Source organism: Pieris napi, chromosome 14, assembly GCF_905475465.1.
Source record: "Pieris napi chromosome 14, ilPieNapi1.2, whole genome shotgun sequence".
NCBI lineage: Eukaryota > Metazoa > Arthropoda > Insecta > Lepidoptera > Pieridae > Pieris > Pieris napi.
Genome location: NC_062247.1, coordinates 4,451,204 through 4,595,382, shown reverse-complemented (window position 1 = coordinate 4,595,382; position 144,179 = coordinate 4,451,204). Strand labels below are relative to the sequence as shown.

At 33.0% G+C, this 144,179-nt stretch overlaps 13 protein-coding genes, 2 long non-coding RNA genes and 1 other non-coding gene across 32 annotated transcripts; 8 read left to right on the top strand and 8 right to left on the bottom strand.

The window, feature by feature from the left end:
- The first annotated feature begins 770 nt into the window (after positions 1-770).
- On the top strand, positions 771-2,301 carry LOC125056043. The gene is made up of 3 exons (XR_007117993.1): positions 771-904; positions 1,611-1,793; positions 2,201-2,301. It is a non-coding gene; the product is annotated as an uncharacterized LOC125056043 (long non-coding RNA).
- Positions 2,302-9,810: 7,509 nt separating this feature from the next.
- On the bottom strand, positions 9,811-9,929 carry LOC125056342. The gene has a single exon (XR_007118045.1). It is a non-coding gene; the product is annotated as a 5S ribosomal RNA (ribosomal RNA).
- An 18,210-nt stretch (positions 9,930-28,139) lies between these two features.
- On the bottom strand, positions 28,140-30,018 carry LOC125056018. Its single transcript, XR_007117979.1, has 2 exons — positions 29,877-30,018; positions 28,140-28,348 (listed from the first exon to the last, which is right to left on the bottom strand). It is a non-coding gene; the product is annotated as an uncharacterized LOC125056018 (long non-coding RNA).
- Positions 30,019-35,657: 5,639 nt separating this feature from the next.
- On the bottom strand, positions 35,658-37,385 carry LOC125055986 (alpha-methylacyl-CoA racemase). Its single transcript, XM_047658789.1, has 2 exons — positions 36,995-37,385; positions 35,658-36,813 (listed from the first exon to the last, which is right to left on the bottom strand). Exons 1-2 carry the CDS (start codon positions 37,100-37,102, stop codon positions 35,785-35,787), a joined length of 1,137 nt encoding a protein of 378 aa, XP_047514745.1. The 5' UTR covers positions 37,103-37,385; the 3' UTR covers positions 35,658-35,784.
- A 381-nt stretch (positions 37,386-37,766) lies between these two features.
- On the top strand, positions 37,767-41,737 carry LOC125055987 (dnaJ homolog shv). The gene is made up of 5 exons (XM_047658791.1): positions 37,767-38,379; positions 38,455-38,631; positions 39,308-39,475; positions 40,074-40,284; positions 41,568-41,737. Exons 1-5 carry the CDS (start codon positions 37,930-37,932, stop codon positions 41,621-41,623), a joined length of 1,062 nt encoding a protein of 353 aa, XP_047514747.1. The 5' UTR covers positions 37,767-37,929; the 3' UTR covers positions 41,624-41,737.
- A 511-nt stretch (positions 41,738-42,248) lies between these two features.
- On the bottom strand, positions 42,249-65,081 carry LOC125055982 (probable phosphorylase b kinase regulatory subunit beta). 6 transcript variants are annotated; one of them, XM_047658778.1, is made up of 23 exons: positions 64,954-65,081; positions 64,285-64,358; positions 62,645-62,762; positions 62,410-62,545; positions 61,954-62,236; positions 61,555-61,684; positions 60,988-61,139; positions 60,149-60,485; positions 59,501-59,590; positions 58,975-59,001; positions 58,007-58,161; positions 57,719-57,733; positions 56,624-56,743; positions 52,661-52,771; positions 52,319-52,446; positions 51,764-51,939; positions 50,341-50,603; positions 49,388-49,546; positions 47,770-47,895; positions 46,873-47,096; positions 45,382-45,496; positions 43,868-44,101; positions 42,249-42,800 (listed from the first exon to the last, which is right to left on the bottom strand). In XM_047658778.1, exons 2-23 carry the CDS (start codon positions 64,297-64,299, stop codon positions 42,636-42,638), a joined length of 3,279 nt encoding a protein of 1,092 aa, XP_047514734.1. In that variant the 5' UTR covers positions 64,300-64,358; positions 64,954-65,081; the 3' UTR covers positions 42,249-42,635. The 6 variants fall into 6 exon arrangements, with proteins under 6 accessions (XP_047514734.1, XP_047514736.1, XP_047514737.1 ...); XM_047658780.1 differs by lacking the exon at positions 57,719-57,733; XM_047658781.1 differs by lacking the exon at positions 58,975-59,001.
- Positions 63,283-74,728, top strand: LOC125055983 (ubiquitin carboxyl-terminal hydrolase CYLD). Of its 4 annotated transcripts, none has more exons than XM_047658785.1 (13): positions 63,283-63,503; positions 63,591-63,653; positions 64,307-64,559; positions 65,610-65,807; positions 67,010-67,206; positions 68,681-68,860; positions 70,205-70,360; positions 71,087-71,275; positions 72,070-72,178; positions 73,138-73,274; positions 73,640-73,823; positions 74,445-74,657; positions 74,692-74,728. In XM_047658785.1, the coding sequence occupies exons 2-12, from the start codon at positions 63,600-63,602 to the stop codon at positions 74,636-74,638; spliced, it is 1,851 nt and encodes a 616-aa protein (XP_047514741.1). In that variant the 5' UTR covers positions 63,283-63,503; positions 63,591-63,599; the 3' UTR covers positions 74,639-74,657; positions 74,692-74,728. The 4 variants fall into 4 exon arrangements, with proteins under 4 accessions (XP_047514741.1, XP_047514740.1, XP_047514743.1 ...); XM_047658784.1 differs by having other exon boundaries at positions 63,284-63,506; positions 63,593-63,653; XM_047658787.1 differs by lacking the exon at positions 63,591-63,653 and having other exon boundaries at positions 63,290-63,506.
- An 847-nt stretch (positions 74,729-75,575) lies between these two features.
- On the bottom strand, positions 75,576-78,152 carry LOC125055985 (protein O-glucosyltransferase 2-like). The gene is made up of 6 exons (XM_047658788.1): positions 77,901-78,152; positions 77,611-77,819; positions 77,022-77,478; positions 76,694-76,931; positions 76,020-76,319; positions 75,576-75,782 (listed from the first exon to the last, which is right to left on the bottom strand). The coding sequence occupies exons 1-6, from the start codon at positions 78,071-78,073 to the stop codon at positions 75,663-75,665; spliced, it is 1,497 nt and encodes a 498-aa protein (XP_047514744.1). The 5' UTR covers positions 78,074-78,152; the 3' UTR covers positions 75,576-75,662.
- A 168-nt stretch (positions 78,153-78,320) lies between these two features.
- Positions 78,321-80,606, top strand: LOC125056121 (39S ribosomal protein L3, mitochondrial). Its single transcript, XM_047659074.1, has 6 exons — positions 78,321-78,477; positions 78,606-78,699; positions 78,869-79,096; positions 79,175-79,479; positions 79,836-80,000; positions 80,296-80,606. The coding sequence occupies exons 1-6, from the start codon at positions 78,428-78,430 to the stop codon at positions 80,546-80,548; spliced, it is 1,095 nt and encodes a 364-aa protein (XP_047515030.1). The 5' UTR covers positions 78,321-78,427; the 3' UTR covers positions 80,549-80,606.
- Positions 80,607-80,973: 367 nt separating this feature from the next.
- LOC125056060 (basic salivary proline-rich protein 2-like) lies at positions 80,974-83,099 on the bottom strand. The gene is made up of 2 exons (XM_047658928.1): positions 82,583-83,099; positions 80,974-82,160 (listed from the first exon to the last, which is right to left on the bottom strand). Exons 1-2 carry the CDS (start codon positions 82,802-82,804, stop codon positions 81,033-81,035), a joined length of 1,350 nt encoding a protein of 449 aa, XP_047514884.1. The 5' UTR covers positions 82,805-83,099; the 3' UTR covers positions 80,974-81,032.
- Positions 83,100-90,990: 7,891 nt separating this feature from the next.
- Positions 90,991-92,488, top strand: LOC125056205 (proteasome subunit beta type-7). The gene is made up of 4 exons (XM_047659210.1): positions 90,991-91,154; positions 91,234-91,670; positions 91,824-92,029; positions 92,324-92,488. The coding sequence occupies exons 1-4, from the start codon at positions 91,093-91,095 to the stop codon at positions 92,453-92,455; spliced, it is 837 nt and encodes a 278-aa protein (XP_047515166.1). The 5' UTR covers positions 90,991-91,092; the 3' UTR covers positions 92,456-92,488.
- A 169-nt stretch (positions 92,489-92,657) lies between these two features.
- Positions 92,658-100,278, bottom strand: LOC125056203 (protein O-mannosyltransferase 1). Its single transcript, XM_047659208.1, has 9 exons — positions 100,039-100,278; positions 99,589-99,773; positions 98,737-99,038; positions 97,844-98,006; positions 96,967-97,281; positions 96,012-96,294; positions 94,885-95,152; positions 94,040-94,257; positions 92,658-93,292 (listed from the first exon to the last, which is right to left on the bottom strand). The coding sequence occupies exons 1-9, from the start codon at positions 100,147-100,149 to the stop codon at positions 92,801-92,803; spliced, it is 2,337 nt and encodes a 778-aa protein (XP_047515164.1). The 5' UTR covers positions 100,150-100,278; the 3' UTR covers positions 92,658-92,800.
- A 122-nt stretch (positions 100,279-100,400) lies between these two features.
- On the top strand, positions 100,401-105,878 carry LOC125056204 (ATPase WRNIP1-like). The gene is given in 9 exon segments (XM_047659209.1): positions 100,401-100,730; positions 100,733-100,884; positions 100,979-101,197; positions 101,528-101,700; positions 101,878-102,129; positions 102,312-102,471; positions 103,562-103,745; positions 104,512-104,757; positions 105,716-105,878. Coding segments are annotated over 9 exon segments (1,602 nt in total). The 5' UTR covers positions 100,401-100,621; the 3' UTR covers positions 105,823-105,878.
- A 514-nt stretch (positions 105,879-106,392) lies between these two features.
- LOC125056047 (DNA topoisomerase 1) lies at positions 106,393-113,404 on the bottom strand. 2 transcript variants are annotated; one of them, XM_047658900.1, is made up of 10 exons: positions 113,240-113,404; positions 112,780-112,937; positions 112,198-112,557; positions 111,613-111,706; positions 111,210-111,374; positions 110,772-110,868; positions 110,336-110,501; positions 108,212-109,509; positions 107,426-107,702; positions 106,393-107,159 (listed from the first exon to the last, which is right to left on the bottom strand). In XM_047658900.1, exons 1-10 carry the CDS (start codon positions 113,279-113,281, stop codon positions 107,057-107,059), a joined length of 2,760 nt encoding a protein of 919 aa, XP_047514856.1. In that variant the 5' UTR covers positions 113,282-113,404; the 3' UTR covers positions 106,393-107,056. The 2 variants fall into 2 exon arrangements, with proteins under 2 accessions (XP_047514856.1, XP_047514857.1); XM_047658901.1 differs by lacking the exons at positions 110,336-110,501; positions 110,772-110,868; positions 111,210-111,374; ... (2 more) ...; positions 112,780-112,937; positions 113,240-113,404 and adding an exon at positions 109,580-109,728.
- Positions 113,405-114,278: 874 nt separating this feature from the next.
- LOC125056049 (mRNA cap guanine-N7 methyltransferase) lies at positions 114,279-116,245 on the top strand. Its single transcript, XM_047658911.1, has 2 exons — positions 114,279-115,545; positions 116,021-116,245. Exons 1-2 carry the CDS (start codon positions 114,468-114,470, stop codon positions 116,059-116,061), a joined length of 1,119 nt encoding a protein of 372 aa, XP_047514867.1. The 5' UTR covers positions 114,279-114,467; the 3' UTR covers positions 116,062-116,245.
- A 360-nt stretch (positions 116,246-116,605) lies between these two features.
- LOC125056048 (ral guanine nucleotide dissociation stimulator) lies at positions 116,606-142,528 on the top strand. 8 transcript variants are annotated; one of them, XM_047658906.1, is made up of 8 exons: positions 119,118-119,337; positions 122,364-122,620; positions 134,273-134,374; positions 135,971-136,122; positions 137,165-137,275; positions 138,490-138,625; positions 138,806-140,219; positions 140,898-142,528. In XM_047658906.1, exons 2-8 carry the CDS (start codon positions 122,453-122,455, stop codon positions 141,029-141,031), a joined length of 2,217 nt encoding a protein of 738 aa, XP_047514862.1. In that variant the 5' UTR covers positions 119,118-119,337; positions 122,364-122,452; the 3' UTR covers positions 141,032-142,528. The 8 variants fall into 8 exon arrangements, with proteins under 8 accessions (XP_047514865.1, XP_047514866.1, XP_047514862.1 ...); XM_047658902.1 differs by having other exon boundaries at positions 134,270-134,374; XM_047658903.1 differs by having other exon boundaries at positions 119,118-119,345; positions 134,270-134,374.
- The last annotated feature ends 1,651 nt before the right edge of the window (positions 142,529-144,179 follow it).

The following is a 144,179-nucleotide window of genomic DNA, read 5'->3' as shown; positions in this document are numbered from 1 at the left end:
CACGTATATAAATTAGTTATTATAGTTTAAATCACTTAATTTTCTTAACAATAAGCAAAAAAGCTGGCGCGGCCGCAGTGCAGGCGGAAAATAATAAACGGCTCAAATATAATATCGCAATACAGCGAGAAAATGCTGCCAGCGTTAAAGGTACACTACCACGGTACTCTGTCACAAAACTATTAAATTGTCTCAATAATACAAGACCAAACATCAAAAATAACTAATAATAATAATCCAGTGCCTCTAAACCCTATATAGGTATTGGCCTATAGATATCCGTTTCATTTATCATTTTTATTTCATAGTCTAGGTGATCAGCTGTCTGATACATGTTGTCTATTTTTGGGTCTATGACATGCCATGTCACGATGTTTTCCTTCACGAGTGTTAGATGCGTACATAGACTGAAAGTCTGCCGCACAACCGGTCTGCCGCACAACCGGGGATCGAACCTACGACCTCAGGCATGAGAGTCACACGCTGAAGCCAACACTGCTTGAAATAAGAAATATTGTTATTCAAAACTTTTAGTGCATTGTGGTTCCAATTTTTTTTAATGCACACGTACAAATAACTAAAAAAATTTTTTTTTATTCTGGTAAATATTCAAATATTCTATTTCAAATGCAACAGTAGAAAATGATTCTCCTTACTAGTGGGGAAAGAACCTATATTTCCATTATGCACACTTGTCTAATACCAAGGTTGAGCAAACTTGTTTTTATATAACATAATTACTAACGGAAAACCTGAACATCGTATCTAAAGTTATAAAAGGATAAATCTGAAAAATATTGCCAGTATCGACAACAAGCCTTCATCATGTCGTTAAAAGCTGGTCTTTTAATTTTCTGTATTGTTAGTATCAATGCTATGACCGTGGATAACGGAGACGCTTTTGGTAAGTTTCCGCTTGAGTGCGAACAATAAATGCCCTTTGTATTGTTACGATTAAAAATAATAAATTAACCGAGCACATTACGACGCCATATTTTAACATTGTTAAATATTTATTAATTACATTGCATGCAACCAATTAAGAAGATGCACTTAGCTAAGTTTTTTGAAGAAATTAAGATTTCATTCATTCATTCATATTATACTTACCATCTTGAGTGATATAGGACTCGGATAGTTACGAATGAAACTGTAGTAGTACAACTGTAAATTAATCTATTGTTTCAGGTTTCATTCCCTACTTTTTTTTGACGTGATAACGTCTTTAAAATCGTTTTAGTCGGGTGACATGTTCAGAAACTTGTGTCACACCAAAACCTCACGAGCGCGATCGCAGGTATAACGAGAGAGAGACGGACCGATCTCCCGTCTCATCTCGAGCGCTGCCAGTCATTCCGTGAATGTATGAAGAAAAATGTATATCATAGTCGAATAAGTAAACTTGTCATTTTACACCCGAAATTTATCATCAAAAGTGTGAATAAAACGATAGATGTAATTTAAAATTTGAAAAAATTGTTATCTTCATTAATTCCTTACTTCCCAAAAACTTATATCACCAATAAGACGTTATCACGTAAACATCTCGATCGTAAACCTACTTTACAAACAACCAATATTTTTTTGTTTTAATAATCACTCCATTACAGATTGTCCAGCGAACGAAACATATGTCGAATGTGAGTTGGCAGTTTGTGAGAAATATTGTAAGGACCTCGACACTCCTCCAGCATGCCCTGGATTAGCCATAGGCTGTTACATGCCCGCCTGTGTGTGCAAAGGAAACTGGTTGAGGAACAAAGATGGCATCTGTGTGCCGTTTCAAGATTGTGGTAAAGAATCTAAATAAATATTTTATACAACTATTAGGGTATGTTTCACAATGTCCGGATAAGTTCTACATAAGTTCCAAATTAGCTATTTATTACTTATTGGTAGGATAAACACTATTGTTGCGTTTCACGACTGTCAGATAGCGCTATTCGTCACATAAAGTCCATCATAAGTTATGAGTCAGATGAAGTGTCAAATAGCACAATTTATCTTCCAAATAATTTATGTGTTGCATAGCTATTTGGTACTTTATCCATACATTGTGAAACAAACCCTTAATCTTGTAATTGGATTTGTCATTAATATTGAATTTTAATTTGGCGCGTTAGTTATGTCAAGATGGCGTCCTCTTTAATAGTGCCGCGTAACGCGACGTTATTTAAATTTATATTTCTTTCTTTTTCAGACACAGTAAAGGCAACAGTGCACTAAAAATAGACAATAAACGCTACTGAGGTGCAATATTTATGTCAATTTTGTATTAAATTAAATATTTTTAAAAATGTGTTTTATTTTTTTTGTTATTAACTTCATCATAAAAAACAGAGACGAAACCAAACTGTACAAGATGTGGGGGAGAGGGGTGTTTTCTCTTCTTTCCCCATCAAATCTTAAGTTTAAGTATCACTGCCGAATATAGTGATAGTTTTGTAAGTTTTATCATAGACTCATTGAACCTGATATCTGAATATTATATAAATTTTCATTAAGTAGTAATCCCAACTGTTAAAGTAACATTTAAAGTTTAAGCAGCATTGTTATTAGTTTTAAGCCGACGTAATCATTAGATGTATGGCTTATAAAATAAATAAGATTAATTTTTTTTTGTTAAAAGCTGTGTATATTCATATTAATATTAAATAGGTTAGTAATAATGGTATCCTTGTTAATATTAAGTACCTGAAATCTTAGAAAAAAGTTATTGACTTAGATAAAACTATGACAGTTCATATTTACTTTTCAATCTTTTTCTTTCTTTCTTTCTTTTTTCTGTATGTGTTTTATGATCATTTGTCAATCTAATAGTAGGTGATCAGCCTCCTGCGCCTGACACACACCGTCGACTTTTTGGTTCTAAAGGAAGCCGAATTCCTAACGATGTTTCCTACACCGTTCGCGTTGATAAATGTTCACATAGAAAGAAAGTCCATTGGTGCACAGCCGGGGATCGAAGCTACGACCTCAGGGTTGAGAGTCGCACGCTGAAGCCACTAAACCAACACTGCTCTTTGCACATATAATCTAATAATAATATTACATATGATATAAAAATACTACACACTTTATCCTATTATATCCAATACAAACCTAAGACATAAATGGGAGACATAAATTCGTAGCATGTTGCCGTAACATCGTTGTATTAAGGTTATTTTATCACTTTCCCTTTATTCCTCACTTAGCGATATTAGGAAAGCTAATTGCGCAGAGAAGTGTTATCTTTGTACGTGACTGAAATCGGTAATACCCAGATTTAAAATAGTTTATTCCAATCAATACATTTCTTTATGTTACGATGTTTTTCCTTAGTCTTAAACTGGATGTATAGAGAGACTATGAATCTCAATGTATTGGCCTGAATGACACCAAGACCATCTAGACATAGACATAGGTATACATAACATTTATTACTAACAAAACACACACAGAAACACACAAAAATATTTTAAAAAAATCTTTTCAAGACCAGGGTACGTTTTTATTGTGTAATAAGTGTATGCTGTGGTTGTAATTGCGTATGGTCAAAATTTTGACTTTTTGGCCACCCTGAATATCGCAATATAAACTCAAACTCAAAATATCTTTATTCATGTAGTTAAACAAGTACACTTGTGAAAAAAATCCGTTGCCCGTGATTCGAACGAAAATGTATCAATTTAAGAAACCTAAAATTCGCTAAAAGTTGCTTAACAAATAAAATCGATACTGTTGAATTTCTTCATGGTAGTAAAGGTAAAGGCAGAGAACGAGACTGGATGCCTACACAGAACCAACACCTTAGGTATAACGAGATATTTTATGCCAAGAAGGAATTACACAAGCTTTTTATAAGCACAATAAAACAGGACTATGAACACTAGCCGAAATTAATTACAACGTAATGTGAATGTGGTTAAAATAGAACAGAAAACCGATATTATAAATAAAATAATAAAACCTTATGTGACTCGATAAAGGGACAGTAATAAAATCCTCCAGTGTTGGCCTAGTGGCTTCAGCGTGCGACTCTCATCCTTGAGGTCGTAGGTTCGATCCCCGGCGGTGCACCAATGGACTTTATTTCTATGTGCGAATTTAAAATTCAACGTAACACGCAACTGAAAACATCGTGAGGAAACCGGCTTGCCTTACACCCAAAAATACCGATGGCGTGCGTCAGGCACAGGAGGCTGATCACCTACTTGACTTTTGGATTAACAATTGATCAAGAAACGGATTCAGAAATCTGAGGCCCAGACCTAAAAAGTATGTAGAACCACTGATTTATTTTTTTAATAAAATCATCTGTTATCTGTATACTGGAAATCTCATAATTATGCATGGTCAATTATTTGTTGATTCTAGTCATTATTGATAATACAAACAGCACTATGTAATTATTTATCAACTGCTAATGCATGGTTTTTCCGCAGACAAATTATATCAGAGACCGTAACTAATAAGTACGCTGTGAACTGGGCATAATTCCAGCAAAGTTATATGAATAGATTTTTTCCAAATTATTTAAGATCAATCTTGTGTATATATTATAATTCTTTTTTAAAGTTTATATCTATGTATAGGCAGTAAATTCTCTACGAAAAGGTTTTGATACCTTGCAGCATTGATAGAACCATACACACGATATACAAAAATAATAAAGTTATAAAAATCTCACAGAGAAAATTTCACACTACACGAACAATTTTGCATAGGGGCTCGTACCTAGCCGTATCTATCTATACACTCACACGTTGTTCCCGAAATGGAAGGCCAGCCCTGCGATTCTATAACTCACTTTTCGAACTCACACAGCGGTTTTCGCATCGGCGGTCGCTCTCAAATCAGTCGTGAAGCAGTCATTTTATGATTTGGCATTCTGATAAACAATAAACTACAAGCTCCCACCTTTTCAGAATGCCAAATCATAAAATGACTGCTTCATGACTGATTTGAGAGCGACCGCCGATGCGAATACCGCTGTGTGAGTTCGAAAAGTGAGTTATAGAATCGCAGGGCAGACCTCCACTTGGTACGGTCATGATATACCTACCTCGGTTCATCCACTTACATGACATGCGTGTTCGTGGGTTATGGGTATTTTTTTATTTTACATATGAGTTTTGTATTTTAATCATACGAATAATTTAATACGGTTGGCCTAGTGGCGTTTACGTGCGCAACTCATCCCTAAGGTCGTAGGTTCAAGTCCCGGTTGTGCATCAATGGGCTTGCTGTCTATGTGCACAACAAGTCAACGGCGTGTGAATAAATAGAACTTTAGTTTTGTAAATTTGCTTCTTTATATAGAATTTTATACCTGCGAAATTATTCATAAATATTTAAGGTAATTTAAACAATTTTTTGTCGGTTATGCATTATAAAGACGTGATGATTATAAAAACAAATATATATGTATACGTATTAGCTGTCTACGGAAAATCTATAACGTCACAGATTCCGACTATATAAAGATGAGACCTCACATCGTAAGCCCAGTATTAGAAAAAAACTCGAAAGACATCATGTCTTTAAAGGTCTTACCAATTTTATTCTTATTCTACGTTGTTTATTCTATGGAAGTCGATGAAAAACCCGCAGGTAAGTAATAATAAATATTATATTATGATGTTAACTGATTTGTTTACATAACCATAATACCAATGGCGGTTAACCTGTTAGGTCGGGGCCTCAGATTTCTGTATCTGTCCCGTGATCATTTCTAATAGCCAAAATCATCGCTCACCGTCGACTTGGTGGGTCTACGGCATGCCGGTTTCCTAACGACGATTTTCTTCACCGTACGAGCGAATGTTAAATGCGCACATAGACAGAAAGTCCATTGGTGCACAGTCGGGGATCGTACCTACGACCACAGGGATGACAGTCGCATGCGTCCGGCTTCAACGCTTGTCTCGCTCAATTATTCATTATTTATTTTATTAAACAGCCTCATGGCAATTTCATTGTATATTACATATTCTAAATTGCAGTGTACATTTAAATAACGTCTCAATTTGCAATTTAATCATGCAGGAAATCTTCACAAAAGTTATTTTAGGAATTAGGATAACTTAACGAAACAAGAATATTCTAGCATTCAGAGGTACAAAGATGATAAAATTGTATGGGCCAGACACTTTGAATAAAGTTGTCACCGCCGCTCATGAACTATCTACGCCGGGAGAGTTGCCTTTCTCTACAAAAGCAATCCTTAGTTTATATTTATTTATTATACACACTGGAATTTGATTATAACCGTGCGCGTTACCGCTGACACGAAGGCTGAACTTATACAGTCGCCTCTTAATTCAATATCTCGTTTGTTAAATTATTTCCACCTCAGTTACAGATTGCCCCGAGAACGAGGTGTACGTAAATTGTACCCTAGAAGTGTGTTGGAGAACCTGTGAAGACCTAAAGAAGGGCCCTCCCTGTCCACCGTTAGCTCCATTTTGCTTTCTCCCTGGATGTATTTGCAATGATGACTGGAAGCGGAACAACGATGGAGTCTGTGTTCCACCTCAGGATTGTTGTAAGCTGTCATCGTTTATTTTAAGCATAGATTTTTTTATGTTACTCCTAAATAGGGCCGATAGTAATGTGAGATTTACAGAGAACTGTTGGCGAATGTGTGATCAGCCTTCTCTATCTAGCAACCAAATATGGTTTGGTGCGGGTTCGGACACAGGATTTCTGGATTACCTACTTCGCTACGGAAATGGAAATATAATTATTAATTATATATTATATACATAAATAATTTTAACAATTAAAACTAAGTAAGTTTGAAGACAAAATAACGAGAATTTGTATGTTTTTTCAGAGGCAGTAGAAGAGAAATAAATCCTATAAAAACAGAACCAAGTTTTTTTAATTTTTCTGGGGAATCTAATATTTATTGATAATAACGATAGGCTCAGCCTGTTAAGTTATAAATAAAATATTTCATTAATTCAAAACACGGTTATTTATGACAATTCTTCTCAAAGCTTTTTGAAATTTTGGACACATAGCGATACATTCTCTAATTTTGAAGTACTTATAAACAACGTGTGTGGAAATGGAAAAACTGTTCCGATTTGAAAGAATAGAGTCCTCCCCTAAAAATGTATTTGCTTCTTTTACAAAATATCACTCAATAGTTGGAGATATATATTTCTCAAACGTCACTTCATAGAAATATACTGAAAAATTTTTTCCCGAACACTGCTACCCCAATGAAAGTAACACAGAAATGTATAGAAAACCATATTATATAAGTCAACATTAGTTACATCTAAAAGTAAAGTGCAAACAGGTTTTAATTAGGGATGCATCCGATACCGATACCGATATATCGGCGATACTTTGGGTTTGCCGATATATCGGTATCGGCGATATTTTAATTGCCGATACAACGATACTTTTCAAATTTCGCGCAAAAGCGCATCTTGTTTGATCTGGGGCGTGGGAAACGAGGCACGGACTATCTATGCCCCTCACACCCGCTTAGTCCCCGCGTATTCCATTTCGCTAGACACTTTAGTTAGTTTTTAACTGCTCGCGCGTAGTATTTTTTCAATACCAAATTAAATAAAATACAGAATTACAAAAATCTTATCAATGTTAATTTAAATTATTAACAGTTATTTATTTTAATTTAACTATTACTCTTAATTCTTAATTTTATTTACTAAACCTTTAATGTTATTCAAAGTTTGTAACTGTTTATATTTTATAATAAAAATTAAAACCTTTAACCAGTCTTGATATATTTTACCTTAATTTAATTTGAATTCAATAAGCATTAGTATCGGTATCGGTATCGGAATCGGCGATATTTCTATAAGAGTATCGGTATCGGTATCGTATCGGCAAAAAGGCGTATCGATGCATCCCTAGTTTTAATGTACTATTTCTAAGTACAACGTTATAAGCATTATGTATAACCCACGGGTCCTCTTTTGTCGCTTCGGGTGACGTGTAAAAAATGACCACATAAATATTATACGTGCCAAGAAAATGGGCATGCGGTTTAGGCAAGATTTAAGGTTTCTGTTTTTTATGAAAATACACAAATATATTGTATTTCTGTGTATTTCTTATATTAAATTATTGTTAACATATTATCAAACAACTTTTGAAAATAGCTTTTGTAAACATGCATTTTCGTGTATTTGTTTAATGTAAAAATCTTCAAATCTGATTACATTCATTCAACTAGTAATATTGAATTAACAACCTATTTTTGTTAATAACAGTCAAATGAGGTTGGACAAGAAAAATAAAAATAAAATCAGATTTAACGTTAGTGATTAAGCAAAATAATTCTCTTATTTTTTATTTTAATAATTTTTTGGGTTAAAAGTGTAGTTTCAAACAGTATAATAAATTAATTTTCCATGGATATCAACTTATACATTTAGTAACATTGCCTAATCGTATATAATTATTAATTATTACTTTTGTTAAAACTATGTAGTTATTAAGTCACAAAATTTTTGATTTCAAAACAATTTTTTCTTCATAGTTGAAATTGTACTAGAAACTAATGAGAGCCAATTTACCAATTCTTAAAAGGCTGGCAACGCACTCGCGAGCCCTCTACCATTGAGAGTGTCCATGGGCGGCGGTATCACTTAACATCAGGTGAGCCACCTGCCTGTATGCCCCCATATCTATAAAATGGCCGGCAAGGAAAATTTTTAAAAACGTATTAATAACTAAGTCGATTAATGTAATTTTACATTAGAACAAATAATGTATTACTTATAAGTACGAGTACCTCAGATTTTAAAAAATCTTTTTTGTATTTAGTTTAGTTAACATTTCACTTATCCAATATTGTATTATTGTAATTAACCTACTCTTTTAATTATTACATGCACATTATACCATTGTATTCCTAGTTTTAGTTTAGTTATTAGACGCGGACTCTACTAAGGCGGTTGACGGAAAGTTACTGTATCAAATAGCAAATCTGACCCTCAACCACCTAACCAATGTCCAATTCAAATATTGTCTAAATAATAAACACAATCGATAACAAGTAAGGAAAAGACAGTTAAGATAGTTATTCGTACCCTTACCAATTTTACGCAAGAGGAGTTCTCTAGATGCCAAAGCGTACCGTGGTCGGGTGCCTCAAAGACCACAATTAATTTAAATTCAAATAAAATTCTATCACACAAATATCGGTCCAATTGTTACACCATAAAGCATAATTTACTATAACAGATGACCAATCTAGCATTTCTCAAACAATGGAGAAAGAAATTCGGCAAAACGCAAGATAAAGGTGAGATCATTTTAATAATGTCGAGTAATGGCTTTATCAACGATTTTTGCTCAGATTATTCTAGCTTTTGATGGAGCGAAATGCATTACTTTGATTGATGGAGTATGCATAAAATCGATGCTTAACGTTCCGTTACTAAAGTTTTACGTTAAGGAAAATAAACTTAATAAAGGTGTATTTAATGCCTTGAATACATGTTTTATAGGTTCTTTCAAATGTTACTTATATGTTTCTACACATAACTGGATGACGAAGTGTAAACAAGTCATTTTCCTACACATTTCCCGTTTACATTTGAAGATATTTGTTTTTTTAGTTTTGATATATTTATAAATAAACTATAGACTTTTATAAACTAACACACAAATAAACAGTATTTACAATATTCATAACCTTCATAGTAATATATAAAAAACTTTAGAGGTGTCAAGGGACACCCGGATGGAACGAAATTCCTTTCGATTAATTTATATGTTAATTGGTATCATAACAGTATGATACATTTTCTTGACACCAATCTTACGACGAAAAAAAAAAGCCAACATCACGAGGTGTTCCCAGGCGGTCACCCATCCAAGTACTGACCTCGCCCGACGTTGCTTAACTTCGGTGATCGGACGAGAACCGGTGTATTCAATGTGGTATGGACGTGGGCGATAGCTAAATCGAAAATGTAAAATATAACAACTATAGCAAAAAGTGTCGTTACAACTTTTGGTCTTAATTTATTCCGTCTAGCCCCCTTTCGCAACGCTCGATAACTTCGTTCCAACAAGACAAATTTAGTTAAGTGATTCCAAAAATAATTTTCATTTCTTATCCCTACAAAAAAAAAGCCAACATCACGAGGTGTTCTCAGGCGGTCACCCATCCAAGTACTGACCTCGCCCGACGTTGCTTAACTTCGGTGATCGGACGAGAACCGGTGTATTACAATAGCAAATAGCAAAAAAGTGTCGTGACAACTTTTCGTAAGAATTTTTTCCGTCTAGCCCCCTTTCACAACGCGCGATAAGGAACTTCGTTCCAATAATTAAAAATTGCTTCATAGAAAATTAAAACAAATTTAAAAAGTTTGGTCCCTGTTTGTTTTTCCACAAATGAGGGTTTTTCAAGGCAGTTTTTGCCACGCACCACCACTTCGACTTAGGGTCCTTCAAGAAAAGAGCGTACCAATTCTTAAAAGGCCGGCAACGCACTCGCGAGCCCTCTGGCATTGAGATTGTCCATGGGCAGCGGTATCACTTACCATCACGTGAGCCTCCTGTCCGTTTGGCCCCTGTTCTATAAAAAACAAGTTACATTTTTAAATTGAACCAACACAAATTATTTTATTACAAGGTATCGCAGAATTTTCGATTAAAGCTACCAGTAATTTAGTGAGTAACATTAAACATATTATTGTATGTATATTATTATGTATGTAATATTATATTAAATCACTTTATATTGTTGGGACTTTTGCCTATTTACTTTATTCTACCAAAAAGCTAGTTGTTTAGGATTGAGTTGACGTAGATATTTAAAATGTGATAATTAAACAAAAAAGTCCTAAAGTTGAGAACTGGAAAACCAATTTCATCCCTGGCGAATCTGTTATGAAAACTGATTTAATCTGAATACTGGGAATATTACTTAGCGAGCTGTCGTACTTTTAATATAGGAAATTGAATAATATTTTATGTTTATTAAGCGATATTTTCTCGGTTTGAAGTTATTGATGGAAGGTCGTGATTTCGATTAATCTTTTTATTCGTTTCAACACTATTATTATAGAGGAGGTTTTTCACAGCCGTATTGGCCTCAGCATGCGACTGTCATCCCTTAGGTCGGAAATTCGAATCCTGGCTGTAAACTAATAAACTTTCTTGCAAGCATTTAACACTCGCTCGTACGGTGAACCGTGAGGAAACCAAGTATGCCATAGACCCACCAAGTCGACATCGTGTAACAGTCACATAAGGCTGATAGGCACATGCCTATTAGAAGAAACAAATGATCACGAACCAGATACAGAAATCACTGGTTTCGTCAGATGTACATCTCTATAAAATGTGTTTAAGAATTTCAGTCTCCTTTATGTTCTTACGCAAACTAGAATGTGTTTTAAAAGGACGGAGATAAAATGACCTTTAGTATTTACAGCACAGCTACAGCAATACTTTAGAGTTTGTTATTATATTGTTAATGTGTAAGTGAATAAAGACAACCGTTTTCGCTAAAAATCTGCACTTCTATGAGTAAGACAGTGCCTATAGCGACATCTACAATTTGCGGCTATACTTAGTACGATGACAAGGTGACCCTGTTTTCAAGTGCTGACTGAAATATACAAGATCTTGACATCAGTTTCTGGGGCCTTGGGGCCATCTAGCCGTTAGACTGGTCCTTCAGAAAGAGCACATCTTTCCTCCGTGTATGCTTTTCGTCGAATGTCGTCAACTAAACTTTTTTAAACGTGTTAGTGTGTGTTAACTATCAAATCGTACCATTCCTGGGGAATATAGTCTTTGATTACGTAAAAATGACTAACAACATGGCACATTAATCTTTACAATACTAAAGTAGAATCTCAGCTGCAGTAACAAACGTCCTCGCAAATTTTGCTCACAGCAAAATCGGTTTCGCCTTTTTTGTTAAAACATTTGAATATCCGAATACAACCCGACACTATTTACGTCTGGACATAGTTGATATTATTCAAAAGTATACTCTATATCGATTGTATACAGTTCATTTTTCCTTGTTTCCATGTCCTTCAGCGTTTGATTATTCCATCGTAAGTCAAGTTAGCAAGGCTGGATAAGCACCGGTTTCCTACTGTAAGGATAACTACTCCGTTAGATTTGGAATGTCCCCCATTGAGACACGGACCGAAACTCATTTATTTAAGTGTTACATTGTACACTTTCTTGATTCCATTGTTCAAAATTTCCAACCGAATATAGCTTTTGGTTGCGGTTTAATGGATAAATAATAAAACGCTGAAATACTTTTTGAAGGACGAATACTGTTCAAAAACATACAAAAACTGTTTAGTATACCTTTTATATTTAGTAATAGCTAAACCTCTTTGGCCTGTTTGGTCTGACACTGTAACTGGCAATAGATAAGGGAGCTTTCAAGTATTACGTAACGAATTTTGGGGGGGGGTCGTTTTGTAAAACGTTACGATGCGAGGCGGGGTTTGAATTACGCGTTATTGTTAATATTATTTTCGACTTTCCAGTACTTTATACCACATAATGGTAACTTTTACCTATAAAGAGTCACTAGTTCGTCACGAAACGTTTTACTATACTTGGTTTAAGTACTGTACATGGGTACAGAAAGACGGTATGGTGCATTACACGGGGGGGGAGGGGTCAATAATGTCCAAAAATTGCGTGACGTAATACTTGAACGCTCCCTAAACATCAAGAAACGTTATGTTTTTTACGATTATATTTAATATTGCTAAAGCATTAGTTTAGAAGTTGGAATACCAACTAATAAACTAAAGCCCTTTCCATTGGCTTCAAAGTTTTGGTTCTTGTAGGCGTCGAGTTTTGCATCTAAGGCTTACCAGTTTCCTCGCGATGTTTTCCTTCACCCTACGAGCCAGTGCAGGAAAAGTAGTTTACATTATAATAAGAGAGGCTCAGAATAGAAACCGATGGAAACAGATAGTCCGCTCCACATGTTTCCTTGCTGTCCACGACGCTCAGACATGAACTACCGGCCGAAGAGAGAAAGAGAGAAAAGTCAATTGATGCGTAGCCGGAGATGAGAGTCGCTCTAGGCCAGCTATGCCTATACATATGACGAAAGAGTACCTAAGTTAACTTTTTATTCAACTCCATTATCACGATCTCATTATAAAGTTTCAAAATTCAAACATCAGGTGCAAACTGACACGATTATTATCCGAATGTCACAGTCCAAAAGTTGGTAGTAAATGCAACTGTAATAGTTTTGAATTCTGCTTTAGGTTTAAAGACTTTATTTCTCAAAAAAAGACAATAAATGTCACTTACATGAGAATAATACTCTAGATAACATAACATTGTAGTCGTTCTTAAAATAATCACAATAAAATATAGCCGTACATGCAATAAATTTAAAAATAAAAGTAAACAAAGAAATATGAATTAAAAGTAATTATAAGAAATGAATTTAAAAGTAATTTTGTTTAACATATTCACTTAGCTTCGATTTGAATGAATTGATAGAAGTAATATTTTTTATATCTGTGGGTAGTTTATTATACAGCTGTGCGCCTTCGTAGGTAAACATTTTTTTTTTTGCCGTAGTTCGTACGTCTTATTTACGTACTCGTACGTTTATTACCGAACGCTACGTATTACGTATATTATTTATGTCGTTAATGAGTATCTACTATTAATATCATCATTATGTGTCTGTGAATCTTGGGTTAATAATTATAATCCAGTGGCACTACTGCTCTAAATGAGTATTACATACTTTCTATGATAATTTTTATTTCATAGAGAAGTAGGTCAAAAAATATTCAAAAACCATTTAATCATGTAGGTAACACATTGTACACTTATGACTTGTCAGTAAAGAAATACATATTAATGCTTCTAATTTTACATTTAGTGCCAGTTCTCAAATCAAGGGCGTGAACGGAAGAGAAGAACTGGCAATAAACTCTCCGCCACTCTTTTTAATCGCCATGGTTTTTTTTTACACAACGTTTGTAAGGAGCTGCAACCATTAAACCATGTTCCATATGACATCTTAAGTAATTAATAATAATAACATAAATTAAAAACAAAGAGATGTCCTCTATCAGCAGGAGGCATGGTGAAATAGGTGATGAGTCTTATGTCTATCACATGTCGTCGATTTTTGGATTTAGGACATGTCATCTCACGATCCTTTCCATCACTGAACGAGCGAGTGTAAGAATACGTGCGCTTCTGTACGTGTGAAGAAATATCATTGTGTACATCGAATATGGGTGTATAGTATTCAATATTCATATACACCTAGGTGCCACATATATACGCAGATCGTCAAACATATTGTAGGTCGAAGGAACAGCACACAATCCTTCCTCCACAAGATCATTCCTTAGAGCAGCGATCTCATATCACTATGAGATTGCTTCCATTATATCGAAAGAATAAACAAAACGGGCCCATTGCTAACTCAGAATAATTGCTTCATATAAAAATTAATTGTGCATTCACTAATGGTCCATAGTTTTAATGAGGCATTTACGCAATAATGCCAGCTCCGTGCACTCGATTCTCGGTTTTTTTATAATAAGCTATTTTACCTGTATTATTAGTAATTTAGAAAATATATTTTAAGACTGAAAGACAGAGAAAGAGATTGTTTTTCGTTGTATATGAACCTCCTGATATCTATTTTGTCTTACCTAGCTTATACAACAATCATAGTTAATATTTTTGTCATATATTATTATGTATATAAAAAACACTCAAATAAAGGGCCCTTACAGAGGTAATAAGCCCTTTACAGAGGATTGCTGTTTCAATTTTATTGATTTTGTTTGAGTCGTAAGCTTTCTGCGCCTAGATCTTGTTCCAACGCAAAACAAATAACAGCAAACAGCAAGAAATTACGATTTACAGGAGAACAGAAACGGTTTCTGTTACAAAATATCCAGCATCACCTAAAAATCCCGATTCAAAAAAATTTTGTAAACAAGCCGTAAGTTAGAAAATTGTAAGTAAACAAATTAAAAATTAATATTTTGTTACGTAATTGAAACTTAGATGTCGCTTGAAGCAGATTATTAAAAGTTTCTCGTAAAAGTTTTAACGGCAAATTTCAGTTCCCTCTGTAATTAATACTATTTATAAAAGTGCCTGCAGTGGATCAGCGATGGATTTGCAATTAAATGCTTTTGTTGCCGAGTTTTCATTCAACTTCAATTGTTTTAATGTAATTTTCTAGAACATTTCATTTGTTTTATTCCAAAAGCTATCAAACAATGGTGCAGACTTAGCTATTGTTTTTTTTTTTTTCAATAATAACAAAAGATGACGTTAAAATGATGGCTTTAATACATTTTACATATACTGATGCTATTGTTTAATATTTATTTGATTCTAACTTATGTTATGAGAAACAATCGTTGATAAACCTTTGTTAACAGAACATATTGATTTGGCAGTGTCTCGCTGGCCACGGTTGCTAAAGTTATAATAAGATTTTGTTTTTTTTTATGATGACATCGTAAGCTGTGTTCGCGTGCTTAAACATTTGGTCAGCGGTGTTTATCAGTATTTCTGTGAAATCACGTGGTCACTAATTCACAATTTTAATCTGTTAAAAGAAGAATTTAATTTTTTATTTATTTACAAGAAACACAATCTTGTCTTAACAGTTCAAACCAAATAAAACAATCACACACAAAATAAAACTAACAAATTACTCGTAAATTAATTAGGAAAAATTTACGAAAATGTAAAAAAAATAACCAATTATTATAGACACTAACAATTAGTAGAACATTTGTCAGTTGAACGGACTGTAATTCGTTAACTAACGTAATACAGCGAATAATATGTGCCTTTTTAGAAGGTTATTCCTAGTCCTGGGCAATTATAGTTCAATAACATACATATGTTTTATCTCTACTACCGACAGTACAGACAAAAACTACTTCTAACAAAAAGCATACTTTCAACTTCTTAAACAATTCCGTTCTTGTGATATTCATTCTTTTAATAAAACAGATTTTTTTTTAGAATAGGAAACATTCTCCCGAAGGTTGTTTAAGCGTCAAATTGACATTTTAATAACCTTTGTTTACATTTGGAATTTGATTTCGAAGCAATCTTTTGTTAGAAAGTTCCAAGTGTATTTGAATGGGCAATAAAATTATTATTTTCAATCTTAGGAATCATTTCAAAGATGAGGTATTATTTTGACTTATTACGTCTGTCTGTTATAGCTACGGTAAGTAATTCAATGGGGTAAGGGATTACTGCAGATGGCATTTCCTTGTTGCTTCCAGTCAGCTATGGGGTACCAGATACAGTCGAATGACCAGAGTCCCAAAGTTGCGACATCAGCGCTACGGATATTGAGAGAACTACATCGAACTTGCAAAAACGTTTGGATCGGTATTGCTATCACTGTTGTAAGTTACAGAGTAAGGGTTCTGGTTTTAGCACTGTGTACTTGTATATTGTGTATGACCCAATAATATAAAAAAATAAATTATTAAAGGAAGACTTTAAAAAAAACTAAGTTATTTTGTCGTATGAATTTCATCTAGAAATAAATATATGATGAAAAGTGCTTCACAAACACAATATGTGACATATCGCCTATGTGCTATATTTATTTAGCGGAGTGCGACTCTCTTCCCTGAGGTCGTAAGTTCGATCCCCCGCTATGCAAAAAAGGACTTTCACTCGCTCGTACGGTGAAAGATAACATCGTGACAAACGTCTCAAATCCAAAAATCGACAACATGTATCAGTTAGAAGGCGAAACATATACTTGTCTATGATATGAAAATGATCAAAGAACAAAACTAAACTCTGGTCTAAACCCATATAGGGTTGTAGCGCCATTGGGTTATTATTATTACTATGTATTATAGTAGAAGATTTATTTATATTAATAAGCATATGCTAATGCATATTCTAATCCAATTACGTAAATGGCAAATTAATTTAGATAAAATCTATCTCGGGCACCGCATTCGATTCCTATAAATTACGAATCTATACTGATAGGAAAGTAACCATAGATCAATCTCGACAACTTTCGGCTGAGTTTTTAGGGTCCTCAATAAATTAATTACAATATATATTTATTCAGGTTTAATTTTGTTTATTAAGTGTATCTATAAGGTTATGATCATATTTTCCTAAGTAGTCTGTGAGATTGTATCTGTCACAATTAAAGAAGATTGATGAACTGCCAAATTTGAATTTAGAATTTGTTTCATTTTTAAAATGGCGGGATAACTCAATAGCATTAGAATTCTTCGAAATATTAATTTCCTACGATATTATCTTATCGATGTTGTATTGTATTTATTTGAATAATCATTGCACAAACAGTGGTACTTTGAATTTTAAAAGGAAAAAGAAATATCCAGAACCCATTTCCAGAATAACGATGCATTAAAAAATATTTTCCCTAGAATCGGTGTTAACTGTTCGAGGGAGTTAGTGAAAAACTTTTTTTCTTTAATTTATAGCCTTATTGGTCCGAGAAACTTGTTTAACTTCTATTTACAAGGGTTCGTTACTCGTTACTTGACTTGGTCTGAAATTCGCTAAACAAGCAGAAACTAGGTTTAGGTAACCTTACTTACCCTTTGTTTTTATATTAAATGTAATGTCGCAAAGCATTAATTATATATCATAGGTGTTTTTAGTGGAAGTCCTTCGAGGAAAAAAAATTGTTTTATTTGTTTCAAAAAACAAAATATTGGTTGTTTGTAAAGTAGGTTTACGATCGAGATGTTTACGTGATAACGTCTTATTGGTGATATAAGTTTTTGGGAAGTAAGGAATTAATGAAGATAACAATTTTTTCAAATTTTAAATTACATCTATCGTTTTATTCACACTTTTGATGATAAATTTCGGGTGTAAAATGACAAGTTTACTTATTCGACTATGATATACATTTTTCTTCATACATTCACGGAATGACTGGCAGCGCTCGAGATGAGACTGGAAATCGGTCCGACTCTCTCTCGTTATACCTGCGATCGTGCTCGTGAGGTTTTGGTGTGACACAAGTTTCTGAACATGTCACCCGACTAAAACGATTTTAAAGACGTTATCACGTCAAAAACAAAATTCCATGTTACTTTGAACTCCGTGGATTTTAGACATCAAAAAAATCTCATCTGTTCTTTACAACCTGTATATATAAATAAATTAATTGTCGTTTGATAATACAAGACGAAACAAAAGAAATAAGAAATATTGTTAATGAATACTAATATCTAACTATCTATTTTAAAAGGCTTTATACAAAGATAAGATTGATGATATATTTTAGTGTTCAAATATTGTAAAAATAATCTCTCGAGGTGGTAATAAATTTTATAACTGTATGTATTTTATATATTATAACACTTGATAGGTTAAAGTTATAATCCTGTTGTAAGACTGTCTCTTTCTATCACAGTGATAGTAGAATTTGATAGAAAGATACAGAAGAGCACTATATAGTTAAGACAGTGTAAAGACTAATTGAAATTTAAGGAATAAGAGAGAGGGGGATAACTAAGTATTTATTTAATTATGTTCTCAAAACAGACAAACTTACACACATACACATCAGTTATATTAGAACATAGAAATAACAAACTAGCACAGAATATACAGGTAAACAGTAGAAAGCTGTATGAATCCCGTATGTCAAAAGCGTATTGGATTTGACACACAGGAGTAAAACCTAGCGCGGCTCTAAATATAATAAAGATTCTTAATTAAAGGTAATTTGATTGTATGAAAATAAGATTTGTCACAAATGTTTATTGTTATATATAAAATAACTTTGGTGACATCTGTAATTCAATTAAATTTGACCCCATTTTCTTTAAAATATACAAGAAAATTCAGAAAATTTCTTCTACTGCGACGCCTCGTGCCAATCCTGAAAAAAATATTATGGTAATATAATTGGCCTCTTTTCTTCGAACAAATTGTCTTTCAAATGTTAAAATAATACGAAATACCTAATAACTAAGTCGTCAAAATTATATTGAGTTATTTAAATTATTTAATAGTTAATAGTTCGTTTTAATTAATAATAATAAAGTTTATTTTCCTCATCACAATTTTGCATTTTACAAGTTTACACAATACAGGCACTGACTTTCTTAGTCAGATACCTATAATAGGACTATCAGGAATAAGAGGGAGAGAGGGGAGATATCGCCAGCGTTCCACTGAAAAGGTAGCTTCCAAAGAAAAAATCAGCACAGAAGACTGTATATATACTAAAGTAACAAACAACCGAAGCATGAGAGGTCGTGAATGTGTGAGTATGTGTCTGGCAGTGTGACTTAAACGTGTCAATGAATTTAATTTGAAGTACCTCAAATGGTTATGGTTAACACACTTGTTTCGTCATAATCAAGGCTTTTTAAAAATTTAGAAGCATCTATTTTACTAGACTATATATACTTAAGGAAGAATTAATTTTGATGTGCGTTTGTACTTATTTTTCTTTTTAATTGTTTCTTTATTTTTAAAAGGTAGCAATTTTTAAATATTTTCTTTTCATAGTTATTTGCATCAAATATTCCTACATTCATTTTACACGGATTTCTTCTTCTGCGCTTAGGTTGAGTTGTCTTTGACTCACGAATGACAACTGTCAATTTCGATCAACAGACTTCAGTATAAATCATCTTAGCACACACTTTGTACATAGAGTCCGCGCCACCACTCATTGCCGACGAAATTTGTCGTTACGAGTAGTTCACGAATTTCATATTAATTTATGTTACGTTGCGGTAAAATAGCCTTGCACCTAGCACTAGCAACATATACTTCCATATTACTACGCCGCGTCTATCGGCATTTAGTGGTGGCGCGGACTCTACACAAATATTGTAAAACTATCATTATTTTATACTACATCTAGTAAACCTTATTAATAATAATAAACTCACAACAATTATTTGGTAAAACGCAGTGGTTCAACTTTTCATGAAAAACAAATCCAGGCTTGCAATTGCAGCCGTTATAGTGGCATCCGGACAGGCAGGTTTTATTTACCTCCCGAAAGTCGGAGCATGTGTTACCACAGTGGTTGCTGCAACCGGTAATCGCGTTTTTGTCTCCACCACATGACGCTGAAATATTAAAAACAATAATTTAAAAAAATAAAAAAAATATGTTTATTTTGGAACATAAGATACATGTATCACTTATTCCACGTCATTAAATTTGAATTTGTAGGCATCCCTACTCATCGGCAAAGAAGACAGAGGGTGTAGGCCGAGAGAAAAAGCCGGCGTACAAAACTCTTGGTACTCTTTTAAAATTTACCAATGTTGCAATTCTTGTTGTAGATCAAAAGTCTTGAATTCATATTACCTTGTCATAATTAAATCAAATGGGATATGTCGCAAACATGTGTAATTGATATTAGTATGGGAAATAGGTGAGTAACCAAGCAAACTTAGTTTATTAATCTTATACAAAGAATGCAGAGTAAAACAGTTACCAGTAATGTGAAATTTTCACTTCACTAGCTGGAATGAAATGAAAACAAGTGTTCAACATCGTATGGGGAACCAACTTTTCCGCTAAAATTCTTTTATACTCTGTCGTTTGTGCTAGAATAGCGCACGAAATAACTAGAGAGTTCAAAGTGCCAACAAACTTTTTTTTCCAGCTTTTTTAGTTGAAATTTCTTTGTACTTAATTGGTATAGCTCAAAGCGTGTAAAAGTTTTTATGTTTTCTTCAATAAAGAGCGTACGATAATACTGTTCAAAGCATAGCAACTCCTAGCCAACTCGCCATGGTCTCATTTGAGGCAATTACATATAGAATAAACTATTAAAACAAAAGACGCTCAAATACACTCGTGACAAAAGAATGATGAGTTTCATTCAAGTAGGTACTTAGGATACGCCTTTGTTTGGCTACAAAAGTTAGATATTTAGTAAGAAAAGCTAAGAAGCCAGCATTATTAGTTGTCAAATAGACAACTCTTTTAATTGTATTGTTATTTTACATTAGTTATTTCTACGGATGAGTCGCGTATCAAGGTGAAACAGGTAGGCTTAAAACATTTCATCTCCAATATCAGCTGTGAATCGTTCCACGAAAATAAAGGAATATTACATGTATACGTCTTTAATTATAAAAAGTTAACATAGAATAAATCCTAATAGTCAATAGTCAAATCATTTATTCCAATTAGACCACCTAAAATGGCACTTTGGAACATTAAATAAAATATGTATAAAGATGATTCTAGTTCCAAAAGGTAGTGTCGTGTCCTAAATCTTATGACTCATTAATATCTATACAGCGATACATAACTTTGTAAAAACTACCATAAATCATTTTCGTTATCTATATAGTCATGTCCATCATGTGCGGCTTCGCATGGCTGCGCTTTTTTTTATTATATTGGGAATAACTGTTACTCAGGGATAATGTAGGATTCAAATCTGTCCAGTTGTTATGAATTTTCTTACAAACATACAAAAGTACAAATCTTTCTTATTTATTAATAAACTTACGGCACTCCATCTTGGGAATACATTTTCCATCGTCATCTCGAACAAATCCGTCTATACAAACACATCGTGGCTGGCATGCGGTACCACCACATGGCGCTGGGAACCCAAGTTGGGAGCACCTTTCTGGACCACAGAGGTGACATTCTGCATATATTTCGTTCTCTTCGCAAGTAGACCGTTTAAAAACTGAAATAATTTATATGTGTAGTACACATAATAATGCCATAAATGTCAATCAAAGTAATGATATCTCGGAGTACATTCTCTTATTTATAGCGATGAGTAATGAATTAATCGTTTTATTGTGCGCTATCCGTGGACTACAATCCGCACTTTGTGATCAATAGCGATAGTGATTACCATCTTCAACGTTTTTGTACGGCACGAGCGGTATCAACGCTACGGATATCGCGAAATGTCGCGTCTGAATAGTTTTATTTAACAATAAAATTGTGTTAAATCAACGATTTACTATCCGTACAGTAACATTTGCACTGAAGCATTATGCGCTGTCTTTGTCATAATTAAATACCACATATTAATCACAAGAATAAAACAATCTCAGCTATACAATCGTACAAATTCTCAATTTCTGAAACAGAAGTTTGCTTAACAAAGATTCTATATCTAGAATTCGTCAGAATCATAATTTTTCTACAACAATACAATTGTATCCCTGTATCCCTTACAGTTTAATCGAACGTAGGTAACAGGCATAAACAAAAGACTATCAAAAAAATTATAATACAAAAATACTGGCAGCTAACAAACACAGGTTATAAAACTCCACTAATTCGCGCAATGCCCCAGTTCAGCCTTAAAATCTCAAGTAGAATGCACAATTGTTCTGTAAGCCGTAAATACGCTATTCACACATTACCTTTGTGTAGAAATAATCTGCTAAACTTTGCTTGTGCCCCACGACTAGCCAGGCAAGACTGAGGCTTACAAACCCTTTGAAACTAAGTTAAACTACTCTGTTAAGACATGTAAGAAACTTCATCCATTCGTACATTGTTAAGAGAAGTATTGTAGTATTTTTTATACCAGATATACCCTCGGAATTGTATGAGCAATAACAATTATATTGAGCTTAATACATACAGTAAATCACTAATAAATTTACTAAAAGAATAATACAAATATCTAGAAATGTCTACTACTGGGAGTTATTAACGATAGAAAATGTAGTAAGACACTGAAAACAAGGCTGCCAATAAATATAGATATGTAGATACTTTGTATAAGTTACTCGATTCACTTACCTAGTTTATCGAAAAGTAAAAATAATTTATCACATTAAAATTTATCTCTTTTTAACATTTTGGGATAGTAATATTGTTACTACGAGCCCTATTTATTGTGTTTTAAATTTGTACTTGACTTTAGGTTATGTCATTTAGTGTAGTTATTACACTTTGAAATATAATGAATAAATGAAATAATACACACAAAAAATCTTAACCAATTTAACCTATATTTTAAATTTAAATCAGGTATACAATTTACGTAAATAAAATAATCAGTGGCACTACAACCTATTTAGGTCCGGGCCTCAGATTTCTGAATCTGTTTCATGATCAATTTTCAATCTAATAGGCAAGTAGGTGAGCCTCCTGTGCCTGACACACGCCGTCGACTTTTTGGGTCTAAGACATGGGGGATTCCTCACGATGTTTTCCTTCACCGTTCGAGCGAATGTTAAATACGCATATAGAAAGAAAGTCCATTGGTGCACAACCGGGGATCGAACCTATGACCTCAAGGATGACAGTCGCACGCTGAAGCCACTAAGCCAACAGTGCTCATAAAATTTACGTAACGCGACTTAATCTGTTAAGGCGTATATTGAAACCTTTCCTTTAATTATTACAAACAATCCACATAAGACTTACCTCCGCTATTTACGCTGTAAATCCAACAAAAAATAAAAACAACAATTAATTTCTCTAACATAATTATATCACAGCACAACACACAACATTGAAATCTCAGTGTTAACTAGAAGTAAACCAATGCATTTGAATCACGCCTTAAAATTTGCATTGGCCAAGGTTCGCAATTTTCCTCTAAGATTATTCTAGACGCCTATTAATATAAAAAATGGCAATACAAACAAAATTTATGTTAGTTTCGTTGTCACAATGAGATAATTGATTTATTCTTGTGGCGTTTTATATCACATGATCACGGATAGACATTATAGCTTATCTCTAAATTATAATAGTATAGTAATATAAACAGCAGTGTTGGCCTAGTGGCTTGAATGTGCGACTCTCAAACATCGTAAGGAAATTGATGTCTCACATATCCAAACTGGGCTGATCACCTACTTGTCTATGAAATAAAAATGATTAAAGAAACGGATGCAATCTGAGGCTAAGACCTATATGGTTGCAGCACCAATGAACTTTATAATAAGAATAATAATAAATTATGCATGAATATGGTACAAAAATGTTATGGTGGTTATAATAAGTTCGCATATCCACACATAATGGCGTGTAAATTTTTCTTAATGAAGTATAAAATTTTATTTTTTTAATATTTGTATAAACGTTTTTTTTTTATTTATTAAAACGGCTAGTTCTCGCTCGTTAATTTTCATTAACTCACGTTTATCAAAAATAAGTAAATAGTCCACTCAACCTTAAAATTAACCTCGTGCCTTGAAATTTTCTTCAAAAATAATGATTTCAATGCGGAAAACCATTGTGGCTTTTGAGGTCGCTGCAGGGTTTACCCTCTTCGTTATGTTGACAACACAGTTAGGTCAATATAGATCAATAGTCATCAACTAGAAATATATAATTTCTGATATAACTTCAAACTTAAGACTAATTGAAATATTTCTTAATAAAATGAAGTATATTAATTTTTTTCCAGTGTGAATGTGCAGATGAAAATTCTAATTACAAAACTAATTAATACTGACTAATAATAATTGTGTTTTTTCCTTTATTTAGTGCCCTACCTTGACACATAAAGGTCATCTCTAAGGTTGTCTCATTCAATTGCAAAGAACGTGTAACCTTTGTAGCCAAATGTGAATCGTCTCTTACCATTTTTATCGAATATGTTGAATAACGAATAATAAAACTATTAAATTAACTAATAGTTCTTGTTTCATCACATTAATTATAATTTTCTATTTAAAACGAATTAACAGCATACTCGTATACCTTATACTATTCTTGTATGCAATAAGGTTTATGTACATGACTTCTTGTTGCGAGCCAATAGACAACCTAAATTTTACACATTTCTAGTTCAGACCAGGATATTGAATAAACTGGATAGCTTTCTCCAGTAAGAGTAATAATCAAAAGAGAGAAATAAAGGAATATTGTAAGAAACAGCATAGCATTAAATACAGCTCAGATACTGATGAGGTATTCAAGGGCCGCAGCATTAGCAAGTAGCCCGTAACTTTCTGAACATTATTCGATGTGGCCTTACCATACCACGTTTCACGTAGTAAAAGTCAAAACTTTTGTTAAATTTTGTATAAATTTAAATTTACGCTTTTGCCCAAGTCGCGGGAATCGCTAGTTTACTACAATACCGTGACCTTCTCATTAGTGCTTCTTGCCAACGTAACTATTGAAGCTAATTAGTTCGTTTCATTAACATTGGCTATTTCACGACAATCAGAACTTATTCTCCATTCAATGGAACGCCTAAACATTTATTAACTTGCTATGACTCATGGAACGGTAACAAAAAATAAATAAATATATATTATTATATTTTTTGCGAAAATCTGCTGTAGCTTCAGATGGCTTAGCAACTTGGAGTCCTTCAAAAGCGTACCGATTTCTAAAAAGCTGTCATCGCGAACCTTCTAGCAAGGTAAGTGTCAATAGGCCGGGTATCACTTAACATCAGTTCAGCCCGTTTGTACCCTGTTTTGTAAACAACACAGCAAGACATCAGATTATTTTTAATTATCGTTGCAATTCCGTTGTTCAAAATAATAATGAATATTTTTAATAACACTGTTCATATAGTCGTAAAGTTCATGTTTACGCATTTTACTGTTTTAATTTTACGTATTTTGTATACATGAATATATTTTGAAATTTTTGATAAAGTCGTTTAGAGACTAGTTCTCTTTTTATTGAAGACTAATGAAGGTTGCTAGTTACATATGTTAAACTTCACAGTATCCACGTGACGATTTAAGCATAGTGTCAAGGAAAGATATTGTGCTGATGCTGATGTGGACGTGAAGAATGTATCAAAAGCTGAACAATGACGCTTGAGTTGTTTGGTTCGGCTTGAACTTTCGACGAAAACTGCCCAAAAAATCTAAATTACTTTTTTCAATGTAAGACTTTTCGCTAGTGTCCCTGTCTGTTAAAAAACGTATTGGATTTGGAATTTGAGCGTTAGGGTAAGTTCAGAATGGAAACTTAGCGCAAACTACGACAAAAAGCTAATACTATTTATTTATTTTACAATCAAGTGGCTGTGGTATATCAAAAGTGTTCTTGACAAGTATAACCACTAACTAGGTGGTCCCAGAGGCTGCCTTGCGATTCTGTAACTCACTTTTCGAACTCTCACAGCGGTTTTTGCAGCGGCGGTCGTGCTCAAATCAGTCATGAAGCAGTTATTTTACGATTTGACATTCTGATAAACAATAAACTACAAGCTCCTTATCAGAATGCCAAATCGTAAAATGACTGCTTAAAATGCTGCAGTGAGAGTTTGAAAAGTTAGTTACAGAATCGCAAGGCTGATGTTGAGATCTTGTACATGTACTTGCAATTCAGTATATGATGATTGTAGATGTCGTGCAAGCCATTATGCAATCCGTGACAGTATTTGCTTTAAATCTTTAAAAGGCGTTATAAAATACTTACAAATAATGTGATAAAAAATTAAGTGATCTCTTACAAAATATTTCGAGCGTAAAATGTTTCCCAAAAGTAAATCCTCTAAAGTTATAAGCAAGGTATGCTTTAGCGCCTTACTTCGGCTTTGTCCAATTTTCCTTAGTTTTCTTTCAACCTCCATCGGATTTTCTGCGAAATCCTCTTATCCTATTTACTCGTCTAGACGTTAGCTTTTAAATCGCTTTTCTGTTTGTTTGGGAACATTAAAAACAAATATTTTCTAAAGACAATTCAATTTTAGAAAAGATATTTCTCAAGCATCTCGCTATGTACTCGCTATATAAAACGCCGCATAACACGCACTGTACAGTGTACATATTGTGGTAATTTATTATTGTGTACCATTTCATATATAAAATCTAAGTAACCATTTTAAAAGCGAAAAGCTTGTATATGTAATAGTTTCCCTTCAAAAAAATGTATTATTCTTAAGTTCAGATTAATAGATTGTACCAAAAATCAGCTTCGCTCATGAAGAGGTTATCGCCAAAACTGTAGCCTCTTTTGACGCTAAAGACGAATCGTACCTACTATAAAAATGGTATCGATAAGTAAAATTGTATGACTGTTATAATCGTTGTATCGCTCTCGAAGATATTGAATAATCAAATCAAATTCTATAAAAAAAGATTTTTTCTATATTAGCCTACGAACTTTTCAGCCCACCAAATAAGTCCATCTTTAGATGTTCGAAAACTTTAATTACAGGTTTCTAAACCTCTCTCCTGTATTTAACAGTTTGGAAACTTCTATTTGAACATTTGCATAGTAAAATGCATGACTTATTGAAATATCGAGTGTTCAGAAGTTGGTGTGTCAAACCCAACACGTTTTTGAAATACAGGAGTCCCAAGGTCTCTGGTATAAATATCTTACTACTGACTGAATTCCCAAAATTGCTTGTCATATTTTCAGTAGAGGTCCTACCTTGAATTATCCTTTTATTCAAATATTTATAAGCAAAGGCTAGAAACATCATAAACGAATACTTAAATTTTCATATAAAAAGATTATCTCGAGTTAATCCAGTTAAATGGGATTCAATTTGTTCTTTTGAGAGATTTCAATTTCAGTATAATTGACCGCTGATATGCATTAAATGCTTTCACATTTAAATTATATGCTTTGAGTTACAAGTAAAATATATGAAAGAGATCATAGTGAAACAATTTTATCGTTGATTTTAAACGATAACACGTTGATTTTGTTTGAAGTGTCGTAATGTAATGGGGCACAAGTTTATTGTATCGTTACTTTCCTTTTATCTGTATAGTGGCTAGTATTATTTTTTGCAAAATAAAATAAAATATGAATTTAATTAAATATTGTATTACCAAAAACATAAAATTATCACCAAGGGTATATTGATAACGTCCTAGTACCAAAATTCAGCTAAGTACCTACCTAGTAGACACTTGATACTAAACACCGCTGGAAGGTCAATGTTCAAAGAGGCGCGAAAAGTTACGAGTAGATCTTCGTTACTACTGTAATGAAATTACTAATTTTACTGGTTGCTCGAAAGCAATCGACGCAATCCCAGCAAATTCCCTTAGTTGTAATATTTAATTTAAGAATCACTTCAGTATGATTTTTTTACTCTAATTCGTAAACTTTTACGGATATACACATACTTGGAAACCTAAGTAGATCCGATTCCAACAATGAAATCGAACCTCGTAACGTTACAAAACGGTACTTACTGTCTATGAAATAAAAACAATAAAACAACAAAAAAATAATTATTAATGATCTTTATTATGGCATTACTTTACAGGCACACATTCGTCATTCGATGTTTTACAGTATCCTTCATGGCAGTTACAGCCACGCCTGCATGGTCCTGGAATACAGGGGCGACCATTAGACGTATAGTTGCAGCCTTGAGGGGGACAGTACCTCACACATACGGTTGGAGAAGAGTTGACGTCACAGTTGATTGCTGCATCATCTAAAAAAGTTTAATAAGACATTAGAGCGTATTTTTAATTGGTAGTGATACGAATTTTGACACGAACACAGTTCAAGCACGGATGTCAGATGGGTAATGGAGAGTTAATTGCCAGATTCATTTCATTCATCCTCGCTTGTTCGTCGCTCTAGATCAGTAAATATATCAGACTGACAGTAAATATAAAGAAGTTATAATAGTAGTAATCTATTAGAAGCATTTTCTGCATTTTCATTCGAAGCACGTTGATAAGTGTACATTGTGTTACCTATATGAATAAATGACATTTTGATTTCATCCCTCTTGTGATAGTATAAGATCCCGCTATACAACGACCTTCACCGAGATGCTTATTTAATGAAACTTATTTTATATTTAATTTAATATGTCAATAAATATAATCCATATGGGTTGCCTAGCAAATTTCAGTCCAGAGTATGTTTAATTAATATTTAAAAAAAAATTTTTTTTTAATAATTAGCTTGTAGTAAATTTTTTGAACTTTTTTCAATCAATATTTTTAATCAGGGTAGTATTATATATGTATCACTATAACCTTCTTTTATACTAAAGATGTATATATGTATATACTTTAGTGTCACATAAAAAATATACACATAAATAATTAATTGATTAAAAACAACCTAACTTTTGCATATTCTATGGGCTTCATACTTTCGATTGGTATAGAATTTATCTAATAATCATACCGGTGAAATGTTTAAAAAAAATTTTTTTTTTAAATCAATTAAAAATACTCTGGACTGAAATTTGCTAGGCAACCCATATGGATTATATTTATTGACATATTAAATTATATATAAAATAAGTTTCATTAAATAAGCATCTCGGTGAAGGTCGTTGTATAGCGGGATCTTAGACCATGAAGTGAATTCAGAATTTAATTCAATAACGAGACTTACATTTGTTACTTCAATAGTGAAGTCCGATATATGAAATAACGCGTAACGTGCGTTTAGTAACTTTAAAGTTTTTCGTAATACGAAAAAAAACGTTGCGCGGAAGTATAATATCAATCTCTTATGACGAAGTATGGACAAAAAAACAGTCAGAAAACCTGTTGAAACAAATAAATACTTCACAATAGGCAAATTTTTTGTTATTTTTTAAATTAGTTGGAAATAAGAAACCAACAACAAAAAACATCTTAAGCAGGAAAGCCTATGTTGGTGATTATATTATTTAACGTTTGTTGCAAAATATAATAATAAAAAAATAAGGATCCTATCGCTTTTGAGCGATCACTTCCAATCCACCTTTAAAGGAAGAAATAAATTAAATAAGGTCAGCGCAAGAATCGCCAAACTTCATAAGATATACAATAACTTAAATATAAAGAAAACAATAAATATACCTATTACCTATAGTTATTCATCAAACTTTCAATCTACTTTTTAAATATCATAAAAAATAACTTTGCTAATATTAAAATTATAACTAATGCTGCTCAATTATAAAAGTATTTCCTTTGATAAAAGGAAAACGGTATTCATTAAAATTTACTCACCTGTCCTAACAAGTGTAACTGTCGCGCAAAAAACAATTAAAACAAAAGACACAAGCGTCATGGAGCTCGACATTGTGCTATCTGATATATTACAAATTAATCTTTATTATAGCACGATTATGCATTTAACAAGTTTACCTTAATTGGGGTAGAGTTGAGGAAATCGTAGTTAAAAGACCATAACACTGATTGTGTTTAAAGTTGGATGTAGAGAGGAGGTCTCGGGGCATCAAAGGGAAGAACCGATATCAATGAAAAAAAAATGGTTTCTGTTAATATTTAAGAACAATATCATAATTTTTGTGCAAACTGTACATTAATTAAAGGACAAAATTCAGCGAAAGTTGTTTAGTAGTTTACTAGTGGTAGTAGTGGGAATTTGATTTTTTTGGCTTTTTGCCTTATTTCATAAAAGATAAATATATACCTTCTGCGAAGAATTATATTGAAAACGATATATATTGTTGCGTTGTTATATAAACAAGCACCTTGGTCTTAAAGTATTTAAAACTGATTTTCCTGAATGATTTATCAATATACAGCCTACACAGTAGAGGTAAAGAAATTAAACGATTTTACAATTGATTTTACTATGAAAATAACTTAAAAATTCCTATTTTATTGACGAAGTGAACTAAGTAATATAATACTTTGGATTAGATTTCGAGTTATGGTAATAACTTATTTATAAGTTTATTTATTCCGTTCAGCCCTGCGATTCTGTAACTCACTTTTCGAACTCACACAGCGGTTTTCGCATCGACGGTCGCTCTCAAATCAGTCGTGAAGCAGTCATTTTATGATTTGGCATTCTGATATACAATAAACTACAAGCTCCTACCTTTTCAGAATGCCAAATCATAAAATGACTGCTTCACGACTGATTTGAGAGCGACCGCCGATGCGAAAACCGCTCTTAAATCAGTCTTGAAGCAGTCATTTTATTATTTGGCATTCTAATAAACAATAAACTACAAGCTCCCACCTTTTCAGAATGACAAATCATAAAATAACTGCTTCACGACCGCTGTGTGAGTTCGAAAAGTGAGTTACAGAATCGCAGGGCTGTTCCCACGAGCTGATAGAATAACTAGAAATCTAGAAGGTGAGATGGTCGTTGAATAAAAATTGTTCTCTTATTTTCTACCAAAGACCAAGTTAGATTTATGTTTATCAAAATTTAAGCGGTACAATTCAGTAACAATTAACAAAATCATTAAAAAACCCAAATGTCATTGAGTCAATCGAATCAAAAGTTTTACAGTAAAATGAAAAATTTAAGTAATTTTTCTGTTCCCACAAAATAACAGATTGGAACTCGTTACCTGTAATATTTTTGGGAAACACTGAACTGGAATAAAACTTTTAACACTGTTTCATGTTTTGTTACCGGATATAATGGCTTAAATTATACTCCGAAAATATAGGAGTTAATTTAACAATTAACAACGACTGATCTTCCTCAAATTATTTCTGTCAACTAATTTAGGATTCATTTCCTACAAAACGTTATGCATAAAAGTCGTGAACTCGATGAATCTTGTACCCTCTAACTTTAGGTAAAATTCAGATTTGGGAGCGTGAACTCCTCAATTTCATACACTTGAGCTATAATTAGAACTATAGAAACAATAAACGCTAAGTCTGAATCCCGTACTCCAATACATTTTTGATCTATGTATCAGTAAAGAACCGATATTAAGACCGTCCTGAGGGTAGGGAACATAAGTACACGAAACTATTGTGCTCTGAATTCAAAAAATCCTAAAAATAGGTTTTATTCAAGTTTGCACCGTGTGTTATATGTCGTTAAATGTGCGAGAAAAACATTTATGCAGTGGTGTAAAAATAGTTGTGAAAAATTAAAAGGTGATAGTGAAAAAAACAGACACAAAAATCAAATGCGGGGAATTTGATTTTAAATTAACTTGAAATTAAAATAACTTCAATCTTTTTGGAGCATAATTTAAGTCTCAAGGGATCTTACCTTTTACCCTTAACATTTTTTATGTAGCAGACTCACCTTGCCTAAAGGAATTGTGCTGTAATTAAATGACCTAATGTTTACACTTTGTCGCATACATAAAACATGAATTAAAATACATACTTAACATGGCTCGCTTGGCCGTACCTAAAGCATTAATTAAATCGAGGTCCGCAGGGTCACTAACATTTGTAACCCTCTAAAAGGGAGACCTCTAAAAACCTATTTAAGGTTGATGTGTTACGACCCCCATCAATAAATAATGTTCCCTTTTAAAATGGATCTTGAGTGCTGTAATGTGAACTATATTTTAAAGGATTAAGTATGTCGTTTTTTTCTTGTATTAAATAAATAAGAAATATATTTTTATTTTTATATGTTTATACAACTGTTTCTTTACTGTGTCATAAAAAATATATTATTGGTGAACTAACTATAGTTAAACAAAATGCGTACAATGAAATACCATATATTTGCTGATACGGACTTCGAAAAAAAATCTAATTCAGACTAGTTTTATTGTGTTAAATAGCACTGTAGAGCGCTTATTTTCAAAAATTAATATGGTAAAAAACAGTATTTTATTTTTTTTAACTTTTTTAGATGCATGTTTGTTGAATATTAAAGAATCTCTTTCGGTTCGGAAAGAATCGGTTTCACAGTAAATTATTTATTAAAAGACTCGACTGAAAAAATTTAATTAGTTCTGTAATTAGATACTTACGTAACGTATTTTATATTTAACAAGCGACCCGTCCCGACTTTGCACGGGCAACAGTAATCCGTAAACTTTGAAAAATTATGTAGTTCAAATGTTGCGTTCACAATTACAGAAAAAGAAAACTGGTTCGAGGAATAAAATGAAATTATTCGAATTCCGTCCGAGATCCGTCTTCGAGTTTATTTATATAGTTACACACTAACAACGCGGTCTTTGTAATACACTAGAAACGACGTCAGTAAGAAAATTGATTTTTAACGTAGGCATTCCTTAGACTTACTCCAAGCTGCGATCCTGTTTCCTAAGGATTTCCGGTAAGCCCTGCACTACCGGAAGCCAGGATTTATTTCCACTTTTCAATTTTATGTAGTTCGCGTTGGCAATAATTTATTTTATAATTTGTAATTGCAACTGGAAATTTCTCAAGGTATATGTCTCATCTCTTTTTTTGTAATTACATATATTATTTAGTACATTAAACAAGGCAAAAACGCCAGATGACGTAAGTACAAATTAAATTTGTTTATTAACACCGAAAGCTAATATTTGTGGAGGAAGGATGGTGTACTGTTCTTCCAACCTAAAGGGAGGATCCTCGACCAGTCTAACCACTGACTGGCCGGCCCGAAGGCCCCGCATAAAACTTGCAGTTTGAAAGTCAGAATCGCCTCAGTGGTTTATAATTGTGAAGTTGTGGTTTAATACCCGGTAAAACAATTTTTTTTTAGAACGGAATGCTCTGAAGGCTTGATCTTCTTGCCTACATATAGAAGTGATCTCTCTATGGGTAAGATTCAGAGTTTAGACTTAACGATAAGTATAACTTCAGTGTGTCAAATTCAATACGTTTTAGACATACGGTAGTCGTGCTTTATTGGCTAAGTCTCTACTCCAAATTTTTACGTATATACATATCTGAATATTATTTTACCACAAAATAGATAAGAATAGATTATAGATTAGATTATAAAATTAATTCTTCACTTATTTTCACGGTGTCTCTTAAAGTCGTATTCTATGAGAGAATTCGTGTTGTTCGTACCTACAATCCGTTTCTTAAATTATGTATAAATATTTGTTTAGTTCGCGCGATCATTAAATGTTACCGCCTCGTTAGAGTCTTATTAAAATGATGACTACTTCAAATCAGCATTCAATCATTGAGCTGAAAAAAATATTTCACGAATATTTGTAATATATATTGAGTAGAATTCTTTTCTAGATTTTTATATTCGCATTTCGGTGTATTTTTAGTGAGAATATATTATGAATTGCATAATTATGATTATGTCAAAATATTTTTAGTGTGATTTGCAGCTTCTCTACCATAGATAATTCCTATGATATATTAATTACTTACCTATTTATACGAACAAAAAATATTATTTTATCTTACGTGCATATAAATACAATTTATTTAATGGATATTAACCTAAATTTCTTATGGTATTATTAAAACGTTAAGGTGTTACGTTTCAGCTCTTCAACAGTCAAAACCGGACATTGAGAATGTCTAGGCTGCTTGTAAATAATGGATTAAATTCGCATTTCATTCTTTAAAGATTTATCAATGAAATTTATAACGATACATACAGTCACCCGTTTGCTTTAGCCTGTAGGATAAGACAAGAAATTTAAAATTCCTTTTTAGCTTTTGTCATTATCGTTAACGTAAAATTTTATTCGTGCAAATCTCACTGCTTATCCTATTAAATTATTGATATGACCTATATCAATAGTAATCTTAAATGTACCTAACAATAAAAGATTTTGGTAAGGCTCTGGTCGATCTTATCTGTAGCACAATGGTATACTTAACCAATTAAGGGTATATGTAATTTTTAATTAGATATAGTTAGTTGTTTAAGTAAAAGCCTTTATAATTAAGTACCTAATGCTTAGTAATATTTTTTTATTATACGTGTCAATCCCTGAACCAGACTGGTTATACGGTTATACGCTTTCCTGTGTTTTGAATGATAGAATTGATTAGATATTACTTACTTACTGTCAGGGTTTAGTTATTTACCTAATAACCTAGGTTTTGTCATAATATGACAGAACGGCTTCCACGTTTTAATAAATCATTTATAAAGAATGTTTATATCCTGCACTCATTACCGCAACATATGTAAAAGCGCAATTAATATTTTAAAAAAACATTTAATTTCGTAACACTGTTCTGACATTTCCGTAATTCCGTGTGATGTAAAACTCACTAGAGGCTGCGATACAAAGAGATATTAAATTTAAAAATGTACGCTAGCAAATTGCTACCAGCGTTGTGGCGGTCTGAAAAAATAGTAGGATGATTACCAACGTACGACTACTCCATCGAATAATTTAATTGTTAAATATTGATTGTCTTAACTATTTTAAAACAAGAACTGGACAAAAATGTAGGTACATTTTTGTATAAACAAGAATACGTACCTACGGATAGTTACTAATCGGTGATTTAAGTAATTAAAATTCATCAAGAATACAAAAGAGTAGGAAAATAACGATTCTTGATATTTCAAATGTGCATTATGCGACAAAATATTTTATAGTAGAACGTGTATATCTAAAAGTTTTGCCAACGGAATTCACTCGATGCGGTTTTTGAAAATGTCAGAATGTGTCCATATGCGTTATGCACAACATAAAATCAATATTTTCTTGTTATATTTTTCAAGCACTTGATCCACAATGCTTTGTTCCGGTTGCTTTTGTATGATCATTTATAATTGCTCCTTTGTTTTTGCTACTTGTTGTAGTTGAGTTGCTTTTTTTCTCTTTTATCTACCATAGATATTATATTAACCTATACCTACCAACATTCAAATCAAATTTTATACGTAAAAATCTCCAGATAAACATATCTAAGTTTTGGCTGTAACTTAAGTTTTTTTTTTTTTCATACTGTTAAAGAGATATAGGTGTTTAGTAATAATTATTTAAATATGTTAATTCATCACGAATCCACTTTATTATCTTCAATTGTTGGATTCATGATCTATTATTCATATGCCTAAATGTAAAGGTTAAATTAAATTCATACTTGTGTTAAAATTATTTAAATAAAAATAATTTTAATTTTATAAATACATTTTTTAACCATGATAAAACTTTTACACACTAAAATAACAATTATCCTTAATTCTATGCTTATCACCAAATCACCAAATATCACAATTCCTTAAGTTAAATGTAATTAGCATCTATAAATTTGACATTTTCAAAGCATAAACACAACCTTTATTGATAAATTCATCTATTTCACTCTTGCTATATCCAAGACCATATAAAATTTCAGTTGTATGTTCCCCATGTTTTGGTGGTAATTTTTTTCCAGTAGCATTTGGTGGTGTCCTAGATAATTTGGGAGCTGGCTCTGGTGCCACTAAATTGTTGTGATCAATATAAAATGAATTTTTTGAGGCGTTACATTTGTTTTTGTTAGCTTCATTAAAGTTCACAACGGGTGTAACACATGCTTCTAGTTGATCAAATATTGCAATCCATTCTTCTTGTGTCTTTGTAAGGAAGACCTCTTCAAATTTTCGATTACACATATCTTGATCAGCCAATTGATGATAAATATCTTCTGACAGATCCAAGCCTTTGAGTAAATTCACATAAAACTGAGGTTCCAGAGAACCAACAGCCATAAACTGTCCATCTTTAGTCTTATATGTTCTGTAATATGACATTCCACCATCAAGAACATTCTTTCCTGGTTCTTCATTCAAGAAAGGTAAATGTCTTGCTCTGAATAGCCAATTACCCACATATGCCAAACCTTCAGTCATACTTGCATCAATTATCTGACCTTTGCCTGATTTAGTCCTTTCAAACAAGGCTATTACTATCCCAAGTGCAGTTAAAACACTTCCACCTGCAAAATCTGCTAAAATATTCATAGGCGGAACTGGAGGTTGTTTGCCTCTACATAACATTGAAAGTATGCCTGAAATAGATGCATAATTAATATCATGGCCTGGGTTATTTCTATAATATCCATCTTGGCCATATCCAGATAGCCTTGCATATATTAATTGTTTGTTTTCTTTCATTAAAGTTTCTGGGCCTAGTCCTATTTTTTCCAAAACTCCTGGGCGATAGGTATCAATGAGAACATCTGACGAAGAACACAGTTTCCTTACAACTTCTGCTCCTTCCTTAGATTTTATGTTAATAGATAACATTTTCTTTCCATTACACATAACATCAAAAGGGGCAGGTTGTATCTAAAAAAAATTAAACAATTAACCAGATTAGGTTCAGGAAAGGTTGGTAAGGAACCACACAGCAAGAAGTAAAATAGTAGTATAAAATTCTGGATTAAAATCAGCAATTTTTCATTATGGAATTTCGGTAACAAAATTAAGTTGAAAAAAAAAATTAAAGGGATATAAAAACAACACTAACTTTATGGATTACTGTTACTGTAGCCCCAAAATCGGCTAAAATAGTACCACAAACTGGTCCCGGTGCAAGTCCAATCATTTCAACAACTTTTACACCTCGTAAAGCCATCACTTTTCAAAATTGTAAGATAACAATTTCTATACTAATTACTAAATGACCTGCAATGTGCAAAGTAACAAATATATAATTTAACAAAAGTTTTAATGGACTCTGGGCGTTTCTGTTATCTGTAGTTTGTTTATTTTATTTTACTGGATTATTCCAGTTCAAAGTTCAAACTACAAATAATCTAGTTTGAAGTAAAGTTTAAACTTTGTAACTTATTTTTTTATGGCAATAGTAACTTAAAACTTATAGTCTTAGTATTTATTTTCCAACTCGAATTTCGAAATCACAAATGACCACAGAATACATTACTGAATGCTGACAGATTACATAGTAGATATGTACTTTAAAAGCTCTTTTCAGTAAATGAGTACGATGCTTTTATGTTCTGTCCTTCTCAGGTCAAATTTAAAAATATAAATACAAAATAATATTTTCAAGTATTCCATTATATGTCTATAAGTTGAATTATTATATATTTCTATTTCCTATTAGTTTTATTATCTATACATAGAAAAGCACTCTGTGATTCGCCCCTTCAAAATATATAAACACGACAAAACGAGAATACGAGTAAAGTTACGATTGGTCGCTGTGAACAAGAAATTTCAATATGTATCAACATTCTAGCCACTCACGATGAGACAAATTGACTGTTGGAATGATCGCCATCTGTCATTTTCAATTTCGTAGGGCAATACTTGAACTTCGTGCTCAATTCAATTTTATTGGTTTTTTCTGTAAGATGCGTTTCATCTATACAGAAAAGTATGATATAAAAAGTAAATGTTTCATGTAAATAATTAGAATTAACTATTAGTATTTCAAAAATGCTTATTAATTCTGCGTATACGTGTCTATTGTTCTTCATATCAACAATATTATTAGTGACAGCCGGTCGTGACTTCTATCAGATACTTGGCGTAACCCGTTCAGCAACAACAAATGATATCAAAAAAGCTTACAGAAAATTAGCGAAAGCCTTGCATCCAGATAAAAATCAGGATGATCCAGATGCATCCCAAAAATTCCAGGACTTGGGCGCAGCTTATGAGGCTTTATCAGACCCAGAGAAAAGAGAACTGTATGACAGGTGTGGAGAAGATTGTTTAAAGAAAGATGGTATGATGAACAATAATGATCCCTTTGCGAGTTTCTTTGGTGACTTTGGTTTTCATTTTGGTGGGGAATCGCAGCACCACGAAACACCAAGAGGGGCGGATGTAGTAATGGAATTAACTGTATCCTTAGAGGAACTTTACAATGGAAATTTCATTGAAGTAAGTTCTTAACTTTATTACACTATTAAATTATAAACATTGTTATTTTTAAACTATATTTTTCTTGTTTATCAGATCACTCGCAACAAACCAGTTATAAAGCCAGCATCAGGAACGAGAAAGTGTAATTGTAGACAAGAAATGGTTACTAGGAACCTGGGCCCTGGCCGTTTCCAGATGATGCAGCAAACAGTCTGCGATGAATGCCCTAACGTTAAGTTAGTCAATGAAGAAAGACTTTTAGAAATCGAGGTATATTTTGTATATTTCTAAAATACAGTGTAAACTCCATTTAACATCACCTTCAAAACATGGAGTTGGCATTTCTTCCTCCAAATAAGACTAATGTCTTGCAGCCAATGGATCAAAGCGTAATCAAAAGCCTCAAGGGTCACTATAGAAATAAATTATTGATAGAGCTAGTCAAATCCGAAGGTAAAACTTCTACTTATATGCTGATGTAGTAAATTTTTTATCTGAAGCCTGGGAAGAAGTGGAATGGACTTTGTACAAATTGACGAGGTGTAAATGGAACTGTAGTTTAATACCTACGATGACCTTCTAGTTAGTTTGTTCTAATTCATTGAGAAAAACGAGGATCAAGTAAAAGGAGATGATTTTCTTTTTCACGAAGATGCCTCAATATCACAAAATAAGAATAAAATAAATAAAAAAATAAACTTAATTACTGGGACTGGGACAATAGCTTTCAAATAAGGATTGTTTTTGTGTAATTACTAACAGTAACCGGAAAAATAATTTTCTTTTTCTAACACAGATTTTTTGTTGTTCCATTAAACGACAACCTTGAGTGTTGTTGCATAGAGTTTACATTGTATATTTAATTTGTCATCTTGGCAATACAGAATTATTTGTAACAAGTGAACATATTTGAATTCACTGATATTCATAATGTAGTGTCTTCTAGGTAGAAGTAGGTGCCCCCGATAACCATAAAACTAAACTAAGAGGTGAAGGTGAGCCTCACATGGATGGTGAACCCGGAGATCTCATAATTGTGTTCTATACTGATAGGCATCCACAGTTCACAAGGAAAGGAGATGATCTCTATACAAATGTCACAATATCTTTGCAGGTATGTTTGAACAGGTGTAATTGAATAGTCTATATGAATTTCTATGTCATTCAATAAAACCAAGTGGAATACATGCTACAAGTTTCTATTATAAATAGTCTAAATATTTGTTGGCTTAACTAATATAAACTATATATTGTATACCAACTAATTTTTGTATTCTCTTGTTATATATATATATATTTGCCATTTAAATGCATTTATTGTTTTATCATTAATTAAATGATTTAATAACTAAACAAGAGAAACTCATTTTGTAAAATTCATTCTGGAACATATTTGACATAGTTCACACTCAATTAAAATTTCAGTACTAATAAAATTCTGATAACACATATGCTGATAACAGCTTATTTTAAAAGAGAGAATATTTCATATGAATTTATATACATGTGGAAATTTATTATAATCATATGAAAATTGTTATAAGAAATTTGTTTCTATAATAGTACAAGTTAAGTGAAATCAAAATTACTATGACAAATAGATCTAGCATTAGATCAACTATGGCCTAATTATCTAGTATAATATGTTGATTATTTGACTTTTGAAAAAAAAATTAATGTTGCCATTTGTTAATATAATATTTTTATTACAGGATGCTTTAACAGGCTTCACACTAGAATTGAAACACCTTGATGGCCACAAAGTGACTATCTCAAGAGATAAAGTGACATGGGCTGGGGCCCGTGTCCGTAAGAAGGGTGAAGGAATGCCCAACTTTGAAAACAATAACTTAAATGGAAACCTTTATGTTACCTTTGATATTGAGTTTCCTAAGCAAGACTTTACTGATGATGAAAAGGAAGGTATGTATCGCGTTAGTTTACTTAAACTTATTTATAAGGATTAGGTGTCTTATTCTTAAATATACTATAATATAAATCTCAACTAGTAGTATAGTAGATTTTTATAGACTAATTTGCGCGAGTACCTTCTTTTTATTTTAAGTTTATAACATTTATTGAACTCAGTCAGTAAAGACTTAGTCCGCGGCAAGAATTTGGCTTTCTTTTTAAACACGTAAAACTTGAATAAAAAAGGTTGTATATTCCTAACTAGTCCTAAATTATACACTAACTTTTATTGAAATTGTTTCAAGATCTTAGAATAAACTAAAACATAAATTAAAACTCAAATCTGCTTACTCAGATTTGTTAAACAACTTTTTGTATGAAATTTGGCATTTTTCACAGCTATATTGATACATACAAAATTGTTTTTATTTTTTAGTGTATAAATAAAAATATACCCTTAATTTTTCTAATTCCCACACGGTTTTTGTTATGCAATTGCTGTTGATACATATTATAATGACGCTTAACAACTTTTATTTATTTATTTTTTATTATAATTAATTGCTCATGTGAAGCTTTTTAAAACAAAAGCAAAAATCTTGGGAACTAAAGAGTGACAATAGACATGTCCATTCTATGCCCTTGATTTGATTACTATAGTCGTATTTTTAATTAGACGAAGCCAACTGACAGTAGCTAATGTCATTTTGTAAAATAATGTTGCCATATTTAAAGTAATAGTGATGCGTTCAGTTCTTGTTCAATCAGATGAATGAACAATGAGTGTGAATAGTCAATCATTTCAAACAATAAAATAATATTATTTCTATTTCAAAATTGTATAAAAGTGCTCTGATATAAGTTAGGTACTAGTACTATGTAACTACAATCAGTTTTTTGACGTCTTATTACAAAGCGCGGCGCGGCGACTAGTGCCATCACCGATCATTAATTCAGGGGTTTTTACTTTGTCACGACACTATTTTTATTTCATTAAAAACTGACAACACCGTAAACGTCAGTTGATATCGTCTAATTAAAAATTCGACTATAGCAGTAAATTTAGAAGCTTTGATAGCATGATTTTTTTATTGACAAGTGTACATTATGTCCTATAAAACAAAATATATATGATATACCTATTATATATGATTATATGTTTTGGTATATGTGGCTAAAAAAATTTAATTAAGAAAGTTTTATTAATTAACATTAGTTACGTCTTTGTAGATTATGGGCCACAACACAAATGAATTTAAAATATTATCATATTAACAAATTATCCTTTGTTACAGCTCTACGGAAAATACTTAAACAATCACCAAATAATAAAGTGTATAATGGACTCTAGTTAATTATTGAAATTAATTTATTTAAGTAGTAGTGAGTTTGAATGTGATTGTGAATTGTCGTCGATTCGTGCATCTACAATTTTTGTATAATAAAATGACAGACTTACTAATAACTCTTTACTTATTTCCTACAAATCTAATAATTTTACAAAATATCCTTATAAATATACAAATCTATAAAATATGATAAAACTCACTATATTTTGTCTTTTAATTCAAAGTTAACACAATAACCATCTTATCTAAAAACATACTTTAAACTCAAAGACTGTTTATGACACATTTAGGTATTTCTAAATTATTTTAAGAGCAATACAAACAAATATTCAACAGCTATTTGCTGGTAGTATGTATAAAGTGGCTATAATATCACAAATAAATTTTGTTTAAAATAAAATGATAAATATCCACACTATTGCACAATATAAAAACGATTTAATAAATATAAAATTAAAAAAAAACGATAGTGCAACGGGCGGCCTATTGGTCTCCACTCTCTGTCTTTGCCGATGAGTAGGGATGTCTACCTATACAAATTTAATGACGAGGAATAAGTGATACCTGTATCTTATATTCCATAATAAACATATTTTATTATATCGTATCGTCTACTACCAATATTTGTATGCAAATGGAACTTCTTTCCTGAATACAATTTTTAATATATCATTTATTATTTCTATATGAACAATATAATTTTTTTTACCACAGAATACAAGCTGGACCCGTAGCAACAACATTTATTGCTAAAAGATTGCATACAACATTTTTTGCCTAAATTTTATTGATTTTACACATCAGTATAAACTTAATATGAAATATTATTCTTTGTAAAATAATACTTGCTATTTTTAACCGACACGGAAATATCAATTCGATCGACGTGATTCTTTTTGTGTTTTAAATTCAATATTGATACGTCATATTTGACGTAAACGTCTACGATGACGATTCATATTAACCTGACTTTGACAGTCAGGCTAGAAACAATAAAATATAATATTTATGTATTTAAGTTATGAGACATGAATCGTGATCTGTAGGGGCAGCTGTGGCAAGATGTGGCGCGGCAGCCATTTGTAAGACGCTATTAACAACCGCCCGAGCGAGATATCCCAACGTAACGGTCGCGGTCGCACCAGCTAAAGAACAATCGGATACCGGCTGCCCGCTATCCTGCAATATGAATGGTCAATGAATGATTCATATTTATAACCTGTATAACACATATTTCTAAGAATTACTGAACCTGGACGAAACATAAGACTGTTCTTTAGGTTGGATATTTGCGGGAAAATCATTAAACAATTATATCGATATGACTTAGTTTCTGATAAAATACTGGACAAATACAGTTATTTACCTTAAGGCATGTTTACGTAACCCCTAAAAAATTATTTATTTAGGAAAAACCTTAGAGATTACCTAACTATAATTATTTATTTTATTAAATCTCCAAAGTCTCCAAAGGTTTACAAACTAAATAATAATATATCCAGAGAGCATGAGTGTAGGGTGTGTGTGTGCAACTGAAGCCTGATTTAGTGTCATTATCCATTGACAAATGTCAGATAGTGTTCTAAACTCTGATTTTTCATTCCATAGAATTCTGACATTTCATAAGTGTTGCTACTAAAAAAGTTCTCCAACGAAAAAGGGACAAATTTGACCTATTTGAGGGCAATAAAAAATGAAATGCTACGTATTTTAATGTTTACCTACAAAAAGGTAAATCTAAATATTTACTCAAGTGACCTAATAATACAAAATTAACAAATATTTCAATATTATACTATACTTTATTTTATTCTTTAGCTGGCATCACTGCCTACTAATTTCGGGTTTTGTAAACCTTTTAAAAAAATGAAATGTTAGCTGTTAAATGTTATTTTTATTGTTTGTGATGAAAAGGGACGTAATTATCACTCGCCGAAAAATCACTTTTAATGGACCGCACTTAATAAAATGGTCACATTCACTAACAAATAAAATGTTTAGACACAGATGTTCAGACTAGTATTGAAATTGAAAACTGTGCCCGGCCAAAACGGTTTGTAATCTCTGACATTTAAAAAAATGATAGCTGTCAGAATTCTACGGAATTAAAAATCAGAGTATAGGGATATCATTTTTGAAAGAGTTGCTGCAACTACTTGCCTATATTTTTTTTATACTATATTTAATAAATACTAGCATTTCAATCAACGTATATAACAAAGATATATATATAGCAGTTGGATTACCTTCGCATATGTAGAGTGCGCGTCATCCAGCAATTTATCCAGATCCAATGGTTGTTGGAGATACAGCTCCGGGTTTCTTCGTAATATTGTCGCGAGGACACAGAGTAGTTCCACACAAAGTTGGCGACGAGCCGCTGACGGTATACGGACTAGTGCCTCTTCTACTAATAATGCAAATGATAGTTCCGAACGGGACATGTTCACTAGGGTTGGTTGAGCTGGTATTGCATGGCCCTAGAAGTTTTTTGTCATTAAGATCGATAATTCTTAAGTATGATATAGTTTGAAGTTATACTTAAGCGCGTTAGGGAATGATGAGAGTAAATTATTACGATGCGCGCGCACACCGTCACAAAAAACCGACACCCTGAAGTTAGCTATAATCAACATTGTAACCTCTATCTGAGGCGTTCCATTTAAGGCTTGAAGTGCAAGCGAGAGCGCTGAACGAGCGACAAAGAGACACAATCGGCCTCCGCGTTCGACAGCATTCGTTCATTAAAAAATTGACATAATTGTATTTATGTATGTGTACAAATTAATGTAACTTCATCAAGTCAATAGTGATTTCCATTTACCTCCTCTATATCCATACAAAATATCTATCAAACGAATAAAATTAAAATTTTCCTTTGAAAAATGCAACCATTCCAGAATTATGATGTTGTCACGTTCAACTATCGTCAGTAAACCGACTTAACAGACAACCGATTTTTGAAGTGAAACTTCTTTATCAGGGTTGGAAAAAAAATTAGTGTAACATTTTTTCGTTACGCGTCACATTTTTCGGTTACGCGCCATGTTGCTTTTTGAATTCAAACTTCTTTATCGGCGTTGGAATGAAAGTTCTTTATCGACGTATGGGAGAAATTTTGTAGCAAATCTTCACGTTTTTCGGTTACGCGCCATGTTGCTTTTTGAAGTCAAACTTCTTTATCGGCTTTAGAATTAATTTTTTATCGACGTATGGGAGAAATTTTGTAGCAAATCGTCACGTTTTTCGGTTACGCGCCATCTTGTCCCTACCACGGTTGATACGAAGAGATTCGAAGCCATTAATAACAAAAATATAATAACGATAACAATGATACTAAAAATTCTATTACAATTTATGAAATTCTGTAATAATCTTAGCAATAAGGTAAAATGAAATAATTGTATTTGTATTCATGTCTATGATAATAAAAGCCTTTTGTTAAACTTTATCTAATTTAACTTTATTTAACCAATTTCGTTAAGTTGCATATAGTAGATCATTTTTCGAAAAATAAGGTCATAAAGTTTCACTTCTTACGTGTGTACACCTAGTACACGCACACATTTTTTTATTTTTTATTTACAAGATGCCTCCAGAAAATTGCAACGAAAAATATAATAGACTTTATATTTGCAAATAAGGAAAAAAACTCATGGCTTTATATTAAGGATAATTGTATTTATATACAATCATAGTTCGCCCTAGTATTGTTTCAGAATCTTACTCAAGCTTATGCAAATATGTAAGGATTTCTTACTTGAACAATAATTCCTTGCGGTGTACTCAATAGAATATCCCAAACGTGCACATAAAAGTGTTTAGGAACTCGACATAGGCAGCCTTCCAATTGCCGTCTCTGTAACTGGGTTAATCTGGAATTGTAATATGATAAGGTGTCAACATTGTATATAGTCAAACATCATATTTCAATTTAGAACGTCAATATAATAACAAAAAACATATTATCGAAAAAACCTAGATTATAAGGTCAAAGGTTAATTCCATCAAGAAGTTGGTCTGTGCCAATAGAGAACTGGCGTGGTTATGCTAACTCATATAATCCTTTTTTGCTACGCGTCATTTCATTTATTCACAATAGTTATATACTTTTAATTTCATTTGAAGTATCAAGATTATTACTGTCGAACTAGTAGTGTTGTGAACATAATAAATAAGGTAAATGTAAATTAGAATAATTCTAATATACAATTATTGTAGCGACCTCAAATCTCCGTACAGACTACTAAAGTTATTAAGTAATTTTCAAAAAGGGCGCTGAACCGTTTAATTAGATTTTTATTACATATTTTTGTCCCACTATATTTCGGAATTTGCTAAAGAAAACATATACGTAATAAAACGCGGTATAGTCTAAAGACTTTAGCCTGGCCCGCTAATAATATAAGCAAATAGCTAGGTGCGCAATTTCTTATTCTCTATGACAGGTACCGATTTGCGGGGTTTGTTTGCAAGTAGTTAGTTTGTAAACTATTATACTACAAACTACTCAAATGGAAAAAAAATCATGTGTCCAATTCACACGTGGTAGAAGTGAAACCTTCAAAAACAAAGTTTTTATAATTAAAATATGTAAATGAGACTTTTTCTCTATCTAAATGTAGGATCATTTCTTTAAAAAAATATATATTTTAATGTTAAATTTTTATTTATAACTTTAATATCAATCTTTAATTTGGTAAAAACTAAAATAATAAAAGTTTGAAATAAATTCACAAGATCCAACGTGGGAGAAAATGAGATAGGAAGCATTATACAGTGTATAAACTTTTAATTAAGTGTAGTACGATGTTTTCACTTCAAAAAGATTCTATAACTAATGATTTGTAAATAAAATTTATAAATAATCTAATTTTATAATTAAACTACTTGACTTACTTATTTAATTTTCATCAAATCTGTTTTTTTATTTCAGAAAATGTTCAAATACACACTAATTTAAAGTTTATACACTGTATAATGCCTCCTATCTCACTCTCTCTCACGCCAAATCCTATTAATTTATGTGTCTGTCTCTTTTTACTGTCGCTTTTTCCGTTGCATCCGGTTTGAAATCACAACGATTCTAAAGAGCGCGCCAATAGTTAAGCTTTGCCCTTAAGACATAGAGTTTTGTTTATTTTATAAATCAAATTATTACAAGACACCGCCTTTGCTTAAACTTCCATACTTTATACACTAAACAAGCTCAATAATCTTAACAATTTCTGTACTTTAAAATAGTCCTTACCCCGCTTCATCAGCCCAGTCGGATACAGTGAGCACCCTTTGAAGCAGGGTCCGTAATTTGAATGGCGATAGACTTTCGAGGGTGGCATCAGCTTTCTTTTCGTTGGGGAATAGTTCCAAATATATCCGAATCGCTTCCAACACCCACCCTACACGTATCTTTAGTATACCACGGAACATATCAGGATTTGTGGCAATCAATCGGCCACAGTACAGCACGACTTCCTGTAAAATGTAAGTATAAGACGTAACGTAGAACCTAACAAAGGATGTATCACCGGAAATCGAAACCATCGGAATGATCATGTTAACACAGAAACTAAGGTGTTTCACTCTAAGGTAACTATAAATTTTACTTTCAAAATTTACAGGTTTACGTGGGCATTTTATGTTTCCACCTTACATTTAATAAGTAAATCTATTCTATTATTCCTAATCTTGTAAAGTCTCATAAAGAAGCCGTTTCACTAAAACTCAGTATGTGATCATCTAACTAACTTAAGTTTTTGTTTAATGTTGAGTTTATCTATTCACTCTACGGGGAAAAATGAATAAATTTCATTATCATTCTTATATCTAAATCTGGTGTACTATAGACACTAGATTTAATTTGATTTAGGTTAAACCAAGAAAGTAACAAAAAATATGCAAATTGATTAGTTAATAAAAAAAACAATAACTGTCCACATACCTCATTGAATTGTTAAGTCTTTCACGTTTTTTATTTATGGTATCAATAATTTTTGTAAATTATTTTCTTTTTAAAGCTTCTCATCTACTAGCCTATGGAAAAATCACTTTTAACTGTCCATATAACGGACAATACTATTTTCAAACTATTTATATTTTAATTATTCAAAGGTATTATATCTTTTGACATTAGTTTACGTTAATTTACCTGTTGCAACACAGCGCCAATGACGTCATAAGGTTGAATAGTTGAATACATGACAGATTGTATTTCGCCCGGCGTCATTGGTTTATCGAAGACAGTTTCCTTTTGACCGATCACACCGACTGTTAACTGCAAGCATATTTTAATATTTTTGAATTGTTTATATAAATTTATGTACCGTGTCCGAGGTACATCTTAAGGTAATTAAATGTATTTATCATTCCATGAGCACTAAGGGGCTATTTGACAGTATTTAAAATAAAGTGTTATTGATGGGATTAATAGATATGACTTGAGAGCATTATGGAGTAAAGATTATTAGTAATCATTAATTTATCAAAGTCAATAGTTTTTTTTGACGTGATAACGTTTTATAAATCGATGAACGCCGGTTGCTGCACGAAAAATCATGACTCATCGTTCTCACGTTCGCTTGAGCCGAGCGTGCAAGCGAGAGCGCGGAACAAGCGATAGAGAGGCACGATCGGCCTAAGCGTTTGGCTTGCGACGCATTTATCTCTTCCACTTTAGAGACAGAAGAGAAAATTGTTAATACAGAAATCTGAAGCACAGATTAAGGTTATGGTACCACTGTTATCACATGTTTAAAGCATCACATTTTTTTCCTATAATTGTTTTGTTAGTTTATATGAGGTGTCTCAGTAAGAGTGCACTTTTTAAAATTGTAATATTTTTGTTTTCCTGCAAGTGGCAAGTCTGAAATTTGACAGGTGTCACCTCAGTTTATTCCGATTATTAAAAATGGAGCATTTTTTGAAAGAACAACTCCTTATAATTGTGAAAACTCATCACAAAAGTAACGCTGAAAACGCTCGCAAACTTCACCAAATTTTCAGCCGAGAAAGTGCACCTAATGTGTCAACCAATCGAAGAGTGGTCAAAAAATTTGAAGAAACTGGGTCAATTATGGATTATAAGAATCTATTGCGTCAACGTACCGGTCGGTCCCTTGACCGACATTGCTGCTGTAAACGAGAGTGTCGCCGAATACCCACGAACATCAATTCGACGCAGCAAATTTTGACTAAAGACCTCCACCTTCATGCGTACAAGATTCAGTTAACTCAAGTGCTCAAATCAGCAGACCAAGGAAAGCACCAGCAATTTGCTCAATGAGTAATGGAGCAATGGGAAGTCGATGCCAATTTTTCGAAAAAAGTCTTTTTCTCCGATGAACAGAACAAATTATCTCCCGAAATTTTGATGTCAACTAGCCACCAAGATCGTGCAATTTAACGCCGTGCGATTTTTTCTTTGGGGTTTTGTGAAATCTCGAGTTATTTGCGAATAAACCTGAAACCATTCCTGAGCTCCAATCGGAAATCCAACGCGTCATCGGTGGTGTACAGCCACATCTCTGTGCAAAAGTCATGGAAAATTTCATGAAAAGTGTAATGGCCTGACATCCGAGCCGTGGAGGTCATTTGCCGGATATTTTATTCCATACTTAATCGGAACATGTCTTCTTTACAATACAATAAAAATATCAGAAGTATGTCATAAAATACTTGTCTTTATTTAAAAATTAAAAAGTGCACTCTTACTGAGACACCCTATACTTATGCATTTTCTTTAGAATTAAAAATAAATGTATTCATACCTGCTTTCCGTTAACGAGTACAGTGGTAATGAAGGGGCTGATAGAGTCCACAGTATGGTTTAGCAACGATGAGCAGTATCGCACTGCGCGCCACTGACGAAGCACGCCGGCACTGTGGTACAGGCTTTTAAGGGACTCCAAGGCACTCATTCCACTTACCTGAAATATATTTATTCATTTGTTTAAAAAAGATTTATATGGTTCGTAAAACTTATACCCGCTATCAGATATCTACTGCAATATTTTTGATATACGTCGAAAATATTTTTGAAGTTATACTTACTTCTTTAGGCGCGTTATGAAAAATTGATGAGAGTGAAATTTTACGATGCGCGCGCACGGAAGATGCTACGGCAATGGACATAATTTAAAAACAACATTCGAATAATAATATAATTTATGTTACACTTAATGTAAGAGAATAATAATAAATATTTATTTATTTAATATTTCAAATGTAACCTGAACTTTATTGACTATAATGACTCCTTTTCCAGTTTTTGATTATTTAATTGTAATTATTTGCATGCAATCAAAAACTATTTTTAATAATGCCAAAGAAGTATAACTTATTACGCGCGTACATAATAACACGCACAACTTTTTTTATATTTATTTATTTGGAAACTCGCCCAGTAATAATAAGAAAGAATAATTCATTTATAAATAAAAATTTAAATTATTCAGTTCATATTATCATTAAAAAAATCTTATTTTCCTCATACAAATATTTTTATCAACAGTCCCACACATGTAAGTAAAGAAATCATATTAAAAGATTAACATTATATGACACCTGTATACTACTCCATCCCACCCCAACCCCCTTGTAAAGACATTAAGAGTAGATTCAGAGTAGACTCCCGTATGTCATAAATAAATGTCAAATCCAATACATTTTTGACGTACGAGTCTCATTTCCTAAAACTTGTTAAAACACGTATTAAACCCACCTCATACATAGGTCCCTCCCTATCCATCAAAATACCCCACAATTGACTCTGTGCATATATATTCTCTGTGGATCGCAAAGCTTCGACTACATCTGACGTAGATCTGTGCTTGAACGACTCATAGTTAAGAATCTGTTCTCTATATGTTAGTGTCCGTGGCACATCAGTTAACGATTGATAGCCAATGTAATCGTGCTGCAATTGTTTGAATTGTGTGAACATCTCCGATGGAAATTCACCTTGACTCATGAAGTCTAGATGCTCTGAAATATTTAAGAGAAATCACATATTAAAAGGATTTGTATTCGATGGACAATATTTATTTCTGTAAAATATTAATAACTAGCTGACCTGGCTAACTTCGTTCCGCCCTACAACCTTATAATATCGTTGTTACTTTAATTTAACTTATTTTAGGATTTCATTAATGTTAAGTATTACATTAATACAACTTTTTTGCAAATACAGAAATGTTTTATTGCTTGCCATTGCGAAAGAAGAATGGCAGTTTTACACATTAGACATCTCTCTAGCGTCAATATGGCGATAGTGCATGTTAAGCACTTTCTGATATCCAACATCTTTTGATCAGGATCAAAGCATGGTTATGCATCTCCTCATTCACCTCAAGATCGGAATTTCTTGAACTGACACGAATTCGACGTAAAGTGATGCGTAGTTTTGTCAACAGATGGCACCATATGGTTTTTGCATTCGTAAAATTAATTTATTTATTTATTGTTATTCGATAACTTATCCGATATTTTATTGCTTATTCTGCTATTCGGGACAGAAACAAATCCAACAAATCAAAAACCATGGCAATCGGTCCAGCCGTTCTCGAGTTATAAGTGTTGTAACAAACACGACTTTCTTTTATATATATATATAGATAATAATCTAGTGACGCATAAAAACCTAGTCATGGTCTCACATTGCATCAGTTTCTATGATCATTTTTATTTCATAAACATGACATTCAACAGGGTGATCAGCATTACTTCAAACACATTTTGATTTGAGATATTATGTCGGTTTCATCTCGATGCTTTCCTACACCACACGAGCGAGTGATACATGTGTCTATAATCTCTGGGATTAAAGTCTTGCTGAACCCACTAACTAGCCCAACCTTGAAATTGGCATAAAGTTGAAGCTGTTGCCAAAAAGTAAAAAAAAAAAAAACTAGCCCAACGCTGCTTCTCAAATATGTATCATTGGTACGGGAATATATAGGCTGATGGCTTGTTGGCTGCTGGCACATTACGTGTTTACAAACAATACATAGCTTATAACATAAATATGTTTATAGCCAAAATATAAAGGAAATTAAAAAAAAATAATATTTCTTTTTATATGATAGACAGAGCTACAGAACGTATATTTCAAAAAACTATTTCTAAAAAAAAAAAAAAAGTCTCACCTATGCAAGAGCTTGATATAAGATTCTGCAATCGCCCCAGTCTCACTTTGACCCCATCACAGTGCCCCTTCTTCAGCATCGCGAAGAGATCTAACATCTGCTTAAAGTGGGGGTCTCGCATGTGTTCTTCACGAACTAATAGACACACTGTTGGCCTTCCCGAAAGACGCCAATATCTGATAAGCAAGTAGGGAAATTTTAAATTACATGGACAAATCTACACTTATATTAAGAAGTATTTCTAAAGATACTTCTAAAGATACTTTTCTAAAGATATGTGTTGCCACACGCGAAAAATTAATTAACAATTTTATTTAACTTTCAATATTTTATTACTTATTAATTGGGTCCAATACTGGCGTCTCCCCGCTAAGCCAATTTATTTACAGAAATTATTTAATCTATAATATATACACAGATTAATAATGTATTAAAATTAGAAAAATGTATAAAGCGCCATCTATTTTATCTTCTTTAAAACTTTTTAGTACACTATTCAACTTCTATTTGCCAAGAACAAATTAAATTGTATATTTTCAAAAAATATGTACTTACTTCCCAACAAATTGCAATTCAGTTTTAATATCATCGATTAAAAGAGCCATATCCCGATATAAGTAGAACTCTGACACTTCAAAAATCAGCGGATAGCACAAAACTGTCATTCCGCACACGCGATAAATCTAAAAAATTCAAATGTCTAAATACAATGAACCATTTGAATATTTTTTAAATAATTACAAACATTTTGAGTAAAAACTTTGGCTATTTAAAAGAAGGACGTAGTTTATTGCCAGTTCTTCTTCACCTTTGATTTGGGAATTGGCAATAAATGTAAATTTAGAAGGTTTTTTCCTAAACGAATTTATTTTTATTTTATTTGGATTTGCAACCTACCTTACTAGTTCCCAGGGAACCTACGGGTCGAATGGGACGACCTGTCAGTTTCAACTTAGCGCATACACCCAATTCGCGATAAACGTGTACCAATTGCGTAGAACTGCAAACCTAGAAGATATAAAAAAAACTCATTTTTGGAGTTCTGAAAAATTAACGATTAATTCCTAAGATCGTGTTCGACAAATAAGCCAATTAGCCCAGTCATATTAGGTAAAAAAAGGGGTCAACCTCGGAATGAAAGATAATAAGCTACAAATTGGTATAGACCTTTGTTTTGTCGTTCTAAATGTTGTCTCAAAAGTCACAAATGATACCGTGTCCGCGTCTTAAGATATTGAAGGCCAAAGGTCATAAAAATGGGTTTTTCGTGAATATCTCGCTTTCTATTGCTTAAATGATATTTGTCTAATTATAAAAGTTGTAGAGTATAAAATTCTCTACAATTTTCGTATCATGTTTTTTTTTAATACGGTCAACCGTTTTTGAGGTAGAGCGCGAAGAGTGCGCAGCGCACAGTCATATATGGTCCTATGCAAGGTCAAGCGTGAGTTACGGTTATCAGTACGTTATATCAAGTCTATTATTTATTAAATTATTATAATTATTAAACAATGGCCATTATTTATGTACTAATTTTTAATTGTTGATATTTTATTAAAATCAGTAACTTAATTATTTACATTTAACTATTCAACTATAGTATATTATTAATTCTGGAATATATATTTTTAGTTAAAACGTCATTACATACGTTTTCTTCAAAACGTGTAAATTTTTTAATACTTATATACCTGGATATACTTGTCCCTACCCTATGACCTTTTCTATTTATAGCCGGGACAGATGTTCTATTGTATTCAAGGCCACTTTCTCTTTTAAGGGACCACTTTGTATTCGTCAAGATTATTCGTTAGTTTGAAATTGTATCTTCGCAACGACGGACGTACGGTTTTAAGAGCTATGGCTGATTTGTGTTTTATATGTGATAAGTCACTTTCAGAGGGTGTTTCTGTGAATGTTGTACGTGGTTTACAAACTTTAAAAACTGCAAGTATTGAAAGAAATGATGGAATGTGCATTCCGAGTGTCGAAAAGTGTACACTAGTAAAAATGCTATTGTTGCATCGAAACGACGCACAGAAGAGGGTGAACCTTCAACGCCAAGTGCACCTCGTAAAAAAAGAAACGAAGTGTTTGATTTTAAAAAATTGTGCTTATTTTGTGGCCAAGAAGCTAATGAAGTAGCGGAAAGGAAAAAAAGGGAGAAGTACAGACGGACAATAAGTAATGTAAGCACTCTAGCGTTTAAAGAGAACGTAATTAAAAGAGCAGAAGAACGCAACGATTTCTTAGGAGAATTAGTAAAGGAACGTATACTTTACGAGTATGATTTGATCGCTGTTGAAGCAAAGTATCATACTATTTGCTATACCAACTTTTTAACTCGAGTACCATCTGCTGATAAGAAGCCGCGCCAAGATGATCAAGTCACTCAAGCAATGAAGGAGATTTTTTGTTATATAGAAAATAATGAAGATTCTCAATTTACGTTGAAAGAACTTAAAGATGTCCTTACGGAGTACATACCCGACGATAAGACGATTATTACAAAACTACAACAAAAGTATTTAACTGACATAATAATTACAAAAAAAATAGGAGCATTTACAATTATTATATCTTTCCGTGATACAAAGGTTAATGTACTATCAAAAGCTTGGTACGAAAATAAAAAAAGCACCCCTGCAGAAGAACGTTTACGTATTGTAGAAGCTGCTGCGGCAATTATTAGGGAAGATATTAGATCATCTGTAGTCGAAACTAAGACGTATCCACCTCCAAATAAAATGCTAGATGGTATTAATGAAGAAATACCAAAAACATTATTACATTTTTTAGAAGAAATTATATTAAAGAATAGAAAAGGACAAGTAGAACATTTAAAAACGAAATGCACATCTATCAGTCACGCAATAATGGCTTCGATACGATGGACAAGCTTGCCTGAACGCTGCACAATATCCAAGTAATCCCGATGAAGAAAACGCATACGATCCTGAAATTCTGGAGGGTTTGGAGATGAATATGACCGATAATGAGGATGATGACAATGAATTGAACGTTTTCGAGCGACAACAAGAAGAAGACGACGAAGAAGATGAAAACAACTAGCTTCTATTCACAATTTTATTATAATTAAAACCAATAAAAATTCTTATGATATTTAAACTGACATTTCAACAAATGTATAGTATGGCATATTTAATGATAAATAAAGATATGCATAAAATATATCCCCTTATTGTCTTTTTAACTGAAAATATATATTCCAGAATTATATAAATAACTAGCTGACCCGGCTAACTTCGTTCCGCCTTAATAATAATATCGTTGTTACTTTAGTTAAACTTATTTTAGAATTTCATTAAGGTGATAACTTTTTTTGCAAATAGAGAAATGTTTTATTGCTTGCCATTGCAAAAGAAGAATGACAGTTTTACACATTAGGCCTCTTCTCTCTAACGCCAATATTGCGATACTGCATTTTAAAGCACTTTCTGCTTTACAACATTTTTTGATGAGGTAACACATGTTTTCGATCAAGATCAAAGCCTGGTTATGCATCTCCTCATTTACCTCAAGTTCGGAATTTCTTGAAGTGACACGAATTCGACGTAAAATGATGCGTAGTTTTGTCAACAAATGTCACCACATGCCGTGTGCATTCGTAAAATTAATTAATTAATTTAATGTTATTCGATTAATGTTATTTTATTACTTATTCTGCTATTCGGAGAGGAGAAAAATCCATCAAAAAAGACATAACTAACATCGGTCCAGCCGATCTCGAGTTATAAGTGTTGTAACAAACACGACTTTCTTTTATATATATAGATTAAGTTACTGATTTTAATAAAATATCAACAATTAAAAATTAGTACATAAATAATGGCCATTGTTTAATAATTATAATAATTTAATAAATAATAGACTTGATATAACGTACTGATAACCGTAACTCACGCTTGACCTTGCATAGGACCATATATGACTGTGCGCTGCGCACTCTTCGCGCTCTACCTCAAAAACGGTTGACCGTATTAAAAAAAACATGTTACGAAAATTGTAGAGAATTTTATACTCTACAACTTTTATAATAAGTACAAATATCATCAGCAATAGAAAGCGAGATATTCACGAAAAACCATTTTTTATGACCTTTGACCTTCAATATCTTAAGACGCGGACACGGTATCATTTGTGACTTTTGAGACAACATTTAGAACGACAAAACAAAGGTCTATACCAATTTGTAGCTTATTATCTTTCATTCCGAGGTGAAACCCCTAAAATGACTGGGCTAAATACCAAAACACTACATAACATTCTGAGTGGTAAATATAAATTAAACAAATACTGTTAAAAAAATAACGTTTCTAATAACTTTAATAAGATAAATTATACTATTCTTTCATTTACAAAATGAAAAAATGTAAAAATAAATGAAATATTTTTGATTTTTAAAAATAATTTAATGTGGGGCGCTCTATAGACGAAAAATATGGCACAGAGCGCCTCACGCTTTTTCACGATAATACCAGTATTTTTTGTTCATTACTATTTTCAGCCTAAATTAGGAATTATTTTTCACTTTTTAGTTTGATGGGCTTTAAAAGCGTTGTTTTTTAGTTTTTTTTAAACTATTATTTATTTTTTAGTTTATTTTTTTTTTCGGATTATTGCATTGTCATCGATCTTTGACAGTTCTCTGTCCGTTTAAAGTGGGTCAAAATCGAGTCCGAATACATACATACATACAGATGAAGCTAATATAAAGCGTGTAATAAATAATCTAAAATGTATCCTTAGTTCCAGAATCGTTTCACAAGAAATGATGCTTTCTGGATATTTACAATTTGGTGGTGCCCAACTAGATACTGCATATTGTTTAAAATATACCTGCACTGGTTCTACTTCGTGAGGTGTTTGTGTTTGTATTCCATACGTTCCCATCATAGCTTGAAGCCGCATTGATTCAGCTATAAGAACAACTTGAACCACTAGGTCAGTAGCAATACCCTGAAAATATAAGATTACTTAATAAATACTGTACCTGAGACAATGTGCTCTCAAAGCATTGTCTAACAATTGTTTGCATTGTAAAATGCACCATAGCGTGAAGTAATACAGATGTAATTTCAATTCAAGATAATTGAGGATATTAAATAAGTCTACACCTCTACTGACAAACTATTCAACAGTAACAAAGCTATGTGAAAATTACACCCCAATGGTTCACGCAAAACATATGACGCAAACATTTTAGCAAAGCTGCGTTCACTTGTTTGTTTGTGCATACTGCATACATTTGTGCAATATAAGGACAACTAGCACGATTGCAAATAAAAACATAGGGTTTGAAATCTATATATAGGAACAATTTATAATGTCAAAACCGTTTTTCAATTGAAATATGTATTTAGTTGTAAGAGACTTAGTCGAGCTTATTGTATATTACTCTGGTGTCTATATTAATAAAAGCGATTAAAGATTCTTAAACTAATTATGGTTTTACGTTTTTGAATAAGATTGTTAGTCTTTACGATAACAATCGATCATGTATAACATTTTCAGAAAAAAATCTCATTTGCAGAAACCGAAATTTTCTGGGAATATTTTGCATAAAACATTTTCGATCAATATTGTGGAAAAGGACCTTTTCTCCAAGCTAAAGTCGACCAGTCGAACAACTGTTTTACCGCACCCCCAGGCCTTAGTGACGATTATATACATTATTGGCACTTCGCTAACGCGATTCCTTGAATCGTCATCAAACTGTTGTTTTCACACACACACACATCGCATATTGTGGATGCCGCTACAACAAACACTCAACAAACCTTCTTGTGTAACACAATACGTTTTACGTTCTGAAAACTTGCTACTGTTGTGTGACAATGTACTACTTTCGCTACTCATCTTAAAAAAGCATAATTTGGCCAAGTGAACACAATGTGCTTTATCATTTACCTAAAATACAGGACAGGTACTTACGAACGCTGGTTTAGCCTTAAGTTTTGAGCATGAAAAGGAAAACAAGATGTTTTATGTCAACCATTTCTAGATTATTACACTTTTTAAGAAATATATACTTTATCTTAAATCAGGATTATATCTTTAATTTGCCCAAAAATAAATTGTATGTTGTTTCCATAACGTTTGGCTATGCTATAGAACTTGGCACGCATTTAGAACTCAATATTTTATCGGCAAAGTAACATTTTTTAAAACGTTCAAAAACTCTTAAAGAATATTTTTCTATTTTTATTTTTTTTAACTTACCTGAAAAGCAGAATACCGTCCAGCCCTCCTAGGTCGATTATATGAAGGGAGATACCGTCGTATAGGATCTAACTCGTTTACGTGTAGTAACCCACCCGTTAACAGTTGAGCCAGCACGAACAATGATTGCGCCCATAGGAATAATCCTCCGGTATCTGTATCAAGGGTTTGCATTCAAATATGTGATGTAAATAAAATAATAGAATAATATTAAATTCCAATTAAAGGACTTGAAGCTTCATGCGAAGTTGGATTGTTTGGATCTTTAAGTTTTTTCTTAATTTCAAATAACAATTGTATATTATTTATGACGTGTATGAGTAATTGAATTGAAAAAAAAAAAGACAATTAAAAATTATAAAATTTACGTTGGTCACGTGACACAATACGGTCACACATTAGTCGAATCGATGATAACATACCATGCCAGAAAATAGTATATGTATTTATCTGTCTAATCCTAATAACAATGTTTGTGTAGTTTTAGAATAACAATTAACACGTATAAAACTTGACGTTTGTTTATATCTCTACTGACATGATACGTCGTAGGGACTGGTGCGACGCCATCTTGCCATGAGAATCATTTTGGCGGGATGAAATTCTACATGTTTAATTTGAAATTTTAAAGCCAATATCCAACAGAATTAGAAAACTATATAATTGTATTTGACATATAATTGTATAATTATTGTAAATGATTTTGATCTAAAAAAGAATGCAAAAGTTTCAATAGAGTTTCAAGCTTGAATCTGATAGGAATTAATTGTGTTATAGACAATTGAAAGAACTCTTTCTTCTGAATAAAGAGTATGAAATGGTACAGAAAAATCAATTTTTAAATATTTTGCTAAGCATTAGTGACTGTCCAAGCGAGAAGTAAAGAATTATTTACATAGGAAGAAAGAAAAAGAGAGTGCAGTGCGAGATTGAGCGGTGCTAAGAAAAGCACAAAACATACATTTTACCTTTATTGTCATTATCTCCTGGTTGGTCTGAAATTGGTTTAAATATATTTTAATATAAACAACAGACGATCTCGAACTACTCAATTAATCAAGAAATTATGATTAAACATCTCTGACGCACTTTATTCCGAAAATCAGTTTATGTACATAACTCCAGTGTTTATTCGTTATTTTATTTAAGTACTCTTAAGGCATTTTAGTAAAATATGCAAGGAAAAAAAACAAACTTTGGTAATATAATTTATATTGTATGACATAAACTAATTTTTGAATTTAATTATTACTCAAAACCTTTTTGAAAGCTTGAATGGTAACTAGCTAACCATAAAGAATTAATTTGTGGAGGACGGAAGGTGCACTGTTCCACCAACTTAGTAGACCAGTCTATGGCCGGCCTAAAGGCCTGGAGACTGATGTATTGTATATGTTCTTAAGGGTCGAAAACTGTATTACGCGATTCAGAGTATGACGTCACTAATGTCGAAATATTTTAAACTATAAGCATAGACAATTTACTGATACGTACTTGCCGGAACTCTTCGTACGGAATAGGGTTCGTTGCGTTCACTTTCAACACCTTCTCGAGGCACGTAGTAGTACCAGGGGATGACTGGATCTAAATGCAATTTTAAAAATCATTAAATGACGCAAATGATTGCATATAATATCCTATTTATGACATGATTAACTAAAGACTGTATTTTTTTTAAATTTGATATTCAATATAGCCAATGAGATTACGGATATTATACAATATAATTTTTTTTATAAACCTACGGATTTCCTATTACAATATTTTATTTTCGATCAGGGAGCATTCAAGTATTACGTAACGTATTTTTTTCCTTTTGTAAACGTTACGATGCGGGGCGGGGATTAAATTAAGCGTTATTGTTAATATTTTTTTCGACTTACACCACATAATAGTAACTAAAGAGTCACTAGGTGGTCACGAAACGTTTTACTATACTTGGGTACTGAAAAACGTTACGACGAGTTACATCGGGGGGGGGGTCAATAATCTCCAAAAATTTCGTTACGTAATACTTGAACGCCCCCGCAAGATACAAAACACACTCTTTCTACTTTATATTATTTTTAAAAGTATAGACAATAAAAATCGAGGAACCAGATATAATTTTCTAATTATTTATTAACGTTAATAAAAACTTACCACCAAATTCATCCATATATATTCTCGACTTCAACAACTTCTGATACTCCTCAACCTGCTCCGGCAATGTCCTAAACACACCATCAATGATCATCATTACATAGAAAAGCGGCCACTCAGATTCCATTCCATCAAATTCCTTCAATTCACCCTCATTATAATAACGCCTATTGGGATCTTCCAACACACACTTATAACCGTCCCGACTAAACCTTTTAAAACCATATTTCCCTTTCAAGCGATTCAAAAGGTTCGTTTTCGTTAATTGTACTAAGATATCTTCGTGCGTTGCGAAAGCTGGGAAGGATATCGTTGGTAGAAGAGCGGCGTCAACACCCTGTAAGGACATAGAGTCTTTAGAAAGAGTTATTTGCGAACAAACAACACAAAAAAGACAATTTCAATATCTTTATAATAAATCCTTTCTTACATCGATTTGTTAAGTCAGAAAAATTACAAGAACATGTGTATAATTGAAGGGCAGATGCTTGGCAATAATTTCAGCAATTAATAACAAAAATTGGTCAGAAAATTTACTATGAAAACAAATGCACACACACTCGTTTCACTGGCGTTAATTCGATCGTAGCTTGATTTTCTATAATAGAACTATCTAAGACAAAAGTATTTTATACAATAGACAGGCATTTTAAAATTCGAACCAGTAGTTTCCAAGATGCGCTGAAGATGAGTTCAACCAAACAAATTGTTCAGCTATAATAATAGTTAGTATAAATATAGATATACATATAAAAGTTTTTGATCCGTAAATTATCTGTAGTTTACTATTACTAAACTTGTTATTATTGTTTGATTAACAAAATAATTACAATTTTTACCTTAGAACTAGACTCCCGTGGCAACATTGTTTCAAAAATACTTCTGTTTCTATTGTGTGCGTCAATATCTACGTATACAACGCTCCATGACGCTCCTTTGTCACCAAATAAATTGCATCCATTGATCGCTTCAAGGGCTGCCTTTGCCATACCTAAAAAAATTATTCCCATTTTCTAAAGGAAACAGTATAATATTGTACTGTAAACAGTAAAGTATTGATGTCCGCAAAATGTGTAATCTCAAAAATATATATTTAATTTAGTTTATAAGTTCTAAAACATGCAAGCTTATGACAATATGACACGCAAGCAAGAAAATATGACATTACAATTTTTACAAACACATTAATTACATTAGAACATAAAACAGTAGATGATAAGCAAAGTGTAGGTACATAAAAGCTTAGGGACTTTTTTTTATAGTCTAGGGTTAAAAGAAAGGAAATGCCCTCTACATCCACAATCCAATGCAATTAATTTATGTTCACAAGCGGTGAAATGTAATTATTCCCTTATTTACATTCTTAATGTTATTAAGTTGGTACTGTTGCAAGAAAAAGTTATTACCTATAGATGATGCATGTATTTCTGGTGTGCCATCATTATACTTAGAACCTCGTTCCCACATGCCATAATCAGGTGTTCTGTATGCTCTTTCAACATAGTATACCAGGTTTTGAACAAATGCAACTTCATCCTATAAATTGAAATTGTATTTTTAAAGTCACAACACAAATCATTTTATTTCCTGGAGACCCAGCTCAGTATAACCTGTGTAAGATGACATTATTTTTGCAGTATAATGTATGTAATGTAATTTGAAATATATACTCCATTAAAAATTTCTATCTTCAAAAAAAAAAAAATTTATAACTATCTGTATATAGTCAAATATAGAAAATCTTGACTTGAAATAGACCAGAAACTAATAAGAAAAGAGTTAAGTATAATAATCTACAAACTTACTTGTGTATAAATGATTTGAAGTCCAGATGTAATCATTTGTACCAAAAAAAGTAAATATAAGGACACTACATCAATTTGTAAGTGATGATACTGCTCGTCATCAAGTACTGGTTCTCCTGTTGTAAGATGGAACTTAACATGTAACGCATGGGCCGCACTCTGCCTAGTCTTGAAGGCTTCTACTCTTGCTGATTGCTTGATCCAGCATTCTAATACACCTCTCATACATTTTACTGTGCTCTGCCCTAATTCATGCGACTTTCCACGATCATCATCTATACGTCTGAAATAAGTATAGTCAAATAGTTGTTTCAATGTGCTAAAGCTGATATTTAGAGAAACAATGTTTTAGAGAAACAGAAGCCCACTGGCCTAATAGAAATAATAATTTGTGAAAAAAGAGCACACAAATGTTTAGGCATTGTTGTTTTTTATTCAAATTAGAATTTGACCTACCTATAAGCTTGGTATAGGCCCCATACAGCTGAAGCACAGTAAATGCTATCCCTCACACTTGCTATATGAAGATCAGAGGAAAGCACTGGGAATAAACCAGTTATGGGGCTTTGAAATCGTAGTAACTGCCGTTTAACTGTAAATTATGATAAAAAAGTAAATGTCTTTAGATTCAAAAATTGTACCATGTAATAAACATCAAATGGCTAAATTCTTAAGAATAAAAGGCACTTACCAATGGCATAATAAATATCTAGCTGCCTGACAGTGTCTTCATAATTAGCTATTTTCAGAAATTGCTGAGCATTGATGTCATCAATGCTGCCCTGGCGAATCATTAGGTCCGGGTGATCCTAAAAACAAATTTAAATACTATTTCTTAATTTTTATTTAAGGACAGTGAGCTTAAGTTTAAATAGACTATTCAATTAGTTTAGAAAACCAATAAGCAAATCCCACATAAGTTTAAAATATAAATGAAGGTGAAATTAATCATGATAAGACATTACTTTCAATAAATAAACAAGACAGTGAAATGTGAATACACAAGTATGTGTTACACGGTGACACCTTCACGTCTGTTTTGATTTTTGACAGTTGAATGTTTTTGTAGTTAATTTTTTTAAATTAATAGTACTTTTAAGGTCAAAAGGTCACTCACAGATTATAATCATTAACTCCAATTACTAGACAGTTTAGGTTACTAAGGTACATAGTAACAACTAACACTTGTGTCATAAAATAATTCGATAAACAATGAATGAATTTTAATTATAGATTTTTCTAATATTTTTAGGATATGATCTAGTCGAATTTACTTATAAACATAATCAGTTGAATGAACATGAATTTATTGACACATAAGTGACACTTGTGACTTGATGTTTAACTTGAAAACTATAAAATTCTGCGAGTTTCCCGAGTTGTGTACACAACAAATATTTATATTTATGTAGAAATTAATATTCCTTTTTTAACGAGGTTGCATTTTTAACTAATAATTATCAATTAATTTTTAAATAATATATATAGTGTTTAGTGGTGGTAAATGGTTATTAATTCTCGTCGATGATAGCCAATCTTTAGCCATCTCCAAGGTACGTTACGTGTATTTTTTATTATACTAAAAAAAATATATTGTTTTATTCTTTTAATATTACTCTAGATTATTTACTATCGTTAGGAATAAAATGAATCATGAGGTGCAAGAGGAGCCCAAGACATCCAGCAACAGAGAGTCACAGGTTGAATGGATTTTTACAATGTTCACATATAAATTAACCATGCATCTTTTCACATTAAAATCAAATAAATAAAGACATTGGGTCCATAACAAACATTTGTGGTGGGGTATGTGTATGTGTGTGTATGTCTGGTCTGGTTTTTGCTTTTGATTGGATATTTAATGGAGACAAACATTTTAAGAAATGATTGTTATAAACTTTAAGTATTGTAAACTATGAAGTAAAACTATTTATAATTGTAAATACGGTCAAGTGCTCATATACTGTTTTAGATTTAACAGAAACTAAAATAAACAGTTCCTTAAAATGATAAATACTGTTAGTTTGTAACCACCATATTTATAATTTAATTTAATACTGGCTATTTGAGACAGACGGGCGAGTAATAGAAGCATGAGGTGTATTGCATACTGTATTGTGTCACTAATTATCTGTATTATTATAACTTTATTCAACTAATAATAGTATATTTAAGTGTCACTTAACATTATTTTAACATGGAAAGCCAAGTCCATGATTACTTGTTTAACAAACTTAATAATGTGGTCTCTAGATGATTTATAACTTAATTTACTTAAATTATAAGAGGATACAATTTCAATTCCCTGATTTCTTTACATTGTTTGCTTACCCTTCTTCTTTTCATTTTATAGCTAGATCTGTTCAGTTTAATCGGAGGAAGTTGGCCACCAGCACCAAGAGAACCTGAGAGACAATATGGTACTGTACCAAGAACACCCAAAAAAACTCCACAGTATGCTCATGAAAGAGTGAAGTCAGTCAATCTATTGAATCACATAGTACCAGATAGAAGGAAAAAACCAGTGTTTAATTCTTCTACAAGCAGTAATTTTTATACTAAGATGGTGCATGATACAAAGAAAATTGAAACTGGAGTTTTAGTCGGTATGATGCTTATTCATTAATTTCTTAAGTTTTATATCACGCACATGATTGCTTATCTCCGTTATCTATATAAAATGTAAGTGAGTATATAATTTAGCCAGAATATAGGAATTAGTATTTTAATCTAACAAACATACATTAAAATTGCACAAAAGTCAACAAAACAACACTATAATTTAATGCATACATATACATATATTAGTATAAGCATAGTACTATAATATCTTTAGGACCAATTCAGAATTTTTTAAATAAAATATTGTTTAGCTTAGCCTAAATTGAAAATTATTGGTATTACGCGCAGTATCACGGTAAACCTAATAACCAATAGATGAATTAGAAATGAATCTTATTAATCTAGAGTTTTAAAGCAAGCACGACGATTTAATCTTACCATAATTCACATATTATCCTTACAAAGATCCATTCTTGCGCGTAAACATTTTTACTACTCAACAGGTTAAAACATAGACTACGTAGTAGGACGTCCCATTTTAACTTTCCTATTTCTAATTATAGAATATGCGGGTGAGACGTCGATCGTCAGTTGTTACGCGCTATGTCCATGTCGCAAACGTATTATCTTAGGGAACTTTCAAGAGACGAAATACCACTATGCGTACTCCAATACGAAACGAGTGTGTTTTTGTTATTAACAATATTCTTATTACAAAATTTTTAACGTATGCTTTATGGTCACAGTGACCATCAGTTCAGGAACATGAAAATTCTATTTTTTTAAGAGAAAAGTATTTCTAAATGGATGTGACAATGTAATCACCATGAGAAAGTGCTTAGATCAACGTATTCATTAAGTGCAGAGCTCGTAGATTTACTGTTTACCGGTACTACGGGTGCCGGCTAATTGCGTCCCTTGTAACTTTCGTTATCTATCTACGCCGCAGCCAATTTTGTGAGATCCTTAAAGTCTTTATAAATATTGGCTCTTTTCATTACATATGCATTTTTCATTATATACAACATCTCGTGACTAGATAAAATGCTTAGCTTTGTTTGCCAGCAAGAGACATTATTAAGTGCATTTTTCAGATGTAGGCGGTAATGGAATTCCGGAAGAACTATATGACACACCATCTCTTGGATCGCCTAGATCAATACCTCAATGGCAAGATAGACAGTCACCCATACACTTGCAAGACGACATTGGTGTTGGCTCGTTGGTTGAAGTAGCAACTGACGTAAACCAGCATTATTATGGTGTGGTCCGATGGATTGGAATTATTGATGGTGAGTATTCATTGAGATAGCTTTTCTTCGAAGTCTTCGTTGCTGCAGGTCGTGCCTGTCTTGGAATATCTATCCTCAGCTTGTCTCAGTGCATTAGCGATGTTGAGAACCATAATTGTCATAATTTAGTTAAACCAACAGATAGGCGGTCGACACCGATTTTTCCTGCCATCACTCCTTCCTACAATTACCAGCATGTCGAGATTATTCGGTTCTCTCCTGGCAATATGGCAAAGTAGCTCAACAACATTGTAAACGATAGTTGACAGTGTTGTGTTATTGACAATCTTTAGTTGGTTGAGAATGGACTTATTGGTTCTTTAAGCAGGACATGGAATTCGTTACATCTCCATCACCACATATTGAATGCCGCTATCTGTTTTCGGTCCGCTGTACAAATTGACCAGGACTTTGATCTGTACTGAAATATGGAAATGAGTTCACTGAAACAGTGAACATTGAAAGAAGATTGTAGAATTAGCGCATCGGATTATTAAGAAGCTGAAACTAAGTAAACGTTTTTAGAAAGTGTATGTAAATAGCCTATCGGAATTTTTATAATAGCTATTCCAATATTATGATAAATATGAGGCTTAATCTAATACTAGGATTAGATTAATTTGTTGTATACGAGCCTTATTCGAAAGCCAATTTAGTCTGACCCTAATCTCGAATAGAAAACCTAATCAGCGCTTAGTGGGTGTATTTGGAACTAAACGCAGCTGAATCCATCATCAAACACAATTTAGAAAATAAAAACACATGGTTTCCAATCGTACGACGCTAGTCCCCATAAATTGTATGGAACATCGTTGAGTTGGATATAAATAAATAAGAAAAAGTAAAATTTATTAAGGGTCTGTTTCACAATGTAGGGATAAAGTACCAAATAGCTATGCAACACATAAATTATTTGTAAGATAAATAATGGTGCTATTTGACATTCATCGGACTCATAGCTAATGATGGACTTTATGTGACCAATAGCGCTATCTGACAGTCGTGAAACGCAACAATAAGTGTTTATCCTACCAATAAGTACTAAATAGCTAATTTGGAACTTATGTAGAACTTATCCGTACATTGTGAAACAGACCCTTAATCTGGTTACTCAATACTCATACAAAACATTATTCTTACTTCATTATTACCTCATTTGAATGTAATAATTTTTCATAACATTCGGTTTGTTTTCTTCTTAGAGACAGCAACAGCAGGTGTAGAGCTGGAACAGAATGTGTGTGGTTTGGGAGATGGCATTCGTAACGGGCAACGATTATTCCCCTGTGCTCCGGGTCGTGCGTTGTTCGTACCACTTGCATTGTGTCGACGTGATGCAAGGTTTAGAGACACGCCCCCGCCGGAACGACATTTGCGTAATGAGGAACATTTCGATCAGGTAATCAAGCTTCAATATGGCACACTCAAAACCCTAACAGCCCGTTCCCACTAGTCGTAAGTCGCATAAGACTAAAAGTCGAATGCTCTGGTCACCATACACTTTATATGGAGCTGTTCACATTAGATGAGACGCGACTTTTAGTCTAATACGACTCAAAAAACCATCCGACGGGCCAGCGCCCGTTTTAAGACTAAAAGTCGCGTCGAATCATGCTCGCATAGGTGCCTGCTTGTTGCTGTTCACACTAGTCGTACGTCTTTACGACTCGAGCGCGTTGTTACCTCTCTCCCCGCCCCGCTTCCTAGACACACATTCCTACACATTGCTTGCTCACTCTATTCGTGTTTTTTTGTTTGTTGTGTGAAAATGGAGAAAGAAATAAAAGCCCAAGAACTTATTCCATTAGTTGAGTCTATCTTTCTGTTAGGATTGGGTGCATCCAGTATTTTCTTCGGGTTGACATTTTTTTCAACTTTTTTAATTTTCTTCGTAAGTAGTAGAGCACAACAAGTTCTTCGTCGGCGTCCATGTCGCGAATTCGCTACGTACCGAATGGCGCGAAACTACGACCTATACGACTCGCGACGCAGTGTGAACAGGGACATCAGACTTTCGACTTTTAGTCTTATGCGACTTACGACTAGTGGGAACGGGCTGTAACAGCCCGTTCCCACTAGTCGTTCCCACTAGTCTAGGAAGCGGGGCGGGGAGAGAGGTAACAACGCGCTCGAGTCGATTAGACGCACGACTAGTGTGAACAGCAACAAGCAGGCACCTATGCGAGCACGATTCGACGCGACTTTTAGTCTTAAAACGGGCGCTGGCCCGTCGGATGGTTTTTTGAGTCGTATTAGACTAAAAGTCGCGTCTCATCTAATGTGAACAGCTCCATATAAAGTGTATGGTGACCAGAGCATTCGACTTTTAGTCTTATGCGACTTACGACTAGTGGGAACGGGCTGTAACTGGGTCTTGGCCTGAGATTGCATCCGTTTCTTTGATAAATTTAATTGGTGATCAGCCTTCTATCTGACACATGTCATGTATTAATTTAAGCTGAGCCGTGTTGGCCTAGTGGCTTCAGCGTGCGACTCTCAAACTTGAGGTCGTAGGTTCGATCCCCGGCTGTGCACCAATGGAATTTCTTTCTATGTGCGCATTTAACATTTGCTCGAACGGTGAAGGAAAACATCGTGAGGAAACTGATTTGACTTAGACCCAAAAAAGACGACGGCGTGTGTCAGGCACTGGAGGCTGATCACCTACTTGCCTATTAGATTTAAAAAATGATCATAAAACAGATTCAGAAATTTGAGGCCAACACCTAAAGAGGTTGTAGCGCCACTGATTTATTTTATTTATTATTAATTTAAGCTAGATTACTATTTGTTGGTAGCGCTTTTATGTTATACTGTGCATGAGTTTCTGAACGTACGTGAATACTTATTTAAATTAATATTATAATTTCCAGCCCGATTGCCCAGTAGTCCCAGGCGTTGTGCCGCCTTTAAACTCTTTAGGCGACTTAGCAGGCAAGAACCGAGGGATTCAAGGCCACCACAATTCCTGTTATCTCGATGCAACTTTGTTTGCTATGTTCACTTTTACAAGCGTTTTTGATGCACTTCTATATCGGCCACCAGAACCTGAAGTAAGTGATATTTTCATTGACATTAGTATGAGTCTTACAATTTAAACAACAACAAAAAAATCGCGGTCTATGGTCTTAAGGATCTCTTTTTAAGATCTGGAAGGTGTAGTGAATTATAATGTCTTGACTTTTCAATATATAAATTAAATTATAATACTTTAAACATATTTACTTGATTAGATAGTATCAAAACTGTTTGTTCTCACTATAGTCATACAGTTTGACTGATTGCTGAAGAGATCAATTTCTTTCTAATTCTTTAAATTACTTTCAGCTGTAGTCAAAATACAATAAAGTAGCCTTGTAAGCTGTAATTCCGGGAATAATATATTATTTTTGCGAAGTTGGAACTGCACATTCACATGCTGCTGCAACATACTTAACTTTTGAAAGTCCAATTACATATCTATTGCAATAATGACAATAGAAAGTAATTTTACGATTTACTTTCACTAATGTACTATTCTAAATATAACAACTTCTGTCCTAAAGTTACATTGTTGCGTCAGTGTCAATAAAAAAAAAATGTGTGCGTGTACTAGTACACACGTAAGAAGTGAAACTTCTTTATGACCTTATTTTCGAAAAATGATCTACTATATGCAACTTTACAGAAATTGAAATTGTTAAATAAAGTTAAATTAGATAAAGTTTAACAAAAGGCTTTTATTATCATAGACATGAATACAAATACAATTATTTCATTTTAACTTATTACTGTACTACTATGTAGTACTAAGATTATTACAGAATTTTATTAATTGTAATATAATTATTAGTATTACTATCATTGTTATCGTTTTTATATATGTTTGTTACTAATGGATTCCAATCTCTTCGGATCAACCGTGGTAGGGACAAGAAAAAGATGGCGCGTAACCGAAAAATGTGACAAATATTGTGTGTAAATTTTATTCCAACGCCGATAAAGAAGTTTGACTTCAAAAAACAACATGGCGCGTAACCTGCTACAAAATTTCTCCCATACGTCGATAAAGAAGTTTCACTTCAAAAGATGGCGCGTAACGGAAAAATGTGACGCGTAACGAAAAAATGTTACACTAAATTTTTTTCCAACCCCGATAAAGAAGTTTCACTTCAAAAATCGTAATGGTAATTGTGAAGGAATTAAGCAGGAGATAAAACTGACAGATGTCAATTTAAACAAAACAAAATTTCGCAAGCCTTTGTTTAAAACTGGACATACTACATTACATCTTTCGCATTACAAAATTAACAATCTTATAATTGTGTCCCTAATTTTAGCCCCATATTCCAAACGTATTATATTAATATAATATTAATTTAACATTGTTTCTATAACTATGCCATTAATTTATATAGGATTCACCGCACTACAGTGAAGTACAACGCGTACTTCGCGAAGAGATAGTGAACCCGTTACGACGTCACGGCTACGTGCGAGCCGACCGCGTTATGAAATTGCGTACGTTACTTGAAAGGCTTTCGGACGTGCCCGGACTTACTTCAGAAGAAAAGGTATTATGTAAATTATTTAATATTTACATAATGTATATTTACCATAAGGTAATTTTACTCATAAAAGTTTTGGCTACATTTTGTTTTTGTAACATATATGTTATGAGCTATGTAACTTAGGCAGTCATCAGTAAAATTAGCTGCTTCGTACCGCAGTAGTTATTGACACTGTTTTTAGCGCTGATTTACTTACTTTTTTACCTTAAAAAACAGTGTGTTTAAGTAGAAAGAATTAAAATAGTATGAAAATGTAAAAAAGGGTGCGTGTACTTTTGTACGCGCGTAAGAAGTTATACTTCTTTGGCATTATTAAAAATAGTTTTTGATTGCATGCATATAATTAATTACAATTAAATAATCAAAGACTGGAAAAGGAGTCATTATAGTCAATAAAGTTCAGTTTACATTTGAAAAATTAAATAAATAAATATTTATTATTATTCTCTTACATTAAGTGTAACATAAGTTCTATTATTATTCGAATGTTGTTTTTAAATTATGTCCAATGCCGTAGCATCTTCCGTGTGCAACTTCATTCTGTTAATTATGTGTCACGGTGCGCGCGCATCGTAAAATTTCACTCTCATCAATTTTTCATAACGCGCCTAAGTATAACTTCAAAAAATTACGAACGAAAAAGCAACACTGACACATTTGAATGCTTTGTTAAGTGCCTAACACAGAACAATAAAGAAGTTATTAAATTAAATTTTATTATTTTTACAGGATCCTGAAGAATTCCTAAACGGTCTTGTAGCACAGTTATTAAGAGCTGAACCATTTCTAAAGTTATCTTCAGGACAGGAGTCATATTGCTACCAATTATTTGTTGAAAAGGACGAACACGTTACTTTGCCGAGCGTACAACAATTGTTAGAGCAATCTTTCGCCACATCTGGGGTTAAACTTAGTGAGGTAATTTGTTCTTGAACACCACTTTATCAAAGCAGTGTTGGCCTTGTGACTTCAGCGTGCGACTCAAATCGCTGAGGGTCGTAGGTTTCGATCCGTGCCACAATGCGCTTTCTTTGTGCGCATCAAACACTCGCGTGTAGTGTGACGGAAAACATCGTGAGGACACCCGCATTTGTCAAACCCAAAAATCCATGACATGTGTCAGACACAGAAGGCTGATTATAGACTTTTGTCTATAAAATAAAAATGGTCGAAGAAATGGATGCAATCTAATTTCAAGACCCATAAATGGTTATAGCGCTACTAGATTATTATTATTATACATATTTATTTTAAATTATTTATATTAATATATGTTATATTTTACAAGTATATGAGTGAATAAGTTAACGCAATTTTTTTTTTTATAAAATTTATTTATTTCGTAATTATACAGCATACAACATAAATTATATATAATAAAAACAATTATACTAAATATATAGCTAAGATGGAATACATAATATTTACAAAAATTTTCAATCATTTACAAAAGGAAAAAGGAATAAAAATTTATTCAATACTTTTAACTAAGTACCTAATTTGGCTGTATTTGTGTAAAAGTGAGGGTGTGAATGTGGGGTGTGTATAGCTAACACAAGTCAAGGCTTAAATATTGGTCGTTGTATGTCTGAGTTTTTTGGATAGTTGGTGTTGATGTGTGGAACGCGTAACAAAGAACGATTCCAGGAACATGGAACATGGAATGAGTGTGGAATTTAAATTTTGATGACAATATTATTTGTTTTTTTAAGGTCCCTGCAGCACTTATTATTCAGATGCCTAGGTTTGGAAAGAACTACAAATTGTATCAAAGGGTTTTGCCGTCCCCACTCTTGGATGTGACCGATCTAATTGAAGGACGTAAGGCATATTTTTATATATTAACACTAAATTTATTAAGATATTTTTTTGTAAATAAAAAAAATTACATTATTACATATTTTGAAGCAATACAAACTTTTGTACACAAAATCAAATCATTTATTTCTATTTGGCCTATTAGAAAGGCACTTTTGAAAGTTAAAAGGCAACATTACAAGTTTTATTTAAAAAAAAATTACTCTAGTTGTCCCTTCCAAAAGGAGGAGATTCTTATTCTTATGGACAAGAATGTGCAAGAAACTCCATACGTACTCTTTTAAAATATGTATTTTTTACAATATTTTGTATACATTGATGTGATAGTGTTGTGTGTTCTAGGTACATGTGAATACCATGTACCTAGAACAAAAAAAAAACTACTATACTAAAATAAAATAAGCGCATGGTGTAATAAAGGAAAAAAAATATTATGTAGATACATGGTGCTCACATATTTACAAATATGGCAACTATAGATTTTACAAACGAGTAATTTACAAAGCGATATTTCCTAAGCTATATTTTATTTATTCTATGCGTATCGCGTGAAAGATATATAGATGAGATGCATTTAGCCCGAAGGTGAACAAGTTACGTTTTATGATTTTAGATAAAATTAACTGACTTGTAACAAATAACAAATCTTAAGTGGTATAATTTTAGATTAAATTTCATCATTAAATGTCAAAAAAATAATTTATAATAGTAATTTTGAAATATTTAACCGCCTCCAAATTTGTTTTTAATGTACTAATCACCTTGGTTGATGCACTATTATGAAAGAAAGCGTAGCTATCCACTACGCATTTCTGTAGATTTTAAGAATTACTGAAACGGTTTTAAGGAAACTTTGACCATTTAATTCATATCAATGTCTTACTTTCCGTAAAAATTGTAGGATATCATACACTTACGAACTTTAGCAAACTGATGTTTTTCTGCATTGTTTATGGCTCTAGTACCCCGTCAGTGCGCGGTATGCGGCAGTCTTGCACGTTGGGAATGCAGTGCGTGCGTAACGGGTGGAGCCCTCGATACAGGCGCCCTCTGCACTTCTTGTTTAAGACTCGCGCACGCTACTCGCCCCACACATAAGGTATACCTTACCAGGTTACTATAGTAACAAAGATAAATCGTTGACCGACCATTTGGTAATCTTTTCAAGGTTACAACTTATGTTTTTTACAAATAACGTTTTCCATTAATAACAGGAATTATTAGGAATTTAATTTAACCCGTAAGTAAAAAAATATATTTTTTCTATGTGAGCCATTACGGTTTCGTACGGTGAAGGAAAACATCAAGGGGATACCGAAATTTTATATTCAGTTGTAGTATTTTATTATTGTATTGTTTAGCTTATTTACATCTGGAATAAACTTTTCAATTTTTGTTTTTACCTGTTTTGTGATGTAAATTAAGTGTTATATATACAAATAAAGAAAATTATTTTTGTTTCAGGCAACACCATTGGCAAGATGTGAGGAATACGCGAATATATTGGAGTCGTGCCCCGTGCCACGTGTTTATATGGAGTTATTCGCAGTTCTTTGTATAGAGACAAGTCATTATGTTGCCTTTGTGAAGACTAGCGTCGCACATGATGCTCCTTGGTGCTTCTTTGATTCCATGGCGGACCGAAAAGGTATTTTTTTTAATTTAGAAATTTGGTCTACAAAATCGTTTTTTTTAGTGGTTATCTGTAATATTTTTTTTTATTTTTATATCTCATGATATAAATTTCATGAGTATTTTTTATAAGAAAACAATACTCTAGTATAGTATATAACATAAAATAGTTTATATTGAACTTTGGATAAACTCTTGAATTAATAATATAAATAATTTTTAAGAAGTATTATTTCGCAAAAAGTGTATTTGAAATTTTTACCACGTAAAATAAAAACAATGTAAGCTGATAGAAAATGTACAGTCTATTGGATTATACCGTTTACAAAAAGATAGTACATATATGTATATGCAAAATATTGTATACTAGCTGACCTTGTCCCACTTCGTTGGATGACTTTTAAATATAAAATTTAGACTGTGACGTTGACCATTTTTGTAGGCATTGTCAAGCGCTACAAATTTTCTCTACAACTCAATCATATATTTCTCATTGTTAAGTTTGTAAGACACATGGCTTTCTATTTAACTTTAATCAAATCAAAATCGGTTCCAATCCAGAGATTACCTTACCCCCTTCAACTTCACAAACGCTCTTTTAATAATATTAGTATAGATGATTACCGCTTAATTCCAGGTGAACGCAACGGCTACAACATACCAGAGATAGTAGAAATAGAAGAATTAGCGGGTTGGGTTAGTGACGAAGGGGGTCGGGCTTTACACGCTTCCGCGCCTCATGATCGACTTCTACCAGCCCACGCTAAACGGTTACTCGCAGACGCATATATGTGCTTCTATAGGAGCCCAGACGTCGCTATGTATAGATAGACAAGTTTTAACTGATAACATACGCGGAGAGTCGTGGGATTGGGAACTGTTACGTCATTAAAGTTTGACAGTTGTCAGCCTTATATGAAATAAATAAAAATATGTAATTTATTTAGCAAATATGAATTAGTTCGCATAACTGCTTCACCGGTTCTTTCCGCACAAACTGATTTAGAAAAGAGACTGCACGAACTGTGACCCCCCTTCGTCAAAATCCAATACGTTTTTCGCATTTGGAAGTCATTCTAAAGTCCATATTCTAATTCGTATCTCAAGTCACATTTTCGTCTTGTGCGCTGTCAAAAATTATATGGTTTGACAGCTCTTGAAACTAGATTTCAAGTTAGGCAACCGATCATGTATCAGGCACAGAAGACTGATCACCTATTTGTCTATTAGAAAAAAATAATAATCACAAAACAATCCAGAAATATGAGGCCCAAACCAAAAAGGTTGTATGTAGCTTTATAACAAATTCATAAGAGTTTTAAAAGAAAAATCGAAATTCACATTTTGAAACTTAAAATCATTGCCTAGTGTTCTAATGATTTTAAATTTATTTATTTATTTATAAATCTTGTTACATGCTAAAGTTTTATGTATTATAAAATGTTATATTAATAAGACATATAATATAATAAATTTTTGCTTTATATTGTGTGCATGGTGTTTACAAGTTATCTACTGATAACATGTTATACTATAGGTCAGTTTCTAAGCCCTAAGCTTAGTATGACTGCCGTATGTCCAATCCAATACGTTTTTGGCATACAAAAGTTAAGAGTTACTGTTTCAGAAACGAGACTTAAGGGGTAACTGTGACTGCCTTATGTCAAAATCCATATATTTTTGATGTATTGGAGTCTGTCTCGAAAGGTCCCTTAGTCTCGACTCTGAATCTTGTAGGTAAAAGGGATGCACTAGTTCTTAACTAAAAACAATTTAAAATAAAATATATTTAAATAGTTTGTTTTTCTTTTGTACTATATAACTAATGAGAATGTTACAACACTATAAGCTAATTCTAGAGTTCTTCATGTGTTTTTGATTTCTTCGAATCACAAGTACATTCAAATTTGGTCTGTGGTACATGTGTCATATTTTCATCCACAGTTATTTCCCCATCGATTCTTTTACTCCATTCCTGTCCAAAAAAAAATTCATTAAACAAAAATAGTTTCAAATGGTAAAGATGCTTCTTTAATTTAATACAGTCTGAAAAGTCGTACAAGTATGTAAATATGTTTGTCTTTGACTTTTTGGGTTAAATCTCACAGAAAACAAAACATATTTTGGATTTCAATGCATGTGCAAAGACCGCTTTAATCCATAATTAACCTTCATTTGTCTACTCAATGCTTGAAAATCAGTTAAAACTTACCGAAAACAAGGAAACATGATAACAGAAGATATGGTGAGGCAGTAAATGGTTGTTTACAAATTTTCTACCATTTTTGGCAATTTTGTAAGCTTCAGCATCATTTTCTTGAGCCCAAAGAATTTGTTTCTTCAAATCTGAAAGGTCTCTAGCTACTGGTACATAATGAATCCAAGGTTTCAATTGGCTATAGAAATGTTCATAATATGGTGAATCTTGTTTTAAAACTAATCCACCCCCGGCCAAAAGGTATGGCAGTCTATATGCAGCTACAGTACCATCTATGTTAATTTGATATTTGTACTATAAAAGAATTATAAAAATACATAATTTGTAACAATATAAAATGGCTCAGAATAAAGATGGTTTGAAAAATTAAAAGATCAAATTTTCTCTTAAAAAATGTGGTCATATTGTGGCTGACATATGATTCATCTGATCATTGAACCTATTATCATCAACATAATTGACCTCAGTTAATATTTAACTGACAACAGTCTTCTTTTTTTAAGTTAAAAAAAATATAGATAACATTTTGTTACATTTCTACAAATTTAGCAATAAATATAAATTACATTTATTACTGGCCCTTATGTACAATCTTTCCTTCAGATGAAAAAAGCATATGAACTTAAGTTGTAAGTCATCCTTAACAAAACATGTTGTTTAATACTTACATCAAAAAACTTAAAGAAAGATATATGGGGCAACTTTGGACCATATTCAGCTTCCTTATCACGAAAGAAAAAAAAGTTTGTGAGTGAAGCATTAAATAAATCTGGATTTGCTCTAGCAATGTCGATCAGCTTTAATCTTTCAGCTCGAGAGTCCCTGCCTCTCCAGAAGGCACGTGGCTCACGTTGAGACCATATCGGGTCAACATTTCCTTGCACAGACAAAATATCTAATGTGACCCTGTAAAGCAACAGTAACAGAATTTAATTTTTTTTTTTAAAAATTGCAAGCATTCTTAAAATAAATGGCCAACAAAAATACAAAATATACCTCCCCATATTTTCTAAGCTTGATTCTGTGATATCATAAGTTGGCATTACTATGTCAATTGAGTCATTTCTTCCACACCATGAAAAAATTGGTAAGTTTTCATCACCCTTTCTAACCAAAGGCCAATCACCCAAGTTTATCACAAGTTCCATATCCGGTAGAACAACTTTCCTTGTAATGGCTAGTAAAATGTTATCAGCAAACATATTAAAACCAATGTGTTTTCCATAACATTCTCTATAAATCTCATTATTTTTTATAACATAGTGACAAAAACTTGTGCTCTCTGGATTATGGTATAATTTTATTATCTTTTTGATTGCATTTCTTATTTTGATCTTATTGTAGGGAATGAGATCATTTTGTATTTGCTCATAGGTGGTAGGGCAGTCATTGTTTAATAACCATATATTTAAGTCTTTTTCGGGGCACACACACTGATCTGGTAGAATTGTTTCTAAAAAATATTAACCATTAATGTTTGAAATAATTTGATTGGAGTTTTTGATAACTTAGATTATGAAAGAATTTCTACACAAGTAAACTTGAAGAATATTCATTAAATTTCATTAACTAAATAATAGCAAACCTTTTATTACAATAGGCGAATTTTTTATGTGTTTACTTTTGTAATATACATTAATAACCAGTTTTGAACACTCTTCATACACTTTGTATCGTACTATAAATGTTCCATCCTTTCTATCTAGTACATTAGACCATATTCTACAGTGTGATTTTTTAAGAGAATTTCCAGTGATTTCTACTGCTACCTGGTGGCCAAACTCACTGGTATACCTAAACGCAAGAAGTAATTAGCAGTAAACACAACAATACTGACTATGAAAATGATGACTCTTTAGAAATTATCCTACTTACGATTCCTCATTTAAATGGGTAAAGTTTATAAAAAAATATCTTGCCGGCAAAACTACTTTGTGAGGTTGTAGACCTGGTCCGTATATAGATATATTTTCAACACATGTAACGTAACATACAGTAATGCTTAAAAATACAATAAATCTAGTTAAAACATAATATGGTAAAAACATGATTACATTATTCGTACGATTAGTACAAAGCTTTGTAGCTAATGTGATATCTCAAACGGTTTTAGGAAATAGGAATAGCTTATAGCATAGCATTAAGAAAAATAAACAAACGTAAACCACAGAATGTTAATTATAAATTTTGAAAGTAATCTATATAAGACCATGTCAAATTGACATTATTGTCAACGCCGGAAAGTACAGTGGTTATTGTGAATCTACAAATCTTATATCTTTACAAAAAAAAACTTACAAATTAATTATCTATTTATATTAATGATTAATGAAGGTTTTTTATTACTCTAAAATCTTAACTTAAAATATATTTTTCACAAGGAGGGCTATTGGGTCATAACAATGGCTACTTCTAATTTATACTTGCTGTGTAAAGCTATGAATAATTTAAGGTTAAGATTTATATTTACTCCTACTTTAATTTAATACAACTTTGTTTTTACTTCATTGTTTTTTTTTATCTTAACTTATAAATTAAACAAGGCATTACTTTTATATTTACCTTTTACTTGATTTGCAGGGTTAATCATATAGTGAAAAGGACTGGCCATTATACAACTTTAAGAAAACCGAAATATCGTCCCCCATACTGGTTCATGCCTAAAGAGAGAGTAGTGAGTACTTTAAAATTATTATGCATCACTATAAGAATTATAACCTATGAAAGATGTTTCATGTATAGTTCCTGACTAAATCATAAACAGGAAAGTTTTTTATAAAGAATATTCAATGAAATTATGATTGTAAACTCTGGCTTATTAAAATAAAGTTAATATTATCCAGGTGAGTGAAGACATGTTGACACAAGAAAACAGGGATTTTCTTGAAGAAGTAAAACAAGATAAACAAGTTTTGCAGAATCAAATAGAATCTCCTTTGGCAAATGTAGAAATACCACAGGCAACTGAATGGACACCATTTACAAGGCGAGTTGGATTAATTGCACGAAAAATAGGAAATTATCCTCTTTGGACTAAGGATGGTAAAAAGTTCCAAACAACTCTACTACAGGTATTGACTATACTTTTCTTAAAATGTTCCCTTCTTTTTTTATTCATAAGCATAAATAACCAATTTTTTTAATTATAGGTGGTAGACAATCATGTTATTAAATATATCCCTCCTGAGGAGTTTAACCCAATGAAATCAGATAAAATGAAAAAAGAGCCCTGGAAAGAAAAACGAACTCTGGGTTGCCTATTGGTAGGATCTGAAACCATAGATCCCAGCACTGTCACTAAAGACTATTGTGGAATGTTCACTAATGTCGGAATGTTGCCTAAGAGACACCTTTGCCGTTTTATGGTATCACCACATGCTCAATTACCAACAGGGACACCATTGTATGCTACACATTTTAGAGTTGGTGACTGTGTAGATATTCGTGCCAAAACGTAATTATTAATTAATATATTATTATACCTTACTAGTATAGGAAATCCCATACAGAAACTTTATTACTGATGCAGAAATATTTTGTCTTGTTTTGTTTTCTGAATCAGGCACGTAGATAAACACTTTTTGTATACTTTAAAATTTTATCTACCAGTTTCTTTCCAAATAGATACTAATGTTTATAAAATGTATGTAGTCTACTCATTTGTAGAAAAAATTACAGATGTAACCTTTTATAATATCTTCTTAAAATGTACTAGTGTTTTTCAAGGGTAAGCAAATGGAAAGTTAACCTTAGCTTTGCATTGCTTGCGGGCCCAAAAGCAGCAGGCATACTTATTGAAATCTCTTTTAGTATTGACCGAGGATTTCAAGGAGTTGTAAAAAGATGGGGATTCAAGGGAATGCCTGCATCTCATGGTGTAACTAAAACACATAGAAGACCAGGAAATATTGGTGCAGGTGGTGAAAAAGCTAGAGTTTGGCCTGGTACTAAAATGCCTGGACATATGGGAAACAGGTGAATTATACATGCCATAAAAAGTAAAGTCAGTGTAGCACATTAGAGTTTTGCAGTAATAAGTGTTAAATATTTTAAATATATAACAATGTTTTAGTTTAAATTAATTAAGACCAAAACATGTACCTTACCTTTCTGATAAGTTTTTAGCTAAGCTTTCAAGGCTGTTGTGGAATTGTGTTTAGACAATATCTATGTAGGACATAAAAATCAGAATAAAGTCATGCACACAGTACATCAAAGGTTTTACATTTGTTGAAATGTAATATTAAAATGAACATAATATTTTTTTCAGTTGGAGGATTATTAGAGGTGTAAAGGTCCTACGTGTAAATACAGAACACAATGTTTTATGGATGTTGGGAGTAGCAATACCAGGGGAAACAGGTGCAATGTGTTATTTGTATGACACGGTATTGCCGTTAAAGAAACTTAAAACACCACCGCCATTTCCAACAAATATGCATGTCGATGGTTTGCCATTGGAATATTATGATGAATCAATTCATTCTTTTGAACAACCTACTATTAAATTTGAGGAGGCATAAACCCTAACAGTAGAATATTAGAATCGTGTAAATACTTAATAAACATATAAATACTAAACAGTTTAATTTCTTTTACAATACCAAATACCAAGTTAAATCATTATTCAAATTTCCAATTAGAATAAATTTTAATAGTGTTAATTAAATGCTAACAATAAGTAAAAGATGTGAAGATTGCTTCTAAGTAATTTAATAAAATTTGTATGAAATGTATGAGGATAATAGGTTTTTAGAAAAAGAAACACCAACTTTAATTCATAAAATGTATCATATATATAATATTCATAAACACTATCAAGGATGATTCAGAACCTATAAATAGAATTACTACAAGTAAAACCTTATTATAAAACTAATTGTACCTAATTTAAGTCATACTACTACAAAATCATTCACAAATAAACCACACATAACACTAATACCTAAAGTTAATCATAATTCATAACATTACATACTAAAACTAAAACAGTACAATTGTAAATACTTACTGTTGGTTAGGGGGTTGGAAACTGTAACCTGGATATGGTTGGGCTCCTGCAGGTGGGGGTGCTCCGGGAGCTGGAGCTCTGGCATAAGGATAAGGCGAGGGTGGATACTGGCTCGGAGGATAGCCTTGCTGATAAGCATGAGGAGGATAACCTGCTGCTGCTGGAGGATAGTTTTGTGGATTTTGAGGATATGAGGATTGCGGGAGCGGAGCTGTAGAAACTGGTGGAGCAGGACTTCCTGGCTGAGAAGAAGGATTTGAATATGGAGGTTGGCTTGCAGGAGGATAAGGTGATGGTTGTCCAGATGGAGGGTATTGTTGACCAGGAGGAGGTCCAGATTGTGGTGGCACACCTGATGGGGCTGGGGCTGTTGATGGTGGATTGTTGCCATGTTGGGAACTTGAATTAAAGGTTGGTGATTGGGCTGAAGGAGAGCCATACCCAGAACTAGGCGGATTTTGTGAAGTATAACCACTAGGGGGTGGCTGGGGTGATCTATTTGGCTGAGAGACAGGAGTTGAACCATACCCTGTAGTTGGTGTTGTATTTTGAAAAGATTGAGATTGATATGGTTGCGGTTGAGATGTAGTAGCATTATATGAGCTTACACCAACATTTGGATAGTTGGGACCAGACTGTGGTGGTGGATATGCTGAATTACCAGTATAATTTGGTTGACTAGGTCCTCTCACTGGGTAGGGAGAACCAGCTGCAGGAGGATTACCTGGAGGTGGTGCATAAGGTTGCTGTCCAGAAGATGGTGGGTAACCAGGTCCTGGATGTGTTGATGGAGGATAGTTATTTGGGGCTGTAGTTATTGGTGGTCCATATGTAGAATTTGGAGGATATCCCTGAGGTTGTTGTCCCGGATTAGGCGGACCATATCCTTGTGCAGGTGGACCATATCCACCTTGTGGTGGATAAGCCCCTTGATATTGTCCTTGATACTGATTTTGTGGGTAAGGTCTTTGCCCATATGATTGAGTTGGTCTTGTTGGAGCTGTAGATACTCCAGAAGGTGGCCGGTACTGCTGCTGTGGGGAACCAGGACCTTCACCACCACTGACTGGAGGATTAACTCCACCTTGGGGTACATTCCCCGTTTGAGCAAGTTGATGAGGAGGCTAAAAATAAATGGGTAAGATTCCACTGTTTTATAAATTGCTTATTGATCATCTTAGTTAAACAATGCAATGTGGTCAATACAATATTGTGATTAATGAGTTATATTTGATATTGACAATTAAAGTTATGTAGAGAAGCAAATGTTTTTTATAATCACTTTCAGAAATCAAACTTTTGTGTTTATGAAATTATTTTGAAATACATCAGTATTTTGTTACAATAGTTTCATAAATTGTCTAATAAAAATAAATTACAAATCAAAATCCAACAACACTTTCTTTGGGCAACATATTTGACATGGTTGACCTAAAACTTGTTTCTAAACATCTACATGTTGTTTCAGAAATATATCTAAATCATGGTTCACATTGAATATATGGCTTTTGTTTTGTTAACACATAATAACCATAAAGATGCTTACCGGTAAAATTTGTTGAATATTTTGATTAGCGTCCGCCACGGACGCTAAGTAAACTAGATTCCTGTGTAATACTTGTTGATATTGGTGGCATTCTACCAGCTGACCCTTTGCTTGATACTCTTGTATGGTTTGTATCAGATGAGCATTTTCATCTAACATTTTCTGAATCTGTGCCGGGCTTAAGGGCGGACGATTACCGCGCGGTGCAAAAGCTACAGACATTTTATGCTCTAGAGTCTAGATGGAATCTTACCCTTCGTAACTTGGAAGAATCGGATATTTCGTTCAAAAAGAAATTTTACAAGCAAAATGTCCAAATTCCTTAGTTACTTAAAAAATCACTTATAAGAAAAACTCTTTGGTATATTAAATCGTATAAAATTATTTGATTCTCAATGAAACTGGATCGTTCTTAGTTGTAACTTGTATTTAACGAGATCTAAAGCTTATGAAAATTTACAAAAGCTCTCATTTTCATGACTGGACTGAGTGTCAGTGAGCCGGGCAGGGGAAGGCGCAGGCCGCAACTCGCAACTTTAAGGCACAGACTAGAGACTAGAGAGAATAGTCGCGATTCACGCCATCACAGACTAGTTCCATAGAAAGGTCACTAATGGTAAGGCAATTTAAAAGGGCCTCATAGCCTAGCGGTCTTATTAAGTGGCAGCTCGGTGAGGGTTACCGGGTTCGATTCCAGGTTCGAGGGCAAGTTTTAATTTAATTTAAATTTGTTCTCAGCCTTTGGGAGGGTTGTGCGGTACCGGGCGAGTGCTTAAACCGTACATGGAGGGCACGGTCGAATTTCTAAGGCAAGCAGTGAGCTACCTAAGAAAGGAGACTGTGAAGGTTTAGAACGTAGCAATACGTTCTAGGCCGAGGATGGCAAATTACAAGTGCGAATTATAAAAATCTTATACTTGACGCTGGCTAATGCACAAACCGTGTCAGGACCATAAAAAAAGGCACTTTAATTCAATGAATTTATAAGTTACTACACCTATAACTTATTAACTAATTGCTGGTAAAAACATTTAACTTTGTAATATTTTAAATAATCTAGTGTATTTATTTCATAATACTTACCATAACTGCATGTGTTCTTAAACAGAAAATTATTTTTGTGAGACTTAATATATAAATTAGTCCCATTGCGCTGTGTGCATACTTTGTTGATTGCCACCATGGTGTTTTTTGATAGACTAATTGTAGTGGCGATAATAATTTGTGTTTTTATCATAAGTATATTCGTTTTTACTTCAATCTAAACCTAAAAAAATAAATATGTTATAAAGTCTGGCTATTGAAAGAAGATAACGAAAAAGCGCGGCAAATTAAAAAAAATTAGTATGGTATCCCTAAAAGTTTTATATATCTTGTGGATTAACCTACTTGATACTTGATTTTATTATTAATTTTTACATTGATTGTAACTGTATTTCTATGAAATTAAATACTATGGGTATTTAATATTTAGTCTTTTACTATTGATACTTAAAATGACTCTATTAACTCTATCAACTTCTTCTTCGGAATAATCAAATCCTGCGAAAGAAACGAAATATTCTATCAAATAAAACTAAGTTTAGGCTATTATACCTGTTAACTATTCGGAAAAAACATATAATACAAATAAAAATGAGTAATTGCATGAAGTATCAAGACTCATAATCATACTAACCTAAGAAATTCAATGACATTCTGTGTTGCCATCCGAAAGTTTTCAAATAATTCAATTATCTTTTTTCATTAGCCAGAATCAGTATTTGTCACAAAAAAGATTTGGCCGTCAATAATTATAATACATTAACGTACTCATAATATTTAATCGTTGTATTTGTGGCGTATCGTAGATACGCACTAAAATGTACATACTCTTTTGTGTAGTTTTTTCTATAAGATTTAACATAAGGATAGGACACTAAGAAAAGAAGAAAGTGGACGTCACTCAGAACAGACTTTTAAGACGAGCGATATTTATGTTTCTGCCCTTGAGCGTTTCTATGTGAATATAAATTAATTACTGTGGTATGTGAAGAATAAACCAATGAACAAAGATAAAAATGGGTTGTGATTTATAACAAGTTAGAGCATCCCATATATTTAAAAATTAAATAAACATTTTCTATATTGTGTTTCTATTGATAAAAAAAGTTGAAAAAGTACAATACTACCCGAAAGAAAACTTTTGCCAACCTACGTAAAATAAAAGATGACAAACATCATTTTAACTAAGTTAGGATGCCATTAGAAAATAAAGGATCAACATATTCCTTCGTTTGCTGATGTTGTGCGTTTTCCAATTACAGAGCATAATGCGACTCAGTGCCGCACAATGCCGCATAATGCTGAAGCTTAATTGGAACGTGAATTAGTTTTCAAATGCATCAGCAGAGTGCGCTAAGTCAGTGTTGAAAAAAAAAAAAAATGTTCTGAATAGAGTTAGCAACCTCATTAATTTATTAATAATGTTGTTAACAATAATAATTGGTTGAAAACATTTAAAAAATCAAATTATTTTATTAACATTTTTTTTACTGAAATAAGAGAAAACCTTTAAAGAATATAAGGTTTTAACAAGCTAAATTAACAGTAAAATATTTAGTTTCATGTAAGAAGTTTACATCATTTACGTTTTGAGTATTTTTTTAAAAATGATTTCTAAAAAAATTATATACTTTTTCAAAACCATTGCAATGTTTACAAAAGTATAATCCTGTAAATTAAATTTGTTTACAGATCCGAATTTTAAAATAAAATTGTATTCATATTTTAAATGTGGAATATAAAAAAAGTAACTATTTATACCTTCATCCATACTTATATTTTTTTTTTTTTTTTTAGTAATTTTTTAATAACTTTAATTATTTTCAAAATCTACGAGGAAACGAAAGCCTTACAAATTTTTCAACAATAAATAATATTTACTAACGAAAATTTCGATAAATGCCAACTTAAAGAAAAACACTGGTAAATTTTCTGTCACTGTGTTGGTATTGATTGCGAGAAGCAAGCGAGAGCATAAGTTTTGAGAGTGCTCAATTGTGCAAAGCGTTGTTGGAGTTGGAACATTCAACGTTGAGCATTATGCCGCATAATGCGCTCTATTGCTGTAATTGGAAAACGCACTTAACGTGGTTTCTACGCTTTAGGTCTTCTTCTTAAGCTCGGCTCCGTTCATATTAAGATTTTAATCTATGGTCTAACCTTACAACATTCTTGTATTCTTAAATTAGTCTGTGGTTATAACTTTCAAATAGGTACGGATTCTGGCGGGAACCTTGAAAAAGCGCGGTTGTCTTTAAACTTTAATTTTAATTTTTTTCTATAAATAGTGATTTTTTTATAGTTTAAAGTGATTTTAAATATTGCTATTAGCTGCTGAAAAGCACAATAGCAATGGAGGTAAACGAGGGGGGCGGGTCTCACCCGCCCGCCTCAATAAAACGGCCAAGGCCTACGGATGAAGGAGGAGGCGTAGGCGCTGGACGATCGGACTGCGGCGATGAGCGAGATGCGTATCTGCCCTATTACAAACCGAACTATAAAAGACTTTATCCAGAAAACTCAACCAACACAGACTTTAAAGTGTATGTGGAATCCACAAACGACGATAGATTGGGCAACAAGAGCCCTATATATTTAAATCATATTTTCGCAATGGACATAAAAGGTGTGACGGGCATTCAGAGGGTGAATGCCAATAAAATAGCAGTATTATTCAAGCAGTATAATACGGCAAATAATTTTATTAACAATACCACTTTTCTGACAAAATATGAAATGAAGGCGTTCATACCGGCAGCGCAAATTGAAAAAACCGGCATAATTAGATTTGTTCCAGCGAACATCTCTAACAAAGAACTATATACTAGACTTTCTTCGATATATGAAATAGTGGCAATAAGAAGGTTTACAAAGAAGGTAGGACAAGAGCGCATTGCATTGCAAACTGTAAGCATCACTTTCTTATCTAATGTACTGCCTAATAATGTACAATACGATCTATTCTCGTACAGAGTTTTCGAATACATTCCACCTTTACTACAGTGCTATAGGTGTTTTAAATTTAATCATTCAGCTAAGATTTGTAATGGGAAACAAAGATGTAGTATTTGCGGAGGTGAACACTTGTATAAGCAATGTGATAAACCAACTGAGATCAGCTGCATAAATTGCAGTGGGCCTCATCTTGCGATTTCTAGATTATGTCCTATCAAAATAAAGAAGATTAGTGAAAAGAAAAGCAACATTTCTTATGCAAGTGTTGCCTTAACAAAACAAGTTACCACCAATGAAACAGATTTCCCTCCACTCCCTCCACCAAAACCACAACTTGTAAATAGTAATGTTATTGTAAATAAGTCGGATGTAAATAAAGTTAAAATAGTCCCTTCTAAGGACCTTAAAAATCTAATAATTTCCAACAACGATGTACTTATGGCCCTAGTGCAGACGTTGGTGGAATTAGCCAATAAAGATGACAGTACACCCACGAATATGAAAACTATAAAAGATGCATTATTAAAAAATTTAACATAATGGATTGTGTAGGGCCTAGTTCTACACAATCCAAGCTACGTATTGTTCAGTTTAATATTCAAAGTGCAAATAGTAAAAAACCTTTATTAATTCAATTTTTAAAACAACAAAATATTGATATTTGCCTTCTAAATGAGACATGGTTTAAAGATAATAATTTTAAAATACCAGGATATAATATTTACAACAAAAATTCAAACAATGCACATAATGGAGTTGCAATACTAATAAAACCATACCTTAAGTATAATATATTAAATACTAGATTTTATGAAGATATACAAACAGTTGGTGTATCTGTATCAACTGGACATAGTAGTTTAACAATTCTCTGTATATACTGTCCACCATCAAGTGGGCGTATACGATTTAATAGACTCCGTTACATTATTAATGATTTACCAAAGCCCATATTTATGAGTGGTGACTTTAATGCTCATCATATTGCATTTGGTTGTCAGTCAACCAAAAGTAGAGGTCAGGAGTTATTTAATTTAATTGATGACTTAGATTTGTGTATTTTAAATGATGGTAGACCTACAACCTTAAATCGCCCTAGACAAACTGCTTCTGCCATTGATGTAAGCTTCATTAGTGGCAGCCTCGCACCACTATGTGAATGGTCTGTACATGATGATACAATGGGAAGTTACCATTATCCAACAATAACAGAGATTTCATTAGATATAGATAAATATCATCTCAATTCCCCTGTAGATAGGTTTATATATAAAAGAGCTGACTGGGAAACATACACAGATCTTTCAAAAACAATGTTTAATGATTTGATACTTCAATCACATGATCCTATTTCAACATATAATAATTTCTGTTCTCATTTAGATACTCTTAAAGAAATGTCAATTCCAAAGCTCACTAAAACAAATACTTTCATAAGCAGACCACCATCTCCTTGGTGGAATTGTATATGTGAACAAAGTGTTATTGCTTCATATAATGCGCTAAAACTATATAGAAAAGAACCTACTATTGAAAATTATATTAATTACAAAAGAAAAGATGCCCAGAAAAAGAGAACAATTTCAGAACAGAAAAAAATTGGATGGAATAACTTATGTAACACTTTTAATAGAAATACTCACATAAGTAAAATTTGGAATTTATTAAAAATGTTCAAAGGCATAAGACCTAAGAATAAATCATATACAGATGTGTTTATATCTCCACTCTTGGATAAATTATCAGATAATAGCAACTTAATTGAAGTAGATCAACTGAACATTGTTTTTGAAATCAACAATGATAACCCAAATTCAAAATTTTTACTGGATCCATTTTCATGGTCTGAATTTTTAACAAGTTTGCACTCTAGACGAAATACAACTCCTGGCTTAGATGATTATCCTTACATTGTAATTAAAAACTTAGATGTTTCTGCCCAAAAGTTGTTTCTTAACATCCTCAATTTGCTTTGGAGTAATAAATGTATTCCACAGTCATGGAAAACACAATGTGTTGTCCCAATACTTAAGCCCGACAAATGTCCTGAGTTTGCTAGTTCTTATAGACCAATTTCCTTGTCATCCTGTCTTGGTAAAATATTCGAAAATATGGTGAAAGTCCGTCTCGATTGGTATGTTGAATCTAAGTGTTTCATTCCACCTATACAATTTGGCTTCCGTAGAGGGCGTAGTAGTGCAGACAGTTTCACCTCTTTAATCTCTGACCTGAAAAATGCAAAACATAGAAAATTAAACACAGTTTGCGTATTCCTAGACGTTCAAAGTGCTTTTGACAGTGTTGATCCTGGTATACTAGTTCAAATCATGTCTAGGTTGGGTGTGCCCGGGCACTTATGTAAGTGGATTTTTAATTTTTTGAACAACAGAACAATCTATGCTAGGCATAACAATATTCTATATGGACCCAAATGTGCCTCGAGAGGTACAATGCAGGGTGCCACACTATCTCCATTACTGTACAATATATACACAAGTGAAATTTGTAAATATGTAAATAATAGGAATGTAAATATTTTACAATTTGCTGATGACATTGTATTATACAGTAGTAATTACAACTTAGAGATTGCAATAGATAATATGAACAAATCCTTATTTCAACTATTACAATATTATAATTATCGTTTACATTTAAAAATTAACCCATCTAAAAGTAGTGTTATGTTTTTTGGCAATGAAGCCTCAAATTCAAATATTATTTACAATAATGAAATTATAAATAGAGTCACTTCAAAGAAATTTTTAGGAATAATACTAGACCCAAAACTAACTTTTGAAGAACATATTAAATATATATCCAAAAATGCTCACAGAGGACTAAATGTTATCAGATCACTGTGTGGTGTAACATGGGGTGCAGACCCTAAAATATTGTCAATATTGTATAAAAGTATTGTTAGAAGTCACTTAGATTATAGCTCACTCGCTTATATGAATAGTTCTCATGTAAATAAATTAGACATATTGCAGAATAAGGCTTTAAGAATAATATCTGGTGCTATTTGCTCAACTCCCATAAGGGCCATGGAAGTTGAGACAAAAGTGATGCCTTTGATTTTGAGGCGAATCTTACTTGCTGAAAGATACTGTCTCAAATTAATAGCATCAAACAACACTCAAGTAATAAACAAAATTGTACCTTATATAGATAGATCCCCAAGAAGACCATTAACAACAGCACAAGGTCTAATATGTGGTAATTCTCCAACAATGTCCGATATATTTCTGGAAATAGACAATAGTTTTTCTAAAATTAGAAAACAGTGTCCATGGCCATGTTACTCTTTCTCTTATCAGTGTATTTCACATCCAATTAATGTAGTCCATCAGACAATAAACAATAATTCGGAAATGCTTCAATTTTTGGAGGAAAATACAATGTACTATGTTATCTACACTGATGGGAGCAAAGCAAGTGATTATGTACATGCTGCTCTATATGATCCACAAGCAAAATTTTCTTCAAGTTTTATTCTGCATGAACCCTGCTCTATATTTACGGCAGAGGCATATGCAGTGTATCAGGCATTAATGCGTATTCGCGAAATCAATAATATTAAATATTTTTTAATAATTTCTGATTCCTTGAGTTTGATAACAGCTTTAACTACCCTTACAGTTAAATTCAAGTCTAATTATATCCTTTACTTCATTAAACAAATAATTCAACAATATCACAATAACAAAATTCAAATTTTCTTTCTATGGGTACCTTCCCACAAAGGTATCTCTGGCAATGAAATGGCTGATAAAACTGCATATGAAGGAGTTAATGCTGTTGACGTTAGAAATACAATGAATGTTCCTATGTCCGATTACTTGCAATGTATTGACCAGAATATTCAAAATTTGTGGTTAGAAATGTGGAAGAAAGATCAAGATACGAAAGGAAAATGGTATGGAAGCATACAAGTAGACTTACCTGCAAGACCTTGGTATCATCGTATGCCAGATGTTCCTCGAGACTTTATTACTATCATAAATAGACTGCGTTTTGGTCATAATACTGCACCGTCACACCTTGCTCGACTCGGCATTATTGCGAATAAAACATGTTCACATTGTAATTCAAGTGATGGAACTGTGGAACACATTATCTTCGATTGTCAAAAATTTTTGATCGACAGACTAGTGTTGGCCAGTGAACTTAGTGATGTTGAAAATAAGTGTGATTTATTGTCCCGCCCGCCGCCTTTAAAACAATTGTTACAAGACGAACTTACTTATAAGCACATCTACAATTACATAAAAAATACAATAAAAACAATTTAATGGAATATGCTCATAGGCGTAACATAACGTCTATGAAAATTAAGAGTTGACCTAAAGGTTGTAAATGCCAGGTCATAAAATCCCAAAAAAAAAAAAAAAAAAAAAATCAAATAGGTACAAAATAATCACATCAAATTTTGCTATTTCATTGTTGGAAATTGGAAAACTAAAAAGTTACTGAAGTATATTTTAAACAGTTTAAAGTTATATTAAAATATGGCATCAGTTTTAGTTCCCGAACTACCTACATCTGGTTTTTCTTTTGAAAACTGCCAACGGTAAGTAAAATCTCACGTTTGACTGGCGATTTAAAAAAGTTTCTCAGAAACACAAACCTAATTTATCAATTACTTACAGAAATGCTTTTCTTGAACATAAAGGCTTTCCTGCTCCTAAAGCGACTAAGACCGGCACAACTATCGTTGGGATAATTTACGCAGATGGTGTCATTCTCGGGGCTGACACACGAGCTACTGAGAATACCGTAGTTTCAGACAAGAACTGCGAAAAAATTCATTATCTTGCGGCAAACATGTACTGTTGTGGGGCCGGTACAGCTGCTGATACAGAGATGACCACGCAGTCGGTTTCTTCTCAATTAGAGCTACAACGTTTACACACGGGTCGCGTTGTGCCCGTTGAAACTGCATCAACATTGCTCAAGCGAATGCTATTCCGTTACCAAGGTCATATTGGAGCTGCTTTAGTGCTAGGTGGAGTAGATCGTACTGGGCCTCATATCTACTGTATTTACCCCCATGGATCCGTTGATAAGTTGCCTTATGCTACCATGGGTAAGTTTTGATATCTAAAATAGGATAGCTAGATATGTAAGTTAAGAGAAAAGATATAAACAATATGAAGAAAGCAAATTTTCATCATGCTTCCATCTACAAAAAAATATTTGTAATTAAATCAATAATTTATATGTAAACATTTCTGTGAAGGTTCTGGATCTCTAGCAGCAATGGCTGTTTTTGAGTCTCGTTGGAAACCAAACATGTCTGAGGAAGAAGGCAAGCAACTTGTAAGAGATGCTATAGCTGCTGGTATTTTTAATGATTTGGGTTCAGGGTCAAATGTTGATCTTTGTGTAATCCGGAGTTCAGGTCCAGCCCAATATCTACGAACATATGAAGAGGCCAATGTTAAGGTAAATATGAAGATAAATTTACCACATATAGACTTAAATAAAAGAGTGTACCGATAAAAGGCTGGCAACACACTTGCAAGCAGTGTTAGTGACCATGGGCAGCATTGTCATTCAACATTAGTATTCATATTGTTTATTTTGCTGTATAAAAAAGAAAGCTTTTTAATAAATTTAACCAAATCCCTATTTCAAAAAATGTTATCAGTATATGTTTTTCAATTTACTTCAGCATTTCTACTATTCAAGCAACTACCAGTTGCATGATTCTCACGGAATTATTTATTAAAATTACAGGGAAAGAAGCAAGGCTCTTACAGGTATGCACTAGGCACCACAGCAGTATTGAAAACAAAGGTTATACCTCTAGAAGTTGAGTCAGTAACAGTGCATCAAGTACAACCTATGGAAGTTGAACCATCTTGCTAATTCATATTACTTTTAATAAAATTGTAACCATTTTTTTCCGTTTCACTCTCTTAATGTATTTCATATGACCAAATTATTTTACACAGATATTACCAAAAGGTAAATAAAACAGATACAATGTGTATAAAAAAATATATTATGTACTCTGTAAAAAAGTGTTACACTGAGATTCTATTTTTAAAGATTTCATTAAATAACTAATTTACATACAACCTTATGGAAAATAACATTAAAAATAATAAAACTTAATTCCCTTGTTCATAAAAAAATATAATTTAAAATAAAAAGTTATATTAAATATACTCTAATGGACGGATTTACAACATAGCAGTCTTAAATGTTAATCTAATTCTTTTTATGTAAAATAAAATCCCATGTATCTTTCCATCTGAGATTCATAAGATCAGTTTCAGTTAAATCAGTGTTACCATAACTAAGAACACTGAATTTCTTAAAAGTGAGTATTACATACGCAAGAAATACGACAACGAAAAATATAAAAACATGAATTAACGATTTTGTTTTTTCTCGAATGTGAAGGATGAAAAATAGGTGATCTATTACAAACGATAGGAGAAGAATTTTGAAGATATAAGCTGGTAAATAGTGGTGTAAAAAAAGTGTTCGATCCATGAAGAAAAATGGTAAATAATGTAGCCAATATCCTAAAAAGAGGATGTAACCAGCGTCATAGAACTTTTGTGAGGCGCGAGGCGGTAAATCGTTAATGTTTCTTCTTGTACGTATAGCATAAAGGGCAAGAAACCCTCCATACATTAATACGGATAGTGTTCCAGCGTACCACGTCACTAGGTTGCCGATTAGGTGTACCTGAGCCTGTAAAACACCAAATCACTTGCATTGTAAGAAACTTTTTATTGTTTTCGAAGAACTACGGATATTGAAAAAGCTATATCTAAATTGTGAAAAATAAAAACACCGGGATCGCTATTGCAAGTTACATAGAACCGGCGTCGTAAGAATTATGGAGGAATTACTATGTGGGAAACAACACACATACGTGAGGAAACCGGCATTATAGAAGAATTATCAATGTAGCAATGACACCCAATAGGAAAGGGGCCATCCATAAAGTACGTCACACGAATTTTAGGACTTAAGTCTTGAACCCCTCCCCCGTCCTTGTAACAGGTTGTCACATTTTTATAAACCCCCCCCCCCTCCTGATGTGACGTCACACATTTGTTAAATTTATGTATGTATTTAAAAATAATCGAGAGAAAACAGCTATTTTCATTTAATTAATTAAATATAGATCAAGTTCGTAAATTTTTAAAATTTTTAATTCACATCCAAACTTTGCGTTTTAGTATTTAAAATTTTAACATGTGACGTCACAAAAGTATTGACCCCCCCATGCCCCTTGTCACACGATGTCACACTTCGGTGATACCCTCCCTCCCTCCCCATTAACGTGTGACGTACTTTATGGATGGCCCCAAAGTGTTAAGAAAAAAAAAAACTTTGAAACCACTAATGCAAAACAAATAGGGTATTTTCATATTTGAGAGGTGAACGTGTTATTTCTTACAAGAGATTTCTATGAGGCAACTTTATACTTACATTAGACTGAGGCGAAAGCCAATAAGCAATAGACCGTTGGAGCAAGGGCCAATCTTGGGGCTCACTTGCGAACATATGACCTTGTGGCGCGTCACTGGAATGCGACCACATTTTGTACTGAAGCTCCAAAAATTTAGCCCAAAATGATAGTCTTGTAGCCGCTGTTGGTATCATTTCAGCGGTAACTAATTCGCGTTCACGCTCTTTTTTGTCCTCCGCTATAAAGAAAACTAAGTTTAAACAAATTTTCTTTGGTAAAATTTTTCCGCCTTACATTATGTAAAATGGTGGGACCGGGCTTATAATTTAAACACTGGATTACTTATAAACGCCTAAAGTAATAGTTAATTATTTTACTTACATTTAAATATAAAGTTTTCTTTAGAATCACAATATAATAATTCAGTTATGTACTAGGAGACACAAAGACATTTAATTCTGATGTTCGGAAATGAAAGGGTCAGAATATGGTAATAATGTTTGTGACGGTTAAAATAAAATAAAATATGTTTATTATGGAACATAAGATACATGTATCACTTATTTAACGTCATTAAATTTGAATTTGTAGGCATCCCTACTCATCGGCAAAGGAGACAGAGGGTCTTTTAAAATATCAAATCATCAAACAACACTTATTTTAAAACAAATATCACAAATTAATTAGTGGTAGCCTGTCTAGCACTAGTCCCAGGCCCTTTTATCAACTAGATAATCGTTAACTTTATAGTAAGCCTTTTTTCACAGCTTTTCTTTAATTCATTTCTTAAATTTATTAAAAGGCAGAGATAAAAGAGCCTCTGGGATTTTATTAAAGGTTTTATAGTTTTTATTTCTTTACATACATTTGGAATACCGATGCTCCTCAACATTCCACACTGTATCCTGGTGCGTGACCACCTTATCAGCGACCACCTCATGCTGATGGAATCCCCATGGGGGTAACTGCCTTCCACTATATCGGAGAGCAGACCCCGAGTTCATGTGGATCAGCCGCACAAGGGACCTGATGCTGTCCCAAGTGTCTCTATCCGTTTCCCGGTTAACAATCTCCACGCGCCATAAATTCTGTGCTGACATCGATATATTGTAATCGATGTAGCAAGATACTTCCTAAAATTTGAAAAAAAAAAGTTAGTGTATTTTTAAGCATATCTCCTCCGTCTGAGGACATTGGTGATGATGATTTTAAATAAACGAAATTTCAATAGAAATACACGTCATATAATAATAAGCTTCGTAGTATCTTAATGCTGGTTTTTTTTTATTAGTATAAAACAGACTTTTTTTAAATTCAAATTATAGGTACTATTATTGTAGACTGTTAAGTGGTTGTATAAAAAAAGGGTTCATTATAAAACACTATAATATTATGTTTTTGTTCTATCATAGATAATTTTTCACCACTAAGAGGCGGCATAGCTTTGCAATATAGGAGGCACACAATTATACATTATGAGCCTCTGCCATTTTCTTGTTAATTCAAAATTATTTACGACGTTAAGCAACTTTTCGATAGTTTGACCATATGTGATATTGTTCAAATTGGATTTTTATCTAAGTAAAGTGATGTATTTAGTCTTGCAAGCACGTGTGCTAAATTTCGTAAACTTTTAAACTATATTAAATCGTTCCAACCTAGGAAATCTCAGAAGAATCAAAATTTCATATAAACTTAAAGATTTTTAAAATATCATCCATACCTTCTAGAGGAGACCTGTATATAGCTAAATAATAAGTCGTAAATTTAATTAAAAGGTATTTGAAGTCGATTTAATCTGTTTAAAGTGCTGTGCTTGTTAATAACGCAAAGCAAATACAGCGACACCAAGGTTCTAGAGTCAAAGCCTTAATAAATCATAAAGGATACCAAGTGATTTATTGGTCATTATCCGCTATTGGTCCTATTTGAACATTTATCAGTAAAGCAGCTTAATTGCCCCATGGAGCTACGCGCGGGCCAACATCTTACCTGTGATTGAGGCGAGACGGGCGCAGCGACGTCATGCGAGTTCAACGCTCTCGTAGTCAACCCATGTACCAATTGCACCACGTCCCCATGACGAATAGCATCCGGTGGATAAGAGACAGTTAGAGACGCTTCATCAGGTCTCTTTACTATCCACCAATTGTTGACATCCTTGAAACTGTAGCAGGTGACTTGCTGCTGATGAGAGGAACCACGGCCGTCCGTGTATTTTACTGGGTATACGTGTGCGTGCGAGTGGAGCCAACATGTTCGGCCGTGAGAGTGTCTGAAAGACATAAGCGTATATAGAAGAGTGATTCGTTTCTACCCAGAATGGTATAGAGCCCACCCCAGGGTGTTGAATTATAAGTTCGGAATTCTTGGCTGGATATTTATGAATGTAATTTTCAGAAAGAGAGCTAAAGGTTAAGAATAAATTCCGAAAAAAGTCGTTTTTAGTAGATTTATTTATTACGTGACAAAGCATAATGTATGCTTAAAAATACGCAATACATTAGAAATTCTACATATGTATCGATAATATTAGAATAGGAAATTAAACTATATATGAAGAAAAGTATACCGGATCAAGTAACGTAACAAAGCACCGAATGTATAAAATTTAAGTAGGTAGATATTGCGTGTCAAAAACATATACATATATAGATATTAACTGTTTTTGACGAATCATGTAAATATTTTTTTATTATAGAATAGGTAAAGGGCTCAAGTGATGTAAAGTGATATGAGAGGGTATTCAAGTACGATGCTAGCCTTTCGAAACAGGTATAAAAATACTAGAACGGGCGTACCACCACTAAGAGAAATAAGTCGTTTTATAAAAGATTAGGATATGTATTTATACCTAGGGACAATCAATTATTAGTAAAATATTATGTAGTTCTAAAAAAACCTATTGGAGATATTATCTGAATCAAATATTCATTATAACATTTACCTTAATGTGATCTGAGATCCATGAGCAACATGTAATGGTTGTCCTTTAGTAATACTTGCAAGGCCACCCTGAAGCGATGCCTGAAATGCACTGGTCATCACACTATCATGTGGCCCAGCCTTTGGAAGTAATGCTAAGTGGATATAAAACACTCCTAAATACACACTTAATGGTATAACTATTAATATAGTTAGCCTCCATATTATTGAAAAAGTCAGACGTAATGTTGATTGAACTTCACTAATACGTCTCCACATTTGTTGACCCACTAAGAAGAATGCTAAGAAATATGTGCATAATCCTGAGTACTTTACTCTGAAAAACAATTGAGTATTAGTATGAATGAAAGGTGCAAAATATAAATTTTTATTACTCAACTAGCAGACTGGCCAAGCGTCGCTGTAGCTAAGGTTTTAGTTATATTACATAGTAGTAACCTATTCAAGGGAAACGGTAGGAGAACACCAGTCATGGGGACCACCATGCTTTTTTGGTGGTTATGCCATTAAATTGTAGCTTATTTGAAACGTTGGTACTTTTAACACAGCGCCATTGTGACTATTACAGAATTGTGACTATCAAATAATAAACAAATATTTTGCAATAAAATAATATTGCGGGTATAAATTGAGATTTAAGCTATCCTATCTTTTAAGTTAGATCAAACTGCACACTGTGAGCAAACTTGATTGAAATCGGTTCGGTAGTTTAGGAGTCCATAGCGGACAAACAACGTGACACGTAATTTATATATATTAAAATTATACATTTAATTTATATTAAAGCTATTTCTACAGCTTATGGAAGAACTGCTAGACTGGATATTTATAAAAATAAACTCCATTTTCTTTAATATAGATGTTTTGAAAATACTTACGAGAAACAGCATCCTATAGATATAGCTCCAAAGCAAAGCCATAACACAGATGAAATACCAATTTTACGATTGCTTTTCATTATGCAAAGTATTCCGCAAATGCCAAATAAAATTTGTATACTTTCCAAGAGCATAAACCTGGACTGTGTTAACAAACTATTCTCTGAAACAAAAATATAAACCAAATTAAAGGGTTTTGTGATAATTATAGGCAATTATTTTTTCCTATCATTTAAATACACATGTAGGTACCTACAGTAAAATTACAATAAAATTAAATTAATTAAATAATAAGTAGCCAATAGATAATGGTTGACTGTAAGGAGAAAAATAAATTAAATAAGGTAAGCGCAAGATGGGCAAACCTACATAAGATATATTATAGTTACTTAGATATAAAGAATAAAAAAAACAATAAAAACATATGTTGACAATGAAAAAGGGCACATGAATAATTTCAGTTAGTACGAAAGTTGGCGTACGATGCGGACAGGTAATGCTTAAGCTAATATATATATATATTATATGCATATGGAAGATTCTCTATCTTAGGAAAGGAACAGGAAGAATTCCATACCCTCACTGCGGAGACCGTAAAGCATTAGGCAAGAAAGGAAGAGTTACGTTAGAATTTTAAGTTGTTTTAGCCCATGCCTACGCGAATGTCATCAGCAACCCTGACCAGCGCGGTAGTCATGCTATCACCAGGAAAATACCCAGACTTAAGTGGAGAAATTTTTGTTTAGAAATTCATTTAGTTGTTTATGTAAAAGTGTTATATATTATATAGAAATGGCAGAATCAAGATGAGTTGAAAATCGTTTTTTTTGGAATGGGGATCTTATCAATAAACATCCAGTAGTAGTTTGTATACGAAATATATTAAAACTCACCAAATAACACCAATAAAGCTGCAAGTATAGCTGTCCATTGATAAAAACATATCTCTATCATAAACTGATATGAAACAGCCACCAAAAGAGCTCCACATATGGCAGGTACTATTCTTAAAGCTGTGACAGGCACATTGTCAGCATATGGTGATCCAATCCGATCAAATGTAAAGTTTCCATCATAGCCAGCTATCTTACTGGCCATGTAAAGAAGCTCTTTTCCTAATGGTGGATGAGCATCAAAGAAAAACACACCTTTTGTATATAAAGATACATATCGACCATAGTGTAATTCATCAAAACTGGAACAATCATTGAAAATCTTTATTTTTCATCAAATCCTATCCATATCAAACAATAAAATTCTCCTCTACATACTTATAATGATATGGAATAAAAATAAAAAAAATAAGTATATAATGCAGTTTCATCAAAATTTTGTTGTTTAAAAACTGTCATCTCCTAAGATACTATAAAAATTACAGTTATTTAAAATATATAATCTTAAATAGATACAAATAAGATTAGATCAGACAATTAAAACCTTCACAAATAATGCATTACTTGACTAGATAATTTATTACCACAAAAATTGCTAGTGTGTGTTTGTGGTCAACAAAAGATGCTGCCATGGATTTTTTAACTTATCAATGATGGTCTGTTTCTATTGGTAGTAGTGTGATATATATGGGCTTACTCAATTAATAATATAACTAAGATAAATTTAATTTTCAATTTGAAACAGTAGTTTCTAGATTACCATGTTTTACCATAAGACAAATTTGATAGATAAGTAGATAAAACAATGTTTTAATATGTTATATGTTTATAGTTAAATAAAAAGAAACTTACACGATATAATGAGGGTTGTCTAAATTGTACAGTCTAGTGCAAAGACCCAAACTTAAAAGCATAAGAAAAATTATATCAATCTCAAATTTTATAGAACATTGCTTTTTTAATACACCATCTTCTTTAGATTCTATTAAAACTTCTTTTTGTTCCTGACAACCTTTATCTGCTGGTGCTCCATCACCCTGAGATAAAAAATAAACTTTTATTCCTTTAATGAAAACAGGAACAACCACATAACAGCTAAATATTATAACTTTGATAGAATTTATATCTATTTAATATTAGGGGCCTTTAAAATTATTCTACAACCACAATTAATTTCTTAAATAGGTCAAAATTAGCAGTAGATCCAATGAAAATTCTCAATGATTACAAAAACTTAAGTTTGTTTACAGCAATAAATATACTCTGGCTGCAGTAAAATAATATACAATTTAAGTTACGTACAACTTCTCGTTTTTCTAGTTTTGTATAATTTTCTGAATCTGAAACTTCTTGGATTTCACCAATTTTTTTCTTGGCCTTCCGGTTTTTCAAAACTCCTTTCGATGTGTCCATTTAATTGATTTATAATGTAGCTCGTTATCATAAGGATGTGAAATAAATAGTTATCGACGTGAAATTAATAATTAAATGTTACTGCGAAGTGCGAACCTCAATTCGCATTTCGCATTCGGTTGTTTTGTAATTGTGGCATTTGTAATTTTTTTTTTTTTGTGTCAATGTTAACTATTAAGGTACAACAACGTTGATTTTTGACGATTTATGGCAAAAAAACTTTATTATTATTATTCTTTTAAGTTAAACTTTGGTAATAGAATGTGAAGTTTTATATAAATTTATTATATTCGCCACTTTAATCTTTACAACCTTTCAAACATCGAAATCTATGGTCGAAATTCTCATCTGTGACTACAGAATTTTGAATTTTATAAACAAAGTTTTAAACTTTTGAAAATAAACTATCTTTTCCTTTATTTTATGTAATATAGGGTTTTAAACTGATGTAATACGCTTGTAAGTATTTACTATGTCCCTTTCTCATTCAGTGGATACTAATTTAAAAGCTGATTTGTTTCAATGTCCGGTATGTGAACGACAGTTTTCACAAAGTATTATTGAAACACATGTAAATAAATGTCTTTTCTAAATACACAAACCGAAAATAAACTAAAGAGATCGGGATCTTATGGCGATGACAATGAAACTGTCGACTCGGCAGTACACAAACGTATAAAAACAGATGTTGGTAGTGCAAGTACAACTTCAAAAGAATTCTCGGTGCCAGTGAAGGTATCTATAGAAATATGTTATATATGCTTATTTGTCTTGTAATATTTACTTTTACTTTCCAAAGAAATTTAAAGTAGTAATATTTATGTTCTAGACGACAAATAAGTCAAATGAGAACCAAGAAATGATACCAATAACGGAGTCTCTTACATTTGATAAAAATATTCCATTGGCCGAATTTATGAGACCTTCTCTGTTAGAGGACTTAGTTGGACATACAGATATATTTGGACCAGGCTGTATGATACATTCAATGCTTGTTAAGAAAAAAATACCAAATATGATTTTATGGGGTCCACCAGGCTGTGGAAAGGTATGGTTTGGTATGGAAACTTAATGGTAAATGCATAAAGTAAAATAAATTATGCATCTTCAGGTTTTTATTATCAGACAATTTCATTTATATTTGTTATTGATTAATTCAGGTTCTAGTTAGGTATTTTTTAAAACTTTTGGTGTTTACATTCCCAACATATTTTTTATATATTTAAAACCAATAAAGATGTGATATAAGTGAAGCAAGTTTTGTATTAATAAAACATTGTAATAGTTTCTATGTATCTTGAAAGTCAATCAATAGTTTGTGTGATTCTAAAATAAGGCAGTATTTTTAAATTAATGACTAACAATTTTTTTGTTTTAGACATCATTAGCTAATGTAATAGCCAATGTTTGTAAAGAACTAAAAACTCTTAGATTTGTGAAATTATCAGCAACCATGTGTGGTGTAAATGAAGTCAAGGAGGTGGTGAAGGCGGCTAAAAATGAATGTCAGTTTAAGAGGCACACAGTGTTATTTATGGATGAGATTCATAGGTGATTGTATGTTAAATTTAGTAAAGAATTACTAGCTTTGTTTGCACATACATGCAAGTGTTTATAATAGAATACCTGTGAACCTGCAATGCTTGTGCTAAGACCGACTTATAAAACCAAAATGTTAATATATCTTCCAAAAACTTTCATATTTAAAGTGATCTTTTATTATTTCAGATTCAATAAGTTACAACAAGATACATTTCTTCCTCATGTGGAAAGTGGAACAATAACATTGGTTGGTGCAACAACAGAGAATCCATCCTTCAGTTTAAATAATGCTCTCTTAAGCCGTTGCCGAGTTATTGTTTTGGAAAAATTATCAGTTGAAAATGTTATACAGATTTTAGAGAAAGCTATTCTCAAAAATAATTTGGCCGTGATTGTAGATAATCTAAAGGAGAGAAAGAGTAAATTTGGTGAAACTAAGTAAGTATTCCAACAACTAGTTATTCAACACTACAATGACAAAGTTACAACCTTTCATTAGCAAAGGGAGTTGATGCTGAACTAAAACATGTTTAACATAATTGTACATTAATTTATTAATATAATATTAAAGTAAACAAACCAAACATCATTTATTATAGGAAAATAAATATAAATTTCAGATGTTTTATAGAACGATCATCACTACAATGGCTGGCAGAGATGTGTGATGGTGATGCCAGAATTGCTTTAGGCGCTTTGGAACTAACACTTAACTCACAAAAACCAAATGATAAATCAGTCCCATGTGTGACTCTTGAAGAAATAAAAGATGGAATTAAGGTAAAAAAAATTACCTTTAAATTCACATTTCCCGCCAAATCAAGGGTGTCGAACGGAAGAGAAGAACTGGCAATAAACTCTCTGTCGCTCTATTCAATTGCTTAGGTTTTTTTTACAAAATGTTTGTAAGCCTGCAACCATTACATCATGCCCCTTATCACATGTTAAAGCAGTTCATTATTATAAAGACTGACCAAGACCAATGTTTGTACCGCTATTGGTTTTGCAGTTGGTGAACCTATAGTTAACTATTCGTGATTCATGTGTCCTTTACATTATTATGTTTAAATTGATTGTTTTTCTTTATTTAAGTTATTGTAAGTAATTTGTAGTTTTGCACTTGTTGCGTTTACATTATTTTTTTTAACTTTCAGTGGTTGCCTGGAAGAAATCGCTCTAAGCGATAAGGCCGCCCGTAGCCGTCCTAAATATGAAAGTGTTCTAATGGGCTATTTTGGCTAATAGTATGAAAATAAAGTTTTATTGAGACTAATGTGTAAAAAACGGGTTTAAAAAGCATTATAAGAGTAAAATAACTTGTACATAAAAATTCATTTATCAGAAAGTCGATAATTAAAAATATTGTTTTTTATACGTCAGTCACGTGACACAGAACGGTCACAGATTAGTCGAATCGACGATGATATACCATGCCAGTTAGGAATGTCTTCGCCTGTCTAAGCCTATCTTGAAGGATAATTTCCTCGAAGACAACTTAATAAAAAAACTAACTAACTTAACTAATGTAGTTTTGTTAACTTGATCAAAATATAATATAATATGTGTATTTGTGTCATTTATTTATGATAATTAACACGTAAAAACTTAACTTTTGTTTACTGTGACGTCGTAGGGTCTAGTGCGACGCCGTCGTAGGATCTATTGACTAGAGAAGAAATTATAAACGTTGAATTTGAAATTTAAAACCAACACTTAATAGAATTAATAAAAAAAATATAGGTTCCATAGTCAAGTATGCATAATCTGAAATTGTTTTTAAACTTTTGACAAATATCCCATTGTACTAGTTTTGTAATGCAACGAAGTATCTAATAAAATGGTTTAAATCAAACCAATAATTCAATTCCAGAGGACCCATATACTGTATGACAAAAAAGGGGATGAACATTACAATATAATTTCTGCTATACAAAAATCAATTCGTGCGAGCGACGATAATGCAGCTTTGTATTGGACCACTAGAGCCCTACATGGAGGGGAGGACCCTTTATATATCGCTCGAAGGTTGATTAGGACGGCTTGTGAAGATATTGGTTAGCATTTTTGGATTTAGATCACTATTTCCTAGGGCTTCAGAGACAAACTTAGCGCGAACTATGACTTCCGTATGTCAAAATTCAATACATTTTTTACATACGGGGATCAGTCTAAGCACTAAGTTTCGACTCTGAACTCACCCTAACATCAGTCTTCGAAAGATACGAGAAAGTAAAAAAACATGGGATCTTAACATTCTGCAAGCATTTAAGTTAAAATTTCAAAAATCGTAAGTTTATAAGGGAGCGTTCAAGTATTACGTCACGCAATTCTTGGAAATTATTGACCCCCATGTAACGCGCCGTAACGTTTTTCTGTACCCAATAGTAAAATGTTTCGTGACCACATAATGACTCTTTCTACCTAAAAGTTTCCATTATGTGGTGTAAAGTACTGGAAAGTCGAAAATAATATTAATAATAACGCGTAATTCAATCCCCGCCCCGCATCGTAACGTTTTACAAGAGGACCCCCGCCCCTCAAAATTCGTTACGTAATACTTAAACGCTCCCTGATGGAATCTTGGTAATCAAAAACTCTTTTTCTTAAATAAAACAGTAATGAATATATATATATATTCGATTTTACTAAGGATTTGATTCTTTTATTGAACACGCTTATCTCATATCATCCCAAGTGTGAGTGGGAATATTTTTTTTTTTGATAGTAGTCTGTCTGTAGTATTTATTAAGGAAGGCCAAAGGTTATAACACGACCTATCTAACGTGGATGAAACCACATATAGTCATCAAAATTTTTAAGGTTTGGGAGATCCTAATGCACTAGTTGAAGCCGTGTCATGTCTCCACGGTTGCCAACATATAGGAATGCCGGAATGTGACGTACTTCTCGCACAATGTGCGGTGAGACTAGCTCGGGCACCCAAAAGCACCGAGGTATATCACGCTATGAAAAGAGTTCAACAAACATTGAGAGATACTAAAGGATCCTTGCCTCCGATTCCAATGCATTTGCGAAACGCGCCAACGAAACTTATGAAAGAATTAGGTGAGTATAAATAAACTTAATTGTTTAGATAAAATATCCAATATTGTTAAATGTAACTCTAACGCTGGCCATAGACGGACCGCATGTTGCAGTCGATACCGACTGTTCTAAGCGGTCGCCGCACGGCGATCTGCAGTTTCCAAACTAAATTCATATCCGCAATACACGGACCGCACGACCAGTTTCTGAGCGGTCGGAGCAGTCGCTCTGCGGTCGAGTCTCGCCGTGCAGTCGACTGCTTAGAGCTGCCGGACCCACCATACACGGACTGCTGCTACAAGCGGTTGCTGCCGACCGCGCACCACTTCCTCAAATAAAATACTAACTAATTTATCAAATGAAACCACGGACATTCTAAAGTAGTTGAAACACTTTTTAGTGTCTTCTCTCAGCTGGGGATACAAAGTATGAAATATTCCATGCTGTTCTCTTGATTGTAGTATTGGACGCACCCACATACTAGGGTGTCTTCTACGCCTGCGCTTGCGTTATAATAGTACAAGTAGCAGTGTTTCATCGAATTCCATCTTGTAAATGAACTCGCATCAGAATTATTTTGCGGTCGAACACAACTGCTCCAAGCAGTCGTAGCCGACTGCATTATGCGGTCCGTCTATGGTCAGCTTTAGTAACAAAGGCTTAAATGGTTACATATGTTGATGAGACTTTTTCGTAAATATACTTTTACGAATGGCTTGACAATAATTCGTCCCATACAATATATGTGCTAATCAGCTGTATCACTTTGGGAAGATTGCTAAACATTTTAAGACTCCCCAAACTATTTATTTAGGTACAGTGAACTATATTAACTCTTAAGTGAGACTTGTCATTTTATACGTTTTTGATGTACGCAAGATAGCTTCCGTAAATATAGATTTAGCGATAAATAATGGGAGTATAAGATGTAAATGTGATGCAAATTGGTAGCAAATGTTCATACTTAACTCATTTTCAGGATACGGGAAAGGATATAATAAAAACCATAAAGACAGTTCTGGACTTACATATATGCCAGACGGAATGGAAGATGTTAATTTTTTCGCCGCTTCAAATGGTTGCTAATTATGTTTGAAAGTTTAAGATGTTGCTGTGATATCATTAAAACAATAATTTACTAATTTGCATTTGATTTTGTATATTCCCTAGAGTATAATGATTTATTTATATATGGACCGATAGAGCAGACACACCAGTTTGATTTATCATTTTATTTAGCATAGCAGCTTTGGTTACCCTCCAAGCTGAACCAAATGGTAAAAAATGAGGCTTAGTACTAAGTCTTGACTCCAGTACTGCAAAAATGTATTGGATTTTCATACCAGTCTTAGTTATATGAATCTCACCCACAGACCTCAACTATATGCATTGGGTAAATCAAGCTCTTACCACTAAGCACGGCTGCTGTTCGAGTTGTCGAAAGGTTGTGGTTCATAGTGATATTTTGCAGCTGTTTTTGTGTAAAATAATTGTTTTTAGATTAATCTATCAGCTCTGCATAAACTATTCAAAAATATATTTAGGAGAGCATACATTCACTCCACATACAATCCATAGGACATTGGTAGAGGGAATAAAGATGGTCTTGTTTGACCCGATGTTTAAATTTAATCAAAATTAAATAAAAGAATAACCTCCTAGTGTCATTTTTATTTGATAATCTCATTTCACAATTTTTATGACATGGTAAAAATTCATTATTTACAAGAAGTAGACATTATAGTTATAATTATCTACAACATTGTACCTTTTTAATTCCTCACTATTCCAAAACTGCCTGTAATTATAAAAAATAAAATAACATTATTTCTTACTTTACAACATTATTGCTGCACATTGTGCAGAAAATACTTAGAATTCCTACAACCTATGGAGCACTTTACGATGTATGCGAATGCTTTATTTGTAAATTAATGATCTATTGCTCATGAAATTTACCGTGTAATTAAAAGCCTCACTAATATTTACAAAGCCACTACAGAAATACCATACACGCGTATCATTCACTCACATACAATTATGTCAATTATCTAAAACAGAAAATGAGATACGAAAAAGTTCCAAGATTTTTACAATAATACTTACAAATAAAAATTAAGCTAAGGGCAACTAAAATTGTCTAAATAAATTAGAATCAGACTTCTAATTTGGATCCTAATGTGAGGAACAACTTTATTTTTTTTATTTTCACATACAATTTGTTTCATGTCAAAAGACCATAAAACTAAATAAGTAAAAAATTTGTAAAGTGGAACGTTTACATTGAAACAAAATATATAAAGTAGCCGATGCTACGAGTTTAGAAGACATAGTCCGGCCCGGCCATGTCAATTGCCCAGCGGAACTTATCACGCTGAGTTTTGTTGTAAATCTTCTCGATCGGTACACCATGCTTTTTGCACCTATAGAAAAATAAAATAGTTTTCTTCAATAAAGAACATAACATTTATAAAGGAAAATACATTTATCAAGAATTTCTTTCAAAAGGGACACCATAACATTATTCAATCTATATTATATAGATTTAAAGTCGAACCAAATAGCATACTATTGTTTCTTAAAGACAAGTTTGGGTACAGGCATTCTTAATTCAAGGGTTTGATTTGTTTATCTGAGATTGTATAAAAATATATTATTTTTAACAATTAATTACACTAAATTTACATACCATGATACGGAAATACGTGGATCCAGATAGTTCAGTTTTGATGTGCCAAGGGCTATAGTTTTGTTTTCATCTCTATTTGTTTCATCCAATTCTAGCTTCTTCAGTTGTTCCTTGAGGCGATCCAAAGCTTTCTTTTTCTTATCACAGTTAAGTTTTTCCTTAACAGAGCCTCGTTTGGCAGCTTTGCTGGCTTGCCTATAATCTTCCTCGGCTTCATCAATCTGATCCCTCTTTGTTTGTATTTTCTCTTTGAGAGCCTCCATGGATTTTGAATGACCTAAAAGAATAACATGCCTTGATAATCAAATAATTTTAAAGATGTATATATATAATGGTATTATACAACAATCAATCTAAATCTACACATAACATAATTCTACAAGGAGCCTAGTGCTAATTATTAGTAAGTTTGTTTTGGATATTTATTATATACAAATGTGTTGCATGCAATAAATTAATTAATTAACTTATCAAGTTAGGGCCTTAGATTTCTGTATCTGTTTCATGGTAGTGTTTTCTAAGTAGGTGAGGAGCCTTCTGTGACTTACACAGGGCATTGACGTTTTAGGTCTAACCCATTGCGGTTTCCTAACAATGTTATCCTACAGCATACAAGAAAGTGTTAAAAGTGTTATAGTCAGAAAGACCATTAGTCAGCCAGGGATTGCAACCTGCAACCTCAGGCATAACTCGCAGGCCACTGCTCATTTATTATGAACACCAAACTTAACTTAGACTTTAAGATTATTTATCTAAAATTTTAAAAGGAAATAATCATAAAACTACCTTTAGGTACAGCACGCTGATGGTTACAAAGTATAGCAACAGCACGGTTTGCTCTGTTGTAAGCTAAAATTTTTTCAGGCACAGTAGCATCTGGGTCTGTTAATTCTTCAAGTTGTCTCTGTAGAGTGATAGATGCATTGTAAGTACGAAAGACCTTGGCAGTCAAACCAGGCATCAAATCTTTCAAATGCTCATTTAGCGTCTGAGTGCTCAATCTATCAAACAAATCATCACTGTCTTTTTTGTTCTCCATAAATAATTCGAGATTTTTAAACACCCGTTTCTCCACTGGGACTTCATTGTAATATCTGATAGAATCTTTACCAAGGAAATCAAACACAACCACATATTCTTTGCCATCTTTTTCTTTATGCAATTCAATATGTTCAACCCTGAGTGAGCAACAACCGACAGTATCAGCCTGGTCATCGTCTTTCTCATTACCAGCTCTCAAAGCAAGACGATCAATAAAATACAATGCTACAGCTCGTTGGCGAACACGCATCTCCTTTGCTTTCCAATCCAAACGATACTGGTCTCTTATTTTGTCAATGCACTTGTGTAGTTTACGAGCTGTTTCATATTTCTGCCAGTCTTTTTCACCTTTAAGTTTTGAGCTTGGATTTAACATAACATACTTTGATTGACCTTGAACATTTTCCGTCCATGAAGCTAACCATGTAACAGTGTTGTCATGTCTGACATCCTTCCACTTGTGGCCCGGGGGTGGTTTGGGTATTTTACTATCTTTAGAACAATTTATAGACACATCTTCTGGTATAACCCTCCGTTTTAACATACCCATTTTTGGATGCTCACCACGACCTCTAAATAACCCAGGTGGCTCAATTCTAAAGTTACCTATCTTCTCTTTGTGCCCATCAATAACACAAATACCATATTCTTTCTGTATTTCTTCATTTTTAGCTTTCAGTGTAGCCTTTTCTTCTTTTGTACGATTTTTGTTTTTCTCAGATTGATGAAGGAAAAAAGTTTGCATTTCCTTAAAATCACACTTTGAAAGGTCCTTTATTATTTTTGCTTCTTCTGATGTCATAACTTTACGCCAATCATTAAAGAAATTTGTATTAAATGTAGATTTTGTTGTATAATCATGGTCAAGCATTCGAGCATAGAATCCAGCGACTTCTTCACTGTCTTGAGAAAGCCGCATTTCTTTTCCATCATAACGAAATTTGACATTTGGTGGTAAAGGTTCATAGGGAGGTGCAAACACTGGACCTTTATGTTCCAGAAACCGCCATTTTGTTCCATCATCGTTTTTCTGCTCTTCCCACCTAAAAAACACATGTAATTAAGACATTGACAATAACAAACATGTTTTGCTTACTACAACAACAATATTACTTTTTTCTAGGCACTCTCAATTGTCTAACAAATAAAGTGTTTACAACAACATTACTTCGTAAAATCGATTTTACTTCACATAACCAAACTCTTACATTGATTAACATAGCTATATCGAGATAACCTCATTACGGTAAGTTATGTTTAGTTTCTTACGTCACAAACGTCACGTTTATAACCTAGACGTCATGCGAGTGCGGTCACACAAGCAATCTCAACGCCATCTCATGTAAATTTAAAACTATCACACTATAGGTCAACGCCATCTACTAGTGTACTTGTGAATCTCTTGCAAAACATTTTGTCGGCTTTCAAGCGTCCTGAAGTCTATTATCAAATGTATGAATATAAATACATGTAAGGAAAACATAATATACATATTTTCCTATACAAACTCTTTTTATATTTTATTTTTCTTCTTTGCCGTCTGATCGACGATGATTAATTTGTCACTTGACATAATAGATGTATATATTTTTTTCCATTATAAAACAACATTTAAAGCCTATATTCTAGGTTTTATAAAATAAAATAATAAAGGAAATATGTATATTATGTTTTCCTTACATACATATATACTTTCTGTGCCTATAGAAGAGTAAGAGATCAAGACTATACTTTGTTGAAATAAAAATATAATAAAACAATTAAATTGGCTTTCTATCTAGTTTATGACTATTGATTCAGAAACGACACTTCACCCCGAGAACGGGCGTCTAAGAGTATCTATTGTAATTTAAAGATTTATGTACTCACCATTTCCAAACCTCTTGATCCTCGTCTTTGCCATCCTTCTTCTTTCGCTTGGTGGGGCTAGGGATTTCATCTGGTTCAGTCTTAACTTTTCGTTTTTCTGCTTGTTTCTTCTTCTTTTTAGGTTTTTCTTCTTCTTCTTCATCGTCGTCATCATAATCAACAGGTTCTAAGACAGAATAATTAACAATAAAGATTTATAACCTAGAAAATAGGTGTTGCATATGCTTCTGGAAAACTTGCTTTGACTAGATTTATTTCTTAACCCACAAATCCTGAATGCTTTATTTGTTAAAATGAAGAATAAAGTCTTAAATTTCATATATGCACAATGCACATATTTTAATTCCAAAACCTTTTGCCAATCAAATAACTACCAAGTTCAAAAATGTAAATATATATATCACAACTACAAGTAGCATGTCATGATATTACTTACCTTTCTTAATTTTTTTCTTAGGTTTCTTCCTTTGCAACAGTGGTATATCTTGTTCATCATCACTGATAGCCCGTTTCTTTATTGCCTTGCGTTCAGTCTTAAAATTAAAATTGATACATTTAGCCTTGTAATAAGCTTAAACTGTAAATCACAACCTGTTACAGTCACAACTTTGTTACAGGAGTAGAATGTTATATTTATATTCTATAAATATATAGTTTCAATAGAACTAAAATGAGACATAAAACTTTAAATATGTGTTATACAAGTCAGATAAGAAGAAATCTATTACTTTTTTTTACTATTTATTTTCAGTTTTGCCATTAACTGATAGTTTCTCTTTTGCTGCCATACCTTCCGAGGAATTGTATTAATAGCATTGATTGAATAAAATGGCAGTTTATTTAGTTAGAGAGACCAGATAACATAAGCTCTCACCAGTGGAATATCCTCTTCACTCTCACTCTCATCTGGTAGTTCACCGAGAGGCTCATCCTTAAATTGTGAAAGGGAGTAATCACATGACGAGGCAGTTGTATTTGCTCCTGCAAATCCATCTTCGCTTTCTTCTTTTATCTCTAGCTTTATAGAGGTTTCATCAATCTATGTGAAAAAATAAAAAAATGACCTGCAATTAATGTCTGAATTTTTTCTTGATTGGAAAATATAATATGCATAGTAAGTTTCTGTCACTATTTATTTTATTTTACAGTTTCACCACTCAGAATACAATCTTAAACACACAAACAGAAACCAAAACTTTATATTTATATATTTCACAATTAAATAACATAGTATTCTTAACATAAATAACTACTATATTATTACAATATAAGCACACCTGCAATGGATCATCTTTTCTTGGTGAATCTTGAGAATCTGAATCAGATTTAATTTTTAACTTTTCTCTGTCTTTCTCCTTATGCTTACTAGAGCTAGAAAAAAAAAACATAACTTAGTTTAAAAAAAAATTCATGTTGACTTCAAACTTAGTTTTGTCTAATTAAATTAAATTTTAATATACATTGTTAACAGTATTTAATGGATACACAGTTTCGCTATAGAATTTTTTGTTTGTAGAAAAAGAAATTTAGTTTTACTGTTATAGCATTCTATACGACTTAATAAGATGATAGATAATGTAAAATAATAACAGAACAAACGCTTGCATACTATGGCACATTGTTATAATTAAACAGAATGGTTGAAATGCAGCTTATGTACAGACAGTACAAGCATGCCTGACATGGGACAAGTCATTCTGTAGTTCTCCTTCAAACTCCCTAAAGTTTGACTTTAAATTTACATTGTGTTTATACTTTATTTCACAACTAATGTTATCTTTAATTTACAATTACTTTAATCAATCAAAATCTATTAATGCAATATTGCAATAATTACAGGACAACTTTATTTTAAGGATTACCTGTGTCTATCTTTATCTTTGGAACTTGAGTGCTTTTCGCTCTTGTGTTTATCCTTCTCACTCCTCTGTCGATCATGGTCACGGTGTTTGTCTCTGTCTTTAGATTTATGATCCTTCGATGACAAATGTTCCTTATCCTTTCTTTTTTCTCCATTATTGGATTTATGCTTGTCACGATCACCCCTATCCCTGTCTCTATCGCCTTTCTCCTTGTCTTTGTCTCGATGTTTCTCTTTGTCACTACTTCTTTCTTTATCCTTCTCTGAACGATCCCTATGTTTATGTTCTCTATCCCTTTCTTTGTCTTTACTTGAAGATTTATGTGAGCTGCTGTGATTTTTACTGCTAGAATGCTTGTCACTAAAATATTTGTAATATTAAGTTATTGTATGACCTATTTAATCTACAGAAAAGACAAGAAAATTTACATAACCTAGTCTTTTCCTCTTTTTTTTTCATTCACTTGTGGCTAATAAATTTAACTATACTATATAAAAAAATACATGTATTCTTAATGGACTCTATCTAAATGGGATCTTAGAGAACTGAAACCAAGATTAAGGAATATTCTAGAACACTCACCCACTGGAGCTGCTATGTTTGGAGCTCTTATGGTCGCGATCTTTGTCACGATGCTTGTCCTTACTTGACGATTTATGGCTACTTTTATGTTTCTCGGAACTGCTATATCCGTTATGTATACCATTCACGTGTTCCTTTTTATCTCCATTTACTTTACCCTTTGAAAAATAACCAAAATTATTAACTTAGTTTAACATATTTATATTATTTATTTCGAAATTGAAGAACGAACTACAATAAATGCAAAAATTGCAAGACATAAAGATTAATCCCTTTAACATGGCTTGGGTTCTATTCAACGTAAGAAGTACAGTACAGTAGACGCCATATTGGGACTTAGAAAATTTTAGCTTTGTCGCTCGATCCTTCACTAGTAAATATGAATTTATACGCGATATTGAGACATAACAGACACGTAAATAGAGAGCACGGCTTATTTTAAAATTATTGTACTACTTACAGAGTCACAGTCATTATCACTGGTAGGATTTTCCACACTCATTTTGCCTACGTATACGCCGTTACTCCGAGATCAAAATTACATGAGGCCGGCGGACTGAGCGGCTGAGCTCAAAGTTGAAATTGAAAACTGAAGCTCGCTGCTATAGTCGACAATGGACACACTACGCAAGCGCATTTCGTAAGAACTTCACTGTCAAGTTATGCTGTCAATGTCAGCTGGAGGAGGATTTAATTAGAACCTAAGTAAAAACCAGACTAGCATGGAAAAAACTGTATGTAAACTAAATATTTTCGGCGTTGAATTATAGATATCCCGTAGGTATGTGTTAATCAAACTAATGAGGATTAGGTAAATAAAAAAACATTGAATATAAAACTAACAGCCTAGTGTACATCTTATTACCCTTATCACATCATTACTTCTTAGTTTCCTTAGTTCATACTATTTGGCTCGTTAGCTCTATTAGTGCGGTTTCTATGCTTATTCTTATTTCATATAAGGTATACACTTTTTTGTAGATTTTACTTTTTCTTTGGAGTTTGTTATTTACTCACAGAGTATCTTTGGAGTTCTTACTTCATAATATATAGTACACTATTAATAAATACTCTGTGGTGGGTTCATTGGCACATTAGGAAAAGGAAGAGTGGACCAGTGATGCCAACATTGGACTTTTCCCCCCAAATTTAGGGGGAATCGAAATATATAGAAAGATTTTTAGGGGATACATTTATTTCAGGGGTACTTAAATCAAGAAATGTATTTTTATTTTTTTCTAAAAAACCACATAACTGTATACAAATAATTTATTATACCAACAAACATAACCAAATGTTAACTCCAAGCGTGGCATATGAAAAGGCTTTAACACTCAAATATCTAAATAAGAGCAACAAACTTAACAACAACTGAACAACAACAAAACTAATGTATTATTAATGCATATTTGAATGTTCCTATTTCATTCGAGTGTACAACAATAACTTAGGGGGTATTTGAAGTTGGCCCTAGAGGGAACATTCTCTAGAAGTTGACACTTGACATCACTGGAGGCGACCCGCGACAGTGGACTGTGGAAGTGTGGAGTGTGGACTGTAGACACGTAAAGAATGTGGATAAACAATTGAAGGACCTAGGGTTTTCCTTAAATTATATTATAGTAAAGTAATTTTTGATATTATTAATTTAGGTGATAGTTTGGAAACAGTCATAAGAAAATTAAACTATGAGTAGTTTAGGTGCAGATGATGAAAATGGTAGTAAAGTGGGAAATGACTTAAATAATTCTCAACGGCATTTAGAAAGCGATGAAACAGAGTGCATAAATAACACTGGAACAAATAATAAAACAGAACATGCATCTGTTGTTGCAGCTCATTACAATCACTTGGAAGAAAAGGGTATAAGAGAACGCTTTAAGTCTCCAATTTTTTACCTTAGAAACTTTAATAATTGGGTCAAAAGTGTACTTATTCAAGAATATGTAGATAGAGTACGAGGAAACGTTTACGGGAAACGATTGAGAGTGCTTGATATTTGTTGTGGAAAAGGTGGAGATTTAAGTAAATGGCAAAAGGCTTGTGTTAATCATGTGATATTTGCAGATATTGCTAATATTTCAATCCAACAATGTAAATCAAGATATGATGAAATTCGGAAATGTACATTTACTGCTCAGTTCATTGCTGCCGATTGCACTAAAGAGAGTATACGTGATAAGTATACAGACCCTTCTATAAGATTTGATATTGTGAGCTGTCAGTTTGGTCTACATTATAGCTTTGAAAGCTTGTCTCAAGTAAGGCGAATGCTAAAAAATGCCACTGAGTGTCTTAGTCCAGGAGGTTATTTCTTTGGGACCATACCAAATGCTTATGAAATTATATCACGAGCAAAGAAATCACCAAATGGTCAGTTTGGCAATAGGATTTATAATATTAAATTATTATTTGACCCTAAGGATGGCTATCCTTTGTTTGGTGCAAAATATGACTTTCATTTAGAAGGAGTTGTAAACTGTCCTGAATTTTTAGTTAATTTTGATTTATTTAATAAGTTAGCTAGGGAATATGATCTCGAACTAGTTTACAAAGCTGGATTAGGAGATTTCTATAAAGACCACATGGAAAAGTATAAACAATTACTGCCTAAAATAATGTGCTTTGAAAGTTATCCTGCCCCACCTGGTAAACAACTCATTGGTGATGAGTCTGAATATGAACATGCAAAATCATTCTATGAGAGTATTGACAACAAAAGTCAAACAGTAGGCACCATGAGTAAATGTGAATGGGAGGTTGCAAGTAAGTTTATATGTTTTCAAAGGTTTTTTTGAAGGTACATTAGGCTTCTACTTAATGTAGGTTGATTGTATATTATTTTAGTTTACGAAATCACAAAAATTTTAAGTAATGTTTGTACCTAATTTGGTATTCCTATACCCTTATAAGGTACTGAGTATTGTAATAAAACGAGTCTCTATATTAAGACATAGATACATTTATATTAATAATGTAGGCACAGTACATCTTCCGTAATAAAAAAACAAAAATACATGGCAAATGTTACAATAACAATGTGGAATAATTTCTATGACATTTCATTACCAACTCAAGAACTTAATTTAAGATGTGAATACACATTAAAAAATATATATATATTTGATTCCGTAAACTCGATTAAACATTCTTTACAAGTTTAAAATAAAAATCAATATCAGTCTTGTCTTGTCTTTTGAAGATTTGCTAACATATGATTAATTGTTTTGTTTCTTTTCAGCTGTTTATATGGCATTTGTTTTCAAAAAATGCAAGAAATAAGGTGATTCCGAACATACATTTTTATTAACCTTCATAACAATAATATACACAAAATATCAGTTTTTAATTTACAGAAAATGAAGTCAATCAAATATGTCTCAATTTATAGCATAATATTTTTTAATAAATTAAATATACTTTGCCCAAAAATGATATAGACAATAAAATGTTAATCCTATGTAAACATGTGTTTTAATTTTGCCCCAACAAATTTTATTTCACCTACAGTAATGCAAATGAAATCTAATCTATATTATTTGGCGATTCATATAAATTACAAAGGTTAGTGAATTGCACTTTAAACAGGTTGGTTTTGAAAGGTCCTGAAGGTGTGATTTGAGAGATAAAAAAGATAAGTCTTTAGTCTAAGATCTGCATTAAGAGTAAGGTTATAGCTGTTATCTGCATGGAGTTTAAACTTTAAAACATTCCAAAAGGATTTATATTTGTTCTACCAAAATTATAGGGACGGAAACAGAGAGAACGCGTGGAGGTTTAGCTGTTGGCATATACGGGGGCGGAGGTGCGGGGGCCATGAGTTATGCCGTTACGTGCGCGCGCGACGGCTGCTGCGCCACGATACGGACGTGCTTCACTCAGTTCGTGCGCGAAAGTTGTCCGCGTCATATTATTAACGCATTTCCTTCACACGCGAAACATTTCATTGCGTATGAAAAGTTCGAAGACATCGGTTTATTGTGTGTGGAAAAATATTATTTGAACCATCTCATTTTGTGGGTGTTCGTTAGAAAGTTAGAAGGATCGAGAGTTAAATACAATACAACCTTGTAGTGCGAGAAAGCGTGTGACGTCAGACCGGCCGGAGGAATCATATGTTGAATACGGATGCAGTGATGGAATGTGGCATGTTGTTGTGTTAATGTGCCATGGTGCGGTGGCATTGTTTACCTGTTCTGGGGGTGCGTCTGCTCCATCAGGGCGCAAGTCCTTCGCGATAGCCATGTGTAGAAAAAGATGAGCCAGGATGCTGAGAGCTTGGTAATATCATTTTTATATTTGCACATTTCTTGTTGTACTTATACCTAATTTAAGGATTATTTTTGTTCAAGAAATATAAATATTCAGTAAGACTTGTAAAGATAAATTGCAATAAGTACGCTCAATAACAACTCACGGTCACGAATGATGAAATCTGTGTTGGCAAAATTATATGCACAAAATCGTATTTTAAAAATAGGTTATTTATAATGATGACGACTATGTTGACTCACTTACAGCCTATTTATGTAAACATTGATTTTAACCTGGTACAAATAATATGGCAAAGTAGATGGTTTTAAAGTTTTTTAACTTCCCAATGGCAATTAGGTAGGTGTAATTAAATCTTTAAAGGCTTTTTCTTGGTTCTCTAATTCGTATTGTGTTAAAATGGAAATGGTTCTATATAATATTCCAAGAAATGTATATACATATTATGTATTACGATATATGGTATTAACCATTTATCGTTTCGAAAGTGTCCGTGGGACTGTAAGAACCAACAATCAACATTCAGCTGGTCGTTAGTTGCCACGCTATTGTTGATGTGAATAAATAATATAAGAGTGTCTATTAGAACAGAATTATTCGAATGGAAATTAAAAATTAAGCCACCTAGATAGCTTGGATACGCATACGTACTCGGTAAAAGAAATCAAAAGTTTTAATGAAACCGTTAACAAAAAGTTTTAATATTTTATTTTATGAATACTAAAATTTCCTCATAAATTGTTGTATTCGTTAAAATACGAACAGGAAACTATTTCAATATCCTTATATATTAGGTTTTAAATGTTTCAGTCACAGATACCTCCGAACTTTTTTGAAATATATATTATATAAGAAAAAACTTAACGCATTTTTTCTTAGAAAGTAGAAGTGAATGGGTCGGACCTTCGAAATACGTGCGTACTCGGTATTGCCAACTATATTATATTGTGGCATGTGATATTTTATAGCCCAAAAGTACGTAAATAATAATTTTACTTGTATGGGTTTTCGCACTTTCCTTATCACTGGATAAGACCGTATTTCGGTTATTAATTATTTAATAATGAAACCAGTAGATAAAACCAATAGTGTTTAAAAATAATGCAATCAACTATTTCTTATCGTTAAAACGCGTTGAAATCTTTTACTTCAAATAATTAATTAAGCGGATGTCAACCTATGCTGGGTTGAATTTTTAAATACACACAATAAAAGCTTCAATTCGCTAGCCCATATCGCGAAGGAGAATGCTGACCTTTTGGGCTGTCTCATCGCGTCACATTCGACTTTAGATGACCAATGGAGGGCCACCACCGACCATTTCGCGGTGTGATACTTCGATGCCGGAAAACATCACAACAGTGTGTTGTCCGCAAAATTCTATCTGTCTTGGACATAAGTAACTAATACAAACGAGTAGGTATCGATACTTTCAAAATTTTCGGAACCCTGTAATCTATCAACACGAAATTAGGTTAATTTCAATGTTGATTATTCTATAACTTTAAATTTAAAAAATGAGGAAATAATCGATAAATAAAAAAAAACGATTATTAACAATCGATTAATTAAAAAACGATTTTTTAAAGAGAATGTCACATCTCTTAAGTAGAAAATGACGGATTGTTTACGAATTTCAATACATTACACAAAACTTTAATAATAAATACTTAGACGCGTTTCCGGCAGCAAAAATCACTTGGAGGTGTTCCAATGACGGTCCACCTCCTCCTCCCATAATCAGTATCATCAAATTCGTGCGACGAAATTCAAAACTCTTACCATTATTTCGCTAAAAATAATAATTTTTAGTTATACTTACCTCTAATATTAAAGAACAAAAGTCTTGAGCTGATGCGCACAATGGAATACATTTTTGCCACTTGCGTTGATATTCAGCGATTTTTTAAATACTCGGTACGAGTAGATGCCCTAAAGCCTTGGAATGCCTATTTCATGGGAATTCTAATATTATCTCGCGTCACGGATGACGATCCCACAGTTGCACAGCTGTCTATGGTCTACTCTGCGCTCTATAGCCGATCGCTCGAATTCAACGTGAAACGTCAGACGTCGCGCGCCAAGCGCACAGTACGGAAGGGCTGCATATGTTGACAATACTTTATTTTATTACTCATACATTGTGTTTGTGATAGTAACAACCAAATTATTGTTTATACAACAAACGTGAACTTTTAGTAAGGCCCAAATAGTTTATTTTGAACTGAAGTGTCAGTGTTTTGCATCATTTGGATTAATTTACATTTTACACAACGATTTTACATGGTAATTATGTACGTTGATTAGGTGTTTATCGTTGTAGTCAATGTCAGGTTAAGATACAGGTATTTTGAATTGAAAATTTTCTAAATAAGAATTATAAATACATATATAGTACTAAGCTTGTTGTATGTAAGTACATGTTTTTCTATAATAACTAGTCATTTGGATAAAAAAATTAACCATTTATTCATGTTCTATTTCATCAAATATTAAAACTCATTATAATTTATAAACATACCTATTTAAGATTCCCTCAGAAAATATTTTTACACTTGAGATTTTATACCAATGATAACAGATAAGACAATACAATACATACTTAATGTACATATACAATATTCATATATACCTACCTTAAATTGTACTTGTATGAGATTTTTATATTAAAATGTATTTTTTTATGAAAACTGACATATTAACGATTATAGTGTGATATATGAATAATAAATCAATCAATAGTATCGAATTAATTCTTAAGATTAAGTTTTAAAATACAAAAATAGTAATTTCATAAATAAGACACGTAATATGTAATTATAATAAATAACAAGTAGGAAATGCTAAAAAATATGCATCAAATTGTTTCCAATTTTCCTTCGGGTTGAAGTCGGTTAAAAATAGTATTACACACTCTGTAATACATATTTAATAGAAAAAAAAAACGCAAAATCACAGGTAGCTTAAAATATGTTACAAAAAAAGGTACCGTAAAAATTCCTTTAAGCACCTGATGTACACCAGCTGTCACTTATTCAGAATTTTACGCCGAACATATGCATCTGCCGTGGCAGGTGTGAGTAATCTTTTTATGATTTAAGATAAAATCATTAATCTATTTTACCAATACTTAACCAGCAGCATCTCGATAGATGGCCATCCCACAGTTCGCTTTACAAGGATATTATTATTCAGAGTGTAAAATCTCCTAGCAGACGTTTTTAGGAGATACGACCTTTTAGTACACTACAACTCATAATTTTAGGCTGGCAAGCATGGACCTTTGTGCTGTAGGCGATAGTGACATTTATACCGATCCATCATTTTGTATATCCCAATTATATAAAACACTTTTTGATCAATTTCTCTTTATACTGATCTAATTTAAACTATATATTATAAATAAAGATTTGTGTGTTTGTTAAGAATTAATTCCAAAACTACTGGACTGATTCAACTCAATAATTATTCTACTATTAGAATGCATTATCTCTGTAACGAGATATATTTATTACGAAATTAAAAAAATGTCCTGACGTACGACGGAACTGGCCGCAGTTTTCATATTTTTATACACGGTTTTATTATACCTAAAACTGTACATGAATACGTTATGTAGGTCATACACACTACGGTCTACCGGAGAGGTAATCTGTGCAGGTATGCCTGCGCAGGTCAACTCTGAAAGAATCGATTTTCAATCATGCGCCGGTCGCCTGTGCAGGTTCAGGAAATGCGTGTGGTCTATTCCCACACACATTCCGGTCTACCTGCGCAGGCATACCTGCACAGGTGGACCTCTCCGGTAGACCGTAGTGTGTATGGCCTATATTATACGTACGTACGTACATTTTTATACGTTTTTTCGTACGTAATGAAAGAATGTTTGTTAATACAGATACCATAAGTTATCCGAAGTTTATGAAGGAAAGATTTATCTTAATACGGATTGAAGGATATGTAGTAATATTATTTATGGACCATACGCAATGCAGGTGACTAAACGTAGGTACCGCGTACCTAAATTGTATTAGGAGAAGTGAGTTTATTACTCAGTAATTTCACAATTAGGGCGTGAATAAATTTAATTTAAAAGCGTATTTTTGGGTAATAATATACTTTTCCATTTTTTAATACATTAGACTTCGCATAATCAAATCAAATATTAATTTATTCATATAGGTTACATACAGGTCATATAATAAACAGTTATGAATTTTAGTAAAAAAAAAATTACTTCTAAATTTACATTTACTGACAGTTCTGAAATCAAGCGCGTAGAAGGAGAAGAACTGGCAGTGGCGTAACAATAGGGTGGCAGTGCTGGCAAAATACCACGGGCCCCCGACCCAAGAGGGCCCCTGCCCAAGTGATATTATTTTCTATGGATGAATGTGAAATACGCATTGGGCTAGCGTGGGGACTACAGACCATTCCCTCTCGCCTAAGAGACATACATATATATACAACGTGTAATTGAGTACACTAAAAATCTCGAAGTTTATTAAAATTAAACTGAGTACAACGTGACGATTATTACTGATAGGGCCCCATCAAAAGAATTTACCACGGGCTCCAGATGTTATAGTTACGCCACTGAGAACTGACAATAAACTCCGTCAATCTTTTAAATAGCTAAGTTTTTTGTACAAATACTTTGTGAGCACCTGCAACCATCATCACATAACAAGTTAATTATTGTAATTAAAATTAAAAAAAAAATACGAATATAAATAATAAAATCGAACGTCTCAGCCCTATCAGCAAGGCGCGGTGAAACACATGCACTATATAATGTGTGTAATTAAATCGATTACTTATATTAATTTAACTTCCTTTTAAGATTACTTTAATAAGTACTTGTAGTCTTTGTACCTGTCTTCCAAATTGCTAAACACGTCATTCTCGTTACACAATGAGGACGTCCTCTTCATTGGCGTCGTTTAGAATTCATCATTATACATAGTATATGATTGTATATAACGTTACCGAGGAATGTCATGTGCAATACTCAGCTATTAACTGTTACGGTAGAGAATATAAAGAAATCCAATTGTGATTTTATATACACCATTGCCGATTTGTTTGAAATTATTAAATGATTTAATCTGCAAGACTCCGTTTTAAAAATCGAATTAAAAATAATATTCTTCGAAGGTCTAGAACCTTCATCATCATTCAGAAATGAATCAAAATAAATACGTTCGACTAAATTATTGGAATTGTGTTACGTTCAACAACATGACATTGCGAATACGGGAAAAAAACATCAAAACACCTGTATCTTACCTATAACTTGATTACCTATTTAGTGGCTTATTGAGTGTGTGAAAAGTTGGTAAAAGACATGAGCAGTGAAAACAAAGATGATAAATCAGTGAAGGGCGCTGGGGGATGAAAGATGCTGGTGCGGGGGTGCGCGGGGGGTGAGTTACGGCACTCGTTGTCGGAGAAGACGAAAGCTCTGGCTGCAAAGTGCCATGCTCTTAGGTCACCAGCGCGTGAACAGCGCGGAACCGAGCGCCGCCGCACCAGGCAACGCAAGTCGCAGACAAGGTGGTATGTGAAGGTTAGTTGCGGTCCTGTCCTTATGATCGTCTTTTATTTGTTTTTATCATACATTGGTTCTTGTTTTGTGTACTAAAACTGGTATTACAGTGTTTCACACGGAATTACGTTTAAATATGAAACTTCTATGTGACAAATTACTACAAAAATAACATGATGAAGACAGCGATAACCTAAAAATATTTTTACTAATTCTAAATAGATTTAAGCCAAGTTAAGTTAATTTGAATAATCTCGTAATCAGTAAACTTTCCTTTAAAATTTAGTGATAAGAACAAGTTCATCTTATTGATAATGCTTATCACATTATCAAGAAACTATAGTCCAGTAATGAATCAGTGTGAATTATTAGTTGCATGACCAACCCACTGATTCATTCAATAACCTCTAATGCGTTTAACGAGAAACCACACAGATAGGGAAACACTATATTTACAAATCCTTTATAATTTCTATATAATTGTATATATAATAATTTTGGGCTTCCCTTTTTAAGCGTAAATTAGTTACGCCTACTGATAACGTGATTTTGCGTTCGTAATCTGATTATGCTGTGACATTTGTACGATTGTATTTTGTTTCAGTAACTTAAACATAATTATGCTCAGACTAGACTAATTATGTCGAATGTACAGGGCATCTGTACATTATTATTATTATTATTTAATTAACACACTGGCAGCTTTTAATAAGCTGATGCGCGTGTATTATGGGATTTGGAGAAACTTGTCCAGTCTATTTTTAAAGGTGTTCACAGATGGTGCACTGATCACACTTTCCGGAAGCCTATTCCAGTCGGCCACTACACGGTTTGGGAGAAAGTTCTTTAGGGAATTTGTGTTGTGTTGAGTGGTCTTAAGTTTTAAAGAACTACCCCTCAAATGCGTATTTTCACTTAAAATGAAGAGCTTCTCAATTCCTGGAACATTATAGTGGCCAGTGAGGATTTTATAGGTTTCAATGAGATTTCCTCGTAATCTCCTACTTCCTAAATCAGTAAGGTCAAGTGCTTTCAGACGCTCATTATAAGATTTCTTCCTGAATGACCTGATCATTTTCGTGGCTTTTCTTTGAACCCTTTCAAGCAAACTAATATCCTTTATGAAATAAGGATCCCAAATGCTGTAGGCATACTCTAATAGTGGTCTAATGTAACATTTATATATCTTTAAGAGTGTTCTTGGTGACAGGCATTGTAATGAGTTAATATTAAATATTGTAATAGGAACTACCAATAACATTTTGTAGGATGAAAATTAAATATTTTACTCGTACCCTACTAAATACTTTACTAGTTACTAGTTACTGCGTATAACATTTGTCAGCTTATAAACTGTATACCATAGAATAAAATGCCTCAGAGCCTTTTACGAGAAAACGCAGTTTAAGCTCTGTCCTTTTTTATTTTTTAAACCTCTTTTGCCGACGTCAAATGCACCCTTCATCACAGCCCTGCAGTCGGGTCGTAATGAGTGGTGCATCAAGTACCATTCTTTAGGACTATGCATTATGCAACCCCCATACAAGAAAATGCAATTAAAATTCAATAACCTGGCGTTGTTTGAGGTAAAAAGTCTGCAGGTTACAAAATACGTTAGTAGGTAGACATAGAAGGGAATTTTGTCTTTGGAAAATTATAAAATTTAATACTATTGTGTATATACCCTTATCGATCCATCCTACTGAAAATTAGTTGTAGTTTGTAAATGGTGTTCTAAATTTAAAAATTTAAAACTACCTAGACAGTTGGTACTTCCAGAGATCGTAGTGGTTGGCACGGAGCGAATGTTCGGGACGTTGTTATCGATTGCAGTGCTTTAGTTCAATGACCCGCGTTGCTGAGTTCAGCGCTTTTCGTTGCTTGAGTTAATCACTTAATTAGCGCGTTAATATTTGTATCCAATTGTTTTATACATCACGTACCAAATTAAGATTGTCTACAGACATTTACGTTAAGCTTTTAATTATTTGAAATAATATTTGATTTCAGTCAATACGATGGAATGGTTTTATTGATGTCTCATAAATTATTCCACAAGATCGACATATTTTCCTGTTTCAATAGATTTATCTGGATGGTTTATTTAGCAGAGCATCCAATATTAAAAAAAAAGGATAGTAAGCTGTAAGAAACTGGAATTGATTATATAACGATATTTGTTTTTATTTATATCGTGTAACTCTTGTAGGACTTAGAACTGTTTTAAATTAAATTTCTCTTTAATACAAAAGGAAGGGCCCGCCAACGAAGCGCATCCGTCACGCTGAATGCCCTGACAGTCTCTAGTTGTCCTCAGTCAGCTGCCTTCAACTAAACATTTTACTATGTCACTCCAAAGTATATTTTAAAAAAGCTACGAGTATTTCCTTTCCCTCTTTTTCTCAGAGCGTAAAACGCACTAGAAGTACTAGGAAGAAACTATTCGATACTCTTATTTAACAATTTAATCAAAATACATACATTTCTTATATAACTGACGACTGTACTTGACTGTACAAATGAATTAGTTATAAACTGTGCAACAAAAATTTCGCCCGATTAACTGATTTAAATTTTAAAGGAAAAAGATTGTGAAAGACGTTTATTTCTTTCTGAATTTTTACTAAATGTACTTAATTTTTAATGAACGGTGTTTGAGTCATTTCTTTGTTTACTCCAAAATCAAATATTTATCTTGGTCGTTATTCCTTACTGTTACTTCTCACCTTTGTGACAAAGTTCTAGAACAAATCAATGTTAAAAGGTATTTGTGTTTATATTGGGGTGATTAATGTAAGAATGATTCGCTACTGTATTTATTAGAAGACTCTTGACCAGATTTTTCCATAACCATTTAGGAAGCAACTTGCGGCTCTACCTCTGGGGACTTCATAGTTGACTTAGATAGTACCTACATACGGCCAGAGGTAAGCCATGTATGTACTTTTGAAATACATAGCAAACAACTATTACGCCTCCAAAAGCTTTAATAATTGGATCTTGGATTGACGTTTATCATATATCAATCGTTATGTGAGGCATGGAAAAATCTCAAGAAAACGTGCATTTGCGAAAGTTGCCGCCGGCTTTACGCGAGCCCGGAAATTTTATTATAAGTGGACTGTTTTTCTTCTTGCAAAAATAGCAATAATAGGTATATACCTATGTTTGCTTTTCGTATAAGTTTTTCTAGCATTAGCTAGCATGGCTAAGCAAGTTTCTTTATTATGGTGGTTGAAAAACTGGTCTATATATAAGGCAATATTTTATTGGTGAACAAAATTCGCATGTTACTCAATTTGCATGTATCTCTATCATAATATGTAAATGTATTGCACAACGCGAAGAGAAAACTTGTAATGCCATACTTTCTTTACGGAAACAGTTAAGTGTCGGAAATTACTTTAAGCATGTCTAAAGGTCTTTAATATTCGTCCAATGATGTGGTAAACTTTTTTCTAAATACGCGAAAGTGACTTGGATGCTTCTTGAATATGATTAGAACCTCTTAAGAGAGATAAGGTAAAGATTGTACGCATGTCTCACAAGTAACAAACACTTTGAAATGTAAACGAAAATGTATGAGGTATATTGTTTTAACGAACTTTTGTAGACTAATAAAATGAATTGACTCTAAATTAACTTACTGCCAGTTCTTAAATCGTCAGCAAATAACGGACGAGAAGGGGACGTAAATCAACGGTATTCTATACAACAATATGTTTCGTTTGATTCGTTTATGCTGAAATGATTATTCGTCTATACTAATATTATAAAGAGGAAAGGTTTGATTTTTTGTTTGTTTGAAATGAATAGGCTCCGAAACTACTGGACCGATTTCAAAAATTCTTTCACCGTTGGCAAGCTACACTATTCCCGAGTGACATAGGCTATGAATCATTTTAAAAAAAAATTGATAAATCTAACCCAAGATGTAAAAAAATAAAGAAAAACTTCCTTCAATCGTGTGCGCTGCGAAAACTATTAATGATAGAACAAAATGATGTATTAAAATTTTTCAGGACACATCACTATCTATAAAAAATGTCGCAACAGCATGTCTCTATCTTTTATAGTTACGTCACAATAAGCGTCCTGTTATTATTTTTTTTTATTAAAATACCACCGCTAGAAAAGGCTCGTTTCACATAAGCTACAATTTTATGGCATAACCACCAAAAAAGCATGGTGGATTGGTGTTCTCTTGCCGTTTCTCTTGAATAGTTTACTACTATGTAATATAACAAAAATCTTAGCCACAGCAACGCTTGGCCGAGTATCCTAGTTTATGATAAAGCTGAAAAATGGATCCTATCGCATGTCAGTGATTAGACTAGCATTCGTCTCTTCATTGTTCAGTCTTCCGTTTGACATTCTTACGCCTAACGAGGTTTTCATTTGTCAACCATTGTTAATTCATTTGGGGCCACACAAATTTCAATCTATAATTAATTATACAAACTGTGCCTTAAATGGTATATTGAGGTTGACACCTCAATATACCATTTAAGGCATTTTAAGGCAGGTTTTATTGACACAAAACGAGTCAACCACTACGTTGTTTAGTCGGTTATTTTAAGAAAATATGTACAAGAAGATTAAAATAAAAATACGATTTCTAAACGAAAATAATATATTCCTTTATTTAATAAACAACTAATCAAAATCATAATAATCCCCGAATCTCACAAATAGGTAAGCATTGAAAAAAATATTCAAAAGAAACCTTAGTCGGATGGAATAGCTATCAGCTCTAATTCTTTTCAAGGGGAAAAGTAGGTTGTTTGCGGCAACATTGAATGTAGGTAGGTGGACAGTCGTGTGCTATTTTTAGGTCTATTAAGTATGAAGTACCTGCTTCTATTCGATCAATCGTCAATAGAGCGCGTTCGTGTTATTTTATATAGGGTATAAAATTAATGTTTAGTTCAGAAACATCATTTTATCTGAACTTTACAATAGGCAGAAGAGAGAAATACATGGATTTGGAGTTTTTTCATATATTTAAGGAAGGAGTTTATTTGGAGGTTTTCATTAATTTATATCTGAACCTTCGTAACTTTACAATGGGGCCATTTAAATTTGAATTCAAAAGTGATGACGCTACCGCCATGTGCTTCAAATCCTAAGCCATTAAGGCGGTCAAAGAAGAACTTTTGGGATTGTCATGTAGATAAAGAGCGTACCGATTCCTGAATGGCCGGCAACGCACTCGCGAGCCCTCTGGCATTGAGAGTGTCCATGGGCGGCGGTATCACTTAACATCAGGTGAGCCTCCTGCCCGTTTGCCCCCTGTTTTATAAAAAAAAAAAAAAAAATAAGACTATTCTTACATAAGCATCTGAAAATAGTTCATAGTTAGTACAAGCGTTTAGAAGCAACGCAAATAATAGACATTGATGAACTAACCAAAGATGTATCAGGTATCCAAAACAGTTTTGCTCATTTTTACTTATATCGTTGTTATTTGAGTTTATATTTCATTTTTTTTATTAATAGTGACCTTATTAAAGAAATGAGTAGGAGGAAAATTGTATTCGCACAATATAACAAGTTCAACTTTATTTAACCAGAGTACTGTGTTACCAAATACAATTAATAAGAATATTATAATTATTTTTATTTATTTAAGCAGACAATCATAAGTCCACGTGGTTACTATTGTGTTTGGTACAATATTGTCCTAAATATTATATTAGTAAATTAGCTTTAAGGTAAATTCAATCATAAAAAATTTAATTAATTGTTATATTACCGCACACATCACCGCAACAAAACCACACACACAGATTTTTTATACCATGTAGGCACATGCAGTGCATTGCATAGACCCTTGTAAGGGCAAATCCAGCTTTCTCTTTATTACCGTCAGCATGCTGTTAGGGGCGTCCCCGCACGGCCCTCACCAGGGATACAGCCCGCTTGGGCATCGTGGCGTAAATACAGTGCACGATTAAAGTACCAAAAAACATTTTCTATGTCGGTGGCTCTAGAATAATAGTCGAAGACCTATTTAAAACCTTGAAAAAAAATTTATTTAATAATAAACTTTAAATTGTAAAAATCAATATTTAAATATTCTTATTAAATTTTAATAGTTTAGACACAGAAAGGTTTGAGGAAGGTAGATAAAGAAGATTTGATAGGAAATAGTCTTGTACAAACTTTTTGGAGAAATTCAGTAATTTACATAGTTAAATGTAAATACGCTATAGCAATTATTCTTATTAAGCTCATAAAATCAAAATGGTGTAAGATAGAGCTTATTATAGGGAAAACCCTCTTAAACGGTTGACTTATTTTATTGTCTGGGGTCACTGGAGGTCAGACAATGGCGTCACTATGGCTGTTGGCGTCTTATCAAGTCAAAACAATTTGCAGTCGCTTTTACAGAAAACTCCCGGTAAAATTACAAGATAATTACGCTTTTTATTACGCTCCACTAAACAGAATTTGCAATCTGTTGCGAAGCCCAAAGGATTTGGATATTTTTCGGACCGCGAATCTGATTATGGGAAGGACATTTTATTAGCTATCTATTTTTGTAATTTATGGTCTATTTTTAATTTGATTATTTATTATATATCATAAGCTCTGCATCTGTTTGTGCACGCCGTTCGTACCTTTTATCGAAACATTGGTTGTTGGTAGCAATAAATAAAGAATAATTAATATTACCGAGAAAACTAAATTGCTTAACTAACCTAAACATATAATTTTAGCAAGTACAAAATAGAGAAAAAACTTTTTAACCGGATTAAAGTTATGTATTATTATAAATTTACAGTTATAGTACAAAATAGTTGTTTTTTAAGAGACAGGAGGCAAAAAGAGCAGGTGGATTACTTAGAGTTAAGTGCCGTCGCCCATGGATATCTACTTAATAAAAAAAGCATAAAAATTCTCAAAAACACTGTATCATTTTATAATCTTCAGAAATCTAAATATTGTTTAAATGTAATTTAAGTACCCTTTGACACTGTTAGCTTGAACTATAATATTGAAGCTGTTTAAATGACGTATCGGAAATTAAATATCCTTGCAATTACGTCCATTTAGACACAGTAAATTTGCAGTTGTTGTAATAAATACATTTTTTTTAATGTTATACTAAAGTTTCACACCTTTGCGTTCAATCGGCAAATGGACTTATTGATTATATCAAATATATGTATATAAAATCCAGTGGTACCACCCTTTCTAGAAGTGTATGGGATTTATCTCTTCTATTGATATTATTTCTTTGTAGGCGTTATAATTTGTAATGAAGATCATTCTACATTATCTGTATTTTTAATCACATTGTCAGTGGTGGCGCTAGATTCGCAGCTTAGTCTCGCTCAAGTCGCCTATTTCTATCAAGAGTTAATTTCACACGAAACAATCGATTGTTGCACGTGATTAGAACAAACGATATCAAGAACATAGAAAACTAATTCTGTAAAGAGGTCGCTGCCAGTAAAAAGGTCTATTATCCAATTACAACAACTGAACTGAATCGCAATGCAATGGCACTTCCCCTTTTCGTATGTGAATTTCCACAACGAAATCTGGTTTTAATCCTCCCAAAAATATGTATTTATCTATGAATTTCTTATAGTAGTTTTAGTAACAAATCTTCCAAGGATTTTTTACTTACATTTTTAATTTTTACTATTATTATTATTATGCTTTTCTTCTATTTTTATTATTACATTATTTTTATTTTTTTGCATCTGAGGCGCAAACTAACTGTTGTGGTCTTTGGCAGAATGACCAGCGCTGTGGAAAACGTCACACATTACACACATAAAATGTACCTTATTCTTTTTTTTCTTTCCATATTTTTTTGTTATTTTTGATTCTTATTATTATTATTTTGTGTGTTTCTAAGGTTCGGTCTATGTCTATGTCTAATCAATTTTTTCATTTCTGAAGGTCATGTTAGTGATGCCGCACAATGTCCTGCACTCACTGTCTTCCCCCTGTCTTCCGGCACGCCTCAGCACTTGCTGGTAGGAGCTGAAAGAGTATTTTCTTGATCGGTCCAGACAGTAGGGGATTGCGGTCTGGTGCACTTCACTATGCTAGTCATAATAAGTTTTTCTATATTTTCTGGGTGTGTACATGTCCAAAAAAAAAATTTGAATCTGTTGGTAAAAATGTCGAAGCGTTTTTATTTGTAAACGTCTTAGTATGTACATGATTGTTTTCTGAACTGCTCAAACATCTGCACCACCACATTTTCAGAGCATCTTTTTTTCTTCCTTTCTGGTATTGTCCAGGTTTCAGCGCCATAAAGGAAAATCACTAAGGGCAGAATCTCCGCCAATGTCTTCTTTGTTTTTAAGGAGAATTTTAGAGATTTTAGAGGTTTGAATTTTAGAGTTTGAGATGTTTACCTGCATATATCATAGGGTAAATGTCAGGTATATAGATCTATTAAAAAAAAAATTGGTTGTTTGTAAAGTAGGTTTACGATCGAGATGTTTACGTGATAACGTCTTATTGGTGATATAATTTTTTGGGAAGTAAGGTATTAATGAAGATAACAATTTTTTTTGTAGCAATTGTTGTAACACTTCACTTGCACTTCACATTTTGTTTCACTGTTAAACATTCAACGAAAACTTAACCGCACGAGAAAATCTCCATTCGTTTGTATGCCGCTAGAGTGAGATGAGACGGGAGATCGGTCCGTCTCTCTCTCGTTATACCTGCGATCGCGCTCGTGAGGTTTTGGTGTGACACAAGTTTCTGAACATGTCACCCGACTAAAACGATTTTAAAGACGTTATCACGTCAAAAGTGAGTTGCAATCTGGTCTGATACAAATTTTCTCATACATCGCCAGGTTTGATATAATGACATGTAGGCGTCACGAGAATGCAAACACTAATGTTCCATCCCGTTGTCTAAATTGTGACATTAGTAATAGTAATGCACTGAGTTAACGCTACGAATAAACTTCTATTCAGTCAATATTCAAAATCAATGTGTATTTCTTTTATCTATGTTCACTCCCTCCAACATTAATAGGAAAGTCAGGAATTTAGAGAAGTACAATAAAGAAAATTATATTATTAAGGCGATTTCAACAATATCCTGTTACTATCACTTCTATGTACCTTTTGGTCATTGTTTAGGTTTTACAATCATTAATTCTATTGGTATTGATTTGCAAATTGTTGAAAGTGTAGGAAACACGCGACCAAATCGTTATGCAACTACCGGTATCCAATTACATAATACAATTTTATATGGCATTAGAAACGTTCACTACGTTTTTTATTATTAAACTAAATTAAATACTGAAGGCTAACTTCCAGCAACCGTACTTAAGGCATCTAAAAACGAGGCTTAGCGCCAGTCTGACTCACATATGTCAAAAACGTATTAAGTACGGGAGTCGCAGTTTGCATTTCGTTTCCGAATTACTCTTAAGCTTTTCTTGTATATAAGTGTATGTTCTTCTCCTTATTATTCTCGTAAATCTTGATAAACTATTGGTGCACAGCCATCCAATAGTCTTTCACTGCTGTGAATTAATAATAGTAAGCCTTCATAACTTTTTTAGCATTTACCTAAAGTTGATACCAAAGATTTAAACTTTTTTTTGAAACCGGATCATCTCTGATACGAAATTTATTCTATCGGAATGCTTGCCTCGCCAAATAACGAAGCTGTGCACCAAATCTTCACACATTGTAGTGCATATCTACTTGAAATTAATAAAGAGATTTTTATTTATTTATTTACATATAAAGTTATGGTACGATAAGTACGAAGGTTTAGTTCGCAAAGCCGGAGTTTATAGTTGGTGAACAAAGTTTTTTTCTAATGAGTTAAAAATAAATCGATTTCTAAATTACCATGGCACTAGTTCCTGCATTCAATACTTAGTAATGACTAAGTAAATAGCTCGTACAATGTACTCATCGTCCAATTAACACATAGACACGTCATTGACGTGCTCTATCTGAGTTTTTCGCGCGATCTCTCCACGAGAGAGCAGTCTCCATACGACCGCGATAGAGTTACCATTGTGTAGCATTCGGAAAGAAAACTGTGTCATAAATAAAAATGTTTTAGAAAATTTATATTTGTCTATGAGATAAAAACGTCCAAAATTTCCTAAGGGAAACTTAACTTGGATTACGAACTTGGTGATTATTTGTGAAACTTGATGTGACTTTAACAACGTTATTTTCTCGAACCGAATGTTGCAACATATAGAATACATAAAATTATTTTGTATACAGTACATAGTGTAAATAAATATTGTAAAGGAAACTAGTCAATCCGGATATCTCCAAGTGTGCCAAACGATTTCACCGTCACGCACGCATTGGTGGCGTTGGGACAATTAAACTTTGGTGATAGCGAAAGTCAGCGCAATGCGAGATAAGTGACGTCACTAGTGGCGACATGGGCCATGTGGAGGATTTGCGGCGTCACTAAAGTCGAGGCACTGTTCTCTGACGTCATTGATGACGATTATGTAAGCACGGTCCACAGAAAATACGCTTATTTTAAATACAACGGATTGAATATCCTTAAACTTAGCCTTAACGCAATAGGTGATAATTGTATTTCAAATGGATAAATTAAATTGAGTGTTTGATTTTCTTATACTTAAAAGTAAAAACCAAAACAGGCTAGTCTAGTAAAGAAAAAAATTTTTTTTATTGGATATGTCTTCTGCTCGAAAGGAGCGCTGCCAAAAGTCTACATTTGCCCTCCTTGTGCCCACGGGCAGCATTGTGTAAACCGATACAGGATACACGTCACAATTAAAATTTTGACATTTCAAAATTAAATTGTTGATAATTGACTTATTTTGAAGTTAGTCATGTGCGTAGTTCATTCGTCCGGCCTATGTCTGGACGCCCGTTTATCTTCTTTTATTTGTCCGAGTCCCCTTCAACGGTTGCCAACTGCCAATCTTATACAGGTATTCTTATCAAATATCCATTATACATACGAAACAGTAATGCAACCGTGCCTATTAAAAGATTGCTGTAACCGTTATACGTAATTAAACTCGATATTATACAATGTTCGGAATTTATTAAAGAGAAGTAAAAAAATATATACAAGTCTGCACTTTAAACTGAACTTTATTCAATTGAGATAAGAGTTTAACGCTTGGCAATGGATTTTGAATTTCTCAATTAAAACTTTGAACCTAATTTTAATACTTTAGTTAAGATTAGCAACGAATACGATAAACAATGTGTTTCGGAGTATTATTTAAGTGTAAATTGATCTTGTGTTTCAGAATTCGTTTTAAAATACGAATTAACAGTGGTGTACGATATTCAATCATTATAAATTTGGTAATTATATTCTTAATCCTGATTGAAATTGACATTTAATTTTCCCACGTGGATGAACCACAGGTTATGTTAAACTTAAGTGACGTTAGTAAACGTGTGCGTCAAAGACAATTTATATTAATTGTTCAGTGTAAGCAAGGTGTACCTAATTGATTTTGATATGAGTGATTTTGGTCCAATTTAAATCGCCTTTCACCATCTTAATGGGCAGGGATCGAAGGTTATCTTGGCGAGAAATAATATGTCAGATATGACCAGAAAAGTGATGAAGTGCATCATGTAACAAAATCACTAACGTCTAGTGTATTCTTGTCTAGTATTATAAAATTAATGAATTATTGTTTGTTTTCAGCAGCCGACATGGCGGTTGTGGGGCGAGGAGCGAGTAGACGGGGCGATTTATACTGTTTATTTGAAGAAAGTACGTTACCATCGGCCTACGCGCTGCGCATCCAGTGTAAGCTTTTAACAAATTAAGATATTTACGAGTAATATTACTTATATATAGGTTGAAGAAAGTGCTATTAACATCTTAAGCATATCACGACCATAACATTGGCTACAAAATAAGTATTTAAGTGATTTAAGTGTCATCATAAATCAACAAATATTTGTTATGTTTTTTGTAAAAGTCATGGCAAGTTGAAAAAAAAATCCTTTATGAGTTTGTTCACGATCAATAGATAATGTATAAAAAGTCCACAAAAATATCCAAGGGAATATTTAAGATCCTTGAAAAATTATATCTTTTCTCAACATTTAATTTAAACAACGATGTTAGGACTTATAAGTAGGCGCTGTAAGCATTAACTAGCTGTGAAATCTATACTAATATAATAAAGAGAAAATATTTTTATCTTTGTAAAGAATAAACTCAAAATCCAAGCGATTTATAAAATTCCTCCATGATTCCAATGCTTCATTATTCCTGAGTAACTTAAGCTTGCCAACAGCAAAGCCGGGCGCAGTGTTTTAAAACAATAAATAGCATAAAATATAAAACCCATACAATAATTCAACCTTGTAAATAAAACAAAGGGAAATACGCGATAGTGGAAACCGAAATGACTCAAAATTACCGGAACGTAAACATAAATAACATGTAAATTGACTCAGGACTGTGAATCAGCCACATTTGATATCATTGTTTGTTATTCACACGCCGGTATACTTTTATGGTTAACTCTGGGCTTGATCTCAATTATAAATCCTTCGAATATTTCATTTAATTTGTAATGCTTAGCCTACATTAGTAGGACAAAGAATTGTGAGGATTTTTTTTAAAACTTCAACATCTTGTTGATATATAATTTATTAAACAAAGGAGAAAAAAAATATTTTAATTCCTCGCCTAAAAGAAAACATGGGGGCAAAGTCAAAGTCAAAAATCATTTATTCATGTAGGTAACACAATGTACACTTATGAACGTTAAAAAAAGACTCTTTCGGAAATCTACCTTTTCAAAACTAAAAGGATAAAGATAAGATACGCTGAATAAAGCGGACCACAGACGGACCGCATGTTGCAGTCCAGACCGACTACAATATGCGGTTTGCTCAGGTTTGCTGCTCGAGCGGTGCGTGTATTGCGAAAATGAATTTAGTATGGAAACTGCAGATCCGCCGTGCGGCGGCGACCGCTTAGAGCAGTCGGTATCGGCTGCAACATGCGGTCCATGGCCAGCTTTAGTTGTGCCACCTCGCACGATGTGTTAAAATAAGCAAACAAAAGAATTATACTAGTTAACTATTAAAAAAACTTACACTGTAAATTATTCATTCAATAGATATTCATTAATCATTAATGTTAAACATTTAAGTACATTTTTTTTTCTTTTCTGTAACTGGTAAGAGACTAGGTCACCCACAACACAGTAATAGCATCAGTGCCTGTATAAAAAGGCAACAATGTAATGTAAACCTAGAACTTTTGCACTAGTAACGTAATACACTATTCATGCTCGATTCGACCAAATTTAATGAAATATAATACTAATTAATCGTTCGATCTCTCCGAAGATCACCACTGAACCCTGTTAATTTTGAATTTCAGGAGTCTGATGACGAGATCTCACATTTGGAGTGGGAGACAGTTCGAGTGAGATTTGTTAAAGCTGGTACTGTTGATCGCCTCGTTGAGGCATTAGCCACTGACGATGGCGAGTTGGAGTCCACTTATGTCAATGTGTTTCTCGCTACATACAGGTGAGATAAAAAAACTATCAGTTTAAGGCATTTGTCCCACCAACGGCGAGTAAACGACTAACTATCTATTTTCTCGCTCAAGAAACGTACAATAGATATACATTCCGTGTAAGCAAAAGAGATGCATATATAAATAGTTGATCGCTGACTGTTCATACTGCCGGCGAGAAATCGCTCCACTAGATCGTCGCTGAACGACAAGAGCTATCAAAGATAATTCTCGCTTAGCGATCAGAACTCACGCCGAGAGACCAACCAGCGACAGCAGTCATTTCTCTACAGCCCTGCGATTCTGTAACTCACTTTTCGAACTCACACAGCGGTTTTCGCATCGGCGGTCGCTCTCAAATCAGTCGTGAAGCAGTCATTTTATGATTTGGCATTCTGATAAACAAGAAACTACAAGCTCCCACCTTTTCAGAGCGACCGCCGATGCGAAAACCGCTGTGTGAGTTACAGAATCGCAGGGCTGGTCGGATCTGCGAGTACACGTATTTTTATTTATTATGAATAACAAACAATCATTTGAATTATCATTGTTGTCTAGTTCAGACGACGATGATGATGTAGGTATTTTACGAGTAATCGCCCGTCTCACTCGTACATTGGCTTATAGCCCAGCGACAAAACTATCAGAACTACACACTCGCTTTCCGCTGCTCGCCACTCGTTTCTCGTTCCCATCGGAGGTGGGACAGCTGACTTAGCCTAGAACATCCCGTAATCGTAACCATGGTAACGCGTCCACCTTTTTAAAGTCGCTGTTTGGACTGGACGAAATTATAGTATGTTCCTCTAACGCCCTAAACGTTACATTTGTGTCCCGTAAACTTGCCGGAACGGAGCCTATTCAATAAAAATTACTTCGCAGTATATTTCTGCAATTCTATAGTTTTACGTCATGTTCATATAAAATGTTTGAAAAAAGATAGTTTCTCGTAAGGGGCCATAATAATTTAATGTGACGTAGTCAGCTAGTACTAGATAATTCTAATAATCATTAATCATTATTAGTATATGCTCAATAAATGTTGTTACTCAGGTCATTCGCGGAGTGCAGTAAAGTCCTCGACTTGTTACTAGGTCGGTATGAAGCCCTCGCAGCCGACGACGTGCTTTCTACTGGGACGGAAAACTCACAGCAACATAGAAAGTAAGCTTAGACTTTCCACTGCTAGTACTTATACATTCACTCCCAGCTCTAGTAGCTTGTATTAAATCTGTTATGATGTCGTTTACAAATCATTAGACTATCTAAAGTTAGTAATTCTTCTTTGGGAAAAGGGATACTCTTCTTTAATAAAATCCCAAAGGCTCTTTTATCTCCTTCCAAGGCCTTTTAATAAATTTAAGAAATGTATTAAAGAAAAGCTGTGTAAAAAGGCTTACTATAAAGTTAACGATTATCTAGTTGATAAAAGGGCCTGGGACTAGTGCTAGACAGGCTACCACTAATTAATTTGTGATATTTGTTTTAAAATAAGTGTTGTTTGATGATTTGCTATTTTAAAAGAGTACCGAGAGATTTTTACGCCGGCTTTTTCTCTCGGCCTACACCCTGTGTCTTCTTTGCCGATAAGTAGGGATGCCTACAAATTCAAATTCTTATGTAAATTAATATCTTATGTTCCGTAATAAACATTTAAAAAAAATATATTTTTAAAAATATGTCGTACTCAAATTCTATATGAAAAATATATAGTTTACGTGTACAACCCATTGGAATGTAGTCCGCATGGTTTTTCTTTCATAAAAAGAAAATACTCTATTGGAGGCCATGGATGATATTTGCGACACATGCACACAGACACAGACTATTTTTCAGTCCCCTTATTAGCTCTTGGTTTATAATATGTTGTGTTTAATGATTGTATTTCGGATATAGCACCTGTTTTTCAGAATTTAGTACGATTTAAATTTAATTTTTTTTAATACAGTGTAAACTCTTTATGACGAATTTCAAGGGACCGATCATTTTTAATCGTTATAGAGAGATTTCGTTATAGGAAGGGAAGACTGATGTATGGGCATTGTGTTAAAACAAATGACGTTACGTTGTTTATTACGAATGACGTTATAAAGAGCTTTCACTGTATATTAGGATAGGGCGCAGATTTAATGACCTTTATGTTGTCGTAAAAATATTTGCTTATAAATAACATGATAGTTAATTTGAGTCGTTTAGATCTGAATTAACTGTGTATCCTAAACGATGACGGTGATTGAACTTCCTGTAATATCAGGCGGTCAGTATATATCACAAATTACTTAACTTAAATAAAATCTCACTAATTTTATGTAATCATAAAAATAATAATAAAAATCTTTTGATCTCAAAATGTTTATGATTTGATTATGTTATTTCAGGACTCTGGTCGCGTGTCTTCATGTCTGGCTGGACACGTATCCTGAGGACTTTCGTCAAGCCCCGCACCACCCCGCGCTGCAGCAGCTCCTCACCTTCACTCAGATACACCTACCTGGTTCTGAACTACATTCGAAGGTAGTTTTCACTTCCAAAGTAATGACTTCAAATGCCTTTGCTAGCCTACTGACCATGAAAGCGTACATATTCTCAAGCTTTCTAAGTATTCTGGAGTAATTTCCGATTATGTATAAAAAATCTCTCATCTTTCGATCTGGTATCTTCAACGTCACAGACTTGTGTTATTCTCCTTTCCAGGTGTTGCAGAAGCTAGCAATATTCAGTGCGGAACGAAATGGAAGTGTCGGCGGTAGTGGCGTGTGCCTCGCTCCTGGCATGCGTCTGCCAGCCCACCACACAACCTCATACCGTCTGCCCCACGTGCCCCACCGACACTTCGCAGAACAACTCACCAGAATGGACATGGAGTTGTTCAAGAAGTTAGTCCCCCATCAGTGCCTCGGCGCCATCTGGTCCCGCCGAGACAAAGACCGCTCCCACGACGCAGCCACAGTGCTAGCTACGATCAATCAGTTCAATGCCGTCTCTTTCCGTGTCATATCCACAGTTTTAGTCGAACCGAACCTCAAACCTCTAGAAAGAGCGGATATCCTGGCTGCGTGGTTAGATATCGCCAGAGAACTGAGAGTGCTTAAAAACTTTTCTTCCTTAAAGGCCATAATTTCGGGGCTGCAAAGCAACCCCGTGTACAGATTAAGAAAAACCTGGGCGCTCCTAAACAAAGAAAAAGCGGAGCTGTTTGAAGAGCTAGCGAGAATTTTTAGTGAAGATAACAATCGATGGGCGCAAAGAGAACTCTTGATGAGAGAAGGGACGGCGAAATTTGCTGACACGGTTGGGGAAAATGATAAGCAATTACAGAAGTTACTTCACGAGCGCGGATCTCCTGGAGTCAGCCATGGAACGATACCATATCTGGGCACATTCTTAACTGATCTGATAATGATCAATACAGCGATTCCGGATACCGTAGCAGATGGGTTAATTAATTTTGACAAGAGACGAAAAGAGTTTGAGGTGCTCGCACAGATCAAATTGCTCCAAGGTGCAGCAAATGCATATCACTTACCCACCGACCCCATGTTTGATCGCTGGTTTGATTCTGTCATAATCTTAGACGATAGAGAAGCGTATCAGCTTTCATGTCAAATAGAACCTCAAACCAATGCACCGAAAGAACGGCGCCCGAAGAAGAATGAGAATAACAACGGTCATAGGAAGAATGATTCGATAGCCAGTACTAGTTCGAGTAACAGCTCTCAGTTTTACTGCGAAACAGATGGTGCAGGGACGTGGAAGAGAGACAGTTTGGAGCGACGGTCTTCTCCTACGAGATTATCTCATGGTTCTTCATCATCATCCATACCATCTCTGGACGTGTCGTTGTCTAGTGCGAACAGTGGCCCGAAGCAACTCAACGGAAAAGTAGCCAACAGCCCTGCGCATGCGACTCCAAATGGGCCAGATTTTTACATAATACGAGTCACATATGAGTCGGATTGTGTTGAAACAGAGGGCGTGGTTTTATACAAGTCGATAATGTTGAGTAATAACGAGAGAACGCCACAAGTCATAAGAAATTCTATGCTCAAGTTGAATTTGGATGGTGATCCTGATGGATATACTTTGGCTCAAGTTTTGCCGGAAAGAGGTAAGACTAAAGTTATTTTATATTAACTTCTCTTCTCCTGTTCTTTAATAGTTGTTGTCTGTTTAGGATAATCCAGTAATCCAATTCTATAATGAAGAGCTATCTATATGAGTTATGAGAAAAATATTTGCCAGTTTTGTTTAAGTACTGGATTTGGTCAATATATTGAAAGGCGCAAAATTATCCGGCTCCCGGCAACAAAATATTATATAATATTATAGTTTAAAATACTGTGTTTCTATTAAAAATTATAGTATTACTAGCTTACCCAGCAAACGTTTTGCCATGTATATTATTTCTAGGAAACATTTTTTTAGTTCAATAAAAATAACTATCAACTAAAATAAAAAATAGGGGTTGATCGTAGAGGGTGATAATTAGGGGTTCTATGTATTTTTGTATGCTGTATCATGAAAAAATTAAAAAATTTGTCTAAAGAAAAAAATAAAATTTAGCACCCATAACATTTAGGAGGATGAAAAACAGATGTTGTCCGATTCTCAGACGTACTGAATATGCATAAAAAAATTCATAAGAATCGGTAGAGCCGTTTCGGAGAAATATGGGAACGAACATTGTGACACGAGAATTTACTATATTAGATATAAATGATGTTTTTTTAAATAATCTAGATTTATAAAATACCATACCCGACATATTAAATTGTACTGTTTGCAGAAATGGTGCTCCCAGCAAACGCGAACGTATACTACGCCGTCAACACAGCGTATAACCTAAACTTCATCCTAAGACCTCGGAGACCAGAGACTGACGTAGTTGTTAATGGTAAAACAAAGAACAAACGTGCTTGACTGTGCCTCGATATTTTCTGTATCTAGAAGACTCCTTTGTCTATACCTTTACGTCCCGTATAAAAAGTATTTATTTAAAAAAGGTTTTATAACTGCAAGACTGGACTCAGACTGGCTTCTTGCTTTATTAATTTGGATAATTTGCGAATCTAAAGCTCTAATATTGCTAATTAAAATACCATGCCATATAAATTTCATTTCAGCACAAATATATTTATTTATATGTATTTTTTGCTGTATTATGTACTTAATTAGATATTTGTTAATATAGATGTAGAAGTTATGAATGCCACCAATAATGCTAGGTTCTATTTATGAATAATTTTTTGTAATATAACTGAATATTTGTATATAATGAATACAAGAATAAGAATCTCAAATAAGTATACATTATAAAGTAGCAACCCAAGAGTAACAGAAAGTTTTATCTGTACTTTTGAGCATAGACAAGAGGTTGGCATAGACAACAATCTTTGTAATTGTTCTTTTTTATTGGAGTATACGTTTTGTTTTTACTATGGTAATGTTCTGAGTCATAAATTAAAGACTTAGCCTCAACCAAAAATAAACACACATACAGACAGTTACTAAAATACTTTTAAAAGCAAAATCTACGAATGTAAGGCATGGCTTCTCTCCTCTATTCTTTGTAGAATGTCGGCTCCTTGTCGTGTGATACATTATAAACAGTATTTTTATAGAAAGTGTATTTGTCTGCCTTATTTATTATAAAATCAGCGACCAGTGCGTGAGCAAGATAGGAAGGTAAGATATGAAGAATCTTATAAATTTTCTAATCCTCTAGGAATTCTTTATTTTCGACATTAACATACTTACCTATATGTTGACATAAAAATAATCTCGAAAAGTTAAAAATATGTTGTCTGTATCTCTTGGGTTGAATGAGCCAAAGGCGTATATGTCTATTAAAGCAAGGTGCTGTCTCTCTGTATATTATGAAGCTTTAAAATTAAATTGTGAATCCGAATTTGAATAATTTTAACAGCAATTATTAAATACTCTTATCTAATCAATTGTATTAACTCAGATATTTAGACAGCGCTGAAATAATGTTGTTGGAAGACGTAATTAAAACCGCGCTTTAGCAGTGATGTTCTGTAAACGCATTATCCGATTTCATTAAATAATTGGCACAATACGCCATGAAGTCGCTATGAGATTACATAGTACGTAAGCTTGAAATCGGATTCGCGGTAGTTACAGGGTATGCCTGCTGGTGCGGAAATCGTTGTTAAAGATCTTGTCTCCTGTATCTTCATGACATAAAAATTAAATGCATTTGTAAAAACAACGTGCCTATAGTAATGTGTAAAAGTCGTTCAAATACTCTACGATAAAGACTAGAAAACTTTGTAAACCTTTATCTGTACTGTTTTATTGTAGTTTTTGTAAATAACTTTGTAGCTATTTTAATGGTTATTCAACACTAGTTTCGTGTTGGTGTTGTGTATCTGTAATTAAAAGTTATTAATTATTTTTTATTTGTTTTATTAAGGGTGATGAATGAGATGTTCGATATTATTTAAAAAGAGCCGTTTTATTAGCCAGTGGTGCTACAATCATATGGGCTTAAAATGCATCTGGTCACCTAGATCAGTGTTTCCCAACGTGGTGCCCACGCCTCACAGTGGGGCACTTAGATTGTTAAGGAGCAAACTAAATCAGCTCAATATAACATAATGTGGAGACTTGTGACTGAAGCTAACCTAACGAACTAATATGGGAACCTAATATAAAATCTCTGTCTCTGTGGAGCAAGCACCAAGCGCAAGGATCTCACTAAATGAATATAGAAAAATCTTTATTAAAATTATTTGAATTTCAGATTTTCATTATGTTTTGAAAGTTTACTTATTGCTTCATTAACAATTTCCTAGTGTTCCTAAAACCTATCATTTAAATTTCTTAAGTGGACAATTCAATTTTTAAATGTATAAATTATGTATGTTACATAGGGGCGGGGCATAAGAAATTTAGCACAAAAAAGGTTGGAAAACACTTAGATCATCTAAGCTAGCATTACACCAAAATTGATTCCTAAAAGTTCATATATTTACTGTTGTCAATGCCGAGATGACATGACATAGTCGAAACTGCGGTAATAGTACGAGATCCAGCTGTAGGATTAGTGCGCTCATCGGTTATTTGCTAAAAACCCTTTTTTTATGTATTAACCAAGGTGCCCATCAAAATTTGGCCGCTAGTATTGCAGCCAAATCTTAGACCATAAGTATAAGCCCCCTCTATCAATAATGTATTGGCATCTGACATGCGGGAGTCGTGCTTAGTGCTAATTCTCGACTATGAGTATCACCGTAAAATTAAATATCTGGTCATATCCAGGACTTGTAAGGACGATCTACTAGGACATCATTGCTATGCTGCTCTTGGACGGTTTATTTAGACTGCAACGAAAACCTATTTCGATTTTATTATTATAACGAAATTATTATGAAGAAAAGACATGAAAAAGGACTTCAGTTAAAACGGTTGTGTAAACGGCAATTGGAGGGTTTATGAATTAAGAGGGTTCGTTTGTCTATTGTCGCAAAGTCTATATATTATATACAAATATATATAGGTAAAGTATGAAACATTATTTTTAAAAATTATCTTTTTAATTTTCTTTTGTTCAATAGGTTCATTATATTTGCCTGCTTAGCGTTAGATTTTCAATCCAGAGGTGGAGCTTGCGATCCTTGGTAATACGACACCGGAAATCTGTAGCTAACATATATTAGATAGCGTGTCGACTTTAGTACAAATCCACTTAGATATTGCAAGGGTTCATAAATGTCATCATTTCAGTTAATTTATTACTGTTTACTAATACGTTGCAATATATGTCCACTTAATGCACGCATATATTATATTGGTAAGTGTAAAAGTACATATTTAATCTTTATACGAAACAATCTGGTGGTATGTCTCGCCACATTCTTGAACGAAAATATATTTTTTATTGATGAAGAACTACCCCGCAACGGGCTAGCAAGTAAACTATGCAAAAATGTGTTTTAATTTTAATGTTGTTTTTAAGGAAAGTACCAAAACAAATATTGTTTAATTTCTATCGGGTACACAAACTCTAACCTGTATTGGTTTTCGGACACGTACACATGCTCAA

Coding starts and splice junctions, on each gene's coding strand:
- LOC125055986 (XM_047658789.1), bottom strand. CDS start 37,102: ATGGCTTTACGAGGTGTAAAAGTTGTTGAAATGATTGGACTTGCACCG. Junction 36,814..36,994: donor CAGTAACAGTAATCCATAAA/GTTAGTGTTGTT, acceptor AATTTTTTTTAG/ATACAACCTGCCCCTTTTGA.
- LOC125055987 (XM_047658791.1), top strand. CDS start 37,930: ATGCTTATTAATTCTGCGTATACGTGTCTATTGTTCTTCATATCAACA. Junction 38,380..38,454: donor ACAATGGAAATTTCATTGAA/GTAAGTTCTTAA, acceptor CTTGTTTATCAG/ATCACTCGCAACAAACCAGT. Junction 39,476..40,073: donor ATGTCACAATATCTTTGCAG/GTATGTTTGAAC, acceptor TTTTTATTACAG/GATGCTTTAACAGGCTTCAC.
- LOC125055983 (XM_047658785.1), top strand. CDS start 63,600: ATGAATCATGAGGTGCAAGAGGAGCCCAAGACATCCAGCAACAGAGAG. Junction 71,276..72,069: donor CTGGGGTTAAACTTAGTGAG/GTAATTTGTTCT, acceptor TGTTTTTTTAAG/GTCCCTGCAGCACTTATTAT. Junction 73,824..74,444: donor TTCCATGGCGGACCGAAAAG/GTATTTTTTTTA, acceptor GCTTAATTCCAG/GTGAACGCAACGGCTACAAC.
- LOC125055982 (XM_047658778.1), bottom strand. Junction 61,140..61,554: donor AATACATGCATCATCTATAG/GTAATAACTTTT, acceptor TAATTTTTTTAG/GTATGGCAAAGGCAGCCCTT. Junction 58,162..58,974: donor AGGAGATAATGACAATAAAG/GTAAAATGTATG, acceptor CCCTTGATACAG/ATACCGGAGGATTATTCCTA.
- LOC125055985 (XM_047658788.1), bottom strand. CDS start 78,073: ATGTTTTTACCATATTATGTTTTAACTAGATTTATTGTATTTTTAAGC. Junction 77,479..77,610: donor TTCGCCTATTGTAATAAAAG/GTTTGCTATTAT, acceptor AATATTTTTTAG/AAACAATTCTACCAGATCAG. Junction 75,783..76,019: donor ATCATGTTTCCTTGTTTTCG/GTAAGTTTTAAC, acceptor TTTTTTGGACAG/GAATGGAGTAAAAGAATCGA.
- LOC125056121 (XM_047659074.1), top strand. CDS start 78,428: ATGGCTACTTCTAATTTATACTTGCTGTGTAAAGCTATGAATAATTTA. Junction 78,478..78,605: donor AAAGCTATGAATAATTTAAG/GTTAAGATTTAT, acceptor CTTGATTTGCAG/GGTTAATCATATAGTGAAAA. Junction 80,001..80,295: donor CCTGGACATATGGGAAACAG/GTGAATTATACA, acceptor TATTTTTTTCAG/TTGGAGGATTATTAGAGGTG.
- LOC125056060 (XM_047658928.1), bottom strand. CDS start 82,804: ATGTCTGTAGCTTTTGCACCGCGCGGTAATCGTCCGCCCTTAAGCCCG. Junction 82,161..82,582: donor ATATTCAACAAATTTTACCG/GTAAGCATCTTT, acceptor ATTTATTTTTAG/CCTCCTCATCAACTTGCTCA.
- LOC125056205 (XM_047659210.1), top strand. CDS start 91,093: ATGGCATCAGTTTTAGTTCCCGAACTACCTACATCTGGTTTTTCTTTT. Junction 91,155..91,233: donor TCTTTTGAAAACTGCCAACG/GTAAGTAAAATC, acceptor AATTACTTACAG/AAATGCTTTTCTTGAACATA. Junction 92,030..92,323: donor ATGAAGAGGCCAATGTTAAG/GTAAATATGAAG, acceptor TTAAAATTACAG/GGAAAGAAGCAAGGCTCTTA.
- LOC125056203 (XM_047659208.1), bottom strand. CDS start 100,149: ATGGACACATCGAAAGGAGTTTTGAAAAACCGGAAGGCCAAGAAAAAA. Junction 98,007..98,736: donor AGCTTTATTGGTGTTATTTG/GTGAGTTTTAAT, acceptor TTTTTGTTTCAG/AGAATAGTTTGTTAACACAG. Junction 97,282..97,843: donor TCTATAGGATGCTGTTTCTC/GTAAGTATTTTC, acceptor ATTGTTTTTCAG/AGTAAAGTACTCAGGATTAT.
- LOC125056047 (XM_047658900.1), bottom strand. CDS start 113,281: ATGAGTGTGGAAAATCCTACCAGTGATAATGACTGTGACTCT. Junction 112,558..112,779: donor AAACATAGCAGCTCCAGTGG/GTGAGTGTTCTA, acceptor CAAATATTTTAG/TGACAAGCATTCTAGCAGTA. Junction 107,160..107,425: donor CCACGTATTTCCGTATCATG/GTATGTAAATTT, acceptor ATTTTTCTATAG/GTGCAAAAAGCATGGTGTAC.
- LOC125056049 (XM_047658911.1), top strand. CDS start 114,468: ATGAGTAGTTTAGGTGCAGATGATGAAAATGGTAGTAAAGTGGGAAAT. Junction 115,546..116,020: donor ATGTGAATGGGAGGTTGCAA/GTAAGTTTATAT, acceptor GTTTCTTTTCAG/CTGTTTATATGGCATTTGTT.
- LOC125056048 (XM_047658902.1), top strand. CDS start 122,453: ATGCTGGTGCGGGGGTGCGCGGGGGGTGAGTTACGGCACTCGTTGTCG. Junction 134,375..135,970: donor CTACGCGCTGCGCATCCAGT/GTAAGCTTTTAA, acceptor TTTGAATTTCAG/GAGTCTGATGACGAGATCTC. Junction 137,276..138,489: donor AACTCACAGCAACATAGAAA/GTAAGCTTAGAC, acceptor ATGTTATTTCAG/GACTCTGGTCGCGTGTCTTC.